The sequence below is a fragment of the Micrasema longulum genome, unplaced genomic scaffold (genome assembly GCF_059751315.1).
Source record: "Micrasema longulum isolate JH-2025_06_02 unplaced genomic scaffold, ASM5975131v1 h1tg000346l, whole genome shotgun sequence".
Lineage (NCBI taxonomy): Eukaryota > Metazoa > Arthropoda > Insecta > Trichoptera > Brachycentridae > Micrasema > Micrasema longulum.
This window is the reverse complement of record NW_028277549.1, coordinates 18,240-162,418: the sequence shown is the minus strand read 5'-3', so window position 1 is coordinate 162,418 and position 144,179 is coordinate 18,240. Positions and strand designations below refer to the sequence as shown.

Genomic DNA, 144,179 nt, shown 5'->3' with positions numbered 1-144,179 from the left:
TTAGTGGATGTGTGTGTGTGTGTACAACTGTGTGAGTGTATATGTCATGATATAAACGAATAAACGCATACACGTGTCGACCACATCCACTAAAACGTGATATTTTATTGGGTACACAAACTGTCTGAAACCAGAATCTTTAATTGATTTGTTTTAATTTATATCTGGCAATTAATCCACTTTTTCGTTAATCAATTACAAACAGTAGCGTAGACTTAACATTTTTTTCTTAATTGGCTCAACCTCTTCGGATATATTTTGCAAGTAATTAAGATAAATCAAATGACAATATTTTGACTTTGCTCCGGAATGATTTTTCATAAAAAAGTTTGCATCAGGAGCAACTCGTCCATATAAGCGATTTTGCGCAGCTGATCATTGTAATATTTGAGTTTAAATAAAAATGTTTTATTGTAGTTATATTTATGGGAAATTAAGTAAAAAGTTTTTATTTATTACAAATTTTACACCTTTTAAATCTTCCTCGAAAAAATATATAAAAAAATATCGATAAAGTGCCCTCAGCGCCCAGCCGTTCCCAGTGAACGAAAAAACTAGGTATTAGATTAATTTAGTTTATTTCTTCATATAAATATGTGGGCTGTATTTTTTTTTTGTAAATTCATCATTTTTCCTAGGGCACTGAATTGGTACACCAATCGCAGCGTATCTTGATTATTTTTTGTTACATGATGGTAAGATTATCAGTCTTACGCTTTAGGTACCAGTCCAGGGACTATTAAATATTCTAGTTTGAAAACACAATTTTAAATAAATATTTCAAATCAACCATGTCATGAATCGAACCCGAGACCTTCTGCATGGTAGGAAAACGCGCTGACCATTACACCACAAGGCTGACGTGTTATTATTAGAGCTCTTATAATATGTTAATGCCGGCCTCGTAGTGTAATGGTCAGCGCGTTTCCCCACCATGCAAGAGGTCTCGGGTTTGAATCCCGACATGGTTGATATGAAATATTTGTTGAAAAGATATTTTCACACTAAAATATTTCTTAGTTCCTGGGCCCCGATTACAATGGGAGGTTTACAGAGTTATCTTCAATTGTCTATAAAGAAAAATCGATATTTGTGTACGAAAATTAGTATATTTGCATGAACATTTAAAGTATCTTCATCGGTAACCTATAATTGAACATGTTTAGAAGAAAAAATGGTATGCGTATTCTGCTTTAATTTTATTTGATTTATTTTTATTTTATTTGGAAAACCAACAGTTATACATACATATTTATAGTAAACAAACAGATATAGTGTATAAACTCAGAACTAATGACAGATTTCCACAAAGTTTACAAAGTTAGTAAAGAAAATATATTACATATTAAATAAATACATATAAGTTTATACATATAAAAATGTTATTTTCATGTACTCGAAAATATTAAAGTAAAAAATAAACAAAATTTTTTTTTTAGAATAGTAAGTTATTGTAAATTAGGCGGGATTAGGATAAGAATGCCTGAGAGAGGATAAGGGGGGGAAGGGAGATGTACATATTTATTATTACAATGTCTACCAAGTTACATAATGCATTTTTAGCGTAAATTTTAAATCTGACAGAGTGATGTTTGTGTAGTCTGTTTTTAAAATTTTGTATTGTACACTGAAAAAATCCTACGAAAAAAAGCATTTTTAACATACAATGTTTTACTACATGAAACAGGTGGTACCGTCTACAAATCCTGCCTGGCACATATATTGCTATTAAACTAAGTAGTTCTGCACGGTCAACTATTCTTGTCATAATTTTTTTAAGCAGTTGTTGGTCCGCACACACTCTGCGGTATCGTAGAGAAGTGATTCCATGATAGGTAGAGGCAGCTGAGTTTTCATACAGAAAACTTAATTTTACTTTGTAGATAAAATTGAAGATAAATGTTAACTTCCCATTGTAATTGGGGCCCTAAACTGGCACCTGATGCGTAAGACTGATTCTCTTAACCTCCATGAAACAAAAAATATTGAGATACACTGCGATTGGTGCACCAATTTAGTGCTCTATGCACCATTGGGAGCGGAAAGGGAAAGATGATGATGATTTCAATTTTCAAAATATTAAATCAATAAATTTAATGTAAAAATGGGAAGTTTTTCGGTGGCCAAGGCGTACGGTCCGTATATAAAATATAATTATTAGTTACGATTACTTCGGGATGCATAAATTACGCTTATCGTTCTCTTCATCTCTAAACAGTAGCACCAGCAATCCGGCGAGCCAGCATCCTGAAGGCCCTGGCTCGGGGCAACCGGCCGGCTGCTGCTGCCTCTCCGCTGTGCCTCGGATTCCCCGCATTTCTGCTCGTAATTAAGCCACCACGACAGATCGATTCATTAACAAAACGTCAATTAAAAGTGCCAGAACTGAGCACGCATACATGGAAATTTACTCAAATTAAGGGGCAGGCTTAGAGTATCAACCTAATAGATTCGCCCATACGGCGAAAAACAATTCTTTGATAACGAACTTTACATTTCAGCAATACAACGGGCCGTAGGTACTTGCGTTGAGAATATAGAAATATCAGTTTTTTTTTTAACATTTTTAAAGTAATAATAATTATTATTATTTATTTATATATATGCTTAGTGGGCATTTTTAAGGACATATTTATACATAGAAAATGATTATAAAATAAAGTCAAAAACACAATAGTATATAGTAGACTTGGTGGGAGTGGAAGCGGGAGAGAGGTGTTTATATCTGAATTTGATTCAGTGATCGTATTAAAAAAGACAACTTGTTATCAAAGAGAATATATTCATTTACATATACGCCCAATGGGTATTTTTAAGGACATATTTATACATAGAAAATGATTATAAAATAAAGTAAAAAACACAATAGTATATAGTAGACTTGGTGGGAGTGGAAGCTAAAGAGGTATATATAATTGAATTTGATTCAGTGATCGTATGAAAGAAGACAAATTGTTATCAAAGAAATCAAGATTAGTATGTTTGTTGGCAGACCTAAGAGTTCTGGGCATAGGGGAATGAAAACCATAGTTAGTTCTATGGTTATTGGTATGAAAGAGTAAGTTTTGTCTTCGGTTTCTAGTTTGGATTTTTAATTTAAATGAGCTCAGTAGTTCAGGCGCATCAAAGAGTGAGTTGAGAATTTTAAATAGGACTTGAAGGTCGTATTTATTTTGACGGTCTTGAAGAGAAGATATATTTTAGTTCATTTCTAACTAGTTGTACGTGTATTGGTCTCAGGATAAGCTCGACCTCCAGCCTATCTTTCTTATAAATCTATGTTGAACTGATTCAATATTTTTTATGTGAACATCATAATATGGAGACCAGAAGTGAGGAGTTGGTAAAGAGAGAAGGAAAGAGGAAAGAGACCGGAAAAAACCCTAATATTCATGTGATTACTTCGTATAACTGTTGTAATTGGCTTAGACCGTAATTTTATTAACACTTTGTATATAACCACGCGTTGTGTCCCGGTGCCGTGTTTTCACGTGCTTTACCAGCTGTCTAAAAAAGTGCATTTTACTGACATTAAGTGACTTTTATTAGTACTTTTTCACTGCTGGTAAACCACGTGAAAACACGGGATCGGGATACAAAGCACAATAAAAGGAATGAGACCCTGTATATTTATTAATTTGTACTTTAACAATGTTTGTATCTTTTTTTTATACAGAATAATGTACAATAATATCCTGGGGTGTCAATAGTATACCGGGCCAAGGGAAACATTTTACAATAAGTAAAACATGCCTTATATTAGTTATTTTACAAAATTAACAAAATAATAAAATTAATACGTAGTTTATCTAATTAACTAACTAACTAACTAACTAACTAACCATCACGCCATTTCCCCAGAGGGGTAGGCAGAGAGGATAGAACGCCACACCACTCTGTCCTGGCACACTTCCTTTGCTTCCTTCACATTCATACATCTTCTCATGCACGCACGTCGATTATTCCGACTTTTCACATGACCACTTTCAAGAATTTGTTGTACTTGATCATGCCATGTCTTTCTCGGCCTTCCTCGACTTCTACAACCAGACACATTCGCATCATAAATCTTTTTAGCCGTTCTTTCATCATTCATTCGCTCCACATGACCGAACCATCGCAAAAGACCTTTCTTAATTTTGTCGATAATGCTTAACTCAGCCTTGCATTCTGCTCTAATTTCGACATTAGGGCACCTATCATACATTGTTTTTCCGCACATTCGCCTGAGGGATCGCATTTCAACAGCATTCAGTCTACTTTCGTCCCTTTTTTTCCAACTCCATGCTTCGCTTCCATACATTAGGGTTGGTACCAGAACTCCATTATGAACTGCTAATTTAGCCTCTTGCGATAGACACTTATTTGCTACGACAGACTTTAAGGCACCATTAACTCTGTTACCGGCACTAACCCTCCTTTCAATATCCTTGTCCATATTTCCATCTCTAGTAAACATACTACCCAGATATACAAATTCTTCGACCTGTTTCAAACTATCTCCATTTACTACAATCTTACATTCAGTCATAGTTACATTTCTTATAATTAACCATAACCATTAATTATTAACCTAATTATAATTAACATAATAGCAATATAAACAAAAATAATCATAAAAAACATTACCAATTGTGCGAACATTGCAATGTGGCTCTCCATAAAGGTCAATGTTGGCAAAACTATCATACAAAAATGATTTATTAAATTGTTTTAAATAAATATGAGAAGTTTCGATTGATTTAACCCAGTATTTTCATAATTATGACACTTTTAAGAAACCCTTCACAAAGCATAAAATTTCACAAAAATTGGCCGGGCACAGGGTAAATTCTATGTGTATTTGGCCGGTGATCAAAGTGTCAATTAAAAAAAAAAGACTTTATTAGAAACAAGTGTGTTGAATTGTATTAAATTTAGTTACAAAAATATGTTTCCACTGTGGTATTTATAAATTGAATACTATCAATTCAGACAATTATTATCATGATTTATTATAATCAACAATTAAAATTATTAATTTGGTCGTTGTCATTTTAACACACCAAAACTAAGACTACCCCCCTTAACCAGACGAGATTTTTTATATCCAAATATCTTTACTGGGAGCCATCTGATTGATTTCTTTATCGAGATGTAAATATTGTAGTTAGTATTATCAATATAATGTAACATTTCTTTGGGAGTCAACGATAGATCAGTGTTCGGATAAACTAATCATTCGTTGCTTCCTACACGATTCGAGAGATTTAAAAATTCTTAAATTAATGATGTTTCTTATTCAAGAATTTGATATTAATGTCTCCTCAATTAAGAGTCAATGGTCAAAAGCAAAAACTAGCTCTTTGGCAGGAGTGTAGTTGGTACGTAAGAACCATTACGTTCACAAAAAAACAAATATACATTGTTCAATAAGATTTTGAAGCGGGCTCCCTGAAACTGGCATCTTTTCGTACCCATATGAGAGGCTACCAGTGACCGACCAAAACAAGGTTTTCAGCCGAAACTGAAATCGAATTTAGGCCTCTGTTCTAGTTTCGGCCACAACCGAAACTTATTTTTTTAAATATTTATTTTATTTCATTGGAAAGCCAACAGACATTTATACATTTATAAGAATCAATTATACCATAAATACATATCATAAAGTCCAATTAGAAGCTTCCACATAATATTGTTATTGTAAATGTTGTCACAAAAATTATACATACCATAAAATAACTAATCATACAATACTTATAATATTACTAGAAATGTAAATGTAATACATATTATTCAAAATATATCTACTTTTGGATATTGGTCACACAGTTGCACATTATAATATATAATACAACTATAGTTGACCATACAGTGTTTATTTATTATGTGCCAACATACAGAACTGAACATAACCTGCATAATATAGGCTGCGGATTCAAGGCGCAACATCATAACTTGAATTGTTTTTGGAAATTTCACTTTTAAGGGAAGTTAAAGATATGTTATTCATATCAATACAATTTAATTTCTGATTACACATATGGCAGGTTCTATTTACAAATGAATTTTGAAAAGATTTAGTGGAACATTTAGAAATTTTAAAAATAAATTACACACTGATTACAATGGCCATGGAAATCTACGCGCCTATTTAAAACTTAGATTGTACTATAAAAATAACGACATAATTAATGTTAAAAGGTGTTTATATATGAAATAAAAAAGTAACCAAATGCATTTCAAATTAAATAACCTATATAAATTTTAATTGTCTGTACGTGATACTAATGTAATTAGGTGTGTAATTATTTTCGAACAACTTAATAAAAATATATTAATTAAGACATTCATTGTAATTTATGGAGGTTATTAAATTCAATTATACGTTTTGAGTTTTAACACACCAATCCGCAAAAACAAAAGATTTTGTGTTATCTTAGAGATAAACTCACTATTTAACCTAATTAATAACCTCGTCTAATTACTGTTAAATTAATATGACTGAGATTTTGTATGGAATTTATTTATTTCACAACAACAACACCAAACCATCACGCCGTTTCCCCGCAGGGGTAGGCAGAGAGGATATAACGCCATAACACTCTATCTTGACATACAGACCTCGCTTCCTCTACATTCATACATCTTCTCATGCACGCACGCCGATTATTCCTACTTTTGACATGTCCATCTTCAAGTATTTGATGGACTTGATCGTGCCATGTCTTTCTCGATCTTCCTCGTTTTCTGCATACATCAACATTTGCATCGTAGATCCTTTTAGCCGTTCTTTCGCTGTCCATTTGCTCTACATGTCCAAACCAACGCAGCACCCCTTTTTTGATTCTGTAAATAATGCATGTCTCAGCCTTACACACTTCACGGATCTCGACATTTACCTATCATACATCGTTTTACCACACATTCGCCTGAGGGATCGCATTTCGACCGCATTCAACCTACTTTCATCATTATTTTTCCAATTCCATACTTCGCTCCCATACATTAGAGTTGGAACTAGAACTCCGTTGTGAACTGCTAGTTTAGCCTCCTGCGATAAACATTTGTTTGCCAAAGTAGATTTTAGTGCACCGTTCACCCTGTTCCCGGCACTCACCCTCCTTTCAATATCTTTCTCGGCCTTTCCGTCCCTAGTAAACATACTTCCCGGGTACACAAATTCCTCTACCTGATTCAGAATATCTCCGTTCACGCTGATCTTACATTTAGTTTTTTTTTGTTTCATAATTTGGATGTCAAGTTCTTTCTTATTCTGTTTGGTGTATCAGGATTAGATATTGGTTGCGGTGATGATATTAATTCCGACACTTAAGCGGTAACTTCCTATAGCAAGATAGCGGTACGAATATTTTTTTTTGTTGTTAGTTTATAGTGCGGATCACAGAAGACATCATTTGTTTTAAGGAAAAATACAGCTGTCAGTTTTATTTGAAAATGGAATTTGTGAACTGTTGCAATGCGGTAGGTACTGCCAGGCTGCTCAGGTTCCTACTTCTCAAGGAAAAGCCGACAACCAAAACATATAAATGGCAGTAAACATTCACGCGTAACCAGTCGTCAATACACTATAAAAAGAAAAACGTTAAGTATTCAAACATGTTTGTCCCTATAAACTATTAAATAATAGTTTTGTTAACTCTTAAAAGACTGTGGTAAATAATTCCTTTGCGCGCGGTGATGTAACATCGTGTTACTTCTAGTAAAAGACGGAATATTCTCAAGTTCAGACATTTTTTAAAAAAATATGGAGACATACCGTTTAATCCTTTTCCGTGATTTATGCAAAATAAACATATAATTTAGCCCTGTTATAGCAAAATAAATTGAAAATCATAAATACACCGCTCATATTACGCGCGTGCGTCTCCCATCACTGTCATCAACCGATTGAAGACTGGATCTGTTGTACACAGCACCCGCCATAGAACAGCGTCTTTGTCTTTCTTGTTATGAATTTTATCTTCGTGCTCTATTTTATACAGATGTGTTGCTGAATTAGCGTTAATTAATTCTTTGCGTAGCATGGATTAATATTTTTTGTATTAACATTCAGCATAGTTATACAAATTTTACTTTCCAAATCCGGTGTGAAAATGTCTATTTGAAGATTACAAAAAATATGAGTTCATCATTTAAAAAAATAAGATACATATATCAAGTCTTGTTTTCTATGTCAACTAGTGTGACATCATAGCTACTCAAGAGTTAATAAACTATTTATTTATTTATAAATTTATTGCAAAAAAATATATTCATACGGGGAATCTATATAAACCAATTAATGTAAAATGAAAACGGAGCTTTCTCTGTTTATGATAGTCTCCATCTAACATGGCACAGCCTGTTATAAGATGGAGATTTTCTATCTTTAGAGCATAAGTAGACCTATACTAATAAATATAACATAAAATAACATAACATATATAAATAATAACATAAAAAAGAAAAACTAAAACTACTTAATTATAAATACCTAGCTAATCAAATGTAAGAAATTAAAAACCGTTATTATACAAATATAAAGTATATACATATATATGTGCAAAGAATACATGGTACTCAAACATAAATAATTTAGTATGATATATAATAAAACAAATATAAAGCAAGAAAATACATCAAAATATAAATAATAAGTGTACCAATTAGATAGTTTTTTTGATTTACATATATTTTTCGAAAAAATCTCTCGCTACACTATTTATATGTGCAGTTAATAATGCATATGATATTCATTTAAAAAAAGGTTGATTCAATATTAAATATTCAATTTATAAATAAGTCCTACTATCTGACACTGAACTGAACTAAAATAAGTATGTTTTTTTTCGATTTTAATTCCTCGTTCAGTTGATTAATTGCTCATTTGAAATTCTTCTAAATAGCCGACATTCACAGGACAATATTAAGTTCACTTTATCTTGCTGCGTACTATTTCGGGGCCTCTTATTTCGGATCCGTGATGAAGAAGTAATGCAGCTAGGCCTATTAACATGACACATATGAATGAAGACACATTCCTGGTACAAAGATACCGGGGCTTTTACATGAACACGTTAGCATTATGTCGAGTATGTTGTCACAAAGTAGTTAAATAGTCGTTTTATGGGCGCGAAATGGGCAAACAAGGTATACAGTATGCATAACTACTAGCATGTAAAGTATTAAGATATTTCAAATAAAATATAAATTCTAATAGCTTTTTTATAACCCCGGTATATAGCTACCTACGCCTAGGCATAGTGACGGAATGAGAATGGGAATACCTAGGTGTAATTTTATACCAGATTTATAAGTAAGGCTCGTGGGGACCAGAGAGTGAAAGACGAGGATGTGTCGTTGTCTATGGCCGCAGTGCCCAATGGACCTATATAAGGGCGCGTAAAAGTAGTGCGGCGCGTAGTGTCTCAGACTTACGGCTCAAAGGTCCGTAATTCAAATCCCACTCCACAAGTCTACTATAAATTTCGTTTGGATTACAGGGAAAATGTAATTACTTTGATGTAGTTTGAATGCATTTATAGTATTTTTCAACGTATTTTATCTATAATTATAAAAGGAGTTCTTTTAATCAAATGCCAGTAACAGGTGCACGGAGGATAACAAGAAAAGCAGTTTCGAGTGTTTTTACGTAAGTTCCTGTATTTATTTCTCGTGAGGTTTTAAAACTAACAGTTTGAGATTTATTTATTAATTTATTTTCCATTGTAAACAATATTAATAAAAAAACGTTACATTATACCTTAGATATTTACCTAACTATTCGTGTGGAATTAAAAGTTCAATCGTCAGTAATATTACATCTGCTGGAATGACGCGAAGTGATGTTTCTAACTCTTGTGTGGCTGTGATGTCACACTAGTTGACATGGGATGCAAGACTTGATATATCTCTATTATTTCTGAAAATAATGAAGTCATATTTTTTTTAAATCTTCAAATGGACATTTTTACACCGGATTTGGAAAGTGAAATTTGTATAACTATGCTGTATGTTAATACAAAAAATATTTATCCTTGCTGCGCGAAGAATGAATGTCCACTAATTCAGCGACACATATGTTTAAGAGAGAGCACGAAGATAGAACTCATAACAAGGAAGACAGAGACGCTGTTCTGTGGCGGGTATTGGGTAAAACAGATTCAGTCGTCAGTCGGTTGATGACAGTGATGGGGGACGCACGCGCGTAATATGAGTGGCATATTTATGATTTTTTATTTATGTTTCTACAACAGGGCTTAATTATATATTTATTTTCATAAATTATGGAAAAGCAATAATTAACCAACAGTATGTTTCAATGTTTTTTTTTTCAAATGTCTGAACTTTAGATAGATATTCCGTCTTCTACTAGTGGTAACACGATGTTACATCACCGCGCGCAAAGGGATTATTTCCTACAGTCTTTTAAGAGTCAATATCTGGCCCTATCTCTCGGATATGATTTTGTTGTTGTAATTTTAACTAGTCTATTAAGTAAAATATAATCAGGTAATGGAACGTGTATAGTTAGCGGCTGTTAGTTGTGCGTTGTGGTTTTGATGTCTTTATTTAAAACTCTTTTTATTTCACTTAATCAGTTTCAACGGTAAATTAATGGCCTCTGTTACTAGAACATTCTAGGAGCTGATAGCTTTCGGAAACACATAAAACATAGATAACAGGGTTGCGCCAAACTTTAAATAAAAAAATGTATTTAAAAATAAAACCAAATGTGTCATGGATTACACATTTTTATCATACACAGTTTAGTGTATTTAATGGAACAAAACAAACTTCACTCTTTTTATACGCTATGTAAATGAATAGTTTAGAGTGGGTACTATAGTAAATTACTCAAATTAAAAGCTTAATTATAAATGTTCAATGAAGCAGTTCAAGTCCATATGTATTAGTGATAAAAGGGAAATTCCAGATTTAGCGCTGGTTTTTTAAGTTATTAAATAATGTTCTTAACAGTCCCGAGTCCCGAACTTTTAAATTGTGTGAATTTTTATGTAAGACAACGTGGGACGGGACAAAATACTTCTTCTGCTGTTGATTTGCTCAAATAAATACTCACATATTTCACGGCTCCACGTGTTAGCAAACAGACATGGAAACATAGATTTATTTAATTTATCTTTATACAAATTAAAATCATTAATTTTTAATCACTTCTTTTCTAAATTATAAAACATGTACTAAGTATTTTACTTGTTTTACTGTTTATACTATGATAGCCTCTGTTACTTCAATATTTTTTATATTGTAACTCTTTAATTAATGTTAATTTGCTGCACACCTTTGTTATTTTTTTAAATTTAATTGTACTTTATTATTTCTCTTTTTTCTGTTGATTTTATTTTATGTATCTATACTTTCTATACTTGTGTACTCCAACAGGTCCAAAAAATTTTTAAATTAGAAATTTATTTAGGCCTTACCTTGTATGTGAAATAGTTCGATCAGATGAGTCTCTTCACAGCAATAGAGGTATCATCTTTTTAACTTCACTAAAATCAACAGATAGAAGAGTTGAAGAAATATGTTGTTAGTTTTAAATCATGTACATGTAGGATTTATGGTGAGGTGGGGATCCTGCCCAAGTTGGAGTTGACAGAAGAGGCGAGGTTGCGGTTTGAATACGTATTTATTACATTGCGAATAAATAATTAATGAAATTATGTCGAACGAATATTACGGCAATTGGGTGTTTAACTGGCTGTACTGGGACTCACTAAACTGACTGGGCGTGACCGCAGAATAAAATTTATTGAATTAAATTGAAAACGCTGAGTTTCTTCTTGAAGTCGTTACACTGTATTTCAGGTCAAATAATTTAGAACGGGTGTGTGTCATCGATCAATGTCAAAACCTCACACATGTATTATTTACAATTTGTTTAAAAATGGGCCCAAAAAGATAAATATTTACTTTAATCAAAAAAACAGAAAGTTTTTTTTTATTAAAAAAAACAAATATTAAAATTTAATTTAATGTCTAAAAATTATGAAATTAAAAAATAATAGTTGATGTGTTCTATGGAGGTAATAAAAAAAGGCCTTTATAATAAGAATTTTAAAAATACAAAAAATCTCTATCCAGTAATGTGCAAATAATAAAAACACAAATAAATAAATAAAATTTCTAAATTTCTCGCAACCGAGGGAAAACATTTTTGCAAAGGCAGCATTGAAGTTAAGGCTTATGACCTGTCATTGGCTTATGAGGCTTTACACACTGTGTAACAATCACCATTTTGATTTGAGGAAATATTTATGTTTAAACATTGATATATCTTCAATTCTGCCATCTGTTGGCTTATTTATTATTCATTTATTTATTTATTAACGGACTTAGTTCATTAAAAAATGGCAAACACAAATCTTTAAAATACAAACAGGCACAATATAATAAAATACAAATAAAGAAATCAAAAGCTTGAACAAAAAAAATAAATAATCACTACCTCAAGACAAGATCTGGTCTATCCTAATGATTGTTTAAATCTAGAAAGACTGACACCAAATAAGTCCAGATCTTGTCTCGAAATTACTATCCGACACAATCGTGACATTGGTGCAGGGTGCAAGCAAGCCACATTTTGTGGTGTGCTGTTCAAGGAACAGTACATCATTATTTCGCAACCGGCGGATCGCAACATTGAATGCCACTTGTTCCAGTAGCGATGGTACATCAATGAAGCCATTTAGTAAATTAAATATAAATATATAGTTAATGTTATTTTTATGTTTTGACTTTGACTTGTGAAGGAAAAGAGCTCGAAATTGATGTATGACTTTCATCTTGCTCAATTGTTTCACCAGCAAGGCAACGCCTGAAAATACTTTTTGATTGACATATTTTTCTTATACCAGTTATTTTAATCAACAATACATAGAATTAAGAATAGTCCAGAAGGAGCGTAGAATCATATTTGAATACATCGCACTATGTTGAAAAATCCCCCACACTATGCCCCACTTTCAACCGCGCGCATGCGTGAACTCACCGCGTCATGTTGCCAGATCGCGAATAATATAATCATAACACAAATTTAAGACATATTTTTTAAAAAAAAGCAATTTGTTAATTTTTCTAAAATTTTATTGTACACGTGGAAACATTGATTGACACAACATAGTAGATAAGTAAAGGGTCATTTAATAAGAGTAATTTAGTTAATGACCTTTAAAAAAATCTTTTTTTATTTTACATAAAACGAATATTTTTACGTCGTGTTAAATATTATTTGACGTTTTAAAGATAATGTTGTTTAATCCAAGAGGTTTAATTTTCATAAGTTATCTCATTAGATGACCAAAGTAGCGTAAAATATTTGACTACCCTGGCAACATTAACAAAATGTCCATTTTCTTTTCTTTGACAATCTGACAGATGGAAAAATAATTCAATTTTTAAGTAATGCGTTTGCTACTTACGCGTGCATTTGCTTATTACACATGAAATGTGATCCCATCCTGTTTGTTTAAGATCCCAGCCGTATTTCTATACTTTACGACACAACACGGCATGGTTGAACTGAGCGACGTCTACAAAGAAACTAATGAGTCAAAACGTAAAACGACTCCTTCAAGAGTACTTTAGTCGCCTTCTGTTTCATGCGCGTATGCGGTTTCTAGACTATTCTTAATTCTATGCAACACTATTTGGACACACTAAAAAAACTGTTAAATCATATTTTAAGCGAATTGCTTTGTTGCCAACCCTATTTGGAACATCAACCAAGTGATCAGCGCATCCCTTTTTACACTTTGCATCCGGCGTGAGGCGATAAGTAGAACTTCACTCCGCCATCAAATGGCTTCATTTATTTTAACACAAAGTGCCTTTTTTTACAGCGGCCAAAACGACACTTAAAAAGCTGCGGTTCCCTTTGAAAACGAAAATGGTCGCTCTAATGATCCCGGTGTAAGGTATTGTAAAGGTTAAATGGTTTGCGCGCTCGCTAGATTTGTGGTTATTGGCCATTGCTGACAAGAGAAGTGACTACGTTATTGCCAGCAAGCAAACGAGAATTCTTCTTGAATCTTATATCTTTTATCCGCGTCTATCCACCGAATGACACGATAGATAGACAGTTATTCGCTTACTACTGCATCTAAGATTGAGCGCAAGTATTGTGTTTCCCGACGACGCGACGTATGAGCCCAATGACATAATGTTGTTCAAACAAACCATCACGCTGTTTCCCCGTAAAGGTAGGCAGAGAGGAAAAAACGCCACATCGCTTTATCTTTTTATATATTTATTTATTTAACTTTTTGTACATAATGTTATTTGTACATTGGCGGGCTTGCCAAATGGCAATTTCTTCCAACCAACCAATAAAATAAAAGTTTTATTTTTATAATTCAAGTTACAGAACATATTCAATAGAAAAAAAATAATAAAAAGTTAAAAATGTATAAAAATAGAAATAAACGTATTTGTTTATAAATCACCTTAAATCAAAACTATTACTTAATGGGAAAAAGGAAAAAAGAGGAAAGAGGAAAATGGAAAGGATATCTTTGCATACAGATCTCGCTTCCGCTACATTTATACATCTTTCCACGCACGCGCGCCGATTATTCCGACTTTTAACATGTCAATCTTCAAGTATTTGGTCAGGCCCGTGTCTTTTTTAATTTTTTTATATTTTTATTTTCTTTTATTTAGGAAACATACAGTACAGTTACGAAGTTTTTTATTTTACACAGTTAGACTTAACTCTAATGGACCAGTGAAGTTTCCATATTTTAAAGTAATAATATGTAAGGTTATTAATTAAAGTACAAAAAAGAGAAGGAAAAAAAACATAAATAGAAGTTGTTTAAAAATTAAAATTAAAGTTTAAAAAAATAAGAAAATTTGTAAAAGTAATTAACAAGTTAAGAATTAAAATAAAGAATGAAAAACATGCTCAGATGTAAAAATAAAATAAAATAATAATAACATTTTTTTAAAAAGGAAAAACATAAATATACACATACATATTTTAAGGGATTCAAAGAAACGATGAGACGAATCTTTAAAGAATCTTTAAATAAAAAAATAAATTTAAGTCAATTTAAAAACATCTTCAAAATTAATAACACATAGTAAGAGCAGCAATATATTGATTTTATATACATATACAATATAAGTAATTAAAATTAGTTTAAAAGTATAAAAACATATCAATGCAGCAGAGAAAAAAGAAAGGAGAAAGGTATGGCAAGTAATATTTAAAATTTGAAAAAGCAATATCACGAGAAGATTTTAAACCAAAGGTAGTTGATAAAATTTCACTAAAGCGATTTTCGCAGTTATAAAAATTTCAGTAGAAAAATTTGATTAAAATGAACAATATTAATGTATGTAATGTGAAGTGATGTAAGAGAAAAGGGATCAACGGGAGTTTAATTCAAAAGCTTTCAACACACCATTTTTAAATAATTGTAATCTTTCTCGGTCTTCCTTTATTTCTGCATCCATCAACATTCGCACTGTAAATATTTTTATCCATTCTTTCGCTGTCCGTTCGCTCTACATGTCCAAACCAACGCAGAGCTCCTTTCTTGATTTTGTCAATAATGCTTGTCTCAGCCTAACATAATGTACGAATTTTAACATTTCAACACATTCGCCTGAGAGATTGCATTTCGACGGCATTCAGCCTACTTTGATCCCTGTTTTTCCAAGTCCATACTTCGCCCCCATACATCAGGGTCGGGACCAGGACTTTATTATGAATTGCTAATTTTGCCTCTCGCGACACACATTTATTTGCCAAGCATGGTTTAAGTGCACCGTTCACTCTTTTCTCGACACTCACCCTCCTTTCAATATCTTTCTCAGTCATTCCATCCTTAGTAAACATACTTTTTAGATACACAAATTCCTCTACTTGTTTTAGTATAACCTCATTCACAGTGATTTCACATTTAGACACACTTTTATTTCTTTCAATAACCACTACAATCGATTTATCGACATTCATCAGCAAATCGCTTTCCTTGCAATGGTATTTCAGTTTAAAAAAGGACAATTGCCTTTCTTTATATCTAATTATCTAATCTCATTGAACAGACTTTCACCGTAGTCAGGCCACGATTAAAATGAGAAGGTAACTGAGTTATCTTCGACTCTCTACAACCTTTTTGCGAGTTTCTGAGAAGGGGTACCAGGGCCGCGATTATGAACGGCTATCTTCATCGGAGACGGTATAAACTAATATTGATATTTATGTACAACAGTGTGTATATTTGTATGAAGATTCAATGTATCTTCGTCGGACACCGGTAATTGAACATGTTTAGAAAAAAAAATTGTATACAATTCTATTTTTCACACAGAAAACTTAATTTTACTTTGTAGATAAACTTAAAAATAAATTTTATCTTACCATCATAATCGAGGCCCAGGAATAGCCCAGCTAAAATGCTATAAATTTATAGATGATTCGTTCTAAAATAAATAATCGATTGCATTCGATTACTAAATTCATTCGAATGAAAGTCCGAATGTAGTAATTCATTCGAATGAAGTAATAATCGAATGAATGAATCAATAAATAAATGAATTAATGGATCATTCAATGAATTCATTCAATAACTAATCATTTTATTAGTAAATACTTTCGATTATTTTAATCTCTACAAGTATAAATTCAACTTCAAAAATATCTTGACAAACGAAATATTGTATTTTATTTCTGGTAATTAAGGGCAGCGGAATAGTCGATAAATATGGATGGGGTTAGTAAGGCAATAACGTTTATTTTGTTATGATTTTGTGCCACTGACGGTATTAAAAAAACCGATAATATTAAACGTAAATCAAGGTTGTAACTGCCACCTATTAATGAATAGTCAAACTAAAAAAAATAATATTAAAGCTATCAACCATTAGTAAGTGCGGCATCTATGACGCAATAGAAAAAGTTTTTAATAGCCTACTTTAGCAATGCTAATAAAATCTAGTTTTTTTTATATTTAAGCTGTGCAAGTAAAGAATATACCGTGATGCTGGAATTAAACCACAGATCTACTTAGACAAGCCAGTTCAATTTCGAATAACACTATTCTATAATATAATAGATTAATTATATATGAATCTTTTTTTAAATAATGAAGTTGTATTTATTGTAATCTTTAAGTGGCCTTTTTTAAATTGGATTTGGAATGCAAAATTTATATGACAAATCTTGATTTGATATAAAAAAATATTTATCCTTCCTACGCGAAGAAATTATGTGACGCCAATATACCAATAAATTTGTTTAAGAGAGGGCACGAAGATAAAACTCATAACAAGGAAAAATAAAAATTTAGGGCATTGTCTAGTATGTACGTGGAATACTTTAATGAGATGAATCTCACCCGCATAAATAAAGGTTCTTTATCTTCACAAACTTCAACAGATGAAAGAATTAAGAAATATAGATGTTCAAATATAGGCAGAATGGTGAATGTTACGCAGTGTGTAAAGTAGCCATATTAACCAGCCAATGACAGGTCATAAACCCTGTGGATGCCTAGACTTCTATTTTCCCTTCTCTAAAGAGTTATTCGTCTCTGTTGTAATATGTTAACTAGTTTTGATGACTTTATGCATTCTGTCAGTGAAGCGTCGTTATAGTCTGTACCTGCAACAATACTAATTAATGTATCTAAACAATGCGGGTGGGTTCGATTACCTAAATTGCTAATTTGTTGTATTATATATTGTGATTAGTCGTGACAAGAATGCATAACAGCCCAATAATAAAAAAAAAACACAATACAACAGTGTCAAGTGTATATTGCATATATTTTAACCGTGAATACTATTTTCTCATGTACCGGTGGGTACTCTGCTTGCCTTGTAGGAATCATTGAACATCGAATAAAAAAATGTTCGACAAGGAAATTTAACTAAAAGAGTAAATAAGTTGATACTTAACCGACTTAACCCTACAATGCCCAATATAGACGATATGCTGGATACCGATATTCGGTGTATAAAAGTGATTTCAAACATGCTTATCACTCGGCGACTAGTTTATTATATTGTACGCATACTAGCCATTATAATTTATTTAAAAAGTCGCCACCAGGGTAAAAAAATTTGAGGAAATTTGTAACAGAAAGGCAGTTGCACTTATTCTGTCAAAAATGTAATTTAACTAAAGTTCAAAGGGTGATTTCTTCGTTTTTAAAAAAAAAAAATAAGTTTTAATAGGGAAATATTCCATAATCTCGAATACCGATAAAAGTAAATGATGTATATGATTTAGAATAATTAATTATATTTTCAAAATCAGTATGAATCTTGTGGAGAAATGTTTTCATACATAAAAGTAAAAAATAAATTAATTAAAAAAATGTTACTTGATTAACGCGACTTGTTTGGCCTTGGTCGGCCTCGTGGTGTAATACTCATCGCATTTGCCTGCCATACAAGAGGTCTCGGGTTTGATTCCCGACATGGTTGATATAAAATATTTATTTTAAAAGGGTGTTTTCACACTAGAATTTTTTATTTTATTTTTTATTTGAAAATTTATTTATTTCATAGTCCCCTGGACTGGCACCTAAAGCGTGGGACTGACCATCTTAATGTCGTGTAACAAAAAAATGATCAAGATACGATGCGGTTGGTGCACTAATGCAGTGTCCTATGCACCATTAGGTGCGGAAAGGGAATGATGGTGATGATTTTTGGCCTTGGTTGTTGTGACGTCAAGATAAGTGTTATGGTTCTAAGCAAAGTTCCACGGCTAGGAACAAATAACATTAATCGTGACGTATTAGGGGCGCGTTTTTATGGGAATTCAAAATTACAAATCGAAGTATTTTTTACGCTTCTTGTAAAAGAGATTTTTTTTTTTACTGGACAGTATTTTAAAGTCTTTTAGTACTTTAAAAATTAAAAAAAACGTTATTTTTCTCTATTGTTTCCGCAATTTTCATTATTATACAAAAAGATGTTCATAAGAATCGTTATTTCTTGTTTACCTTACATTCTTGTATTTTTTTACCCTTTGATGCCCGATGTAGCATATTGTCCACATAAACTAAAATATAAAATTAAAGCCGAAAAAATTTTACTTTTTTTGAAAATTATTTTTTCCAGTATTTGCATAAAAAAACAAACTTAAAAATGTGTTTTTAGTTAGAATTAGAAAAATAGGGCATTGAAGGGTTAAACAAAATAAAATTATAATTATTAACGGTATTTTTCCTTCAAAATTAATAGCTCACTTCCTAATAATTTATTAATTTGAATAATAAATAAAAACTTACAGTTAATGTATTAAAATGCCATTAGTTTTATCGGTTTTTAAATTTTAAAAAAATAATTAAAACTGTATGTGTTTAAACATTAATACTGTTGAGGACTGGACGAGATGTGAAGAATACCTCTTCTTAAGGAGGGGGAAAATTTGGATATTGGACTGTATTGATGGGGAAGGAAGGTTGCGCAACTCCACTAACTTGCTGATGATGAGGCGTGATGTGTGCTGGAACCTGGATGCTGACGCTGGCGCTGCTTGTATGTATGCAGCTGGCGGTCTTAATGGACGCTGGCACAGATCGCTTGATGAATGATTTGTATGGCACTTCACTTGGTTGATGTTAGATTAGCACTGCCCATAGAATTAAGAATAGTTCAGAAGGAAGGTAGAATCATATTTTAAAACATCAGACTGTGTTCAAAAATCCCCCACTTTGCCCCGATTTCGTCGCGCGCACATACAATACACACACACACACCCTCATACACCATATAAATACCATATTTATTTATATCATTTCTTGATTTGAATTTTGACAAAAAGGTTTCTAACTTTTTACTAAGCTCTTTATTGTACAATTTTTAATACAATTACAAGTTTTAAACAATTATCTTTTATACTTACGCACCCACACACACGCACCCTCTCCCTCATTCATTCCCGCACGCACATGTATCCTCTCTCTCATTCATTCACGCATACTCACATTCACATACACATGAATACAACCGTCACACAAATACAATTACTAAACTTCTTTTCTTATATATTATGTGTTATTATATTTGCAGTGGATTTTTTTAATTGGCTTTAGCATTGTTAAGATTTTTCTACTTATTTTGTTTGTGTAATAGCTGTAAATATCCCAAATAAAATAAAATAAATAAAATAAAATGTATATATTCAACATATGATTTTTTTTGTTATTTTTTACATATTTTCAGTTTGGGTTTTAGGCCGGAGCGTTCTTGACAATTTTACATCGATTGATAGGGTGGTTGAAAGATTTGCTCATTAAGGTTTTAAAAAAAAACAGATCATTTTTAATAATCATTCTTCAATAAGTCCACTTATATTCACTACATATTGTCACATTCATACAATACACTCACACCCTCATACACCACATAAATACCAGGGGCGAATCGTCTAAATAAGCGATTATGCATAGCTCACCATTATATTTGACTTTCAATTATAATATTTATGGTAACATAGTAAAATGAATAAAATATTCATATTCACCACCGCCGTTTTCCTAAAATAAAAATATGTAAATGCGCCCAGCCCGTTCTTAGTGAACGATGAAACTTATCGATTACCTCAGCTTATTCCTCCATACAATTAATTACACCATATTTTACGTCTTTAACTTAGTCGCGTTTTTTTAGTACAATAACAAGCTTGCAGATTACAAATATTATTTAAAGATTCTCTATTTGGAAATTAGTATTTTGAACATTATTTCCGAAGGACTATTTTTCTTTGATATGATACCGTTGACAATGTTGACATAATACTATTTATCACGTAGGACATGTGGCGTTTGCAGTGGCCGATTTTGGAATTATTCATTTTAAAAGGCATCGGCCCGCGCTCAGTGTTCACAATTCAATCATAACGGAAATATCTGCCGAATGTCGATGGGGTATTTTTTAATAATCTTTTGTACAAGTATTGTATCAAAATAGTATAGAATAAAGCTACGTAAATCGCGTGGTTAAAATAATTGTTGTTTGAGTTGATTTTCACAGATCCACCGAAAAAAAATCATTTATAGTTAATTATATTACTTACGAACATTTTTTTGTAGATTACAAATAAATTAAATCACGACACACCACTGATACATATTCACCCTCACTAACATTTAAAAAAAAAAATTATTTATCTACTTTTTACATATTTATTACAGCAATCAACAATGAATTATTTATACAACAAATTAATTAAGTAGTAAAAGTAAACATATATTTTAAAACTGTCTTAATATTTGTTAATTATGTTTGTTTTTTAAGTTAGTCTTCTTTGTTTATTCTCAAATATAATTTTAAAAAACCAAATTGTTAAGTGTCCTCGGCACGGGAAACCCCAGTGAGGTCACATTATTTTTATTATTAATTATAGTTTGAAGCAAAAAATATTAATAAATAAATAAATAAAAATATGTATTTTATTTTTGCTGGTGGTTCATCTAAACTGCTTAACTAGGGATAGCTTCCCCGTTCTAAAGCAGTTAATTATGTATTTTATAATAATATTAAGACAAACACAGGACAGTCAAAAATACTACATAATGGACTTAAACACTACAACGACTTACCTTACTACTTGAAAACTTTTACTGCAGACAAATTTAAAATCAATCTGAAAAAGCACATGATGACTGAACTAACTAGACTAGACGAGACATAAAATGACTAGACAATATTAAATTTCTAATGTAACCCAAACGGGTTTTTTAAAACAGTAAATAAATAAAATAAAAAATATTAAAAAGTAATTACAGTTTCATTATTATGAGTGCTTTTTCAATCTTAATAATATATAATAAATATAAATAATACCAATACATGAACAATCATAACACTGATACACTAAAACAAGTACTTAGCATAAACATTATTGCGTTTTAATAAAAGATACGTTATGTGTTTTGTTTTTAAGATAAAAAATCATAAATACGTAATGTACTTGGAAACTATTTTTTTTACATAAAATATTTTTAAATAATAGTAAATAAATAAAAATGATAACTTTTCATTAAAACTTGCCAAACTAGCACCTGAAGCCTAAGACTGATCACCTTGCCTTCTAGTACCGGTGATCGAGATTCGCTGCATTTGGATTACAAATTTAGTATCCATCAATCACACCATTATATTTTACATACAAGGCTGCTCGATTTCTTGACGTAATACTTTAAACTGCTGCGAAACCGGTCATCCGTGAATTGAATAACACAAACGCTAACCTGGAGGTTTTCTAAAACACTTTTTGTCTTTATCGTGTTTTTGTGTGCATTATTCTCATTGAGACGAAGATAAAAACTCACAATATAATAAAACGTTTACGAAACTTCTTAAATTGGTCTGTCGGTGTTTCGAAATTTATATATCCATACTATGAAAAGAAACTATTTATTGTTAATATTGACACGTGCCTTATAAATCATCATAATAATATCTGTAAATCATTTAATCTACAGTCGTTCTTTCTGCAAAACTGAATTTCTTTTCTCTATTAAGTGCAGTCAAACTATTTTTTAATTTTTATTTATTGAAAAATATTGTTGACAAAATGAATAATGTTTGGTACATACGTAATTTATAATAACGTTTCTACCTTTACGTGTTTAGAGAGGGAGTTCGTGTAACATCAATTTGCATTAATATAAAGTTTATATTTGAATCACTCACTTTGTGGTTATTCATTTAATAAATAATTGTAGCGAAATGCAAGTACAAGAGCTAGAAAAATTAGTAATATCTTAATTGCACAACTAAAAACTACAACAGAATATCATTATCCTTAGGGGAGCATAGGTTACAGATGGATCACTTTTTTTTAAAACCTCCGTAGCTCTGAAGTTAATAATTAAATTCTGAGCTCCTAATAAAATTGAAAGAAGCATTCATGGCCTTCAAAATTATGGTTTCGGCCTGCTATCTTATGGCTTTTTTAATTAGATTTGATTTTTTCATCAGTTGATCCACCGTCATTTTATAAAAATAAATTGTAATTAAAAAAATTCACTTAGAAATGACAAAATTAAAAGGTGGAATAAAAAGTTATTGTTAATCTACAATATTTTGAGTTTGTCCAAATTTTTGTGGACAAGGACTGGATTCAACTCCCTGGGGAGCTGTTCATATTAACATTTTACAACAGAGATGAATAACATTTAAGAGAAGGTAATATAGAAGTCTAGGCATCTACAAGGCTTATGACCTGTCAATAGCTGGTTTAAGTGGCCACTTTACACACTATGTAACCTTCACCATTCTGCCCATATTTGAACATCTATATTCCTTCAATTCTTTCATCAGTTGATGTTTGTGAAGTTAAAGAGCTGAAACCTTTATTTATGCGGGTGAGATTCATCTTATTGAATTATTTTACCTATATACTAGGCAACGCCTGAAAATGTTATTTTTTCAATTTCTATACTTCTTCATGGACCAAGTGAATTTATCAACAATATTTTGAGTTTGTCCAAATTTCCAAATATTGTTGATTAGTTAATTTTCTGTATAAAAAAATAATACAAACATTTTAAAAGTATAAATAAATCAATTTATTTTATTACAAAAAATCACATTCTCCATTTTGATTTTGTTCGGGGTATCGGTTGCAATAATAAACCTGCTAATAAGCCTCTCAAATAGAGGTTTTACGGAGTATCCCTTGAAAAAAGGTTTACTGGATCTGGAAACAAAACAAAAATATAAGAACTTAAAAGCCAACAAAGCATAATACGCAAAAACTCTATATAAACGTAAAACACTTAGCCTTAGAAAACCTGAGAAAACTAGAACCACATAAGCTAATCCACAAAATAACACAAGGACACTGTTTAGTAAATAACAGCATTATCGATACAATTCCTGGCCGATTACCTTTCGTTCCCATCCTTCCTTTAACCCATCCTTATGGTACCTACCTAACATCAAGATAGAAGAAATTCCAAATTAGAAGATTCGGATTCAGAAAAAAACCAAACAACATTTTTTACTTCACATAAAATCAGATAAAAAGTGGTAGGAGTCGCCGCGCGTCGTGGAAAACATTGCTACATTTTATAGAACATTCAGATCACATTAAAGGTACGTATCCATTCCATTTTACTATCTTTTCTCTAATATTTCCAAATCACAAAACTGAATGAAATTCGTTTTTCACTTACAGTCCGCCTTTTCGTTAACATTTTGGTCCTTCGAGCCGGATATTATCAGGTTTTCATCATTCAGACACATCAAAGACGACAACATCTCGCTGACAAGAGTAACTGACGTACACAATCACGACACGAGATGATCACAACACTACCACATACAAAGAGCCAAAACAAGAATGGGCCGATCCTGACTTATAAGCAATGCGATGGACTTAAAATATACAATGACTTACCTCGCAATATTAAAACAGCGACTTTACAGAAATGCGAAAATGAACTATAGTGTGATAAAAATCAATCAAATAAGCTGAAGATGTATAATATAAGCCGCAAGGTTTCTTTGTTAAATAGTAAATAAGAGAAATAGATAAAACCTGTTAAACATTTTAATTAACCATGTAAATTTACTGACTCGCTAAAAGAAGAATACAAGTAAAAAATACTCTGAAAAAAGCTTTGAAATTCCCAAAAGTAGGTATAAAAGATAATTTAAAAGTCTCTGCGAAAAATACAGTTTATTAAGCATAGAACAATGTTGACACTTGAAAGGTGGTTTGTACTTAATGTTAATTTATTTGGCAATAAATCTGAACTTTCGCTAATTAATATAATATATTTTTGGATTATTACGGTTCTTTATATACGAATATTTTCTGATCGCACAACGGTTCTTAAAATCAGGTGTAACCAATTTTTTTATTTTTTTTAATATTTTATTTTTTATTTTTTATTTATTATCATTATATTACATACACTAAATTAAAATGTATACAAAGTTGCTTTGATTGCCTAACTAAGTTTATTAACCCCGTTCTAAGACAGTAAAAAAAATATAAAGAACAGTAATCAATATAATATAGAAACAGATATAAAAATAGATGACAAAGTGAAAAACAAAGTAAAAAATGGAGTAAAAACATAGTAAAAATGTACTAAAAACATAGTAAAAATGTAGTTAAAAAAAACGAAGCAAAAACATTATAAAAACAAAGTAATAAATGTAGTGAAAACATAGTAAAACCATTAAAAATATATAAATATAGATATAAAAATATTTTAAAACTCAGTAAAATGCGAAATAAAAACAGAATACATAGTAAGAAACATATTTAAAGTCATAGAAAAAAATTAATTTATTTGTATAGCAAAAAGCATATTTCAAAAAAACATAGCAAAATACCGAGTAGAAAAAGAAAAAAAACATACTAAAAAATAAAGTAAAAGATGTAATAAAAAAAATACATGGTTAAAACAAATTAAAAAGTCATGAAGATCTTTAAAAATTAAATATATAAACAATTTAAATTAAAACATTTGTTAGCCATCTAACAGCCACCATCAACCCCTCAGACTCTCTGCGACCAATTTCTCTAAGGAAAGTAGTCAGCAACCTCTTTATCTTGTGATTAATTGGTTTATTAGTAATAATAGAGTTAATCCCACTATATACCTTTACCGTAGTAGTTGCACAAAAATATAAAACCACTCACAGGACACATGCCATTAGTAGCCAACACGAACGGGCAATTTTTTTTTTTTTTTTTTTATTTTTTTTTTTTTTTTTTTTTAAAAAAAGAAATATTTGCGTTCTTATGATTTACCCAAATATTTAATTTTGAGGGCCATTCTCAACGAGTTGTAAATAACTCACTATTAGAAAATGGAATCAAGTTGGGGTAGAGTGGGATTCGAACCACGGACCTTTGGTCTGTGAGTCCGAGACACTAGCCACGGGACCACAACCCGACTATGAAGAGCATACTAATGAAGAGATCGGTACGTCTCGAAACCGGTAGACATAAAAAAGCTGGTATGTGGTTTTATGCTATTATTTACTGTAATGTTTATATTACTTTTTAATTGTATATAATTTCTCTAACGTTTTTCTTTATAAATGAAAAATAAGAAACCTGCTAACAAGCCGGTTTCGCGGTTTAGTGGGTTTCATTATTTTTCCTTTTAGATTTTTATGTTCATGTTTTACCTTCTTAAAAAATTAAAAAAAAAAAAACAAAAATAATGTTTGACCACACTGATAATGCTTTCAATATGGATGATGAATTAATTATTTAATGAGAAATGTTTTTAGTATTTACGAATATTTGTAGACAAGCCTAGATTATACTTCCCAGAAATTGAAATTGAAATTTATTGCAACAGAGTGGGAAAAATAAGAAGAGAATACGAAAGAACGTTGTCTAGTTGGTGAAATAGTTCAGTCAGGTGAATCTCACCAACATCAATAAAGATTTAATATATTTTACTTCACAAAAGTCAACAAATGAAAAAGTTAGGGAATGTGGATGATCAAACAGGCAGAATGAAGAATTTTTCAGCGTGTAAAATGGCGAAAACGCTGTGGCCGAATATTTTGATGAATAGGTATTTAAACATTGTTTTAGTGTCACTCTCTCGCAAACGCCTCCCGGTTACTGTGCGAAAAACACAACTGCACGTCCGACTGATTATGCCAATTTCAAATCAAAAAGTTCCAAGCTTCATTGCCAGATCGCAAAAAATATAACCGTAACAGAAATGTAAGATAATCATATTTAAAAAAAAGCAATTGATTAATTTCTCTAAAATTTTATTGTACACGCGGAAAAATTGACCCAACAGGGTAGATAAATAAACGGTCATTTAATAAGAGTAATTTAATTAATGAACTTTGAACTTAAAAAATAAAGCTTTACATTAAATTGATATTTTTTTGCAATGTCAAATAATATTTTATGTTTAAAGATGTGTATTATGTTTGGTTACTTCTCTATTCCAGGAAAAAAAAATTGTTATGAAACTTTTAATGAGCAGTATTATTTTTAAATTTTAAAATGATATCAATTATTAACATAAAAACCACACAAAGATATTAAGAGGTTATTGACTATCCCAACAAATAATACTTTCCAAGGCTAAAAATACATTCGATCTGTAAAAATTAAGACCTACTCAAAACTAAAAATAATTGTTGATGTTAAGGTACATATCATTTCTCGTATTCATAGATACTTACATATATAAATGAGAGATTGAATTTATTTGAAACCAATTCAATCTCTCATTTATAATGAAACCATAAATATTTTTCATATAATAGAATATTCTCTTAAAGTACACCGCCAACACAAGTTTCAATAATTTGTCTCACTCTGTTCCATTGAAATATTGCGTTTTGAATATTTTTCAAGTTATTTTTAAATGTACCTACACATAAGATAATATTTAGTATTATATAAATTATTCTTACACTGTATAATATTCACCAGTCTGAAGATGCCCATTAGAGGGTGAAAGCGCTAATTGGTCAAAATAAATAAGTGGAAGTGTACCAAGTATTTTTTAAATTAATAACTTATATGTAAATATAAGTTATTACATCATCATAAACCGTTGTGTCTTTATTCCTTTATAACAATTTTCTATGTGTAAATATGTCCTTGAAAACTATATATAAATAAATGAAATAAAATAAAATAAAAGTAACGAGTGATTCGAAAGTTTACTAGCCCTGGCATAATTGTAAATAAGTTTTGAACAAAACCAGCTATCGAGTGGTGCCATTACTCAGCTTGTTCGCTGGAGTTGTGGAGTGAGGTAGATTACTCTGTCAGTTGCAAGTTGTATCCGAAGCGAAGTGGTCGTCCGTAGTACTTGAGTTAATCACTACGCGCTCAGTGGCCATCGAACTTTACAGGAAGACATTATTATACACAACATAGGTACGAAATAACTATTCATTTATTTTGCACATATTTTATATATGATATGATTAAGCGTTTTCTTCACTGAGACGCCCAGTGCCGAAGGAAACATTTTAAATATATATTTCTGGCGATGGCTATGAATTTTTTTTATTTTTACGTATTTATTGAAATCAACAGTCAATATACAATAATATGGTTTTAACGTAAAAGATACTAATAACTAGACTAAAAATTATTTCAAACTTATAAATATCAATATATGTACGTAATGTGTCATAAATAAAGTTATTTTATACAAGAATAAAATTTGGAAAACCATAAATGAAATTTTTGTACTTACAATTAGAAATCAAACACTGATTTGAGTCTACTGAACACTTTATTTTATTTTTACAAATATAAACATATAAAAATAAAAACTTCGCGACAATTGTTTCGCCTTATTAGGGCATTTTCAAACGAATGTCTCGTTGACATTATAAGTTTAAATATGGAGTTCTACAAAATAAACACCAAATCAATCAATCAAGAAATTTTTGTACATAAATTTGTAAATTTAAAATAAAATTAAAAAATAATGTTGTATCTACTCATCACTACTCGCCCACGACGACAATCCCTGCATGCTGTCGCTGATTTCACTTTTGAATTTATTATTATTCAAGTTGAACATATTATTTTTTATTTATTTGGAAGTTCAACAAGAATACATAAAATACATACATTTTTTAAGTAAGCATTACTAACGTTCTTTATATATATTCTCATTTATAGAACTCCACCATCTTTCATAAATTATATAAAATAGGTGTGTAAAATCAATTAAAGTAATAATAAAGATTAAGTTTAGTGAAAGATAAGAATAAAGATTGAGTTAAAGAAATAAAATTGAGTTGAAAAAGATAAGAAGCTAATTTTTTATTTTTTTTTTAAGAAAAGAAAAGAGAAAATAAATACATGTAAGATGTAATAAAATAGACTAAAATTAATTTACGTACACAAAAATTTTGATGAATAGGTATTTAAACAATGTTTTAAGTATGTACAAATGCTTGCAAACTGGCTGAATTTTCTCCCTAGGGAGTTATTCATATCTAAATTTGTTGCAACATAGAGGGAAAGCATTTTTGAGAATAGAATATGGAAGTCTAGGCATTTAGAGGGCTTATGGCCTGTAATTCGCTGATCTAAGTGATCACTATACACACTGTGTAACATTCACCATTTTGCCTATGTTTGAACATCCACGGTTTCTCAACTCTTCCATCTGTTGACTTTTGTGAAGTAAAAGAGATGACCTTTATCACGTGGATGGGATTCATCCTGCTGAACCAACTTACCTACTAAGCAACGCCTGAAAACAATTTTCCGATTTTCATACTTCTTCTTTCACCAGTTAGTTAAATCAACAATGTTGAGAATGTCCAAATGCTTGCAGACTGACTGGATTTCCTACCTAGGGAGTTATTTATATCTAAGTCTAAAAGACTTCCATGTTCCCTTCTCAAAAATATTTTCCCTCTGTTGCAACAAATTAATATAAGTATTTAAACATTCACGGAAATCGACTACCTCAAATGCCTCCACGGTGTTGTGCAAAAAAGACAACTGCACGTCGGACTGATTATGCCTTACTAAAATCGACAAAATCAGACGTTTCCTTGTCCCGTTTTTTGCACTTCAAACCTGAATTTATTTTGTTTTTTTTTTTTTAAGAAAAAGGATCGTAATGAGTTTTTTGTGTCGGTATTTTTTTCGTTTTTCAAAATTATTAATCATATTTGTTTACCATACGTACGAAGATGGCAGATAAAACTGGGTGCTCCTATGGGTTTTTGGATGGTCCTAATTTCCATAATAAACGATCAATCAAAAAGGCAAAACAATAGAGACACGCCAATGGTAAATATCTATAGTGTGTAAAAAAATTACTGCTTTAGCGCTATAATCCAGGGAGAAAATAGGAGAATACGTCTGTACGTAGAAAAGTCAAACCACGTTTTCTCTTAAAAGTAATATTTTTGCTTTGTCCGGAGAGATAAATAATACAATTCTGAGTGTGAAATAGAACCAGAACCCTGGACGAGTGTTTTCGATTCGATAGCTACTTTTGGAGTAAAATCTTAAAAAATTCAATCCTCTTAGTATAGTGGTTGGCACGTTTGCCTAGTATGCTTAAGATCCAGGGCTCGATTCCTGGCAGAATAAACGTGAAATATTAATTTCAAAAATGCAATATTTTATTTTCACCGGCTGGCACCTGACGCATAAGACTGATCACCTTACATTAATGTTGCATTTGATATACCATTATAGTACCCTACGCACCACTGGGAACGACTTATGATGACAATAATTACTTTACATTTTTGTATATTTATTTGTTTATATCAATAAACTTAGAAGTGATGTTAAATAATTTGTAAATTTGTATTTTAACAAATGCTAATTGAAAAATAAAGTTGTTTTTTAATCTGTTAACTTAATTATTTAATTGTATATTGTACGAGATAAATGAGATACTATTATTATTTTATCCGGTTATTTTTTATTTTCTTTTATCTATCAACATTAATTACTAAATTGAACTATGATATTATAAAAGAAATAAATTAAAATTTTAGATACATGATACTTTTAAACATCATGTGTTATTAAATTACTTATCTTTATTATGTTTTTAGGCGTGTAATTTTTTTAATTATGTATTGTAAATATAAATGTATCGTTAGATTTATTCATGAATTGATTTTAGTACAAAAAAGTCTCTTAACACGGAATTTTCTCGCAAGTCGGGAAGTTAATAATTAAGGGTACTACTTGCAACCTCGGCTTAATCCACCATTCTTTACTTTGAGCAAATCACAAAAAAAATGATACAATACTGAACTTAAATAATGTTTTAAAAAATATTTTTTATTATCATCATCATTATTCCCTTTCCACACCTAGTGGTGCATAGGGCACTGCATAGGTACGCCAATCGTAGCGTATCTTGATCATTTTTGTTACATGAAGGTAAGATGATCAGTCTTACGCTTCAGGTACCAGTCCAGGGGACTATGAAATATTCTAGTGTAAAAACACCCTTTTAAATAAATATTTCAAATCAACCATGACGGGAATCGAACCCGAGACCTATTGCATGGCAGGCTAACGCGCTGACCATTACACCATGAGGCCGACAAATTTACATAATTTATAGTATAATCAGTAAATATTTTATGCGTAAGCAGTGATGACATAAGCATGATTATGTCAAGAAACAGTAGTGAAATAAAATAAAAAAATTATACATTACCAACATTGCAATATTTAAGTAGAGGTTGCCATGTTTGCAACAAAACCGATAATTTAAAAGTCAAGTCTTACAAATTAAGCCGTATTTTTAACTGACAATGTTAAAATTATTATAAAAAATAGTATTCTGAAAAAGTTTCAATTAATATCTTACTTTTTTTTTAATTTTGGATTTTGCCGGGTTTGCAAGTAGTACCCTCAATAGTGCTATAATAAAATTGGATATTGTGTGAATTAAATAAAAAAAATAAAACGATATGAACTTTTTTTTTAATTCGTGTTAAAGAGAACATGAAACCTTTATTGATGTGGGTGAGATTTTTCTGATTGAATGAATTAGGCAAAGCCTGAAAACATTTTGGAGTCAGATAAATCTCACTCACATCAATATAACTCTTAACTTCACAAAAAACCCATCAGTAATGAGTACGTGTAGTGGTTTTTATTTTATGATTACTACGATTGCTTAAAGTTTTGTATTTTTTTAATTACTCCGTGACGTCACTAGTTCTCTTTGGTGAGTTGTCTTATTCAGGTTCAGTGCTGCAGAACAGCATTTATTTGATATTTTAAAATACACGTTACAATATGTTACCCACTAAGCCTAAAGACTTTTCGGTGGGACATATTTATGTATATTTTTATGACAGGTTTACTTTATATAATTTTATTTATACTTTACAAATTTATTTATTTACAGGCTCTATAAAGTATTTATAAGACATTTTTTCAGTTCCATTTTTTTCAATTGAAGATCTTTCATGTTAATGATGGTTTGTGGGATCATTATCTTAATGTTCGTTCTCCAAAGTAATTTGTGATTCGAGTAAGACCTGGGTTTTCAATCAAGTGTTGTGAGTGTGGGAAACTCTCTTTTCATATTCCAGATCAACATAGTGATCTACAACAATTTGTAGTCACAAAGTTGTTTTACCAGCAGGACATTACAGAATTAAAAAAAAAAAAAAAAATAAAAAAAAAAAAAAAATAAATAAAAAAGAGAAAAAAATAATAATAATAATGATAATAAATAAAAAAAAAAAATATACACCTTACACACGGATTACGCTATCTGGTACAATTCCCGTTAACAGTTTCACCTGAATGTCATAAAATTTACCCAGTGAGACCCCAGACACGCACTCCGTAAGATATAATCGATTCAATGAGCGAGGTGGCTTCCCGTAAACCGGAAATCTATCACACCATTTTTATGGTTGATTTTAAAGAACTTGAGACATAATTAAAAATAATCAGTTATTTATCAAAATCTTTATTTTTCATACATTTCAGAGGAACTTCGCTTTGCAATTAAATGCTTTAATTTTTACCGCATGTAAGAAAACATTTTTTTATATCGAATTTCCCGTAGCACTGAATTTTCTCACTGGCACTATGTGGTGGGCAGTTGACATGTTTAACGACAATTCTAAAATTTTGTTTAAAATCTTTGTTTTTAACGGAGTATTCTATATTTTCTAAGAAAACGTAAAAAATATCAACCAAAATCTACTTACCGTCAAATCGCTTAGAATTATTTATAATAGATGTTCATTCGCGACTCATTTGGCATATATTATGCTAATTTCCACTACAGAATTTGAGGTTTCCAATAGCGCCAAACTAAAAATATATGTAGATTAAACACCGAGGCACAGTACAAAAGTGTTTCTGTAACCGCTATTAGTGTGCTGTTGACTTTAAACTGGATTTAAGTTGAGAGTGTCAACTACTACATCGCTGAACTGTACCGACATTTACCTCAAATATTCAAAACAAGATTTGGTTCTCAAAGTGTTTTCCTTGATAATTAAGGAAACAAAATATTCTCCAGTAAAATGCTGTTTTTGTCGGTTACGATGTTTTGGAGATCATTGCTCGATATTTTGAGCATGGACTCAAACTGCATACTTATTTTGATTTATTTTTATTATATTTGTTTCGAATACAAACAGATGTACAGGTTAAATTAATATTTTTAATAAAAAAACTACATAAAATGTATCCATAGTAGGGCCTGCCATGTATTCACTATATAATACTGTAATAAAGCGACGATGGCTTAAAGTTTAAACTATGTAAATAATAAATATACTGTTTATAAAAACAAGATAAATATGGACAAAATAAGAAGATGGTGGAAAGGAAAATAAGGAAATTGATAAGGAGTGGTAAAGGATGATTGAAGGAAAGTAAGAGTGGAAAATTGCATTTTTATTTAATGATTTAATGAATTATGAATGAAGAACATAAATCAAGCCTATTAATTATCTTCTGTACATATTGTATGGAGTGTTAAATATATCAAGACAATTAAAATTTTTGTTAAATGTTTTACATATACGAGGGATCGTAGAATGTTTCCGATGATTAGTTTTAATTTTACGAATATAGAAAATATCGGAGAGTCTAGTTGGCCTGGAGGGGACACGGTAAGCAAGTAGATTAATACGATTCTACAACAAGGTACTTCTTGAAAATTGTGCTTTGCCAACAATTTTTTTTAAAGATTTCGTCAAGCACAGGCTGTTTGGAAAGAGCGCCTACAGAGTCGATGAATATTTGCAGGACAAGACAGCTTGGTATTAGATTCGTGTTTGTTGATTTTGGCTTGTAGATTTAAATTGTTGCACTGATTTAAAAAATTTGTTTATAAGGTTTAATTAACTAATTGTTTAATTATATTATAAAGTTATAATTTTATTGACGTTTATAAGAGATCCAATGAATTATATGTAGAGAATAATATACTAATACAAATAGTAATTTGGTGTTATCGATGTAGAGATTTATGAAATAGAGAAATGTGCCATCATCATCATTTCTTTTACGCGCCTAATGATGAAAAAAGCACTGCATCGGTATACCAATCGCAGCGTATTTTGATCATTTTTGTTACATGAAGGTAAAATGATTAGTCTAACGCAGGTCCAGGGACTGTGAATTATTATTGTGTAAGAACACCCTTTAAAATGTATATATATTTTTTTAAATAAAAAGAATTATTTGCGTTTTTATGATTTACCCAAATATTTCATTTTTAGGGCCATTTTCAACGAGTTGTAAAAAACTCACCATTAGAAAATGGAAATAAAGTTGGAGTAGAGTGGGATTCGAACCACAGACCATTGGTCCGTGAGTCCGAGACACTAGCCACAGGACCACAACCCGATTCATATATCATATCAATCATGTCGGTAATCGAACCCGAGACCTCTAGCATGGTAGGCAAATGCACTGACAATTACACTACGAGACCGTTAAGATTTATAAAATAGGGAAATGTGCCAACGATGTTGAAAATAATAACTAATTACTGTTTTCGTGTAAAATAATAATTATAAAGAATTTCCACTTACCAAAGTTTTGTTTTGCATGCAAGGTTGCGTGTATTGAATGGAAAGATGTCAACTTATGTAATTATCCGGATTATGTTTTTGACTTAGTTGTCTTTAATTTAATAAAACATAATGAAATGAATATCGAACAACACTGATTCGCTCGAGGCTTGAGAGTGCATCAGCGATATGGAGTCCGCACGAAGCGAGATACTCCCTCATGTTGGAGAGGGTTCTGAAAAAAATTCTGAGGTATCTCTACATGAGGGAGTATGGTAGTTATCCGTGGCTCTATCCCACTGGGTTCCTCTTGTGTATGCTTGGGACCAATAGTTTAGAACTTAGAAAGGATGGGTCTACACTGACCCATTTTTTCAGACTGTTAAGGGGTTTCATCGATAACTCGGCCAGTTTAGAGAATATCAATTTTTATGTCCCTGATGGCTACCTCCGACAGCGTCAGCACAGACTGTTTTACCTCCCGGTTTCCAGAACCGACCTGCCTCTGGTCATGCCGATTGGAAGAGCAGTCAAGCAGTTGAACATTATCACTTTGGAGATCGACATCTTTCACATTAGTGAAACTACGTTTAAGAGGCAAATACTCTTGCTATTAGAGAGTATTATACCTTAATAATGTCGAACCATTGCTCAAGGGTTCTTGTTTTGATATAAAGTTCCAATTTAATGTCTTAAATCCTTTGTTATTTGTTATGTTACTTTGTGAATAAATAATTTGAATTTGAATTTGATTGCACCTAACCGTCACACTAAAAATTAATGTGCGTTAAATTTTAGTAAGTAATAATTAACAACGTTCTTTCAAAGACAACAGAAAATCAATGCTGGGAGGTGAGTCTGAATTTAGTTTTTCAGTCGTTAGTAGCGTGTTGCGCTTCTGTGTTGGTAGGCCTGGCACCTGGAGTAGCAAGTATTAAGTGTTGAATGTGCCAATGTAATAATCATCATCATTCCTCTTTCCACAACCAGTGGTGCATAGGACACTGAATTTCATACCACATGCAGCATATTTCGATCATCTGAAGGTAAGCTTTTACAGAATTTACGTAGCGCCGCCGCGCCACCGCAGTGAACAAAAAACGTATTTCAATTACACCTCCATAGCAAAACAACGCCGCTATTTCAACCAATGTTTTTTTAAACAAATAAGAACGTATTTTTTTTATTAAAATACCATACTTAAAATTATTCTAGCTGCTTGCATTTAAAATGCATTAAATTAAATTGCATTTTGTAACGGTTTTAAGTATATAATATACCACCGAACCTCTGTATAATGAAATGTTTCAAGAAGCAAGCGGGGGAGGGGCGGGGGAGTTTTGAGTAACAATTAAGTATCACATTTGCAAAAAATCAGCTAGTTACAAAACATTTCATGTTCAAAACTTAAAATTAAAGGTTTATTTTTATAAATCAAGTTACAAAACATACAGAAAATAAAAATAAAAAAGCTAGAGAAATAGAAAAATAAAAATAAATTACCTTAAATCAATGCTGTTGCTCAGCAAAAAAAAGAAGGAAAAGGATAGAGGAAAGCAAGAGAGATTGAAGAAGAGAAAGGAGATGTTTTTTCAGGCATGATTTAAACAGAGATACGTCTTTGATGATGGATGGAAGATGATTTCACAGTAGAGCCACATGGACACTATATGAATTAGAGAAGAAAGGGGAATTGTGGATGGGTATTAAAAGAGTGCTGTGAATTAGAACGAAGGGGTATACCATGAAATGATAAACGTTGAAATTTTTCACATAGGTATATAGGAGCGTTAGGACTATGAAGTACATTGAACAGAAGTGAGAGGAAGTAATAGTCTCTCCGCTGTCTAATTTTGAGCCATTTCAGTTGCCTACGACAATCAGATGGTCATATTTCCTAAGACCAAAAATATACCTTTTGCATGTATTATAAAGTCGTTTAAGTTTATCGAGTTGCTCACAGCTAAAATCCAGTCATGGATACATCAGCATAATCTAGAATGGGTAGTAGTAATGCTTGTACGAGAGTGCATTTAGTATTAATGGGTAAGAATTTTCGCAACCTTCTAAGTGACGTGTTATTCACGTAAAATATAATAACTCAACACAGGACTCTTGGCCTCATAGAGTTAGGAATAGGTTATTTTTTTGTAATATGTTTCTTTTTATTAAAAAGTAGTACTTATTGCGCTAATTTCTGCATGTTTTAGTTAAAAACGGCAAAACGTGGACTCCTGTGTTTTATCCTCTAACGTACAGATATTATTTACATACCTTGCGCGGAACAGCTATTGTAAAATACTCTGATACCTGTTGTACTCGTCTACTGTCGCATTTTCGTTGAACACAATACAATTCGACATGGCAGATAAAAACGTTAGCATAACATAACTGATTTCACAATTGGAAAGTGTCTAAACAGAACCTAAATTACCGGAAGTGTCGTTATTGCTAACCCTTTAATCCCTGTTATTAGATTTGCCAGCTATTAAACAAATTTCAAAAATATAATTCCAAAAATACAATCCACGTTATGTTATTTTATCTTATCACTGCGAATCATGCATTCACTTTTCAATATAATTACAAGTTTTGAACTATTTAATATTTTTTACTTACGCAACCACACACGCGCACCCTCTCCTTCATTCATTCACACACGCACACATTCACATACACACACATGAATACAAACGTCACACACATACAATTACGTAAACTCTTTCTCTTATATATTATGTATTATTAGATTTACAGTGGATTTTTTTAATTGGCTCTAGTATTGTTAATGTATTTCTACTTATTGTTTTATGTTACAGCTGTAAAAATCACAAATAAAATAAAATAAATACTAGTAAACACGTTGCTAGCGCGAGGAAAATAGCATTTCAATTCGTGGATTCCGTGCTTTCATTCTATAACGGTCTTTCAAAATGATCGGATGAAATATAGAGATGTTTGTGTTAGCCACTAATAGCACGTGTCCCATCAGCACGTTTGTTTTGTATATCTGTGCAACTACTACGGTAAAAGCGTATAGGGTAAACCGTCCAGTGAAAGAACGATTAAGGATTTTTTCAACTTCAAAAAATATTTTCGGTATGGTGGGATGACATTTGTATACTCTAAGATACATTAATGTCATCCGCAGTTATTAAAAAAGAAAACCTTTTTGGCTTTTGAGATATTCTATCTAGATTTTTATTATTTAATCAATATATCAGAAATGATCCAAATCCCCAGTGAATTATGGCGCCGTTTTGTGGACGATGTTTTTTGTTTATTTACAGGGTCGGATCGAGAACTTCAGACATTTCTTAATTTTCTAAATTCGTTACGTAAAGAAATAAAATTTAATTTAGAAATAGAAAAAGATAAAAAAATTAACTTTCTTGACTTGTCTTTAACAATAAAAAATAAAAAAAATGATTTCGATACATATTGTAAACCAACACCTACAGACACAATTATTCATAATTCTTCAAATCATACAATTGCCCATAAACATTCCGCATTCCATTCAATGATACACAGGTTAATTAACGTTTAACTTGATGATACTAATTTTAAAAAAGAACTTAATATAATAAAACAGATTTCTAATAATAATGGATATAATGAGAACTTAATTGATAAAATATTAAATCAAAAATAATAACGCAAACTTAAAAATAAATATTTATATTCGACTCCCACAGTAAATAAAGCAAACCCATCTAAACAATGGAGGCGGATTCTTTTTATAAATGACATTTTTTCAAAACAATTATCTAATTCCCTACCATCAAACATTAAACCGGCTTTCTACACAACTAATAATATAGAAACATTGTTAAAAAATCACAAAGTTACATAATGCATTTTTAGTGTAAATTTAAAATCTGACAGAGTGATGTTTGTGTAGTATATGTCTTTAAATTTTGTATTGTACACTAAACAGTCCTACGAAATGCATTTTTAACATCCGATGTTTTACTTATTGGTACATGAAACAGGTGGTACCGTCTACAAATCCTGGCTGGAGCATGTATTGTAATTAAAAAGCAAGCAATATTTGTTTAATATGATATTTGGCATTTAGTAAAGGAATAAAGTATATTTTGCTAAATACCAGTGCACGTAGGTTATCATGTCATATTTTAACAACATTTAAATGCGGTTATTTTTTTACTGTGCACTTGTTATTTAAAAAAATTGTACATCAACTTTAAACAATGTAAACATGCATTCAAACGAAGCTTTCATTATTTTTATCACTCCCTTTCCGCTTTTGTGAAAGCGCTCCCACATAAACGAAACTCGTTTTACAGACAAAGACCGAGGATCTTTTGATTTCGCACATACTGATAAACTGTGCTTTCCTCTAAAAAATCTATTGAATTTGTAATTTCAATTCCGTTAACCGCGATTCGAATTTAATTAAACTCTACTGCTTTTATTGCTCCTTTCATGTAAGGTTGGCAAATATTGTGATTTCTACTCATGACCAAATTGCAAATAGACGCAAGCAAATACTGTTCAATTCACTCGTGAATTCAGTTACAAAAATCCATTTCCGGTATGGCATTTTGTATAAATTTAATAACATATTACACTTATTTTTTTTATAAATTTGTATAAACCACTTAATTTTTTTAACTACACTTCGACCGGTTTCGAGGTTACTACCTCATCGTCAGGAATTTAACTAACTTATAATTACACGCGTTGCTATTTATATAATAAAATATTGTATGAAAGAGACAGAAAATTGAAAGAAAGAGAGAGAAAAAGAAGATAAAATAAATCATAACGGGAATAGTTTTAAAAGAGGACTCAAAGTTAAATTTGATTGATTATTTATTATTTGAAGTTTTTGATTAATGGCTTTACTAATTTCTAATCGTTCTAAATTATCTAAACGAAAATCATTTTTATTGACATGCAAAATTTCTACGCACGTTTCTTGATTAAATTCATGGTTTTCGGATATAAGATGATTTGCGAATTCTGAAAAATTATTATTACTCAGACATCCTATATGTTCTTTGATTCTAACTTTAAATTTACGTGAAGTTTTTCCAATATAGAAATTTGGGCAATTTAAACAATTTAATTTATAAATTCCCGAATGATTTAATTTATCATCCTTATCTTTACAATTTGTTAATATTTTACCAATGTTATTATTAGTATAAAAAGCTGGCCTAATATTGTTAGGTAAAATTTGTGCTATATTATTAGAAAATGAATTAATGTACAAAATTCTACGCCAGTTCTCATTTTTATTGGAAATATTTTGGGAACTGTATAAGTATTTTTTCCTATAGTTTAATTTAAGTTTTTTATTCAAAATATTGTCAATTAAATTTAGTTCATAGCCATTATTGAAAGCAATACTCTTTATAGTATTTCATTCTAAGTCAAAATTATTTTTATTTAGTGGTATTGAAGTAAGCCGATGTATCATAGAATGGAAAGCAGAGAGTTTATGTGATAAAGGATGATTAGTGACCACAAAGTGAAATATGTTTTTGATAACAATAATATTAATAACATATGTTTAGATGATTATATTTTCGCACTTTATGATGCATAAAGAACTGCTTTGGTAAGTTTTGTCATACAAAAGTAAGATGATCAGTCTTATGCTGAAAACTTAAAGGTTTTCACCCGTACATGACAGGCACAATCAGTCATTTGGAGAATAATAATATATAAAATATTCTAGTTTTTGCTACACATCGCCGGAAAGCGAAAATTAATAAAATGCCCCTGTAATTATTTATATTATCTATTGTATTGTAGTGTATTGTATATTTGTTTTATTTGTAAGATACTTATATTTCAATTAAATTCATTCGGTCAATTACATTGTTAATATTATTACGTGCTAATTGGTGGCGAGACAAATCACTTCCATATAAAATACTCTCACGACAGTATTTTATGAAAAAATGTTTGAATTCCGCAGAAAACTGGAAAAATTATGAACCTGTTTTATAAACACTACCATAACGATATTTTTAAGTAGTATTTATAGCATTTTAGATATGGTATTTGTGGTAGCTTTTTCAGGCACTCGCGGATTTTAATCACCTTTAGGCTCGGAAAGGTTAAATTCATTCAAACTCTTTTCGTATTTTATACATTCAGTCATCTCTTCATACATTTTTAAACCTTGAAACATAACGTAATTTTAGAATACTGATTTTTTTTTTTGAACAGGATCCACATTTCTAGAAACACATTTATGAAAATTTTGATTTAACACTATCTTATTGGTGAAGTATTTGGGCATTCATATTATTATATAAGTTTCTTTTTATTGGTGTTCAATTGAGTTTTTCTCACATTTTTTATATTCTATGAAATCTACCTTTCTTTCACACTATTCCCGTGGCTCTATTTTGAAGTACATACTTCAAATTCATTTAAATTTCCGTCATTGGTTAAAAAAACGCTATAGAGCAGTAATCTATATTTGGAATAATCATTGGTCCTGTAAATACGGATCTCGACATCTGTGCACCATTTGTAAATATTTTTGCTACACATTCGACTTAGTGATTGCATTTTGACAGCATTCACCCTACTTTCACCCTCGTATAATTCTATACTTTACTCCCATACATTAGGGTCGGTACGATATAATATAATATTATGTACTGTGATTATATACTCTCTAGGGATCTTGTTAGTGAAATATTTAGTTACAAGAGTTATTGGAGATTGAAGAGGCAGATAACATATTGAATATATTACTTATTATTCATTTTAGAAAGAACACTCCATAAATTATAATGGATTTTAATAGGAGAATTGCATAACTATTTTAAAATCATTACCCTATCCAAACAAAGTGGTGCATAGGTCAATGCATCAGTAATTCAAAAGGATCTATTAACTTTTTTTAAAAATATTTTTAAATAAACAAAAATTACGATTTTCACGTTATTGTTATTTTATCCGTCTGTCGTCGAATACCTTTAATGCATATTAAAAATTCAGAGCATATTTTAAAGAGATTGGGTTAAAAAAATATTTTCTTACATGAGGTAAAAATTGGAGTTAATTATTTTACAATGTGAAATGAATGTAATAATCCGTAAGGGTTAATGATTAAATTTCAAATAAAACATAAATGATTATTAATTTATCTTTATCCGTTATACGAAAACGTTTAATTAATACCTGAAATGGATATCTAGCCTAGCAAAGGTTATTACTCTTAGCATGGGTCAGCAACCTTTTTTTTTAAGCGGGCCGAATATTGTACGTAAGGATTTATTATGGGCTGCATTTGGACCTTTGTCATTCCAGTAGTAGATTTTAATTTTAAAATGACACTCTAATTATGTATTTTTAATACGTTTGTTGTAGTTAGTAAAATCAATTACATTTTGGTGATCGTATTTGACTTTGATGGCCGAGTTTTTTGTTATTAACTTTTGAAGAAGAGATGCGTCTAAATGTGAATCTGATATCCAAAAACAGTTTTGGTTTTTTCGGTAATTCACAATTTAAAAATTTTGCTCACAAATATATATTATTAACTACCTAACATAGTTACTATTTCATGAGCAAACTTTTTAACTTCTCATAGTTTTCAGAAGTCAAACTCTCATGTAAATGCACCAAATTAGTTTTTTTAATCTATATCCACTTCGAACGTGTTTTCGAAAATCTCCATTTTACGTGAGATATTTAATAATTCAGAAAACTGGTTTTTAATCTCAGTTTAATGTTGTATGAATGTGTTTTTTATTTTAGCATTGACATAGAGTAAAATATTTTTAAAAATAATGGCACCAAAACGTATCCATCGTTACAAAATTTATTTATTTGTTATTATACCAGGGATGCATTCAACGACCTTTCATATACCACAAAAAATTAGAGGATACTCATTTTTGGTATGTGAAAAAAAAACTAACGTTAATAATCAACATTTGTTTTTAGTGGATCGTCAATCAGGTTCTTTCCTTAAATTCCATTTAATTTCGACCCATTTATTTCTTTACACGGATTTTGAGGATTGCAAAAATAATATCAACTCACGTCATTATCTTTTAAAAACCTATTCTTATCCATGCATCCTTGTAACTAAAAAAAGCTTCGCAATTGCACCGCTAAGCGTAGTTTGACGTTTACAAAAAACAATGTTTAAATTTGAATATTAGTTGTTACTCATGAACAAATATTTACTAATGAAAAGTTATAACTTCTTTTTAAAACGTTTATCCGACAGGTTTTAAACGCTTTTCTGAAACAAGCAGGTATTTTGGTTTCGATTCTAAACGGCACGCCGGGCTGGCGGTCAAAGAACGATTAAATTCGAGTTGGGCATGATTGAGCATTTAGGCATGAGTTGAGTGTCATTATTTTTGAGGGCTCAGTGCATGTCTTTGTGTATTTTTGTTAAAAAAAACATAATTTTTTATGTACGGTTTTTTTTTTGAATTAGTAAACGATAACGATTAACGATATTTCTTGAGAAACTTTCACTATTTAATAAATTCCAACGTCTTATGGTTTGGTGTCTTTGTTTCTTATTTAACTGCAAGTATAAATTTAATAATCGTAATAATGGTCGTTTGACTATTTGTGAAATGGAATTGTCTTTGATTTGTTGTATTAAATCGGTTCAAGTTCAATACTTCCCTGTTTGTATACAGAATTTGGATGGTGGTATTGTCAATAAACAGTCGTTACAAAGACTTGCACCTTTTCTTGACTTCACATAAAAAATTGCATAAAAAGTGGTTGAAATCGTCGCTCATCGTCAAAAACATTGTGACATTCAATAGTGCATTTTTTTATCTGGTGCCAAAATTAAAGAACATTCACATTCACATTAAAAATAGGTATCCATTTCATGTTCTTATCCTTTCTTCAAATATTTCCTAATCACAAAACTGAATAAAATTCGTTTTTCATTTACAGTCCGCCTTTTCGTTAAAATTTAACATTTTCGTCAACGTTCTTGTTTTAACTACAATGCTTTTTTTTCATCTATTGATTTATTTTACAAGCCCCTTAATTTATTTAAAAATAAATTAAGACTTATTATTTCTGGCTGCGATATGATCCCACTTACTATTCGATAATGCTCACACTTACTTTATTTTATTTTTTTTTTTTATTTTTGCACCACAACAGGCCAGGAGGCCCAATTACAGCGGTGAATTACATCACAGAACACCCAGGCTTGAGAAAAATCACATTTAATTTTTGTGTTCTCACCGGGAATCGAACCCGGAACCTTCCGTGCGTGAGTCAAGCGTCTTGACCACTACACCACGGAGGCCGCCAACACTTACACATACCTGAACACTTATTTCTACACTAATACACATATACACACATCTTCACTTACTCTCATACAAATACATTATCACATCCTTTTATTGCAACACAATTTAACAATATGTATGATTTTTATTTAGAAACTTAAAATATAAATAAGTATTAATTTAAAAAAATGTTATTATTTAATTGTCGACTGTTTGTTTCTTTAAAATAAATAATCTTTTCCTTGATCAATAGGTATGCAACTCCGTTGTGTATAATATTGTCTGTCGCGTGTGTAGAGTGAAAATCTTGTGAACATCTGGTTACCTACCGCTGCTCTTAATGTGGATATACATGGACGAAAAGTAATTTATTATTATTCTTAGGAATATTGCGATACCGGTTTGCAACGTGGGCGCGTGGGCGTGAGTGAGTATGGATAAAGAAAATGCGTGGTTTTGCGCTGATTTTACTTTAAAATATGCTACAAATTATGCTGTATCAGAGCCGTAACCAGGGGTACCTTAGGGCGGGTTAAGTCTGTCCTGGAAGATTTTGAGCCAGCCCTAGCCGCTAACCTAACCTAACCTAAACTTAAGCTAACTTAAACTAAAATATTCTTGCCAAATAATATTATTATGAACATTTGTTCTAATCAGAGATGAAAATAATCTAATAATTTAACTAATCAAATAATTAACGACGAAGTTAGTTGCAGAAGTTGCAATTTTTGGCTGTAGCAGTATATAATATATATTATACTAAATAACATTACGAATGTTTTATTATTTGTGCACTGTAATTACTGGGTTTATGCAAAATTTTCGGTTCAAATGCGAAAAAATGGCCGGTATCTATAAAGTGTATAATAAAAGACGCAATTGAAATACACAGACACTCAAATAACATAAACAAAGACGACGGGCTTAAATTAAACTCAACATGGTTCCCAGTACTACATACTACAAAAATAAATTGAAATCTGCCTATTGCCGACTGCGACACGGTACAAATTATTAGTACTTAAACACACACTTTTTTCTACAAAACACTCAGATTACCCTGAAAATGCCTCCTGCAATGGTAGCCGAAACGTCGGAACAAATCCAACACACAATGTTTCACCCAAAAAGAATCCTATTGATAACATTGACCGTGAAAACCTTCGCACCTATTTAAATGTCAAGAAGCACATCCCTGTACTTATTTTTTCTGTAACAAGTAAGAAAAAGTTGTCCAGTCGTTCTCAATTTTTTAAATTTAATTATCAAATAACACTTTGATGATTAGTCGTTCACTCTTTGTTGCAGTAGTAAAAACCGTTCAAAATGCCATTCTCTACAAGATCCAATTTTTTTTTTACTGGCCGGCATTTTTTTCTTGTGTACTTTTTGTACGAAGTGCGAATGATCTCCTCTGTATTTATAAATATAACTTGCAATATTCGTAATCATCAATTTAACAATATTGATAGTTTTATGACTTTAACATAACTAAAAAAGACATTTATAAAAAAAAATTAAGTTATGATGTGCCTTGAATCCGATGCCTATGTACATAAATATGTGCTGTTTTGTAAGTAGGCAAATAATAAAAGTTCACTGTATGTTCAGCTAAATCCGTAATATACCTTAGGTAGGTATATATAGCAGGGGCGATTCGTCTATATAAGCTATTATACGCAGCTTACTAATATTTTACTATCCATAAAAATCGTATACCGTAACTTTTTTTACAGAAAAACAAACAAATAAGTATTATAAATCATTGCCACCGTCTGTATTTTTCTTCAAATATTAATAAAATGAGCCTAGCCCCAGCAGTGAGCTAAGAAACTAGCTGATTTTTCCAGCTTATTTCTTCATACAAATAAGTATATAATATTTTGAACATCTTAAACCAATTCATGGTTTTTTTCTCCTAGAGTAAGCTTGCAGATTAAACAAATTATTTTAAGATTTTCATTTCAAACATTATTTTTTAATGATTATTTTTCTTTGAGATAATACTGTTGACATATGACCACAATTACTTTAGTGCAGTCATATCGAGGGAAATGTAGCGCTCGGCGTGGCTGTTTTTGGCATTTGGCCGAAAGAGACTCCAAATAATACAAAACAGAGCGATGAGAATAATATTAAGATGTGGTAGATGCGAATATTGTATTAGACTATGTTCATCATAGAAAAATGTGAACCAGAAAACAAAATGAAAAACTCCTTAAATGCAGTGCCGTATGAACTATCTATAAAGAGGATACATATAACATATAACATATAATGATGGTGGTCGTATTTTTATGGTGTAGGTAATGTCATTATTTCTGTACCTACATTATTTTAGTACCTACTCCGTGACATAAATTAGCGGTTATGTTTTTTTCTTTTTTTGAATACACCACTGTGAATAATTGATAATTTATTTCTATTCAGTAAAAAAGCAATGTTTATTGTCACCATAACATCAGTGTACTTTTACAATGTTACTTTATTAGGTCACCAAATAATTGTTACTCTTTATATAGTGATGCCCATAACAGATTATGATATTCGAATATATTTAAACCTCATCGTTAACATAAATAATTAATCGGTTATCAAAACAAACAAACAAAAAAATATATATTGCCGTTTCCACATATAGGAAAGCAGAGAGGAAACAACTTCAAATAACTGTCTCATTTATACAGATTTCGCTTTTTCTGCATTTACATATCTTATCATAGACGCAAGCTAATTATTTCGTATTTTAACCTGTTTGTAAGAATTTAGTTGTTATAAAGGTGCGGAGTTCCTACTCCAATTCAATGTAATTTTATTACATGGCTGTAGAAGTCACACACATTATATTCTGCAAGACTAACAGTATTACATATACATAAGAGTAACGTCTTTCAGTACATTAGCATAAACATGGAGACATGAAGGACAAAAGGCAGCCTATAAACACACTATAGGATTTTGCAAAGTCAGTCAGCCCAAAGAGTCAGCGCAACTAAGTGAGCTTAATGCAGTCATTCAGTTCCAGCATGTAGTCCAAGTGGGTCAGTTCAACTCCCCATCGCCATTACCAGCACAGTCTTACATTGTCGTATCTTATTCAACATGCAATAAATACGCAGCAAACATCGACTTCGTGTTTTCTGATAGTCTTCAACTAGGGAAGACGCTTCAACCCTCAACAACCTAAATCCTGACATGGTGAATAAATATGCGGAACCCTGTTGTGAAGCAAGAGTGTAGTGGCGATGATTAGTTTAACTGATTTGCTTGGACTGACTGACGTTATCACGTCCTGTGGTCTCTTTATAGGTGTTTCTTTGTACCTTATAATATCTCTATGGCAGGAATGAATTTATTGTAATCCAGGACGTTCTTATGTGGACGGATATCTTTTGTGCAATACAGTTGCTCTTTCGGAATTCGAAATAAAATGATGAATTGCTTCTTCGGTCATTGCTCCACATTTTCGGTAAAATCATTTGCTACGTGTGTGACATCAATCACTGGACATTGACCCTTACATGTTTGTCTTTAAGAATTTGTTGAATTTGGTCATGCCATGTCTTTCTCAGTTTCTCGCGTTTTCTGCACCCATCAACATTTGCATAAAAAATACGTCTAGTCGTCATTTTTTGACAATGCTTTACTCAGCTTTGCGTACTGCACGGGTCTCCATTTTTGTAATTATCATACATTGTCCATTTACAACACACTCGCCAGAAATATCGCATATTAATCAATTATCAAGTTACCCTTAAAAATTACGATTTTTATTTTTTAAAAAAACAATTGCATTCTACAGCAGATCATATGACTAGTAAATTCCTTGAATTCCGTATAAGAGTACGAAGGGCAATGCTTTCTTGAAAATATTATTCATTTTTGTTGTAATATCTGTCAATAAATGTATTAATGAATTGGAGGCGTAAATAAAAATATTCGGGTACTTAAATGATAAGACCGCAATAATGTATTAAATGTATTAAAAAGCCGTTATATTTTCATAACCGAATAACGTTACGGCAAATTAAATTATTATAATGTTACAACATCAATCAGTTATGCCCATTACTACTTTATTTGTTGCACTGCTGAAGTAATTACAAAAATTATAGCCTTTATGATTTCCGTTTTTATTAACTCTTGTGTGGCTGTGATGTCACATTAGCCTACATACGATACGAGACTTAATATACCTCTCTTATTTTTTTTAATGAAAAACTATTTTTCGCAAACTTCAAATGGACATTTTCACACTGGATTTGGAAAGCAAAATTTATTTAACTGAACTGAATTTTAAAACAACAAAAAAATATTCGTGCTACGCAAAGGGAGGAATGGATGAGGTGTATAAAATACCTCGTCTTAGGAGGAGGAAAATTTAGTAAGTGGACCGTATTGTTAGGAAGGATGGTTGCGCAACTTCACTAAAGCTCGGGTTTCCTAGGACAGCGGTGCCCGTATTTTAACGGCCGTAGTGAACATTAATGCGGTTCACAGCCGTCGTAACGGTGACTAGAGAGTGGTTTCCTATAAAAATGGTGTTGATAACACCGTTAAAAAATAAAACCACTCTCTAGTCACCACTACGACGGCTGTCCACCGCATCACCGTTCACTACGGCCGTTAAGATACGGGCACCGCTGTCCTAGGAAACCCTAGCTTAACCTGCTGATGATACAACTCAATTCCATTTATTTATTTAAATATAACATATACATTACAAACATAGATTCAATACGTATATATTATAAAAAAGAAAAAAAATACATGAAAGTGACTCATGTCAAAGTAGTAGAAAAACCCTGCTCCGTAAAACCCCTTCGGAAACATGGAACAAATCAATATCCAGAGAGATGTTGTTCAGCATAGCGGTAGGCATAACCATCGGCAGGATGGTCCTGTATATCGGAATATGAAACAATCTATGCTGACGCTGTCTTAGGCAATTATCAGAAACGTACAAACCAATGCTCATCATAATCTCAGAATTAACAATCGATAAAAATGGGTAGTCAAATACACATTCCTTCTAGTCTCTAAACTGTTGTGGCCAAGCATACCTTGGAGAAACTTGGTCGGGTAGAGCCAAGGATAATACCCGCACTCTCCCGTGTAGAGATATCTCAGAAACTTCTTTTGGATTTTCTCTATCATAAGAGAGTACTTCAGTTCATGTGGCCCCCAAATCATCGAGACACTCTCGAGTCTACTTCGCACGCATGTAAAATGAGCGGCGTATTTATGATTTTTAATGTATTTTGTTGTAACGGGGCTAAATTGTATGTTTATTTTATAAATTATGAAAAGGGAATTATTAAACAGTATGTTTCAATGTTCTTTTTTTTCAAATGCCTGAGCTTTTAAATATTCCGTCTTTTGCTTGAGGTAACACGATGTTACATCACCGCGTGCAAAGAAATTATTTACCACAGTTTTGTAGGAATTAAAATACTTTTTATGCAAGATTGGTCGTGATTTATTGTCGTCTAGCTATTAATCATTTATCTGTCATTGTTTACGCAAAAGATAAACGACAGTAAAATGTCAATTAATCAATAGTTTAACAATCATGTATTTTTCAAGCGTGATACAACTTGTACCTACTTAAATTACAATCATACTCGTATAAACAATTACTAATAAAACATTTTAGTACTACAATAGAATAGAATCAATAATTCAACATGAGAACATTCTCAGTAAGTACTAAACGTTTTATGTTAATACAGTTTATTACAAAACGTATATTATTTATTTGAAACATTAAGTACAAAGAATAAGTACGTGAGCAGACTTATTGCTAAAATCAATATCATCCAGCCAACCAAAAAACAGACTGGTCAAACGAAGAGATTGGTCAAAACTTTGTACCAAAAACCATAAATATACTCGTATATCAAAATATACATACATATAATTCATTCTCTTAATTCTCCAATCCCGTCTTTGTCGTATTGTTAACTCAAGACAAGATCTGGACTTTTTTATTTTAAGTTTACACCGATTTAAACAAGCACTAAATAAATAGTCCAGATCTTGTCTCGATGTCCCTTATGTTTGTCAATGCTTCTTTTCTTTTTTTTTATATTTTAAACTTTTCTTTTACTGTAATATTTAAACCCTATAAATTGTATACATGGACAATGTCCGTTAATAAATAAATATATGAATAAATAATAAATATGTTAAAATAAAATAGAAAAAAACATATTAATGAAAAATAACAGGTGTTTTTTTATTGGGAAATAAGGCTTGTACATAACATAATAAAATATAAAAAGAACATTATATTGCACATATTAAATGATGAGAAATGTGGGATCAGAATGTGAGTTTGGAAGAAGAGAGAAAGAGGAACCAAGGAAAGAAAAAGGGATAAAAATATATGTTTGAGGAAAAAAATCAGTAGAAACTCAGGGAGTTTAGGATTCTGGGGATATATAATAATTTTTCAGTCGTTTATTGAAAATGGTTAGAGAAGGTGCATTTTTTATATGAAGGGGTAGCTCATTCTAAAGTCTGGTAGCTTGGACGGAAAAGGCATAGCTAAAAAATGATGTGCTATGTCGCGGAATGGAAAATGTTCTCTTCTGAGAAGAGTCAAGTGAAAAACCGAGATCAGAAAGGTAAATGAAATTCTTAGATAGATATTTTGGAGCGCAAGGATTGTGAAGAATATTATAAGGAAGTGAGAGAGATTGAACGTTTATGCGCTGATAAAAGTGAAGCCACTTGAGTTCGGAGCAAAAGGGTGATACATGGTCAAACTTTTTGACATTGAAAATAAAGCGGATGCATTGACTTTGCAAACGCTCCAGACGATCTATGAGTTTCATATTGGTGTCAAGATAGCGTATTTTCTATTATTACTATTATATCAAAGGCTCAAAGGTCCGTGGTTTAAATCCCACTCTATCCTAACTTGATTCCTATTTTCTAATAGTGAGTTATTTAAAACTCGTTGAAAATGGCCCTCAAAATTGAATGTTGGATAAATCATAAGAACGCAGATATTTATTTTTTATAAAAAAAAATATATATATATATATATTCTTGAGTGCGACCATGTAACATTTTTATTTTTCGTTCTTCTTTCTCTTTTTTTTTCATGAAATTTGTCAATTTTTTGGAATTAAAGATTTATATTATATTTTGTAAATGGCGTTTATTTTATAATCTTTAACTAAAAGTTTTCTTTTTTTTCTTGTGTAACATTATTAATGTGCGAAGTATCTTATTTAGCATTTTATTAAAAATATGTATATGTATAAAGGGTACCTGCATCGTGAACACTGAAAAATTTCTTTTTTAAATAATAAAATACTTATTATTTTTATTGAACTAATAGTTCTTTTCTATTGTCTGTGAAATAATGAAATTACAAAAAAAAATAGTAGGAAAATACCACATGCTACGAATACTGATAAAAATATATGAAACGGACTTAGAAAAATAAATTCTGTTTTTAAAATCAATATGGATATTGAGGAGAAATTCTTTCATACATAACTTTTTTTTTTTAAATATGGCCCAACAAAAGCGCGACAAGTTTGGCTTTGACAGTTGCGACTTCAAGTTTGGGACGATGTTCTATTTAAATTTAGTTAGTTAAAAATAATATTTGATGTTTTAAAGATAATGTCGGTCAAATGTCCACCTCAGAGTCGTTTAATCCGAGGTCCAATTTTCATTAGTTCTCTTATTAGATGAGCAAAGTAGGGTGAAAAATTTACTACTCTGGCAACACTAGCAAAATGTCCATTTTCTTTTCTTCGACAATCTGACAGAAGGAAAAATAATTCAATTTTTGAATAATGTATTTGCTACTTACACGTTCATTTGCTAATTACAATAAAATGTGATCCCACCCTGCTTCTTTAAGATCCTGGCAGTATTTTTACACTTTAAAAGGACACAACACGGCATAGTTGAATTCAAATCAAGACTTGCGTACTGAGCGACGCGCGACGTCTACAAAGAAACTTATGGGTCAAAACGTAAAACTACTCATTTATAAGTAGTTTAGTCGCCTTCTGTTTGATGCTCGTATGCGGTTTCTGGACTATTCTTAATTCTATGATTTAACCTAATTCTGTGTTTTGGGTAATGATTAAGGTCATAATAATGTTCTAAATGAAAATCATCATGTTTGATTTGACGTGTTTATATTTTTTGGCGTTTAGTCATCAGTGTGTCCATAAATGAGGCGAAAATTAGCCGCATGGAAAAAATAAATATCCCCAAATTAACCACTCTCTAGGGGATTGAGAAGATTCATAATTGCACCACAGCGGTGCTAATCTGAACCGGTCTCGCGGCCATAGAAAACACTTTATCTCGTGTATTTTGTACGTAAACACGCGAGATAAATGGTTTTTCTACGACCGCGAGATCGTTTGGAATACCAGCCCAGGTAGTTAATTCAACAATGTCTTAAATGTTTAGAACATGGGCAGAATGGTGAAGGTTACATATATTTTGTTAATTTTAAAAACTTTTTCATTCTACATGAAATTTATTATTTTTTTTTATTTTTATATTTTTCCTTTTATAAATAGTATTATGTAAATAACATTTTGAATTCATTTCCATAACTTGTATTATGTTTATTTTGTAATTTTTGTAAACTTTTTAAACCTTTTTAATTTATAGTGCATCATAATTTTTATTCAGCTTTTGTAAATAATGTTATAGTTTAAAATATAAAAACGTCTGTAAATAAATATTGTTATCGCATGTCCCTAAATGAGTTTTTTACAAAAACTCCCTAGGAATATTACAAAAAATTATGTATAAAATAATGTTTTAAATTTAAATTTAAAAAATATATTAAAAAACTGTGTAAAGTAGCCACTGAAACCAGCCAACGACAGATCGTAAGCCCTGTAAATGCCTACACATCCATATCCCCTTTTCAAAAATTCGTGCATTTATAGAATATGCAAACCATACAATAATGTTATTGGAGCCAATGCGAGTGATATATTCAACTTGAATAATAATACATTCAAAAGGGTAATCAGCGACAGCATGCAGGCATTGGCACCGTGGGTGAGTAGTGATGAGTAAATAAAGTATTATTTTTTCATTTTATTTTGAATTTACAATGGTAAATATTTATGGTTTTCCCAATTCTTTTCTTGTTTAATATTAAGTACTTATGACACATTACGTATATTGATAATTATAAGTTTGAGATTATTTTTAATCTAGTTTTAACTATCTATATAGTATAACCGTATTTTTGTATATGACTGTAGATTTCAATAAATAAATAAAAATTAAATAAATTAAATTACTTGCTTGTACGGAGTACAACAGGCTACCAGAGTCCTATTTAACGCAAAAAAATGACAATATTAATTTTAAAAAATTACTATTTGAGGAGGTATAAGGTAGGTAAAATTTAGTTTTAAGTTCTTCTTTTTTCTCGGATATTTCTTTCTTACAAAATGAAAATATTTTATTTTTATTTTTATTATGGATTGTTTAAATTTCTTTGTATTATATATTATATTATATTATATATATTATATTATATATATATATATTTGCTTGGAATCTTATTTCAGTTTTATGTACATATCATTACTTGTTACTTGTTACTATATTATTATTATTACCATACCTTTATGTAAATATTAATCTGTTCCAAAATGAGTTTGTTGTAACTCCTAGGAGTACAAAAAAAATATGGTTTTAATAAAAAAAATATTTTAAAAAATATAAAAAAATAATTTAAAAATTTGGATCTCAATAACCCAGCCTGCCTGCCTTCAAACATTTGGATATGCTCAAAACATTTATTACAGATATTTCTCTATTATAATTAATTTATTCCGTGGAGAGTACTTTTTCTACATTATTTGCAAATCTGTCATTTTAAAAACCGGTTACAGAAAATAACTTTTCAGAAGCTATAATTACCATAGTGGAATCGTTAGTCTATGGATTAATGACTTGTTTTGACGTGTGGAAACTGTACAATCAACTTTACTCTTTTGTTTTCTTTTTGTGTTTTATGACATGACGTTTGATTTCTTTTTCCTTGTACGGCGTTGTTCTAAATTTCCGAGAACGTTATAATGAGTGTATTCGACAAATTACGATTTTAAATAGATACAATGATTGTTTAAGACTGCAATACAACAGTTATTTTAAGAATCCACAAATGTCTTCACGAAATCATGGCAAAATTTAATAAAAGCATTCAAGCGTAGAATTAAGAATAGTCCAGAAGGAGCGTAGAATCATATTTGAATATGTTATTATATTTATAATGTGCAATTTTTATTGTGTTATTTATTTTATGTTATTAATGCTACCATCATGTTACAAGGCTGTCCTGAGATCACGTTTTTAACATGAGCACGGTAGTTAAGGTAGCTGCCATCATCTGTCGTTATTTTTTTTTAATAGTTGTCCATTTTGTTTCAGTGACATCATTTTAAGATGGCGGTTTGGCGATGGTTATGGCTGTTAGCGACCATTTTAGTATGTGATGCTGCTTCCAACTATCGACTCACTGGAGAAGTCATCCCTAAACACTACGATCTCAAGATCCTACCCTACATAGACGAAGCTAAGAACTTTACATTCACAGGAACCGTAGCAATACAAGTAAGAATTATGTTAATCTCATTGAGAATAGTCCAGAAGAAGTGTACAATCATATTTGAATACATCAGTCTGTGTTCGAAAATCCCCCCACTTTGCCCCAGTTTTGCAGCGCGCATTCGTGATTTCACCGCGAAAAGTTGCCGGATGGGAAAAAATATAATCATAACACAAATGTAAGGTAACAAAAAAACAATTTGTTGATTTCTCTAAAATTTTATTGTGAACGCGGAAACATTGATTTACACAACATAGTAGATAAGTAAAGGGTCATTTAATATGAGTAATTGAATTAATAAACTTTGAACTTAAAACATAAAACTAATTTTATTTTACATAAAACAGATATTTTTATATCATGTCAAATAATATTTGATGTTTTAAAGATAATGTCGAGCAAATTTCCACCACAGAGTTGTTTAATCCGAGGTCCAATTTTCATTGGTTTTCTCATTAGATAAGCAAAGTAAGGTAAACAAAATTAATACCCTGGCAACACTAACGAAATGTCCATTTTGTTTTCTTTGACAACCTGACAGGTGGAAAAACAATTCAATTTTTAAGTAATGCATTTGCTACTTACACAGGCATTTGCAACTTACACATAAAATGTGATCTTACCCTGTTTCTTTAAGATCCCAGCAGTATTTCTACACTTTAAAACGACACAACACGGCATAGTTGAATTCAAATCAAGAGTTGCGTACTGAGCGACGTCTACAATGAAACTAAAGGGTCAAAACGTAAAACTACTCTTTTAAGAGTAGTTTAGTCGCCTTCTGTTTGATGCGCGTATGCGGTTTCTGGACTATTCTTAATTCTATGGTTAATCTATAATAAACACAGAAATACAAGAAAAACTAATTTAGTTACGTAAGTTAAGTGTCGTGGCCTAAATCACCAAAGTACTGAGTTTTTAGAATAGGTGTTTTTAAATAATTTTGAGAGTGCGGTGTGGTGGTTTTACTTTGAAGGAATAATATTAATAAGAGAACGTCAAGTAACAAATGTCATCAAGCGAAGACTATAAAATGGCGAGTATCAGCTATACAGGAAATTGGACATAATAAATATTTTCTTGCGCGCGATAAAAATTGGTGCAATAAATAGAAAATGTTAAAAAAAAAAAAACATTTTGATAAAAACGAACTACTTTAAACGACGTCACAGGTTTATACGAATCAACCAATGATGACAGAGTTTTAGAAGATTTCCATTTTGCTTGCCGTGAATGGATCAATGTTCAGAAATGATCGAGAATAAGCTCATGAGAACCTCTAACGTCACGGAGATTCTTTGTTTGGAAACTAGTATTTCGAACATTATATCCAAAGGATTATTTTTATTCGATGTGATACTGTCGGCAAATTATGTATAACATAGGACATGTGGCGTCCGAAGTTACCGTTTTTGGCATTATTGATTTTAAAATGAATTGGCTAGTACTCGGTGATGACATTTTAATAATATCGAAATTATCTACTGATTGCGATTGTGGAGTTTTTTAATAAACTTTTCTACAAGTGTTGTATTAAAATAGTGTAGAATAAAGCTATGATTATCGCAAAGTTAATAATAATTGTCGTTAGAGTTGATTTTCACAAAACCACAGAAAAAATTGCCAAATATAATTATATTACTAATGTATATATTATGTCAACGATATTTGAGTATGTCCAAATGTTTGCAGACTAGCTGAGTTATCTCCCTAGGGAGTTACTCATATTTTAATTTATTTCAACAGAGAGGGAACTGCAATCATTTGGATATACTCAAACATTGTTCAATCAACTACCTGGTAAAAGAAGTATAAAAATTGAATAATTATTCTCAGGCATTGCCTAGTAGGTGATTTGGTTCAGCCGGATGAATCTCACCCACGTGATAAAGGTTTGAGCTCTTTTACTTCACAAAAGTCAACAGATGGAAGAGTTGAGGAAATGTGAATGTTCAAACATGGGCAGAATGGTGAATGTTACACAGTGTGTAGAGTGGCTACTTAAACCAGCCGATGACAGATCATAAGCCCTGTTAATGCCTAGACTTCCATAATCCCTTCTCAAAAATGTTTTCCCTCTCTGTTGAAATAAATTTAAATATATATTATGTACTTATATGTAGGTACAAATTAAAAAACATTTTTTGTAGATTACCTGTTTGAAAAATCACCACTCGCCACTGATGTATGTACATATATCCATATTCTCCTCTCAAAAGTGTTCTCTATCTCTAATGTAATAACATGTTTAACTTCGTCCTATTATTATTATATTATTTCCTAGTTTTGCGACATTGCTACAAATTATAATAAAACGACTCAAAATAATTTATTTGCCTGCTGCAAAATTAGATAATCAACTATAATCAAAATGTTTTACCAAAACATGAAAATCAACAGAAATATGACATACAATATTTTTTTTGAAAATGACTCTCTTGACGAACGTTACGAACGAATTGTTTTGTTTAAACCGCTAACGCGAAAATTACCATGTCCTGGTGTCTATCGTGCCTTAGAGAATAATCACAATTTTAACCATGCCTAATTAGAATACTCACTATTGATGACATTAAATACTAATTGAAAAATCTTGGTACACTTTCACTTATGTTTTCTAATAATAAGCGTTTTCACCCTCTAATAGGCATATTCAGACTGGTAAACATTTTACAGTGTAAAGATAACTTATATAAAACTAAATATTGTCTTAAGTGAAGAGAAATTTTAAAAATAAGTTAAAAGAGATAGCAATACAACAATGTTTGATTATGTTCAAATGCTTGCAGACTGGCTGGATTTCCTCCCTATGGAGTTGTTCGTATTTAAATTTATTTCAACAGAGAGGGAAAAATTTTCTGAGAAGGGAATTAGGCATTTACAGGGCTTATGACCTGTCGTTGGCTGGTTTAAGTGGCCACTTTACACACTGTGTAACATTCACCATTCTGCCCATGTTTGAACATCCACATTTCCTAAACTCTTCCATCTGTTGACTTTTGTGAAGTAAAAGAGCTATATTATTATATATGATTCATTCGCTATGGTTATTTGAGCATATTATTTGAGGTATTATAAATCAGGTTGCAGATTCATACAACAGTGGATATAAATATAATTTATTTACCTAAATATAGTGCATCATAAACATAACGATTTATTTTAATAATATGGTAGTTAGTTTTTCACAGAAAATAATATGATATTTTAAAGAATCGTCCAATTTAACATACATAATTTAACTGTCAGACTAATTTTGACATGACATGTAAGTGAATTTAAAATTGAAGGTAATTAAATAAAAATAACGAAAACTACCTCAGAATTAAATTTATTTATCTATCCTCACTCAGTGGTACTTAGGGCACTGGATTGGTACTCCAATTGCAGCATATCTGAACTTTTTTTTTTGTTATCAGTTTAACGCTTCAGTGTTGGTATTCTAAATTTTGAATCATTGAACAACCTTGGAATAACGCAATTTAATATTCGCTCTCCGAAGTAATTTGTAATTCGAGAAACAATCAAGGAGCCCTTAGTTTATAATCTAGTGTTGTTGGAAACTCTTTTTTATATTCCGTGATCTACAATCAATTTGTAGTCACAAAGTTAGTTTACCGGTAGAACATTACAAAATTTAAAATATACACCTTCGTCCATATGTTTTGTCTCACGGATTATGCTATCTGGTACAATCCCCTTAAACAGTCTCATCTGAATATCATAAATTTTACCCAGATGAGACTAAAAGGTGAGACCCCAGACACGCACTCCGTAAGATATAATCGATTCAATGAGCGAGGTGTATATGTAGCTTAACGTTTTGATAGGTAGTATGCTTTTGATTTCATAAATGACCTTAAGTCAGTACCTTAATATGTCACAGATTCCATCAATATGAACACCCCAACTAAATTTAGAATCAATAATTAATCCAAAATACTTATGATTATTTATAACATATATAAAAGGACAATTACATTTATATGATTCTATAATTGAATTTGAATGTAGGAAAAAAATTATATGAGCTTCTATTTCTATTTCAAATTCACATTTAGTGATATATGGTGAATGGTGAGGATACATAAACAATTTTAGATTTTTTACGAAGCCATAGTCATGCACCCATTTAATGAGATTTGAAAGATCTTTTTTTTTGGGCAGTTTTTTTATATTTAAATGTCTTATTCCATAATTTGTTTATGTAATAAGTATATGCATCAAAGAATAAAGGGCTTAGGTGAGAAATTTGCGAAATTCATGGCATTGGTTAAATGTATTTAAAAACGTCGTAATAAAATGGAAGCACTTTTTAAAAAAAAATACACTTACAGTTGCGTTTCCATGATAAGTGTATGGACTCTTCATACTTTTAAATTACACTTTACTAACTTTTATTAAGTACTTTATAAAGACTGGCCATTTTGATTGCTTTCTCAAAGCAAGTCAGAGAAATAAGTGACAGCTCGCGGTTTTCGCATACTTTAGTGTTGCCAGACATAAATTTAATTTCCTCAATTAAAATTTAGGCATAGTACCTACTTCTTTTTAGTAACATGACAAGACTTATATTCCTTAAAATATAGTTTGATTAGAATGACAGTTGTCAACAAAGGTGACGACATAACTCTGTAGTACCGTCTAAGGAGTGATTTATATTGCCACACGAAAAATCATTCGTATTCGGTACTAGTGTGTTAATTTATTTTTTTAATACAATGCTTGACATATAAATCAACATAAATATATAAAATCAGCTTTTAAATTAAATAAACCTAATTATTAACGACGTTCTTACAAGGTTATACCATTTTGCAAAAACGTTAGAGATGGGAAAATTGGTCAATGTAAATTGATCGAACAAAAAAAAAAATTCGTGTGATGTTGTTCATGAAAAAAAGTACAAATGTTTTATTTTTTTCTTGAATATTTGTCTTAAACACACTATAATAGGCTTGTTTTTGCGTTTTTATATCCATTTTCTGAAACAGAGTTTCATGATTGCATGAAAAAACTGATAAAATCGATTTGATCAGTGATCAGTAATTTCCCATTACTATTGATATTAGTTTGACAGCTGTAATTTTAATCAAGCTATCTTTTAAGGACTATAGGATCATTTTATCATTTTATAACGGATGATCAAGATAATCTGCATTTCGTATACCAATGTAGCATCAGGTGCCAATGATAACAAAATAATTATTGCTTTTTTTCAGCTCGAAGTCATCAAAGAGACTAAAGCCATCACTCTCCACTCCCTAGATCTTGAAATAGACGAGAGCTCCATCAAGCTTCTGAATGGCAAGGAGGCTGTGCCAGTTGTGAACGTCACTCGTGATAAGGCCGTGGACTTCCTGACTTTACAGGCTGGAGACGTCCTGAAGTCAGGGAAGGAATATGAGCTGGTCATCTCATTCAGTGGAATCCTACTAGAGTCGCTAGTTGGATTCTACAGGAGCAGCTACAAAAATAGTGAAACTGGAGAGAAAGTGTAAGAAAAAATAAACTATTTTGTTATATGTTATTAAACATTTGTATATTCAATTCAATTCAATTTTTTTTTTGAATAATACATATAGTACAAACTAATATTTAAGACGTACATATTATAAAAGGAAAAAAAATACATAAAGAGACTTGTCAAAATAGTATGAGAATCCTGCTCCGGAAAACCCCTTCGGATACATAGAACAGATTAACATCAAGAGCAATGTTGTTCAGCATAGCGGTAGCCTTTCCTGGAGGCATAACCATCAGCAGGTTGGTCCTATTTATCGGAATATGAAACAATCTATGCTGACGCTGTCTTAGGTAACTATCAGGAACATTCAAACCAATGCTCATCATAATCTCGGGATTATCGATCATACCATGCAACAATCTATAAAAATCTGTAGTCAAATACACATTCCTTCTAGTATCTAAACTATTGTAGCCAAGCATACCCTGGAGAAACTCGGTCGGGTAGAGCCAAGGATAACACCCGGACTCTCTAATGTAGAGATATCTCAGAAACTTCTTTTGGATTTTCTCTATCATAAGAGAGTACTTCAGTTCATGTGGCTTCTAAATCATCGAGACACTCTCGAGTCTAATTCGCACCAAAGAGTTGTAAAGAGTTCTCAGTTCGCGGGTATTTTCAAAAACCCTGACAGTACGCAGAACAAATCCTAACTAATTTTTCTATGTCTACTAGTCTCTTCGTCAGGACACCAACTAAACCAATATGTAAAACCCACTTTGAACCTTCATCATAGTTGTTGCACAAAAATATAAAACCAACACGACATGCATTATAATAAGCAACCCTTTCATGAACTATTAGGTTATGAAAATATTTTAGGTTGTGGAAGAAATAGTTGAAAAAAGAGGAAGAGGGTGAAGGGAGGGGCGTGAGTTCAATTGGTTTAGGCTGACTATTACAATAAAACATCGTATAACGGGCTATATTGAAAGGTTGTTTGATTATTGATCAAAGTAACAATATTTTTTAAAGTTTTCCTATTGTGAAATATTTCCATATTATTTCCTTTTATTTCTTTCCATATTATTTACTATTTGTAGTGGGTTTTGCATATTGGTTTCATTGATGTCCTGACGAAGAGATAGGTACGTCTCGAAAGCGGTAGATATAGAAAAGTATGTTAGTGGTTATATACAAATATTGAATAACAATTAGTAAAACTTTTGGCTACAAAGTTAATGCTTTAAATATTATAAACTATTTTGTATTTTGATGAAGGAAGTTCAATGCAACGGAAAATAAGATATAAATAATGTTTTCGTGCATGCGGTAAAAATCAGACCATTTAATTGTACGGCGAAGTTTCCGAAAACGTATGAAAAAAATTGTAAAAATGGTTTTAATAAAAATGAACTACATCACATTTTTTAAAGAATCAACCATTCAATTACAGCGTTGATGTGTTGTGATAGATATCCTTTTTCCGCCAGCCATTTTTTTCAACGTTTTGTGTATTTTTACGCTACTGGGCTCTACTTTTAAATGTCAGCAGCGACAAGAACTTGTGACGTCGCGGGCAGAGTAATTTCGAAAGTACAAAACATTAAAAATCATAGCGATGACAATACGATACATGAAAACAAACGGAAAGTTTTTTATTTGCTTTGCTTCGATGGGTCAATAATACAAAATCGCTTATGTTGAGAAGAGGAGAAAAAATCTTTTTTTTTCATTTTTGCCACACAGGCCATGCCATGCCTTAATGGGTTTTTTTTTGTGTTAATGTCATAGTTTTTTTTTTGCATTTGTAACTTATGTAAACCTATTGTAAAATGCAAAGAAAAAATAATAATAAAAAAAAACACATGTAATCCACACAACCTAACGCCGACCCTCGCATATATTTAAAGTGATGTTAAGTACATTTTAGAAAAGGTAGTCTCGCCGTATTGTTGAATACTAATTTCCTTCGTATTTGTATTGAAACCCATATTTTTTATTACTTTAATACCCGAATAAGAAGTAAAGGTGCTAGTATTTATAAACTTTCAATTCACTGTTCATTCACTTTACATTACAACATAAATATTGTCATAGATGCTAATTTTTCATCTGAGATGTAAGACATTACCGTAATAAATATTTATGGTTTAATAACATCCTTTCTATGGTGTACACACTAGATTCTATGCTTGTATGTAAATTATAATGATGAATAATTTATTTATCAGCCTTACATAGAAAGTTGCATAAGAAAAAAAAACTAATTCATCATTGAAATGGGAACATGCAGCTTGTGAAATAAAATTGTAATATTTTAGCATAAACATAAAAGAAAGCTTGCAGAGAAAATATTTAATGTCAATGAACGGTATTGATGTATTTTACTCTTGTTTTTATCTTGGTACTCTATTTGTTGCGTATTTTGATTATCTGTTCCATGAAGGAAAGGTGATCAGTCTTACGCTACACGTAATAACATCGCATTGTATAGCCACCTTTTAAATCAATATTTTATAACGATATAAGGCATAATTTGTGCACTGTCTAAAATATTAAATTTTGCCGATGTATGTAGTTACCTATTGCATTTTAGGAAGCAAGTATTTTTTAACAGTATTTTGATTCAAAATTATTTTTTCTAAACAGTAATATAAATAAAAAAAAATCGTAGTGGTAATTCAATATACCATCTCCAGTGATTCAAATATAAATAAATTCTTCACTTAACAGTAATTCAATTTAAAAAATAAAATAATTAGGTATCAGACTTCTATATATTTTTATTAAACAGTATTTCGAATATAATTAGACTCTTCGCCAAGCCTTAATTCAAATATGTTTGTTTAACGATATTCTATAAATGCATTTTTTCTTAACTGTGACTCTAATTTTTTTTTTCCTAACAGTAAAATTTTTGATGAAAGTAGGTTGAATGCTGTCGAAATGCGATCCCTCAGGCGAATGTGTGGTAAAACGATGTATGATAGGTGCACAAATGTCGAGATCCGTGAAGTGTGTAAGGCTGAGACATGCATTATTGACAGAATCAAGAAAGGGATGCTGCGTTGGTTTGGACATGTAGAGCGAATGGACAGCGAAGAACGACTAAAACGATCTACGATGCAAATGTTAATGGATGCAGAAAACGAGGAAGACTGAGAATGATATGGCACGATCAAGTCCATCAAATACTTGAAGATGGACATGTCAAAAGTAGGAATAATCGGCGTGCGTGCATGAGAAGATGTATGAATGTAGAGGAAGCGAGGTCTGTATGCCAAGATAGAGTGTTATGGCGTTCTATCCTCTCTGCCTACCCCTACGGGCAAACGGCGTGATGGTTTGTTGTTGTTGTTGTGTGTAATTATTTTTTCCTTGGCCGAAACTTCAACGTATTTTTTTCTTAAAACTATTTTTTTTTCCTGACCGAAACTTGAGTTTATTTTTTTTAAGAGTATTTATTTTTTTCTTGACGGAAACTCTAATGTATTTTTTTCTAACAGTAATTATTTCTTTTTTGACAGGATTTTTAATTTTTTTTTTTTTAAAGAATTTTTTTTTTTTCTTGACAAATTTTTTCTTGGCATAACTTTTTCTTTTTCTTCTTGTCAGAGATTCCAAAGTATTTTTTTTGACACGTTTTATTTTCTCTACAGAAATGCTGATAAATTATTTTTTGACATTAATTAAAATACAATTTTATTTTCAGATGGTTGGCGACTACTCAATTCGAAGCAACGGACGCTCGTCGAGCGTTCCCTTGCTTCGACGAACCAGCTATGAAAGCCACATTCACGGTCACCCTTGGGAGAAAAGAAGAACTCACTGCGATTAGTAATATGCCGCTTCAGGAGACCAAACCTATGTGAGTTTCATGAAAATTTCACGACCCAGAATCACTTCCTCCTTGCCTGTTGATTTGAGTGAGCTTTTCTAACCTCAAACACAACATGTGCTATCTCTTCGATCTAGTGAGGAGAGAACCCTTTCAATACCTATACACAATGAGGAAATTCAGCCCTACGGGAAATTGGATACAAAAAATGTTTTCTTACGTGGGGTAAAAATTAGAGCATTAAATTGTACGGCAAAGTTTCTTAAAAATGTACAGAAAAAATAATAATAAATATTTTGATAAAAACGCACTACTTTAAATGACGTCATTGGTTCATGTGAATTAACCTATGATCTGAGAGCTATGGAAGATTTCCGGTCTGCTTGTCGCTTCTGGACCAATGGGAAGAACTGAAGGAGAAAAAGCGGAAATGAACCTCTGACGTTACACGTAGAGTTATTTCAGAAATACAAAACTTTGAAAAATCGTAGCACCGATAATACGATATATAAAAATTTAAAAAAAATATTTTTGACTTAGTTTAACAGTCTATTAACAAATAAAAAAAATAAAAAAACCACTGAACTTCCTCATCCTATTTTTGCCTCTTACTTCATTGAAATATCACTAGCTGAATGTTTTGTTTTTCGTTCTCCTCCATTCCTTTTCCCTTTTACCCCCTTTTTACCTCATAGTGTAGTGTAGATTTTTACTTAAATTACTTTATGTTTGCTTAGTAAAGAAAATATCTGTGCTTCATTAAAAAAACTGATGTACCTACAATATGTTCTTATGTAGGTAGTACTTATTCAAATCAAACTGTTTGGGTAAGAAAGCGGAAATCGCCTTGACTCTCCCTTTCCGATGATATGTAACAAGAACAAATAGCATCTAATTACTTGAATATCTCCATAAATATAATAAATTATTTGATGAGATGTTCAGTATTCTTTCGTTATACATTTACGAATAAGTAAAACGATTTTGTTATTGAATGATTAATGCTTATTTTAATTTATTTTATTTTATTTGGGAAATCAACAGTTCTACATACATATTTTTAGTAAACAAACAGATATAGTGTATAAACTCAGAACTAATAACAGATTTCCACATAGTATACAAAGTTAGTAAAGGAAATATATTACATATCAAATAAATACATACAATTTATACATATAAAAATGTTATTTTCATGTACTCAATAATCAAAGATTTTTTAAATATTTATTTTAAGAACATTAAGTTACTGTGAATTGGGCGGGATAAGGACAAGAATGCTTGAAGAGAGGATAAGGAGGGGAGGGGAGATGTACATATTTATTATTATAATGTCTACTAAGTTACATAATACATTTTAAGTGTAAATTTTAAATCTGACAGAGTGATGTTTGTGTAATCTATATTTTTAAATTTTGTATTGTACATTGAAAAAGTCCTACGAAAAAAAGCATTTTTAACATACGATGTTCTACTTATTGGTACCTGAAACAGGTGGTACCGTCTACAAATCCTGGCTGGCACATGTATTGTTATTAAACCAAGCAGCTCTGTACAGTCAACCATTCATGTCATTATTGGGAACAAAAAACATTTTATCAAAAATCGGAGATAAATCAACAATACAATAGAAAGTTTACTAATGTGTCGAATATTGCGGAGTACGTAGTAAAAGAATAATCTTAATATATGATTGTCTTACACACTCGTAACGTCTCACTCTTGATGATACGAGCGTCACACGCGCGAACAACAATGTTTCTAGTACTTTTCCCGGACGCCAGTTAGTAGCTACACAACTTTCGTCACGGGCGATTTTTTCGCCCGCACTGGGAGCATAAGCTAACGGTTTTTTTCACATTTTTGGCAATTAGATAAAAATATTATCATTTTTGACTTTAACTATAAATAATTTAATCAATTTCGTATGAACGTATTTTTATATGTGCCACATTTATAGTTAAATTTTTTTGATAATAGTAATATAAAAAACAACCCACCTAAGGAAATAAAACGATCACTTACTTTAAACTAAATTATAACGTTAATGCTCGCGTGGACTACCATGGTAGTCCCTACGATTTAGCTCTAAATTTAATGCTCGTGCGCTCACACTTAGCGTCTGCGTAACTTTGATTCTTAAGGTACCTACATTTGTTCATGAAGAATACACGGACGCTTAACTCACAAATGCCTGCAGGTAAAAAAATATCGATAAAAGTTTCACTTGTAGCTTAATCACAAATAACTATCGACGTTCTAATAAGCGACGTAATAACAATTTCTCACCATGGTTGTTTATCGTTTTCGCGATCACAATGCAACATCTGTGAACACCTAACATTTTTTTTTTTTTATTAAATCATACAAAAAAATTTTTTTGTACTCCCAGGAGTTACAACAAACTCATTTTGGGACAGAAAAATATTTACATACAGGTATGTTAACAATAATAATATAACAACAAATAGTAATAAAGTAACAAGTAATAATATGTACATAAAAACTGAAATAAGATAGCAAGCAAATATATGATACAAATCGTACATCCGCTTGCCATCCTTTAAACAATCCATAATAAAAATAAAACATAAAATTGTTAAATTTACATATTGCAAGAAAGAAATATTTAAGGGAAAAAAGAACATATAACGTAATTTCACCCTCCACGTACCTCCTCAAGTAGTAATTTTTAAATGAATACAGTTATTTATTGACGTTCTATAGGACTCCGGTAGCCTGTTGTACTCGCTACAAGCAAGGTATAGCAGAGACCTTAGACCATACCTTGTCGTGCGTGATCCAGGTACGTGAATATTTTGACGCTGTCGCGTATTATACTGATGGGCGTCACGATTAAAGGTATGGCCAATATTAGTCAGAGAGTCTTTATTCACACCTTGAAGCACCGTTTTTGTAATCTCATAATACGGTATGACCAAAAATGGGAGAATGTCAGAAAGTTTGTAAATGTCTAAATATTTACGTTAAGCGACATATAATACTGCTGCGCAATCACATATTTGAATTTAACCGGTGTAAATATGGAAAATATTCCAAAATTGCTGTTTTCATTTATTTATTTACTATTTATCGTGCTATTTATTGCATTTAGCCGGTGGTTGGCTAGCCAAATGTCAAGAAAAGAAGTTGCTATAGTAATCGTAATTAAATTTTCACTTTTGTGTACTTGATTCTCCTTACTATTTTGCAAATGCAATATATCGTATTATTTTATTTAGTAATCGGCGATTTTTCGCCAGTGAACTGCATTTATTTACGAGGAAAACAAAAAACAAAGAGACTAGAGCGTTGACTTAGAGATTACACACGCGTTGACTTATGACTGCGATAACTTAAGCATGTTCATTGTTGTTCATTATGATCGCTCAAATGATTAGCATGTTTTTAAGCGCGTCAATAGTTATTTGTGATTGAGCTACTGTTCGCGCGAGTACTCTAGTGTTTAAATGTTCCCCACATCAATATTTACAAAACACATTTTTTTCTAATTATGTCACACTAAGGAAAAAACGTCCAAACTGTGACGAGTTGAATGATTACACTAGGTCAATTTTTGTAATTTTATTTTGACCTTATGTTATATTATCTTTACAAATTGGGATTCCATAAAATCCACGTACAGAGTTATACCACATAGTAATTAATAATTTAATTACCGACGCAATTGTAATATCCATGATATTGATATTTTATTTTATAAACATTGATAAATAGTTATTCAAATTCATATAGAAAAAAACCCAACGCTAGATATTTATTTCACCAACATTGTGTTATTTAAAAATTAATAAATAAAAACATTACTTATGGACAACTTCAACAAATACAAACTAATACTACATTCGGAAAAAGGTATTTTGCTCAGAGTAATAATGTAACCTAGAGAGGAGCCCGAACGTAGGAAAACCATTCCATGACTATTGAGTATTAAGTTAGCTACAATTCGCAGCAAAACAATGGGCCGTATTCAGTTCGAGAATTGCTAAATAGATATTTATTTGCATTGTAATTACTTTTAAATATGTACCTGTGTATTTATCATTGCTTCAAATCTATTTTTCTAAAATTCGCCTATATTTATTTTATAAAACTGAAAATATATGTTTGTGTTTTTTTGAATATTTATTTGTTCATTTTATTCACAACATATTTATGTCGTATTTATTGAGACATTAATCCCAGCTCCATTGAACCAAAGTCCTGTCTTAAGTTTGTTTGTTTGTCCGTCACATCTCCAAAATGGCGAGTCGTAGCGGCCTGAAATTTGGACACGTCATTTTAGATGCGATTTCAAGGTTAACGTACCTTTTTTCGAGTAAAATTTGAATCAACCTCTACTCGATAAAAACTCAAACTTTATACGGATGCCTAGTGCGGCCCTGTAATCAACTTTCATTATCAACAGTAAACATACTTTAATTCACAAATTTATCTCCTAAATTGAGAAAAAATAGTATCTAAAGTAAATGTGTTGATATAAGGAAAGTTTTTACGCAAAATAATACACGTGTTGGGACAATAAATGCCAAAAATCAATGTCTATCATGGAAAAATATTCGGAATCAATTACCTGTAAAAACTGACTCCTTTAAAACCCTTGACGCTTCTACTGCTGCAACCAAACATACTGCTATTTATCATAGTCGATTTTTATTTATTATAACGTTAATATCTAAGTTATTTACAAACAAAGCCAAGCACAGCTACAAAAGCATCCGATCGAACCGTTATGTCTATGTTGTCAAATGAAACAAAATGGCCACCAATTGGTTGCTAGCCAACAAACCAACATCGCTTGCGTTCTATGAAACATAGTGTTAAGGCTTCTCTCTAGGTTACGCATTATTTTTCTGAGGTATTTTGAGTATTATGAAAATTAAATCTACAACCTACTTCCACTGTCTTTTTATTTATTTGTGTAAAGGGAGTTTATTACACATAACTTGAGACATAAGTCCTAACTAACGGGACTAAAAGTCCTGTGTTGAGTTGGGATGAGCAATTAGTTGACACAGACACAAGAGTATATCATCACTAATATTACAAAGGATTAGAAACACAACAATAATAATAACAATAAAAAAGCAAATAAATGGTACATCAATATGGTGAACAGTAAACTCAAACGTTCGGAAAATCATCAAAGAGTTTCCCACTCAATTTCCACCCACTAAGGAAAATTCAGTCCATCAAACAACTAGTAACGAGAAAATGTTCAAAAAGCTATAAAAAAATTCATAGTGGAGCTCGAAAGAAGGTAAATAACCTTAAAAATATTTCACCTTGACCCTGCCAGAAATTGAACCCAGGGCCCCAATAATGGTCACGTCAACCACTACATACCAAGATAAACTTATTTCCTCTCGATTTATTTGGCTAGGTTTTTACCTTTTTAATATGTTTCTTTTTTCAGAGAGGGAATGAAGGGTTGGCAGTGGGATACCTTTCAGAAATCTGTTCCAATGTCTACTTATCTCTTGGCCTTCATCATTTCTGACTTCGAGTATGTTCAGTCTCCCCTTTACAAGAATAATGTAATTTTCAAAATATGGGCCAGGAAAGACGCCATCAATCAGGTTCTTAAAAAAAATATTATAATCCATCAATATTTATACTGCCATACTATCTATACTTATATTATAAATGCTAGAAAGTGTTTATTCCTTTGTTTGTATTTTCTTCAAGCCTAAACGAAGAGACAGACAGACATTTTTTTTGCGTAGGGATAACTGAAAAGGTAAGAAGTAAAACAAAACAGTTATTTTCGATCCTGAATTTAAAAACATATATCGTCAACAATAAGCAACATTACTTAAAAATAATTAGGAAGTAAGGTGGGATAGAATATGGTCAAGAAATGGTCAAGAAATAATGGTCAAGAATAATAAATTTAAAATTATTTTTTTAAATTTCCAATATTGTCTTCCTTTTTAATGGTATATTAGATTTTCTTTTTATTGAAAAAAAAATATTTGTTGAAAAATCTTGAAAAAATAAGTATACAATTACAAAATGTTTGGTACATTCATAATATTAATAATCACGTTTCTACCTCTCTAATAGAGTGAAAACTCGTGTTTAGAGAGGGAGTTTGTTTTACATTTATTTTTATACACATATATATTTAGTATCTAAACACATATTTTGTTTTTACTATCTTTAACAAGATATCAATTTTTTTTTTTTTAATTGTTTGATCTCAATCTGCTATCACTGAATAGTAAAAAAGCATTCTTCCTATCCTTTTCAATAAATTATTTTAATCTTCACAGTAAGAAAAACGATATAAATCATTCTATGTGACCCCAAATATATACGACACAAAAAAGTCTAATGATATAAAGTACCTTGGTGTTATCCTAGATAGTAGATGGTATATACATATTTGATAGAATCAGAAACATTATCTGTCCAAAAAATATAAAATCTTTTTACTACGCTATCATACAGTCTATTCTGCGGTATGGAATCATAGGCTGGGGAAGAGCTTACAAGACAAATTTATGTCCATTTTCAATTGCCCAAAAAACCAGTTCTAAAATTATATTTAAAAACCTAGAACATACCCTTCAAAGCTTTTTGTTTGCTTTTTGTTTTGGTTTTATAGTAGGATTTTATTTTTTTCATAGCGGTTGTTAGAGGACCAGCAATCGAAACAAGTAAGATACTTTCTATCCCGAGAAAATATCCGGATCACCGTATTAAAATAATTTTAATCACTTGATATTAACCTTGCGCTGTTTTAATTTATTTGCAGACGGGTTACGCTTCCGAAGTGGGGCCGAAGGTGCTTGCGTACTATGAAGAGTACTACGACGTTCCTTATCCGCTCCCCAAACAGGATATGGTAGCCATTCCAGACTTCAGTGCGGGGGCCATGGAGAACTGGGGCCTCATCACGTACAGGGAGACGGCGCTGCTGTACTCCGAGACCAGGTCATCCACCACCAGCAAGGCCAGAGTGGCTTCTGTAAGTCTAACTAAACAGTTTTCTCCTTTGGCCGTTATGGATAATGATATCTGAATATCTTCCACGCTCTAGCTTTTGTATGTCTTATGAATTTTCCAGATTGTTATTGTAACACGGGAGGGATTCAGTATTATGGCGAGGAGTAATTTTGCCTGAGTTCTATGGATCCTAGGGATCATGTTAGGATCTGTGTTAGGTTTTTGCCAGTAGTGTCTTGATAATTTGATGTTCCTCTGTGATTTGGTATAGATACGTATTGTTTTTCTTCTGTTACTTGAATGTATGTTGTATGGGGCAAATTATTGTAATGTTTCCCATATGTATTTGGGTTTTGTGTTGTTGTTTGATTTGTTTGTATTACTACGTTTTTCTTCCTTTCTGAGGCAGGATCTAGCAAGTCTCAATTTGGAACTCACTATAAATCATAAATTGCCATTGTTTGTTCTTTCGTAAACCTAAGCTAAATTTTAAATTTCTCGCCTTGTAGGTGATTGCCCACGAGCTAGCCCACCAATGGTTCGGCAACCTGGTGACGATGGAGTGGTGGACAGACCTGTGGCTGAACGAAGGGTTCGCCACTTACATGGCGACACTGGGGCTGGACCACGTCCATCCAGACTGGAACGTCCTACAGGAGGAGTCCGCAGATAACTTGGTGGACGTCTTCAGACTGGACGTCCTCGACAGTTCTCATCCGGTGAGTTGCATTGCTTGTCGAAAGATGACTTAGGTTATAACTCGCTGCAATGAGGTAGTTTAGAGATTAATAAATAAATATTAATGAATCATCAAATTAAACCAAAAATGTTTTTTTTGTATATCGTATTATCGTCGCTATCGATTTTTGGAAATCCCCACCGAAACTTTAAAATTACACCTCCCGCGACGTTAATTAAGGTAACACTGTGTATCAAATTTTCGGATTTTAACCTTTCGTTGGCTGGTTTAAGGAGCCACTTTACACACTGTGTAACATTCACTATTTCGCCTATGTACCATCCATATACATCCATAATTCTTCAATTCTTCCTTCTGTTGATTTTAGGTCATAAGCCCTGTTAATGCCTAGACACTCATATTCCCTTCTCTAAAATGTTCTTCATCCCTGTTGTAATTTTTTTCATCTTAATGTCACCTTAGGGGGTAAAATCCAGTCTTTTGTCTACAAACATTAAAAAAATCTCAAAATATTGTAATGAAACCAACTAGTCCAAGAAGTTTAAATTTTTAAAAATTGTTTTTAGGCGTTACCTACTATATAAAATGGATATTATAACATAGGCATTTTTTAAATATTTTTTTTTTAGTAATTCAAGAAAGATACATACTAGAAAAAATAGAATTTTAAAGCATTCGTCGACACAATTTTACATGGATTTTACATGAATCTTCAATTATAGAATTACACAAAATAAATTTATACATAAATTAAGGTGTAATAATTTTTTTTTTAATCCAATAAAAAATAAGTTGTACGTGTGTACTTATTAAATAAGATTTGAAGAAGCAAAATGGTGAACGTTAGACAGTGTGTAAAGTTGCCACTTAAACTAGCCAACGACAGATCATAAGCCCTGTAAATGCCTAGACTGCCATATTCTCTTCTCTGAAATGTTCTCCATCTCTGTTGTAATTAGTAAATAATCTTTATTTTTATTCATTCTTGAGAAATCGCTGTTGTGTTCGTACCTATCTCAAAACATCTTTTGCCAAATAAATGGTGTTAAGGACAACGCAAATGAAGCGGAACCCTGCATCGAATTGACAAAATAATGACACCGTACCAACGGCATATTTATTGTCTTCGGGAAAAAACCTTTTGAAATTGAAACTCAAGGTTTAAATGTCAGTGACATTCATACTCGCCGCATAATAATTTGTTTATGTAGATACTACCTTTAACAATCGTGAGTGAAATGTTAATTATTGATGTATTAAAGCAGCTCAACAGGCTCGCTAATGCGTTCGCCAGTGCGCTGACAAATACGTATTGGCAAACGTGTTGAGAGGGCTATTTCCGGCATTGTCGGTTTTTCAACGCTGATCGAGGGGCGCTGGCTGAACTGGGTGAACGCGACCCATTAAGTCCAACTTTCCGAACGCGGTCACGGAGAGGGCGCATGCATTTTTTTTGTAATTCTTCTCGTACTTTTCTTTGGTTTTCGACAAGATGGATTTTCAATTTATTGAGTTATGCCATTGAGAAAACTGTTACATATGTAATATTAATTCCTTTCAATTGAGTAACTAATAAAACACTTGTGTTGTTCTGTAAAAATAAAGTTTTACTGTATCAGTTTTATATCACAAAACGAACTTAATTATCATATTTTTTCAACACTCTTACCTGTAAAATCAAAGAAACGACATTTAAGTTTTTTAAATCAATCTCTTTCCAATTTGCTTTTATGATTTACTCAAACAATCTTTATTCTTTATTTACTTAGGCCATGTAAAATTCTGGTGTCATGTTGCCATCTTAGTTTTATCTGTTTTACCGTGTAACTGTGAAATACTGCTTTATCGACAACGCAGAACGCTGTAACATTCAAAATTAAAGGGAACACATAAAATAAAAAAAAATAACTAAAAATCCTTTATTATATTATGCACTTATGAGCGCTTTAATAAGTAAACTATTAAAACATTTTTGTTTATTTATTTTCTTCTTCCTTGATTCCACATTTTTCATAAATTAATTGTGGATTACAAGGTATTTTTACAAATAAATTTATATGTACCAGCTAAATCTGCCCACTAATTACACAATAGGCCAGTCATTTTGGTTTATTTGTAAATGTTGCAAATTTTTTTGTAGGGGCTATTTTTTTTTAAAAAATAAATAAAAGCTATAGTTCGAAAATTTGTTTTTTAATTTTATAAAGTAAAAAAAAAACTACTTTTCACCAGTCTGTATTTTGGTTGGCTAGACGATATAATAAGTCCGTCAAAGTAAGATTTTTTTTACTTGAATTTTAAATAAATGAGTTAAAATTTTGAAATATGACGGTCAGTATGGTTTCTATGTCCATCTCGGCGCGTGAGCCACGTATTTTCTGTGCGCTTTTGACGTGCGCACCAGAGATTATACGAATCCGCGCATCGACCCGCACCGAAGGACACTGAACGACTCGCGAACGTGAGGGCAGTGTAGCGATTTCGTTGCCAATACGCGCGCCGGCGTGCTGGTGAACGTATTGGTCAGCATGTGGAGCCGCCTTTATACATTCACCACATTATTACTTACCTTTTTACTTTAGTTTCGCTTATTATGTACAATTTCGTAACATGTCTGTACGTATAACAAATTATCTTATGAGACCGAAGTTAATTAGAAAAGTACGAGTACAGCACATTCGTAGCATTTTTGTACAATGTAAATTGGCAAATTTTTTGAAATTTCTAACAATAAAATGATCGAAAAACAGTGTAAACGTTCAATTTTAGGCCAAGCGGCGCGGCGATTTATTAAAAAACTGTGATTTCACAAAAAAAAAAAAAAAATTTAATCTTAAACTATTGCATAAATAATTCATGAATTTCCTAATATTGACTTGATTCCAATTATCAATAAACTACTTATATATTAATAATTATCAATATCAGTACACTAAACACAATGAGGAAGTTCAGTGTTTTTTTTTATTTTATTTATTTGTTTCTAGACTATCAAACTAAGCCAAATAAAAGTATTTGAAAAAAAAAATGTATCGTCATTTTTAAAGTTTTACTTTTTTTATTGAAAAAAAAATATTTGCGTTTTTATGATTTACCCAAACATTTCATTTTGAAGGCCATTTGAAACGAGTTGTAAATAACTCACTATTAGAAAATGGAAATCAAGTTGGGGTAGAGTGGGATTCGAACTTCCGTCGTCATCACCAAAGTACTTTCGAAACGACCCAAATTTTTACCGGACACGGAGCTATGAGAAGTTATCTATATAAGTTTAAATTAAGGAAGGATGACTATTGTCCATGCGATGATATTTCTTCACAGAGTATCGAACATCTGTTATTTCAGTGCCCATTTTTCAGTTTACAAGGCCATATTCTTGAAGCAGAATGCAGGAAAGATGGAATATCCTTAACAGATATCCACACTGTAGTTAAAAGCTGTTATCACGCGCTATTGTTCTTGAACTTTGCAACAATGGTGATTGGACTCATAAAGGTAATAAACCAAAATCAGTGATCGAACATCCCATTTCCAAGATAAACAAAAACGATTTTTTCCCAGTACCTTAGCCTTGTACATGACACGTAAGGAGGGGTCCAAATATGTAAAAAAAAAAGTAGGATTCGAACCACGGACATTTGATCCGTGAGTCCGAAACACTAGCCACAGTACCACAACTCGACTCAAACTCATTTTGAAATTACTCCGCCTGTGACATTACATTACATATTTTTTGCACCACAACAGGCCAGGAGGCCTAATTACAGTGGTGAATTACATCACAGAGCACCCAGGCTTGAGAAAAATCACATTTGAATTTTTTGCGTTCTCACCGGGAATCGAACCCGGAACCTTCTGTGCGTGAGCCAAGCGTCTTGACCACTACACCACGGAGGCCGCCTCCACTTCTAGTCGGTTACCTCTGCTGATTGGTGAACTGGCTTCCAGAAAACAGGAAATCTATCACAACAATATCATTAGGTGATTCTAAAGAACTTGTGTCTTAGTTCAGTTTTATAATTTTTCTCGTACGTTTTCGAGAAACTTAAGCGTACAACTAAATGCTCCAATTTTTACCGCGTGCAAGAAAACAGTTTTAATTTCCGATTTAAAAAATGCCAAGAATGCTTAGGCTTTACAATGAAGTGTCTTAAGACAGCTCTATTGATGTATTCCTACAGCAAAGAGAGTTAAACAAAAGATAAATTATTAGCTCTTTTATGGCACTTTCGTATGGCACTTTTCGAAATATGAAATTTACCGACATGGCAATTTCTTCTTGTCTCTCTGAGATAATAATGATTTATTTGTAGATTTTTTCTTATATCTTGTAGTTTACAATATGTAACTTATGTTGTTTTGAATATAATTTTTATATATTTAATTAATGAATTGTTTATATACCTATCCACCAGTGGCGAGCGGTGAGTTTTTAAATTGGTAAGCTATGAAAATTCTGATAAAATGTCCATAGCGGTAGTATGGCATATAAAAAACAAGTCTATTTTATATTTAATAAATAATTCCTAACAAATGGCTCCAGCGGCTAATAGTTTCAGTAAAAATATTTTCTAATGTAGCACAAACATTTGATTTAAAAAATAATATTTAAAAAAACATAATTGTAAAAAAAAAATTAGACTCGAACCCCCGCCTTCATCGTTAGAAAGCAACGACCCAACCGCACAGCTATTTCGCGTTTTCGGCTAAGCGTCGAAAAAGTAATTAATAAACTGAATAATTCATTAGCGCACCAGTGCATCTTTGGTTAAGTCAGACTATTATAACTTGTCTTGAAATAAAACACTATTTCTTAATAAATGATAATAATTCAATAATTTTAAAGTATTCCTTACCTTACGGTGTACGATAGTTCACCAAACAAAACATAAATTACGTTTTAAGAATCATTGTTTCATCGACTTTTATATCACATTATTATTCACAAAACGACATAAGTTATACATGTTATTATTCTTAACACTATACACTAGTAACGTTTTTATTATAACTCTTAACTAAATTTTAAAAGTTTAAATGGATACTGAAGAATAACCTACAATGTTTAACTGTCATCGTATGCACAAAAACGAATTACAATCAAAAAACAATTATTGAATCTTTGTTTTTTTAAAACCCACCAAAGGATTTATACTTTATTATGGATTAAAATATCAATTCGTTTCGATTTAAATATCAATATATTAATAATTTTAAAGCAAATTTACTTTCAAACCACAGAAACATAAGTATGATCAATTACTGTCAATTACTTACATATTATTGTAACTTTCGTGTTAAGAAGTACGAAATATATTCGTTATCTCTTTCTCACACATAACGAGTGCGTACATTGTCACCTCCCTTAGACTGTTGTAAGTCAAATTGATGTATTTTAAAGAATACTAGCCCTTATTGAAAAGTATTGAAAGACTAAATTGCATTAATGAAAGCTGCAAGATTTTACTGTAATCGCAAGTGTAATTTTTCGAACGAGATTCTAAACTTTTAGGTTAAAGACGTATTTGAATTAGTGATTTTAAAGCGAGCAGAGTAATCTCGTGTAATCCAGTAGTGATAAATTTGGCCAATAGAGGCGCAACTGGTCGCTGTATGGAATAAAGGAATATATAAATTTACTTACCCAAGAAAAGTAATATATTTTTTTGGTGATGTGTTTTTTCTTAATAATAATACAGTATTATAAAACATTACTTACGATGTCAAAAAAATATGGTAAGCTGCATGTAATCGATTATAAGGAGCATTCGCCACTGCTATCCACTGGGGTTTATGTAATAACCTGTCGATTGTTTTAAATTAAATAAAAACACTAGGTCACTTTTACGCGTTTTGTTTCCAGATTTTTTAAAAGATAACTTATGTTTTCAGGTTTCGGTGCCAATTGGAGAACCGAGTGAGATTTCACAGATATTCGATACTATTTCTTACAAAAAAGGATCTGCCATCATCAGAATGATGAACCTCTTCCTGGGAGAGAAGGCGTTCCGTGACGGAGTCAGCAAGTAAGTAACTGGCACTTAGTTTGTTTTTTAATTGAAAAAATATCCATTTACAATTTTTTTTAATGATTAAATAATTGTCGAGTTTGGAGATGAAATTTCGGGACATCTGATGTAAGGTTTGCAACCGTATCATAAGATCATATCTTACCTACGTTACTCATTTTATTCATTTTCCTTTTTTTTCCTTTTTAAATCAATGTAGATGTCTGTACATTGTTCATGTGTTCATCGTACCATACGACATTTCTTAGGCATCCAGATGTTTACTAACTGAGATGGATATGGCTGCATCGTCTGTCGTCATGTGATATTAACGACCTTATTTCCCTTAGTAGTTTCACCATTTTCTTCATTTTTAAAAGCGTTTTTTTTTTAATATTTTTTTTCTGCTTGTGTAAGAAAGGGGTTTTTGCTTGTAAATTGTGCTATATCTAGTTATAAAAGTGCTAAACTTGCTTTGTTTCTTTGTTGTTCTCAATATGTGTGTATTTTTTTTTAATTTTAAAATTATTTTTGTCCTGAATTGAGTTGTTGTAACTCCTGGGAATGTAACTCAATGTATTATGCCTGTAAAATACTTTGTGTAATATGATTTTAAAAAAATCTTTTTTTTATCCACAACGAAAAAAAGATTGTTTTATTTCTATAAAAAATATCCGCTTTCTTAAAATTTACTTTAATTTTTCAAAGATTGTACAAATTTCAACTAATTGTCAGTAATTGTAGTAAATAAATAAGAACTTTTATTTATGTTCAAAGCATTAACTTTGTGGTCAAACTACTTACTGACTTTTTATATCTACCGGCTTCGAAACGTACCCGTCTCTTCGTCAGGACACTCACTATACCAACGAGCAAATACTAAAATACACATTCACCTTTAGCATCACCGTAGTATACAAAGTATTTACATAAAAATACATAAATTACATACAGAGTTAAAGAGGATGCAAACACCACCATGTCCGAATATGCAGTGCATGTAGTTCATGTACTGCAGACGGGTACGTCTCGAAACCGGTAGAAATAAAAAGTCGGTAACTGGTTAAATACAAATTGTTACTAACATCAATAAAATAATAACCTAGCCGTAGGAAAGCGATAAACTACACTGGCGGATATAAAATCCGTAACACTGCTAAAAACCCAAAACTCACAATGCGAAGCTCAATTTCTAACGTAAAATTGAACATAGTTATGCAGAAAGCAGCCAGTCTACAATTTTGGAAAAATGCGGTATTGATGTTATCGGGTGCAGTAAGGTCGTTTCTATGTTCTGCTAAAAACAGCCGGACCGCTTTCATATAAAAAATTGTATTAATCACCTTTGGAAAAAGGTGTTGATCACAATGACGGCATTTCTCAATTTGCAGAAAACACTAAAAAAACTAGAAAAATCTTATGATACTTTAAAAATCTTTTAAACTGGTCAAATACACAATAAGATTCTTGTTTGTAATATATTCAAAAAAACTTATATTTTCATTGTTTATTGTTTGTTAAAGTCAAAAACATTCAAACTATGGCTGGCTGCTTTCTGTGTAACTACGTTCAATTGATGTTCACGGAGTACTATAAAGATGTTCTGGTTTTCAGTTACCTGAAAAAATACAAGTACAAGAACGCGGCCCAAGATGACCTCTGGCAGTCCCTGACGGAGGCGGCGCACAAGGTGGAGGCTCTGCCAAAGGACTATACCGTGAAGCAGATCATGGACAGCTGGACCAAGCAGACTGGATACCCTCTCGTCACCGTCACTCGAGATTACGACAAGAACTCGGCTCTTGTTGCGCAGGTCAGTACACCGCACGTCATCACTGCAATAGTGACTTCAGATTTCCATACATATTCTCGTATTTCGTGTTCAAATTGATTAAACTAATAAAAAAACTCCTTTAAGATAGATATAATAAAGCGAATGATAATTGAACGTAGTTATACAGAAAGCAGCCAGCCATAGAATATTTGTATTCGTTATATCTTTAATCTCCGCAAATTTGACCACATAACCGAGTACCGCACGCAACTACACTGGCTCAGTATCACGCATAGAAGAAACATTCACATTCTATCACTTCTTCACAATACTTTAAATAATCCCACTTCGCCTGTTTATCTGAGAGAGCTCATTCAACCTCTTTCACAACACGGACTATCTCTTCGTTCTAGTAACGAGAAAACTCTTTTACTACCCAGTCATCGCTCTAATTTTCTTGCCTCCTCTTTCACAGTAGTAGCCGCTCGATTGTGGAATAATCTACTCACTAATGTTAGAGACGCCCCTTCTTTATTTACATTTAAGTCAAGATTGAAATGTCACTATCTAAATATTTAAATTGTTCCTTTATCCTTCTTCTTTCCTTCCCATCCCCTCTCCTCTCTTCATAGTATAGTGTTAATTTTTTTTATTTATATTTATTTTTCCTAATCTTTATTTTTAATTTTTGTATAAAATTGTAAGATTCAATATGTCCATGTGTTTATAATTTTCTCAAACTGAACGGTTTGGGTAGGTAGGAAAAAATCGCCTTAAGGCAATATGCCCGCCCTTATATGTATATTTATTGTATATGTATATAAATATATAAATAGAACAGTGAAACTGAAATAATAGCCATTTTGTGAAAAGAGTGAATTATAAAATCTATACAATAGTTTGAATGTTTTTGACTTTAACAAACGATAAACTATGAAAATATAACTTTTTTTTTAATATTTTACAAACAAGAATCTTATTGTATATTTGACCAGTTTAAAAGATTTTTAAAGTACCAAAAGATTTTTCTAGTTTTTTTAGTGTTCTACAAACTGAGAAATGCCGTTACTGTGGACAACACATTTTTCCAAAGGTGATTTATACAGTTTTTTATATGAAAGCGGTCCGGCTGTTATAAGCATAACATAGAATCGAGCTTACTTCACTTGATAACATCAATATCTCATTTTTCCGAAATTGTGGACTGGCTGCTTTCTGCATAACTGCGTTCAATTACCTGTCAAAATCACCAAACTCATTTAAATTCGATGATTTTTTTTTCTTTACTTATGTACCTAGTGTCTGGACAGTGCCGAATGAATCGGCGTTTATTGTAAAGCATAGTATTATTATGATATTTATTTATTTTCTTTTATTCAGGAAACATACAGTACAGTTACAAAATTTAATATTTTACACAATTAGACTTAACTCTAATGGACCAGTGAAGTTTCCATATTATAAAGCAATTATATGTAAAGTTAATTATGAAAGTATAAAAAAGAGAAGGAAAAAGAAAAACATAAATGAAAGTTGTTTAAAAATTAAAATTGATATGATATGTTTGCAAAACAGTTAAGATGGTACAAAAATAAACAAATTAGCAATTAAAGTAAAATCAAGTCAAAATTAAGTAAAATTAAAGTAAAATTATTAAAAGAAAACCTCATTTTATAATTTTCTTCACCATGTTATATTGGGTGAATGTGTATGTGCGTGTGAGTAAATGTGTGAGTGTGCGTGTATATGTGTGTGTAATTATACACGCATGCTCATTTGCATGCGTATGTAAATGCACTTATTTATAAAAAAAAAAATATGTACCTTCATTTATTTTTTGAAATATATTTGTATTTTGTACTTAAATTATTAATATTATAATCTCACAGCAAGCACAAGAGGTTGCTTTTTTTTAGTGTGGTATTCCATTTCATTTTTTGGTTTTTGTACATTATGTATTTCATTTTGTTAACATTTTGTTACTTTATATTATATTAAATAATAAAAAAAATAAAAAATAAAATGTTAGGCACTGTCTATTCTCACTCGGAATAGTAAATACCTGTTCTGAGGTAGACAGCATTTCTTTCAAATTATAAAATACAGCATATTAAATTATCAAAAGAAATAATTAATGTTTTTTAATAATGATGAAAATGCTTATTACTCACAGCATTTACATATTAATACACAGACATGCCCTGAGCCTTTAAAAATGAAGACCTTAACTCCTGCCCAAACGCTTAGTTATGTCCAACGCGTGTTTAGTCGTTCTTCGATCGCCAGCCAGGCGTGACGTTTAGAATCAAAACAAAAATGCCTACATGTGTCATAAAAACGTGTAAAAACCTTTCGGATAAACATTAAAAAAGGATTGTGTAACTTTTCATGATTGACAATGCTTGGAACAATTAACTTTCAAACACAAATATTATTTTTTGTCAACGTAAAACTAAGTTTAGCAGCGCAATTGCGAAGCGTTTTTTAATTACAGGGATGCACAGATAGGAATATGTTTTTAAAATATAATAAACGTAAGTTTATATTATTTTTGCTTTCTCTAAAATCTAGAGTAAAGGAATAAATCGGTCGAAATAATAAGGAATTTAAGAAAAGAACCTGATTGGGATTCACTAATAACAAACGTTGATTGTTAACCTTAAAATACAAGCTTATTTATGTACCAAAAATAAGTATCCTCCCATTTTCAGTATTCTCGTCAAATGCAGCCCTGGGAGTAATAAACAAACTTAGTAAGTATGGGTACGTTTTCGTGTCACTACTTTTTTAAATATTTTACTCTATAGAGCGTGTCCATGTATTATAATTTAATGACTCATATAAAATTTTAATGTCAAAGCTTTCCAAATGAAACTATTTTTCAGTTTAGGTCTAAAACTTAGGAATAAAACTTAGTAAACTAGGATTTAGTTATTATTTTTTATTAATCTGCCACAATATAAGTGTAATGCACTTTTAGAAGACACCCTTTGTCTTAAATATAACTGAAATGTCTTATTTAAATAAATAAAATGCTTTTAGTTTACATCAAATAAGTCAATTTACTTGAATGTGCTGTTAAGTATAACAGTACTTTATGGTATAGATCACTAAAAAAATGATTTTTCACTAGGAAATCAAATCACGACGTCGGCTTTAAAAATATTTATCCTCTAGGTGAAGGTAAAAATAGCTCGCAACATTCCAAGAGTTGAGGCAGTCAACAATGTAGTTTAGGATCTTTACATATCTTCACCGCTTACGCCGCTAATATTGCATTACTTCTCAATACAGTTATGTTATATAGTTACATAAGATTCGTCTTCATATGAGCATCTATTTTTATACCTCTTTAGTTCTACCACTATAGTATTTGATCAGATACTAAAGACCTGTCGACCTGTGGAAAATCCCCCAAACTCCGGTACCAATATTAGAAAACAGCGGAGTTAGAAACACACGCATGATTTTAACTTAATTAAAACGGTTTTTTGTCTCCTCGTTTCAGCAACACTATCAAGAGAAGAAAGGGAAGGCCAGGTCCACGAGTCCCCTTTGGTGGGTGCCCCTGAGTGTTTGGTCTGCTGGGTCCCCACAACCCAGTCAGGTTCCCTCGTCTTGGCTCGCTGGAGAAGCCTCCGTCACTCTTAACTCCATGCCCAACAAGGACAACTGGGTACTTTTTAACATCGACATGGCAGGTACGTATTCAAATATTGATAATGTTAGCCATTCAAGCCTTTTAACTAATGTATTCAATAACTATAAACTACTTACTATTTCAGCATACCTCTATAACGTGATTTTAAGTATTATTATTTGTTTATTTTAGAAACAAACAGTCGATAATGATATAATAATATTTTAAAAAATATGGTTTAAAGACAGACCGGCAAAGTTTCTTAATAAGTATCATACATATTAAATTGTGATACAACAAAAGGGTGTGTTTATGTGTATTTGTATGAGAGTAAGTGTAGTGGTGTGTTTATGTGTATTTGTGTGGGAGTAAGTGTTCAGGTGCATGTAAGTGTGAGCATTATTAAATAGCAAGTGGGATCGTATCGCAGCCAGAAAGAATGAGTCTTAATTTATTTTCAAATAAATTAAGGGGCATGTAAAATATATCAATAGATAAAAAAAACGCATTGTAGTTCGAGCAAGAATATAAACGTATGTATATTTTAACTAACCTACATTTATTATAATCAGTTATATTTTACCGAAATATTTTAGGGATTATTGCACCACAAAAAGTCAATTTTGCGCGTCGTGAGAGATTGAAAATTCTTCAAAATATTAATGTGGCCCTTAACGCAAAAATGAGCCACGGTTTGCTTTATTTTAAAATACAATCTAAGTAATAATAGTGGTTTAATGATTTTTATGAATTGGCTAAATCTAAAAACATTTCAAACTGAATGGCCTAGTGGGTGAACTTTCAATTATGGTTTTGTTCATATTAGTTTATTGATAACGTAAGTCTATTTAGAACTGCTCTCCTGTAGAAAATGTTTTTTTTATTGTGTCACTGTTATTCCCGGAGTGCGCTTTAAATTAATTATATTTTTTCAAAGTTAAATGTTAAATAATGGATTGTTTATATTACTACATATTTTATCTTTACAAAATTTGTCAATTTTTACGGAAACGTAACAATTATTCAACTTTGAATAAAAAATAATAAGTTTAAAATTTTATGAAGTTAAGTTATTGATGGGTTTCCGTGAAAATTGACAAAATTGGTTACGAGAAGATAATATCCAGTAATATAAAACCACACATTTTGTTAGAAAATGTATTAAATTTTTATTTAACATTAAAATTTGAAATATTTTTAATTCTTTTAAGCCCACCCCGGGAATAACAGTGACATAATGAATAAAATAACTCATTTTTACAGGTGGTTAGGCCTATTGAAAATGTGTCACAGCGTAAATAAATTCCTATGCTTTTCTCCTTTTCTCTCGCCCACTTGAATCCTGTCCCTTTTGCACCTTATAGTTCTAATAACTATTGAGTTGATTATTTTGCCACCTGGAGTCAGTGTCCGATTTGACCGCGATTGAAGTGCATGTTCGGTTTGGAGTTTTGCCGCTTAAGCTACCGCTCGCTCCGCCGTGTCGCTGCCTCAGCTAAGCTCGGAGAAAATAAGAAAATTAACAAAAAAGGTCAGTCCATTCACTCCATTCACTCCATTTCCTTGCATCTATTTGCGCTGTGACATTTACAAAATTTAATATACCTCCTGCCGAGAACCAGCTCACGCATCGCCACAGGAGAGCAGTTACAAACACACTCGCGTTATCAATGAACTAATATTAAGGAGCGTAATCTATCAGTGGAAAAAAATATTTAAGTAACATGAATCTTTTAAGTATATTTTTTATCAGAAATCCCTTGAAAAATATTTTTTTTGTTTGTTGTTTATTTTTGTAATGGTGCAATTTTGAAAGGACGAAGTTTTATTGACTAAATCGTATGATTTTCTTATTTTTTATTAGATTACAGCCTTCACCGTTTAAACTTTATTTAACTTATAAAATAATCAATTTATTGTTATAGGCGTGTACAGGGTGAACTACGACGATCGTAATTGGGGTCTGCTGAAGGAAGCCCTGAAGGGTTCCAACCACAGCGGAATACCAGTCCTTAGCCGGTTCCAACTTATCACCGACTCCATGTCCCTTGCGTCTGCCAACCACATGCCCTATGCCCAGTCCATCAGGTACGTTGTTTTTTGCTTGTTTCTGCCCCGAAAAGAACTTTGAATGAAACTGGATAAATACGCCAAGCAAAAAAACGGTGTTTTTTTATATTACTATTAGATACAAAGTGAATTTTGATTTCAAGTTTTCTAAAAATACTTTTTTTGTCACAAATTAATGGAATTTTCTATTCAGTAGGGCAAATTTCTAATTTTTAATTAATTGTCCAAAAACGTTCCCTAAAATTTTTAACTGTTCTTTCTCCGTCCATTTATTCTACATGTTCAAACCATCGTATAACTCTTTTCTTGTTTTGGCTTATGATCCTTATCTCAGCTTTATAATACATAATTCATAGATCTCGACATGACGTTGTGCATCAATAATATAAAGTTTTAAATCACACTCAAATACTGTCGAAATGCGATCTATCAGGCAAATTGAGGGTTTTTTCCCGGTGCTGCAAAATAGCGTTAAATAATTATATCATTAAGTAACATATCAATTTAGTTACCCACTAAGTTAAGAGACTTTTCAGTGCGGCACCATTTTATTTCGGAGAGGTTTTTTTTACACACAGACTATATTTTTGTTACAATTGACATTATTTTTTTTAATAAAAAAAAAACTTAAATATTTACACAATAATCATAAAATTAAATTCCTGCTTAATTGTAAGCAAACAATTTGTCGGCAGGTTCTTAAATATTGCTTCGGATGTTTTATACTTAACCTACATTAACAATAATTTTATTTGATTTTTTAGTTGATTGTATTCGTGATCTTGGTGTATATTTGGATAAAAAATTGTCTTATGAGAAACATATAGAGAAGATGGTCAGCAAAGCTTACAAAACATTAGGCTTTATAATAAGAGTATGTAAACCATTTAACTATCCACAAACACTAAAAATATTATATTTTGCACATGTCCGCAGTATTCTTGAATATTGCTCTACAGTCTGGTCTCCTCAATACTCCAAATACATTTTAAGAATTGAAAGGATTCAAAAAAAAATTATGAAGCATCTAAACTATCGACAAAATGAACATTTTAATAACTATGAAGAAGCTGTACTATATCACAATATTGAAACCTTACAATCCAGAAGAACTATATCTGATACCGTCTTCCTTTACAAAATAGTAAATAACAAATTAGATTGTCCCCAACTTCTTGAGAAAATTAAAATTCGTATCCCTCAGCGCACAACTCGGCTGCAGCAATTGTTTCATGTTGGAAGATCAAGCACAAATAACAACAAGAATGCACCTTTTCCCAGAATCTTAAATAGTTATAACAAACATTTTTTTGAAATTGATATATATTTTCTAACTTTAATTAACTATAAAAAAAAATGCCAAGGCTATAATTGCAGATAATAATCATTTAACTTAATCACTACTATCTATTTAACATTTGTAATTTGTTATATACTTGTACATTTGTATTTATGTCTAAGAGGAAAAGCTAATCTGAAGCTACTCTTGGGGATCCGTAAAATGATTTTTTTTTTTAAATTATTTAAAAATTATAATAATAAATTAAATTTTGAACTTTTAGTTATAATTATTATTTTATTTTTTTTGCAAGTGATATGATACGGAGTGGCTTAATACAGGTACGCTTTTTTTTTAAATTTCTTACATTCTATTTAGTTTTTATATAGAAAACTATAATTGGCCTAAAATTTTGGTTTATTTGTATATACTGTATTTTTTGTTGTAATGGCTGTTGTTTTCTTTAAATAAATAAATAAAATAAATAAATAAATAAATAAAATTACATATTAAAACTATCATACATGCAGAAAACTTTTTTCCATCAGTCATTATTTGAGCATACGTCTCACTCCCATATTTAAATCACTATTTTTTTTTTTTTTTTGAGATGTTACATATTTTAGGTACCCATTATTGTAGTGTCCTTTTGCCATATTTATTGCAATATCTAGGAACAGCTAGCCTCTCCATACTAGTAAACCTGGTGTTGTGATCATAAACCAACGTGTGTTTATACTCGGAGTGCGACGCATGCTGACAAATTAAGTTGTACCAAAGAAGAGCCTTAACTGACAATTTATTTGTAGACTTATACATCAATGATACCAAAATATATTGTCTCTGGCGGTATACATCTTTATGTAGTAGCAATTTTATCGTTGAATTTGGTAAAGTTTGAATAAAATGATAATTAGTTTTGCTTCTTTCGGGTGTAGGTACAAAGAAGATGTATTTAAAAAAAAAAAATTCCAACAGAGAGGGAAAAACATTATTGAAAAAGGAATATAGAAGTCTAGGCATTTACAGGGCTTCTGGCCTGTCATTGGCTGGTTTAAGTGGCCACTTTACACACTGTGTAACATTCACCATTCTGTCCATGTTAAACATTCACATTTTCTTCTCGTTTGAAGATCTTCCATATTAATAATGGTTTTAGGGGAATATTAAACAATCTTGGGATAACGCAATTTGATGTTTGTTCTCACAAGTAATGTGTAACCCTTAATTTTTAATCTTGCGTTATGAGTGTGGGAAACTCTTTTTCATATTTTTATATTCCGGATCATCAAAATAATTTACAATCAATGTAAACTCACAAAGTTTCTTTACTCGCAGGACATAACAAAATTAAAAATATACACCTAACACGTTTAATTTTTCTTGTTCAACAACTATTATAATTTTCATTTTCTGTATTTTATATTGCATTGTGTTCCTTTCTTAGCCTGTTGGAGTACTTGAAGACGGAAGAGTCATACCTTCCATGGAAGGCTGCCTTGTCCAGCCTCAGTAAAGTCAGCTTCGGCCTGAACAAGTCTCCTCAGTACGGCGCCTTCAAGAATTACATGAGGACGCTGCTGGAGCCGAATTACCTTCGTCTGGGAGGACTCCATACCAAGGTGGTGGCCACGCCAGGAAAACTAGATGCAGTTAAACACCAGGTACTACCAACATACACATTTTGAAAATTATGTTTTTTAAAGCCAATCGAAAGGGTTACGAAAGCCATCTTAATATATATAACTCATATGTACGTGTGATGTCACTGAACTCCTTCTAAACGGCTTAACCGATTTACGTGCGGGTTTTAGAGAAATATAGATCTTTGCGCTGTGCGTGTTCGTAGATATTAAAATCTTCAATCTAATATGTAAAGAAGTAGTAATGAGCATAAGTGTTTTATTTATTGATCTACCAGGGTTACATTTGAGGAGAATGCATTTACAAAAAAATGGAAAGATGTTGTTTTTTTGTGTTTAAAAAAGTTTGTTTTTGAATATTTTCAAACAACATTTGTTTTTTGTGTATCTCAATCAGATTATTTTCTTAAATTCTTTATAATTTCTACCCACTTATTTCTTTCAACTGGAGTTTTGGTAATACTAAAATAATATTAAATTTAGTACATTTTAAAATATCGTATTCCTACCTAAGTACACCCCTCTGTTTGTGATAAAACGGGAGTTTGACGTTTGCAAAAAGAATGCCAAATTAAAAAAATATATATATTTTATGTTTTGGTAATAATTATAAACAAGTACCTACTGAAATTCAATATTTGAATATTAACCATTTTTAGTTTTTAAATTTAATCACAAACAAGTACCTGGGTACCTACTTATTAATAAAAAGTATTTTTCCAGCGAAAACAACGTCTGTCGGGTCAGCTAGTTAAATATATAAAGATGCATTGATTGAACTTAACCTAAACATTCTTAGAAACTATTCAAAATTACAGTAGGTATGGTAATAGCATGATCTAGGCAAAACATAGCTAGTGTGTCGTCTTTAAACCAGGGAAGATAACACCACTTGCTTCTTAAGTGCTTGCTTTTGCTGTAGAAGCACGACAGTGCTATTGAAGAGATTTCGTTAACTGTTAAGAGGATCCTTGGCAGACGTAAAAAAAAATCCACAGCAAAAACAGCATTGGTACGCCAAATTACGGTGAGTTATGTTGAGGTTTATCTGAGCGAGGGTGTATTATTTTGTGCAAAAATATCAAACCAGCCAAAACACGTGAGTTCGATTTCTGTCCGGGTGGACGTAAAATATTGGTTTGAGAGGTGGTTCTATTCTGCAATATTTCATTGTCCTTAGACTGGCACCTGAAGTAAAAGACTGGAAGGTGATCTAATTATGTTTAACTTAAAACAAAATTTATTTTTAAGCCTCAACGAACAGTCATGTTCTGAAACCTGTCGGAAAATTAAATGTATTTAGTGGTTTTATACTGAATTAAATTTCGGAGATCCTCATTATTTTTTACTTTGTTTAAGTTTACTTTATTTTTTAATGTGTTTTTAACTATGTGATTTTTTTTTACAGAGTATTTTAATAAAAAAACTTTTTGATTTAAATACCTTGTATTTGTAAATGCTGATTATATAATTTCATATATTAATTACTGTTTTTATATTTTGACTGCCTTAAAACTGGGTAAATAACCCTAGTTAGACAGTTAAAGCAACTTTGTACAAATACATAATTTTATCAACAATATTTTGAGTTTTTGTTTAAATTTTTGTAGACTGGATTCAACTCCCTGGGGAGCTGTTTATATTCATATATATGAATTTCACCCGCTTAAATAAATGTTTCAGCTCTTTTACTTCACAAACATCAACAGATGAAAGAATTGAAGGAATATAAATATGATTCAAATATGGGCAAAATGGTGAATGTTACATAGTGTGTAAAGTGGCTACTTAAACCAGCCAATGACAGATCATAAGCCCTGTAGATGCCTGGACTTCTATATTACCTTCTCTGAAATGTTCTTCATCTCTGTCGTAATATGTTCACGTAATTTCATGTTTATGAAGTGATAATAATTAATAAATACAAAGAAAATATTTAGTTTTATTATTTCACATGCAAAATCACAAAGTTAGCGCTTTAAATAATAATTTTGTCTATCGTTATTGTAAAAATAATTATATACGTCATCTCTTTTGTTTATATTCGTCACCTTTTTTCTAAACAATACTTTGAGTTTGTCCAAATTTTTGTAGACAAGGACTGGATTCAACTCCCTGGGGAGCTGTTTATATAAACATATTATAACAGAGATGAAGAACACTTAAGAGAATATAATATAGAAGTCTAGGCATCTACAGGGCTTATGAACTGTCAATGGCCACTTTGCATACTGTGTAACATTTACAATTCTGCCTATATTTGAACATCTATATTCCTTCAATTTCACAAACACTCTTTAACCTCACAAACATCAACAGATGAAAGAATTGAAGGAATATAGATGTTCAAATATAGGCAGAATGGTGAATGTTACACAGTGTGTAAAAAGGCCACTTAAACCAGCCATTGACAGGTCATAAGCCCTGTAGATGCCTAGACTTATATAATAACTTCTCTTAGTGTTCTTCATCTCTGTTGTAATATGTTAACATAATTTTATTTTTATGAAAGTATATTAATTAATAAAAGCATGTTTTCAAGAGATGGAAGAGTAGAAAAAGATGTTGAAAGAAGAGTGAATGCGGGCAACAAAATGAACGGAGCACTAAGCACAGTAATTTCTAATAAAAATATGTCAATCGAAGCTAAACTGGCAGTGCACAACGGAGTTTTAGTCCCAACACTTATATATGGAAGTGAAACATGGAACTGGCAGAGGAAGGATGAAAGCCGAGTGAACGCGGTTGAAATGCGATCTCTTAGACGAATGTGTGGGAAATCAATGGATGACAGGGTTACAAATGATGAAATCAGGCGAGAGTGTAAATCTGAGACAAGTATAATTGATAAGATTAAGAAAGGGTCTCTGAGATGGTTTGGTCACGTAGAACGAATGGACGACGAGAGAATGGTAAAACAAGTATATATGGCAAAAATGAACGGCAACGTTAGACGAGGACGATCAAGGAAGACGTGGCATGATCAGATAAACCAAAATCTTAAGTCTGGTCATGTCAAAAGCAGACAGAACCGAAGGGCATGTATGACAAGATGTATGAATGTGGAAGAGGCTAGGATTGTATGCCAGGATAGACGTGTGTGGCGGTCCATTCTCTCTGCCTATGAAATGGCGTGATGGTAGTAGTAGTAGTAGTAGAGTAGTACAGAGAAAATATTTAGTTTTGTTGTTTCACATGCAAAATCACAAAGTTGGCGCTTCAAATATTAATTTTGTGTATCGTAATTGTAAAAATATTTATATACGTCAATTATTTTGTTTTTATTCGACACCTTTTTCTATTTTTAAAGTGTTATTTTCTATTTTAATTGTTTTAGATCCTTATCAGTTCCTGGTCTTGTAATATGGGGGTTGCAGATTGTGAAGAAAATGCCCAGGATCTTTTCCAACAATGGATGACCAAAGAAAATCCCGATGTTGAGAACCCGTAAGTCGTCCAATTATTTTTTTTACAAGTTCATAAGAAACAACAGCAAAATGCCATTCAAAACATGTACATTTTCCCTTTTTTTCGCAGGATTCAAAACGACCTGCGCAATATTGTGTACTGCCATGGAATATCTAAAGGCGGAGAGAAGGAATTTGAGTTCTTGTGGCAGAGGTACATAAGGGCTAATGTTGCTAGCGAAAAGGGCACCATCTTGAACGCGCTTGGATGTGCAAAATATACATGGCTGCTTGCCAGGTAATAAATTAGGAAATATGTAAATGATGTTTTATTGATCTGTTCCATGTATCCGAAGGGGTTTTCCGGAGCAGGATTCTTCGACTCCTTTGACATGAGTCTCTTTCGTGTATTTTTTTTCCTTTTTTATAATATGTACGTATTGAATATATTTTTGTAATGTATATGTTATATTTAAAATAAATAAATTGAATTGAAAATTGAATTGAATTGAAATTATTCTTATTATTCAGAATCTGGCGCAAGTATAGCCTGTGAGCTCGCCAATACATGACAGATGACATTAAACATAACCATAGAAAACATAGCAGTTGAGCTCTCAGAAGTAAAGCAACGTGAATGCAGCAATGCTTGAACTACATGTCAATAATATTCTAATAATAAATAATATTATTTGGCCACACGGAACTTTAAAGCACACCTTGGTTTAATTACTAATAGTATTTTATCGGTTAGGTAGGTGTATTTAAAAAAAAATGTTGCGTACCTGAAAAAAGCACAAATAATTATGTTTTTGTAAATGATGTCAGTAGCGACACTCAGAGAGTGGCTTTGTGACGTTTTGACATTTTTTATAAGAAATTCATGGCGTAGCCGAAATACTGTTATAAAAACGAGGATGTTTTGTTGATTGACGTTAGCAGGCGCTACCCAGGGGCGACTTTGTGACGTGAGAAATTATTTAAAAAAAAGAGATTCATGGCGTAGCCGAAATATTGTAATTAAAACGAGGATGTTTTTGTTGATTGACGTTAGCAGGCGCTACCCAGGGGCGACTTTGTGACGTGAGAAATTATTTAAAAAAAGAAGATTCATGGCGTAGCCGAAATATTGTAATTAAAACGAGGATGTTTTTGTTGATTGACGTTAGCAGGCGCTACCCAGAAGCGACTTCATGACGTGATGAAATTATTAATTTAAATATTTTTTTTCATTTTACATAGCGTAGCCGAGATAAGAAATTGCGTGGTGTTTCGAAATTTAACCGTGTAGGTAGCCGCCTAGTTACAATATTATTTTTGTATTTGTATAATTCCTGTTTTATAATGTTTATGTATTTATCGCTATAAGAATTAAACTAAAGATATTTTTTACTTTTAATCGCTATCCGTTTTTTAAATTATGTTTGTAACACTCATTTATATTTATTTTTCAGGTATTCAATGTTATTTTTGCATTTTAATTAATATTGTTAATATAAAGCGTATTTTTATTTTTCGAATTTACTAGACTGTTTTTATTACAAAAAATAAAAATGCATATTTCTCTATGTATTCTTCTGTTATAAACAATCTATTAAAATAATACACATCAAATTTCCATTGTCTGTTAATTTTATTTGCAATCTTTTTTTGTTTTCGATGGTTAAAACTCTAGGAAATTCAAAGACAATAAAATTTTTACTGTCATATATTGGCGAGCTCACACGCTATACATAGCCCCAGAATCTTTCATCTTTCGAGATGGGGGCCAGTGCTATATACGTATTGACGTCACTGCGACCTGTATTGTTATGTTGTGACGAGTCCCACCAATTAATTTTTGCCCTCCGAGCCTAGGTCTTTGAAGAGCCGGGCTACTGCGTGGAGGGGAAGTGCTCTCATATCTATTGCTCTGTCTCCTCCTCCAAGGTCAGGTTTTGAATCGAAACCTAAATGCCTGGTTGTGTCATGAAAGCGTGTAAAAACCTTTCGGATAAATATTGTAAAAAAGATTGTGTAACTTTTCATTGGTAAATATTTGTTCATGAGTGATTAACAAAGCTAAAACAATGATTATTTTTTGTATCAACAAAATATTATTTTTTGCAAACGTCAAACTACGTCTAGTGGCGCAATTGCGAAGTTTTTCTTATTCACAGTGATGCACTGATAGGAATACGTTCATAAAATTTAGTTAATGAATTTTTTTTTTTTTTAATTCCCTAAAATCCAATGAAAATGAATAAATTGGTCCTATCTACACGTCGATACGTATTTTCATGAAGACAAAAATAAATGAAATGGTAATATTTATTTTCGATACTTGCAATATTTCTTTCGAAGTGTTACTATTGCACCGCCGTCTCAGAGGTCACGTGGTCTTACGCATGCGCTGCAATTACACGGAGTTTTCAAACTTCGCCGCTAGTGGCGCTGTACTCACTGTCAAAATTTTATCCCACCTCAATGACATTTTAAAGACGACTTATTTTTCTTTGGTATTTTAAATAGGCCTTTGGGAAAAAAGTGCCAAGCTCAAATCGATTGAAATTTTAAATAAATCGTAATTAAAGAAAAAATTGCTCGGTGGAACAAAATTTTTGTCACTTTTAATGCGTAGATAAACCTATCTAGGGGTTCTAGACCCGTCGGTATAAACCGATGTATTTCCATTAAAACTTAATGGTGAGGGGAATCGTAAGTGTATCTTAGTAGTCGGTCGAGAGACTTTTTTCTTCAACTATGACGTCATACTGAAGCTATGTCATTTCAGTGCGTAGATGTGTGTACCGTGACGTACGCTTCCCCTTGTTTCATATCGATGTACTTACCCAAAACTTGAAGGGGCGGGGGTCGGTAGTGTATCTTCTTAATTGCTAGAGGGGATTTATCTTCAATTTTACCGTCAAAGTGAAGGTATGACGTCTTTATCTTCCCATCTTAATCAAGGCCCCGGTATAAATAAACAATCTCTTTAACTATGGGTACGTTTTCGAGTCAATACTTCAAAACGTTTTATGAAATACTTTTAAATGTTTTAAGCTATAGAGCGCGTCTTCTCGAATTTTCCGTTCTTTTAAAATATTTTCCCTGCCTGTTGCAATATAAATACATTTAATAATATATACTATTATCAAATTTCTACATTTTTCCTTTGATTTTAAACCCATTTACAGTATGTATATTTTAAGATGGTTAATATATTTCTGTCTCTGTTTAGATTATTGGAGCAGTCGATTACGGTTAACAGTGAAATAAGGAAACAGGATTCTACATCTGCTTTCCATTCAGTCTGCCACGAAGGTCTGGGGTATTACGTAGCCAGAGAATTTCTTTACTCGAGGATTCAGGACATTTCTAAATTGTAAGTATCCTTGTCTAATTTCATGAATTTCATCATTATTACGGTTATTTACAATAAATACATCAATATTGGGTAGGTATAAAAATCGCCCTAAGGCAACATACCCACCCTTATGGATGTATATTTGAAGTGTTTTTAATAAATAAACATTTTTTTAAATTTATTTATGTCCTGACTCGCTAGAAATAAAATAAGTATTATATCGTGACTTGGGGTGAGTTAGAAAGTAAAATATTTTATAAAAAAAAAAAAAATGTATTAAAGTTGGATAAATAAGTAAAGTAGTAAATTTGATTAAATTTTTAAAGTAAATTGTCTTATTTTTTTCATTTTTCCTGATGAAACGAATTCAATAAATTTAAATACACGTTTAATTATTTATCTGAACCTATTCATATACAGAATACGTCATCGACATACCTTCTCCAGAGAAAAACATTATTTTATAAAGGAGATTTACGGTCAAATATTAAATTTTCTAAATGATTCACACAAATTTTGAAAATAAAAGAACTCATTGGGGCGCTCCCATTGGCATCCTTCAGATTGTTTATAAACTATATCATGAAATTAAAATTAATTTTGATTAATACATATGTTAAACAAGCGTGAAAGGTCATCATTTTTTGAAAGATCTGAATTATTTAAAATATTAAAAAATATATTTTTTGTTTCAACGGTTGGTATATTTGTAAATAATTTATTATCTAATGATTCATATGATTATGTTTCTCTCTCCTTTTTTCGTTCTTCTGTTTCTTTCTTACGATATTTTATGTTTCGTATAAATTAAATTCTAAGGTAAATTCCTGACAATGATTAAATATCATTGAAACCAGTCAACGTATAAATTAAAAATTAAAATGGTTTTTACAAATTTATAAATAAATGTAAATTATAAAAACGCTTCTATATTTAAACGTATTTTAAATCTTGATAAAGTTAATTTCTTTTATATGTACACACGTGGTAAATTTTTATCATTAAATTTGTTTCATACCCACATGCCACAGGCCTAATAACGCTGATAAATTACAGTCTTACATAACACTTTGGCTTGAGAAAAATACTTTTTCTTTTGGTGATTCCACTGGAAGTCGAACTCGGAACCCTTCACGCATGAGACTAACGTTTTAAGCAGTACACCACGAGGGTCGCAAAAGATATCAATAAAATGTATAAACTTTGTGTTTGCTTAAAATTGGTATGGTCAATTATTGTATGTTTTTATTTATTTCAGCCACAAAAAACAATTAAAAGTACTGGGAAGTTACGTCAAAGCGATAGCTAACAGAATAGTGTCAAGACATGAACAAAAAGAGGTATGAAAAATATATTATTACTTATTGCAAGATATGTTTGTGGACCAGGGTTAGAAATAAAAAAGTTTTTTGTCAAAATTAATACAACATGATAAATTACGAGTTGTAGATAAGAAAAAATAATCAATGAAATTTGATGCATGATGACTTTTTGTAGCATTCATAAGTTTTATGCAATTGTCGATTAAATTAATCAGACTCAATTAACAAACTCTTGCAAGGAATATAGAATATAATAATTATTTTACAATGTAAAGTGTATTTCAGACATTCCCAAATAATACGAAATACAGAGTAAGAATTCAAACTTGTTGGGATTGAATTATTATGCGCATTGGACGAAATTTGAATCGTGTAAATGGTTTTAATTAGTAAAAAAAATATTTTTAAATATTACTGACGGAGATGTTTTAATTTTCTGGCACCTGTATTTTATGATTGATAGAGTATGGAGACATCCTACGTAAAATAAATAGCAATACTTTCAAATATCTGGTCCATGAAAGAAGCTAACGAACATGTTTCATACGTAAGAAATTTATTATTTGCATATTTATTTATTTATTAATATTTTTTGCTAACAAACTATAATTAATAATAAAAATAATGTGACCTCACTGGGGTTTCCCGTGCCGAGAACACTTAACAATATACTTTTTTTATTACATTTGAGAATACACAAAGAAGACTAACTTAAATAACGAAATACCGAAGATAATTAACAAATATTCAGACAGTTTTAAAAATAAGGTATTAATGTACATCTATATTATTTATATTACAAAACACACAATGAAAATAACAAAAACCTAACATAAGCTTTACACTTGTGGAGCAGTTGATTCAATATTGGTATGGGCGAATGAGACAATCCATTTTACTTCTACCTAGCTCCACTATCCATTTTTTTATAGCCTTTTTAAACATTTTCTCGTTACTAATTGTTTTAATCGATATTGGAAGTAGGTTTTATAGATTTTAATTGAATAATACTCAAAATCCCTTTGTTCGAAAGTGGTTTTAGTTTATATTTGTTTGAGTTGTCTAAGTGTTGAGGATCTAGTGATTGTATTATTTGTATGTGATGTATTGTGGGGGTTATGTCTTTCATTTAAGTAAGAGTAGTTTTTGAATCTATAAGTGAGTATTGTTTTAGCGTATAATTGTTTTGGTGTCATAAGTTGTGATTTATGGAATATTTCTTCAGTAGATGTCTATATCGGGACTCTGAGTATTATTTTAATGATGGATTTTTGTGCAACAAATACACTATTTAAAACTGTGTCACTCGCACCACCCCAACCGATTATACCGTATTCGTTTTTCTTCTATATGTTTATAATTTTAAATAAAATTTCATTGTTATTGATCTGAGATATACATATAATAAATTTATAAATATAATAATGCTTTCGACACACTAGAATGAGTTTATGGGCCTGTGGAGTAGCTAAAATATGAACAGTAAAAGTATTCATATCTACAAAATGCGTATTTTGTAACTTTGTATATTTTTTGGTTTGATTATTGAAAAAAAAAGCATTCTTTGTTTTTAAATAACGATTTACGTAGTACAAATATTAGGCAGCGAACTTTGTATTATAAAAACAAAAACGATATGGATTTTAAAAACTTCATTTTCTCTCTTCTGAAAATTTTACTTCTTTGCTAATATAATCTAAGAATTATATAATAAATTAATCGCATACCCACGAATTTAATATTAAAAACTAGAAATATGTTTAAACCTAAGGAAATGTTTTATTTTTACCTACTTCATTTGTTGCATAATTTATTTTCTTTTTTTTATAACAACATAATTGTTGAACCACACATTCACCACTTCATACTGTAGTAGCATATTATTTTAACAGCAAAATCACATTAAAAAAACAGAATCACATGGGGAAATTCGATGTTAAATTAATCAAAGGTACTAACATATAAACAAATAATATGTTTCAATACCGCTCATATTTGTGAATAATATTATTAATTATAAAAATTACACAAAAACTTGGACACGTCAAACATGAAGGTGATCACAATACCAGAGAAAAGGTGAAAATCAGACTTCCATTTAGAAAAAAATTATAGTCGCAAAATTCAATTTTACATAGGCAGTATAAAAACTTTGTGATATAGAAAAAAATAAATGAAGAAAAAATCACAAAATTCAAACTGCAGGTTCAGACATATGTGTTAAACAACTTATAAATTAAATTTATTAACATTTTTATTATCAGATTAAGGGAAAAATAAACAAAAAAATATTTTGTCAAGGGAAAATTTGCCGCGAGGCTGTTGAAGTTTAGGTAGTTGAGCATTTTCATGGTAGTGTTTTAAAAAAATTTATTTGAGGAAAATAAAAAAATACTTATTATAAATAAAAAGCTTGAATAAAATAGATGCAAAAACATAAAATATAATAAATGTAGCAGTTTCAGAATTAAAACACAAAAAAACAAGAAAATTACAGTTGACGGTAATCACGTTTAGTATTAAACAATGGCATTAATTTTCTCGATTTTAGCCAATTTTTAATAAACCCGTCTCTCCTTTGGTTTCCGCAGACAGCAGCAGATGCTACCGTAACTATTTTTACAATTTTTTCTGTTGCTTGACTATGACAGGGAAACCCCTTGATAGATGGTAATATGACCTCTTGAATGATTGATGCGTCATATTATATTGCTTCATTAATTAACTTATCTGTAAATTGCTGTGAGAGGAGGCTCTGTTAGATTATCCCACTGAATTAAATCCACATAATCCGTTGCTGAAAGTTCCGATTCTGGTAATTTGAATAGTCGGACACTTGTTGGAAATGAAGTCCATTTTATTTTGCTTCATTTTTTTATTCTTCTAAGAGCTCTTATATGTTTTCGCTCGTCAGCTAGCATTGATAGAAGAACATTCTCAGGATGTCCAAAAAATCCGTTCCTTCTAATTACAGGGTCAATTACACATTTCAATTCATTCGACAAATATCGAGAGATGTGTGCCCTTACTTATTCGAAATTTAAACATATAATTTAAAACTTATTTCATTTAAATATAACGACAATGTTATTATGTCATATTATTAATAATGTAGCCATTGAACAAGTCCATTCTATTAAAGACCTAGGTGTTACTTTAGATACTTAGTTAAATTTCTCACATCACCATGAAAATATATCCAATAAGGCTATGCAAATGTTACGTTTTTTTATTCGTAACACTCGGCATTTTCAAACTATTTATTGAAACAATCGTAATTTTATTTTGTTCTATTGTAAGATCACAGCTAGAGTATGCATCTGCAGTTTGGAGTCCTGTTTATTTCTGCAACTCGTATGATCTTGAACGAGTGCATAGAAAGTTTTTAAGATATATTCAATTTAAATTAGGTCTACCTGTGTCAGAAATAAATTATAAATCCCCGATGACTGCTTTAAATTTACCATTACTGTCAAGCAGGAGGACAATAAATGACCTCATATTTATTTATAAATTATTAAATAATAAAATAGATTGCCCTAAACTTTTAACTTTAAAAAAATTTCGTATTCCACATAGACCAACAAGACTTCATTTTTTGTTTTACAGTCATCATCGTGTTACTAATTATACATTGAGTTTGCCAATTATTTGCATGCAGCGACTTACAAATAAATACAGTGATGATTTAGATTTATTTTATACCACGCCGCTGATGATCAAGTCCTGTGTTTTGAAAAAGAATCAACAATTTAAAATTGATTTATTTATTTATTCATTCAAAATTACAAAATTAAATATTTCTAAATTTATTAAGGCTTTTTAGGCTATGCCCGTGTCAAGCCACAATAAATAACAATAAAAATACATAGTAAAATTAATTAGATCAAATTATAATGACATAGAATCACAATCTAGAAAAAAAAGGTAAATGTAATAAATAATCAAATTCCAAAGAATACAATGCAAAAAATATATTCAGAAATAATTTTTAAAATATAAATTTTACAAATTAAGAATCACCCATAATCAAATATACAAAATAGTGGTATCATTAAAACCAACAAAATAATAGTATAATATAGTAGTATTAAAAAAAAAATAACACAAAATAAGAGCATGATTTAAATCAACAGAAAAAGAACATATATATATATATATAAAAGCATAATTGAAATGATAATTGAGTTATGTTTTCTAGAAATTCACTCAATTGTAGTAAGAAATATAAGGAATAGGAGCAATAAATCATATGCCAAATAACAGTACGTACTAAATTAAATTATACAAAAATACATAATAAGAAAAACATAAAAATCATCAATATATATAAAAAGCAAATAAAAGTAAAAGAGTATGGAAGGAAAGCAGATTTGTAAATTTTTGCTAATTTCGTACTTTAAAAATTCAAATAATGATTCAAATTCAAATAATGATGAGTTTTTTTCTTTTGCTTTAACTTATTACTCTTGTGTGTAAAGTTATTTTTTACATTTATTATTGTTTAATATTAATATTTATATAAACCATGAAGTAAACTTTTTAACTTTCCTTTTAAAGCACTTTCTAAATTTTCTTCTTCTCTTTCTCTTTTTTAAAAACTGCTATTTTCTTTTATGTAGGTAAATTTGTATATTTTTTACAAATGTAATATTTCTTTTTTAAATATGAATACTGTTTACTATTGTATACTTTTATCGATATTTTTGTTCTTTTTTTAATATTATGTTATTTTTGGTTGAATTTTTTTCTCCCTAGTTTCATTGTGATTGTGTAAAAGGTTCATGGAACCGTAAATAAATCAATATTACCTTACCATTAATAACCACTAATTTTTTTTATGAATGCAGGTAATCTGTGAATTCCTCCATGTACAATTTTTTTGTTAATTCTTATTAATGTTGAAACTTCAGCTTATTTTAAAAAAATCTTTTTTTCTAGTTGATTCGTTGGACCGAAGAAAACAAAGAACTTCTACAAGAATCAAGTCTAAGTGTAAAACAAGCCCTAGAAAGTGTATCCAATAACTTAGATTGGGTCGAAAACCACCGAGATAATGTTTTACAAGTCTTACAAAACCTGACCATGTCGAAAATTTAATGTAAATATATTTTATAGGAAGAGCTAAATTGTACTTAATTTATAATAATAATAGGAGAAGTAATCATGTAATAATGTTGTTTTAATATTTTTAAAACTCACAGAAATTATGAGTTTGCTAAACTATTTTTTACGTCATTCACATCCGGCAAAAATACGTCATGATTTGTTTTTTAAGAGTTGTTTATTTACTCTCTAAAGCGTTAAAACTAAAAATTAAAATATTTACAAATTTCGCAAGAGTTTTCCATTTTTTTTCTATCTACAAACTCAATCTACCAAGATTTTAACTTCAAAAGCATGTAGGGGTAGGTGCTATAATAATTGAATTTGCTACAATTGGAAACAGTTGGACACTCTTAAGCGCAATTATCAATTTATCTCCACCTTTTTAGTGAGTTTTTTTGTCTGCCTCGTGGCGTAATGGTCAGCGCACTTGCCTACCATGCGAGAGGTCTCAGGTTCGATTCCCGACATGGTTGATACAAAATATCTATTTCGAAGAGTGTTTTCACGTCAGAATATTTCATAGACCCTGGACTGGTACCTGAAGCGTAAGACTAGTGATCTTACCTTCGTGTAACAAAAATGATCAAGATACGCTGCGATTGTTGTACCAATGCAGTGTCCTAAGCACCATTAGGTGCGAAAATGGAATGGTGGTATTTTAGTGAGTTCTTTCTTTAAATGAACGCATTTCGTTTATTTATTTTTGACCATTGGATTAAAACTGTCCAATTATTATGGCATATCTAATTACTATAACACCCACTATATTTGTAGTTAAATTTCTATACATTTTAGGAGAAATGAGTACTAAAAACCAATTAAAACTATTAACATTAAAAATATTTAATAGGAATCAAATTTCTTTTCTAATACTTTTGTTTTTACATATTTTAATCATAAAACTGTGACAATGTATTATTTATTATTGTGTCATTATTTCATGTTATTAAATAATATTTTTTGTTTGAAGAGTGTTTTCATTAATATTTTTTTACTTTGTAAGATATTATTTCGACTTTTTTAATAGAAGAGATCTCAAATTAAAGTTTTAATTAAATTTAACTAGTTTCCTGCAATAAGTAGGTGCAAAGTTTTCCGAAAATATATTATTTGCATTAATTAATTAAATTCGTAAAAACACAATGCTTAGGATATTTGAAATTACATAAAAACATGCAAAAGAAATGTATATAAAAGAACATTAATACATAGTTTATCCTGAAATATTAAATATTATTTATCTTTTTATTACTCCTAACAGACAAACAAATAAAAATACATATGTGTGTTTATTTGTTTATATGTCGTAGCCACGTGAAATTAAACAAGCAATTTTAAATACAATTTTTAGGTCAACAGTGTTATTTTCAAGCCAAATATTTTCTGGCCTTCTTCAGCATAAAATTTAACTTATTAAGAGTCTTTCATAGCGACGTGAAATATGGAAACAATGTTTAAAATCCCATTTCTAGATCAAAAGTTCGATTTTCAAGGGATTTTTTTCTCGCCGTTGTTCGGTATCTACTCAAAGTTGTTACTAATTGAAATTTAAATAGGAGATTTAAAATGCCTTGTTTAGGACAACTATGCTGTTTTAAAGCCATGTTTTTACCAGCCTATTTTATAAAAACAAACTACTTAAAAAAAATATTTTACACTATAGTGTTATTTTCAGATCATCTCTTCCATATAAAATTACAAAACCTGTTAAAAAAGCTGGTGATATAATTATATCAATGTATTTTCCAAGACTTTTACTTTCAAGTCTTAAACGTGAACAAACAATAACGTAAGCCAAGTTACGAAACATGCGCAAAAATAAAAATATTTTGTCGCTAGAAGTGAACAAATGAGCATTTATTTTTGCAAGTCCATAGTATTTTTTTCTTAAGAAAAACTACTAATTTTTTTGTAAATTGATCAAAATTATCTTTCCAGTAACTTCGGCTACCTCAACAGGAGAAAACATGGAAAAATCATGTACAAAAGGAACTTCTTTGATACGGAGATCTGGAACATTCTCTTTTAGTCTTCTAAATGTGCTTCCCGGGGTCCATTTATCTATTTCCTCATAGATAATATAAATTTTATTTGCGTTTGTTTTCAAATTGTCAACATTACATTCATGTACCGTATCGAGAGTACTATAAAGTAAATGAATAATTTTTCCAAATGTACAAGGTCTTAATAATTGCGTAAATTCTGCCACATGACAAGGAAACATTTTATATTTGATAGAAATAACTATGCTTAGAAGGCATTTCTGAAAGCATCGCGGTAGACAGTTAAATAGACAAATTGTCAATTTTATCAACCAAATTATGCGTCTAAAGTTTTTATCCCATTGCGATCCTAGTGATGTTTGGTTTATATGTTCAATCGCTGGATAAAGTAATGTTGCTGACACTATCATCTTATTGATTTCTGGTATCTTTAGAACCTCCACTGCCATCCAACCACCTAAGGAATGTCCCACTAGGTGTACTTTTATTGTCGAATCTACCATTCTCGTGAAAAACTCCATCTTCTGTTGGAGAACGGCTTTGAGGCTGAAATATTCTTCTCTTCCCTTCAGTGGACCCGGGTCTACACCTTCTACTTGTTCGTGTCCTCCATGACCTGTAAGATTATTACAAACAAAACTAAATTGCCCTTTTTCAAACAAAGACATTAATGAACTGTGTAATTTTAAAACAGAAAAAATAAATTTTATAAACATTGAATAATTTTTTTTTAGCTTCCAAGTAAATCAACCGTAGTACCTACAGAACAGATATTTATTGATTGTCTGTAATGATACCTGGTAAAGCAAAATCCTTTAAAGAGAACGAAGATAAGAGAAATTAACAAGTGATTTGATAAACTTTTAAACATATAGTTTTTTTTTTTTTACTTTATTATTTTTTTTTAACCATTGTCCACGAATCAAAGGCACTATCAGCTATGTAAAAACTACTTTTTTTGCAAAACAATCTAAACGTCAAAACTAAATCTAAAATATGTTACCTGACTTAAGACGATGCGTCTGATTTTTCTTTATAAAATCATATTCCCGTATTTTCTCCCTAGATTATGGCACAAGAGCAATATTTTTTTTCCACACTATAGATATCTACAATGAAGAATTTCACTGTTTTCTAATTTATTTATTTTCTATAAGCGTACTATTTAACTAAGCAAAAATATTATTTTTTGTGCGTTATTTAGATATGATTTTTTAAAGTTACCTTTATCAAATACCGCGCAAAATGACTGTAATCAGTGTGTCACTTTTCAGTAGTGACGTCATGAAACGGTTGGCGTTCTTACTTTCACTGACCGCGGTAAGTTGTATTTCTCCAGCCAATAACAAAACTGACAAAAATCTATGGAATATGCTTTGATTTCTTCATTTAGTTGATCATAATTTGCTCATTTCTATGGTATGGTTGTTTCTACGAACGTTTTGATTTAGAAAAACCTAGAAAGTTGACATAATCTCTGGTTGAAAAAAGAGTATAATGAAAATTATACTCTTTTTTTTCTATGATCAAAACGTTCCTTACAAGGCGCGGGGGCTTTAAAGTGGAAACCGGAAATACTACACTTGGATATAAGGAGTGACGTCATTATTTACGATTTTAAAATGAATACTATTTTAACATTTATTATTTATTTTTGCGTGCGTTTTTGAGATATTTCATCCTACTCCAAAATTTTTAAATATTCACGTGTACACGAAAACATTTTTAAAATTTAATTCCGGGTTGGGCTGGAATTCCTCATTGGCATGATCAGTCCAACGTACATAATAATTAGTATTTTTCGCATAGAATTTGGGGAGGCATTCAAATAGCTATTAACTCTTGTGTGGCTGTGATGTCACACTAGTCTACATACGATTCTTAGAGGTGGGGGTCAGTGTTATTCAAGCTCCTCACGTCACTGCGACCTATGAAGATGTATATATTTTTTTAATTACATTAATTCTTGCGTGGCTGTGATGTTGTGATGTCACACTAGTCTAGATACAATACAAGACTTGATATCTCTCACTATCGCTATACACTCCATACATAGAATTAAAAATAGTCTAGAAGGAGCGTAGAATCATATTTGAATACATCTGACTGTGTCTAAAAAACCCCCTACTTTGCCCTTCTCTCGCCGCGCGCATGTGTGATGTCACCGCGTAATGTTGACAGATCGCGAAAAATATAATCATAACACAAATGTAAAATATGTCATTTTTTTTAATAAGCAATTTGTTAATTTCTCTGAAACTTTATTGTACACGCGGAAACATTGATTGACACAGCAGAGTAGATAAGTAAAGGGTCATTTAATAAGAGTTATTCCATTCAGCATTTGAACTTTAAAAAAAACAAATATAATTTTACATAAACATACTTTTATGTCATGTTAAATAATATTCGATGTTTTAACGATAATGTCGGTCAAATGTCCACCACGGCGTTGTTTAATCCGAGAGGTCCAATTTTCATTAGTTCTCTTATTAGATGAGCAAAGCAGCTTAAAAAAATCGACTACCCTGGCAGTACTAACAGAATGTCCTTTTTTTCCTTAGACAATCTGACAGATGGAAAAATAATTCAATTTTTAAGTAATGCATTTGCTACTTACACAGACATTTGCAACTTTAACATAAAATGTGATCCTATCCTGTTTTTTTAAGATCTCAGCAGTATTTTTACACTTTAAAACGACACAACACGGTATAGTTGAACTCTAATCGGGAGTTGCGTAATGAGCGACGTCTTCAAAGAAACTAATTGATCAAAATGTAATGTACTCTTTTAAGTGTAGTTTAGTTGCCTTCTGTTTGATACGCGTATGCGGTTTCTGGACTATTCTTAATTCTATTTCTCCATGTTTTTTTTCTAAAGGTTTTAACTTCAGACTATTCCGTCTTTGCTTGTGGTAACACGATCTTCCATCACCGCGCGCAAAAGAATTATTTACCACAGCCTTTTAAGACTCTGTATCCCGGAGCCGTGTAAACACGTGATTATATAACTACGCGTTGTGTCCCGGTCCCGTGTTTTCACGTTATGTACCAGCTGTTTAAAAAAGTGCATTTTAATGACATCTTGTGACTTTTATTAGTATTTTTTTGCTGCTGGTAAACTACGTGAAAACACGGGACCGAGACACAACGCGTGGATATTATAATCACGTGTTTACACGGCTCTGGGATACAAAGCACAAAAAAAGGAGTGAGACGCTGTAGGTATATGTGCGTACATTGCAATGTGGCTCTCCATAAAGGCCAATGTTGGTAAAACTGTCACACAAAAATGACTTTTTAAATTGTTTTAAATAAATATGAGAAGTTTCAATTGATTTTTAACTCAGTATTTTCATAATTATGACACTTTTAAGAAACCCTTCACAAAGCATGAGATTTCACAAAAATGGGCCGGGCACTAAATTCTATGCGTATTCGGCCGATGCTCAAATTGCAAAACAAAAAACAAACCGCTCTCGGATCGCATATACCCTCAAATTTGTATTATAAATATCTAACACAGAGGTATCAGTACCTACAACCCACACAGGAAGCTTCGTCACTTTATGCAGATGCTCTGCAAACGTTTTATAAATATCAATGACTCCTCCCAATCCTGGCAAGAAGACAATCAACTCGTTGGATTCGTTCTTCTCTAAGTCCCCCCAGCAACCGATACGAGTTTGCACCCCATTGAGTTCTACTATTTTGTAATTGCACTGAATACATGTCATTTTAAAAATATAAATAATGCAACACTTCACACAATAATAAACACGTGCAATCAACAGTATTCTCATGGCAACCGACTCTGTTATCACGAAGGCGATTAGACCATTTTTTTCTGATTGGACGATGCTTTTGACCCCTTTAAGCGTGAATTAATTCCAGCGGATATTACAACAACATAACTTTTTTTATTTTTAATTTACATGGAAAATTAAAATGTTTAGCAGATTATTTAACACTTTGTATCCCGGAGCCGTGCAAACACGTGATTATATAACCATGCGTTGTGTCCCGGTCCCGTGTTTTCACGTGGTTTACCAGTTTTCAAGTGGTGAAAACACGGGGCTGGGACACAACGCGTGGTTATTATAATCACGTGTTTACACGGCTCTAGGATACAAAGCACAAAAAAGGAGTGAGACGCTCTAGGTATATGTGCGAACATTGCAATGTGGCTCTCCATAAAGGCAAATGTTGGTAAAACTGTCATACAAAAATGACTTTTCAAATTGTTTCAAATAAATCTCAAAAGTTTCAATTGATTTAACTTAGTCTTTTCATAATTATGACACTTAAGAAACCCTTCACAAAGCATGAAATTTCACAAAAATGGGCCCGTCACAGGGTAAATTCTATGTGTATTCGGCCGGTGCTCAAAGTGTTAATATTCAATAACGAAACCTTGCCTTTTAAATTAAACATCTGTAAGGGTACAATTGAACGTAGTTATTCAGAAAGCAGCCAGCCATAGAAAAGTGAAACTGAGATATTTTCACTTTTGTGAAAAGAGTGAATAATCAATCTACACAAAAGTTGGAATGTTTTTTTACTTTGGCAAATGATAAATAATGCATGCATTCGTTTTTTTATATTACAAAAATAATTTAACGTAGTTATGCAGAAAGCAGCCAGTCCACAATTTCGGAAAAATGAGATATTGATGTTATCGGGTGCCGTAAGATCGGTTGCATGTTCTGCTAAAAACAACCAGACCGCTTTCACATAAAAAAAACTGTATTAATCACCTCCGGGAAAAGGTGTCGATCACAAAAACGGCATTTCTCAATTAGCAGAAAACACCCACAAAACTAGAAAAATCTTATGGTACTTTAAAAATCTTTTAAACTGGTTAAATACACAATAAGATTCTTGTTTGTAAATATAAAAAAAAATATGTATTCATTGTTTATCATTTGTTAAAGTCAAAAACATTCAAACTGTCGTGTAGATTTTAAAATTCACTTTTTTCACAAAATGGCCATTATCTCAGTTTCACTTTTCTGTGGCTGGCTGCTTTCTGTATAACTACGTTCAATTAAACTATTTATTTGACCAGATTTAATGATTTCAATGACAGGCAGATCTAATATCAATTGAAACGTCCTACAAACTTTGAATGTATGAGGTGACATTCATTTTTATGACATTTTGACATCATGAAATTTTCAGAAGGTGATTCTTACAGTTTTTTGTACTAAAGCGGCCTTGCTGTTTGTTTTGAACAGAACATAAAATTGACCTTCCTAAAAACGGTAACAAAAAAATCTCATTTTTTCAAAACGGTAGACTGGCTGCTTTCTGCATAACTACGTTCAATTATGAATCTTCTCTATCCCTTAGGCCGCCTTAGGGGATGTGAAGAGTGGTTAAGTAGAGTGGTTAATTTAGGGGTATTTTTTTTCCATGCGACTAATTTTTACTTCAAATATTATCACACTGATGACTTAACGTCAAAAAATATGAACACTTAAAATCAAACTTGATGATTTTCATTTAGAACATTATTGCGACATTAAGCATTACCCAAAGTACTTAATTGGGGTGAATTAACCAAACCGTTTTTGTTTTTTAAACAGTTTTATACATCATTTAAAATTTAATTATCAGTGTGGCCATTATATAAAGCAAAATGAAAACGCATAAAGAAAACCCTAATTAACCACTCTCTAGGGGGTAGAGATGATTCAGAATACTACCTCAGGGCCGCGATTATTATGGGAAGATTAAATTTATCTTCAATTTTATCTACAAAGTAAAATTAAGTTTTCTGTAAAAATAGGTAAAGGTCTACGATGTATGCAAGAGAGGCGATTTGCTGATGAATGTCGATAAATCGAATGTGACGGTTTTTGAAAGAAATGAAAGTATGACTAAATGTGAAATCACTGTGAATGGAGTTATACTAAAACAAGTAGAGGAATTCGTGTATCTGGAGAGTATGTTCACTAGGGATGGAATGACTGAAAAGATATTGAAATGAGGGTGAGTGCCGGGAACAGAGTGAACGGTGCACTTAAATCGACCTTGGCAAATAAATGCTTGTCACAAGAGGCAAAATTGGGAGTTCACAACGGAGTCCCGGTCCCATCCCTGATGTATGGGAGCGAAGTATGGACTTGGAAAAACAGGGATGAAAGTAGGCTGAATGCTGTCGAAATGCGATCTCTCAGGCGAATGTGTGGTAAAACTATGTACGATAGATGCACAAATGTTGAGATCCGTACATTATGTAAGGCTGAGACAAGCATTATCGACAAAATCAAGAAAGGAGCTCTGCGCTGGTTTGGACATGTAGAACGAATGGACAGCGAGAGAACGGCTAAGAATATTTACAATGCGAATGTTGATGGATGCAGAAATAGAGGAAGACCGAGAAAGACATGGCATGACCAAATCCAACAAATACTTAAAGATGGACATGTGAAAAGTCGGAATATTCGGCGCGCGTGCATGAGATGATGTATGAATGTAGAGCAAGCGAGATCTGTATGCAAAGATAGAGTGTTGTGGCGTTCTATCCTCTCTGCCTACCCTTACGGGGAAACGGCGTGATGGTTTGTTTGTTTTGTTTTTTTTAAAAATAGAATATCTTTGCAATTTTGTTTTCTTAACATGTTTAATTACCGGTTACCGACGAAGATACTTTGATTTTTCATACAAATATACACACTTAGTATCGATATTTACACGATACATAAATATCGATACTAGTTCATACCGTCTCAGTTTATACCAATGAAGATAGCTGCTCATAATCGCAACCCTGGAGTTTAATTAAAACAATCATTTGGGATGTTAAATAAGTATCAATTAAACACAATCTAATATCGTAACAAAATATATTTTAAAAATTAAAATACAGTATTTCAAAATTAAAAACTATCACCATCAAAAATATTCTAATATTATTCTTAAGTGCTACGTTTAGAGATTTATTTGAATTTTTGTTTTTGTGTTCAACTTTTGTTATAATATGTTTTGAATGTAATTTCCTTTAAAGTAGCTTTATCTCAAACCTATAAATTACGTTCATATTTCATCATGTATTCTACATATATCAAGGTTTAATAAATTTAAGTCTTTTGGAATAAACCCAAAAGTTTCTTACAAAATTCTTAATTGTTTTTTTTTTTAATGTACAACGGTTTCTAATAATATTCACGTGCATCATAAAAATAAGTTAGCTTAGCAAAAGGAAGTTCAGTTCTATGGGAAAGTTTACTATTTTATACTTTTTTTTTCTTAAGCGCGGTAAAAATTAGAGCGTCTAATTGTACGGCGATGTTTTTCAAAAATATATGAAAACGGTTATAATTAAAATGACTTCACAGGTTCTTGCGAACAATAACTAATCAATTATAGCGTTGTTATGTATTGTAATGGATTTCCGGTCTCCGGGTTACCAATTTTTTAAACGTTTAGTACATTTTGACTGCTACGGGGTTCTACTTTGAAAAATTAGTACAACCCACCGACAACAACAAATCGTGACATTCGTGAGTTATTTCAAAATTAGAAAATTTTAAAAAATCATGGCGATTATAATACAATACACATTTTTTTTTATTTCTGCTTAGTTTGATAATTATTAACAAATAAATAAAAACCGGCTAACTTCTCCATTGAAAATACAATTTTTTTCACAATGGGGAAACATAACTTTTTTTACGATTCAAAAGTAATAAGCGTCTATGAAATACTATCCAATAAAAAAAAATAGCACAGAAAATATTTTTTAATTTATAATTTTAAATTCCCGCGAAAACGGTCATTGCATTGGCCACGCCCCTATACGTCTCAATTCATGTTAATTTTAAACTATGTTTGTAACGTTTGTTAAACTATGTTTGTTTGCGCTCAAAAACTCAAAATTTTTATCTTAGTATAACCTCCAATGATTATGACTTTATATTTATAACTGAAACATGGCTACTTCCAAGTATACATAGCTCCGAACTATTTGATGACCGCTACCATGTTTATCGTTACGATAGAAATAGTTCTAGACGTGGGGGTGGGGTGATGATTGGAGCAAAGAAGGAATTTAAAGTTTACCACCAACAAAACTGGGAATCCTCAACCGAAAACATTTGGCTGACGTTAACAGGTAACAATAACGTTAAAATTAATTTATGTTGTATTTATATACCACCAGGAAACAATCATACACCCCATATTCACAATTTTCTCGATAAACTAAGCGAGCTCAGAACTATGAAACCCAACGAAGAATTTCTCGTATTAGGTGATTTTAACCTACCCCAAGCTTCGTGGCATAAGAATACAGATGGAACAATGTTTTTGTCTAACAGTGTTCAATCGACCAATGTTTTGAAACTCTCTGATACATTATCATTTACCGGACTCTCCCAATATTGCTCGATACCGAATAGTAACAACAAATATCTTGATCTCGCCATAAGCTCTGTTAGGCTAGTAATGACTAAACCTACTCAGCCCTTAATCCCGGAATGTCGTCATCACGACGCATTACATATTAATTTAGAACAGTTACCTTATATCCCAATGCAAAGGCAATCCCGTTCCATTCTATTGTTCAGAAAAGCCGATTATAGTAAAATAAATTATTGCCTGAGTAACATTAACTGGGAAAGGGAACTATCTAACTTTCCAACAAATACAGCAGTACATATATTTTATGAGAAAGTGAAAAACGTTATCTCCACCAATGTCCCCACAAGAGAGTGTAGTCAAAATAATTCTTACCCAATTTGGTACAGCCCTGCTTTAATTAAACTAACCAAAGAGAAAATCAAAATGTTTAAAAAATGGAAAAAATTCAACAATCCTCTCGATAAAATTGATTTTGGTATATTACGCGCAAGACAAAAACGAATGACTAAATTTTGTTTCAAAAGTTTTGTTAATAATTCTGAACAAAAAATTAAACAAAACCCAAAGTTATTTTGGAATTTCGTCAAAAGTAAGCGTAAAAATCAAGGTTTACCACAATCAATGATATTCGGGGACACAAAAGCAGATAATCCTAAAGAAGTCTGTGAGATGCTTTCGCAATACTTTGCATCCTCATTCAACTATCATACTCATCCACAAACACCTAATATGAGTGTACAAAAAGATGATCGTGTTAATATTTCTAGTGTTCCTATGTCTCTAAATATGATTGTTAATATTATTAAGAATCTCTCTAATAGCTCAAGTGGAGGAAGTGACAATATTCCATCATATTTTATCAAAATGTGTTGTCATGAAATTGCCAAACCCCTGTTACTAATATTTAAAACATCACTAAGTGAGGGAGTATTTCCTGACATATGGAAACGTGCCCTCATTACCCCGATATACAAATCTGGCTCCAAAAATGATGTGAAAAACTACCGCCCGATATCTAAACTGTGTGTCATGAGTAAGATTTTTGAAAAAATTATTTACAATCAACTATACAATGCTGTCCAGAGCATAATTATTGAAAATCAACACGGTTTTGTCAAATTTAAATCTGCCACATCCAACCTAACATTATTTTTAGAATACGTTTCAAAGGTTATGGACGAAAGGGTTCAAATAGATGTAGTCTACACTGATTATTCCAAAGCCTTTGACACCGTTGTACACAACATACTCCTTACTAAACTATGGAGTTTGGGTATTCATGGTGATCTGTACAGGTGGCTCGTTTCCTACTTAAGTAATAGACTTCAATCAGTGGCCATTAACGGGTTTATCTCAAAGGACGTAAGCGTGCCCTCAGGTGTTCCCCAAGGATCGCACTTGGGGCCGCTACTTTTTATCATCTTCATCAATGACATCAGTAAATGTTTTAAATTTGCCAAATTTTTACTTTTTGCAGACGACATGAAAATTTATTCTGAAATCAATTCACATCAAGATTGCTCTAATTTTCAAGAAGATCTTATTAGGCTAAATGAATACTGCAAACGAAATCACCTTAAACTAAATACTAATAAATGTTATGTAATGACCTTCACTAGAAATAAAACAAAAACTAATTTTAACTACACAATTGATAACAATATCCTCTCTAGAGTAAACGAAATTCGCGATCTTGGAATTATACTTGATTCTAAATTAACTTTTGAAGCTCACATTAATGCAATCGTAAAAAAAGCTTATCAAATGTTGGGTTTCCTAATTCGCATAGGCAATGACTTTAGTAATATACAAACCATTAGACTATTGTACTGTACATATGTAAGAAGTCAGTTAGAATTTGCGTCACCTGCCTGGAACCCTCATTATAAAAAATACATTCATCGAATTGAATCTATTCAATCAAAATTTATATCATACTGCAGATTTAAATTAAGGGTTTCAGAAAATGAAACCAATGAATTTCTCACTCATCTTAACCTAAAACCACTGAAAACCCGTAGAAACGTAGCTGACCTTGTATATCTGTACAAAATTATGAATAATCAGGTTGACTGTCCACAGCTCCTATCCCTAATTGGTTTTAGGATCCCTGTAGCGCAGACCAGAAACAAAAACCAATTTCATATTTTTAAATATAAAACTAATGCTTGCCAAAATTCTTATATATGTAGAACTTGCAATCTGTATAACAATAAATTTAACCATATTGATATTAATAATATAAAATGCAACAATTTTAGAAAAGTAATTGAAAATCAATTTATGTTTCACTAATTTTTTTTTATATTTTTTATTTTTTTTAAAATATGTTTTTTAATATTCTCTTATATAATATCTTATTTAACCGAAATACCTACCTGTGCAGTTAGATTGTGTATGGATGTGTACATGTACATGTGTATGTGAGTTTGATATTTGGTTAATTATTATAAACACTTTATTTTATTTTAGTTTTTGAGTTTTTTATTTTATTTTTATAATTATTATTTTCTTCAATTAAGTTGTTCTTCTTATAAGGCTCAATAATTATCGCAAATGTTATACTCGCTGCATATGTATGTATACTTATTATTATGTTATCCGCACTGTAAAATGTACATACATATCTAAATTTAATATCTATTCTTAACTTCTTATTAGTAATATTTATCTTTTAGCTTACGAGAAGGCCTGTAATTGGATCTTAATATATAATTTAACCTACACTGTAATTAATAAATATTGTAATCTGTTGGCTTTCCAAAATAAAATAAAATAAAAAAATAAAGTAACCGTTAAAATTTTTATAGAATTTTATAGATTAGAAAAATTTATATCGTCACGAATTATGACGTCACAATTATCAATGCCAAACAAACGCGTTTTTCCACGGACTTATTTTTTTACGATTTCTTTTTTTAATCGGGTTTTCGTCCCGTGGCTAGTGTTGCGGACTCACGGATCAGAGGTCCGAGGTCCGAGGTCCGAGGTTCAAACCCCACTCTACCCTTGCTTGATTCCCATTTTCTAGCAGTGAATTATTTATAACTCGTTAAAAATGGCCCCAAAAATCGAACTATTTAGGTAAAAATGCATCACAAATATGAAATCCCATGTACAATGTGCAGATATTACGCATTAAAAATATTCAAAATAAATTTGTTAAGTACATGTGTTTTCGGTTGAAATTTGAGTTTAAACCCGAACAACGTATTCAAATATGTAAAAAAAAAACACTTATTACCTCTGCAAAAACGTCGTGAAATAGCTGATATAATTTATTTATTAAAAGTTGCCTCTGGTTCAATTGACTGTCCTGAACTACAATGACAACTTTTAATTAATGCTCCTTCCGAAGTTCTAAAAAATAACCTACTTCTTCATATTCCTCTTGTTTCATCAAATTATAGGCAAAATTCATATTTATGGCGAACATTTAATATTTTTTTATGTACTTAATTACAAAATCATTAAACAAAGATTTATTTGCGAATAATGACGTGCGGCGTTTTGTTTCGAAATAATTCGTAGTGTTTTTTCTTTTCTTTTTGATTTACATTAGATTACTGTTCATTTTATGTTCGGAAATATTTTTAACTTACTGTGATGCTACTTGTGAAAACCTGTAATTGTCTCTTTTGTAATTTGTTTTGTTTTATATATAAGATAAATATAGCTGGTTGTTATCCAAATAAAAGCACGTCAATATTTCCTTTTTATTTTTATTTTTAAAGTTATGCATAAAATCATTTCTCTTTAATAGCCATATTGATTTACACCGGTATTCGTAGTACGTAATATTTCCTTATTTAGTGTATCTATTTATGATCTTCTGTGTGACCTCTGATACTTCAAATGGAGAAAATATTGGAAATTCGTGTACAAACGGAACTTCTGTAATATCCAGACCTGGAATTTTCTCTCTGTAACCTCGGAACACACTTCCCGGTACCCAGTGGTCGTTTTCCGTAAAGACAATACTGATTTTACTCTTGTTCAATCTTAAATTTTCAATGTCGACTTCATGAATTTCGTCAAGCATATCAGAATTTAAATGTACAAACTTTTTAAAAGCGGATGGTTTTGAAATTTGCATAAACTCATTTGAGTTTAACGGAGATTTTCTAAATAGTAAATACATTAGTGCGTACAAAAGCATTTCCCTGACGGATTGTGGAAGACAGTAAAATAAATTAACTACTAAATAAAGTAATGGCTTTATGTGTCTTAAGTATTTGTCCCATATCCCTCCAACTTTTGTTTTATTCATGTGTTCCAAAGCTGGATACAAAAGCGTAGCTGACGCAATCTTTTGTTCAATTTCTGGTATCTTCAGAAGTTTTGCCGCCATCCAACCACCTAAGGAATGTCCCACTAGGTGTACTTTGGTTTCTGGATCTACCATCCTCGTGAAGAACTCTATCTTCTGCTTCAGTATGCCATGGAGATTGAAATATTCTTCTCTTCCTTCTAGAGGACCAGGATCCACTCTTTCGTTTTCTTCGTGTCCTCCGTGACCTGGAAAATTCGTGAAAAATTGTTTAAAATCTTAGTCTTAAATACGCCATTGGCTAAACTAGTCGCCTTTACGGACAAAAACCATTATATGATGATCAACCCGACTGCAATTTAGTTTAGCTACAGTTAACAGCAATGCAATGGGCCTTAAGTACTTAGGTCGTGAATTGCAATCGCAAACCGAAACCGTCTGTTGGTCGATTGTTAGTCAACTTTTTACTTACCAAACCAAACATTTGGAACGCTTTTGTCGCATAAAATAGAGCTAAAGGGGTTCTCTTTAAGCGAGAGGTAGTTATTACACTGGGTTTAAAATTCTACAAATTCTTAGAATACGGGAAAAGTATAAAAGAAAAGTTCTAATAGTAACTTATAAACACTGGAATGTCCAATTATAGTTTTTTCTCTGTGTTTAGGCTTGAGAAGAGTTCAACTGTCAAAGTGCTCCGAGTTTATTTACTGTAATTGTGTTAAGTGTTTGTATTGTACCCAATTGTGTCAGATTAATACCCGTATGCAGAGACAAACCTTACGGTGAGGAGAGTACATTCTATTGTCTTCACCTTCGGGTTATTCTCTGTATTTGAAATTTGAATGTACTTTCCTCACCTTAAGTTTTGTCTCTGCATACGGGATAAGTATTCCTGTTTATTCTTTGCTTACAGTAATAGGTTTTTAGTAATAAGTAATGTTATTATCTGTAATTTCTTCATTAATTGTGAGTTAATTTCTATTTTCAACTATTTTTTTTTCATTTTTGTAAATTCCTGTTCTGTAATATGGAGAGCGGGGAGAAACCTCTAGATCCTCCGGATGAAAAGGGAACAGTGAGATTTGCTGAAGAGGATGCCTGTGGTATGAGTTCACCTATTTTACAGTCATCAAAAGTCCGAACTAAACGCCTTCTGAAGGCTGACTCATTTGAGGAGACACTTCCGTCCGCAAAGGCGATGAGTGTTGATATTTTTTCTTCTTTTACTTATATTCCTCAGGAAAACACCTCCCCATCTATTTCCAACCAAGTTCCTCCTAATCCTTCCACCCAAACTCTCCCGAATCGCGCAAATTTATACTCAAATAAATCGGATGGACCTTTCATAGTCCATGTTCAGCAATGCGGGGCCGGACAGATCCACCTTATGAGTTATACAATGTTATTGCAATTTTTGGGGTTTTGAATGGCTTAGATATTCGCAAAATAAATCCACAGATTTTGGACACAGAGTTCCTGACAACACGCATCATGTTAAAAGTTTCTCCAGCAATTCCTAGGCTGGTTGCGAGCTCTTTGTGCATGCTTCCATCCTCAACTATGTGAACTCCCAAGTATTTAAAATTGTCAGCGTTCTTGATCCTCTACCCATTATTAAATATATGCTGATCAGAGTCAGGACAAGATTTGTTGCACTATAATAAATATTTCAATCGTGATTAACTCCCTCGGGAGAAAAGTGTAGTACTTAATTCTCCGCAAACACACGCTCACTTTGTTCTCACTTGAACACACTCAAAATATTATTACTATTACAACAACTTGAAAAAACATTTAAGTTTATGTTCATTGTAATTTATTATAGAAATAAAAGACGAGTGATACTTTAATCCACAAATTTGGAATATACAGTGACCGGTTTGACCGAAAGCGTTGGGCAAAACTTTCGTATATTGGAAAAACCAGTCGTAAAATTGAACAAATGATAAATGAAAATAAAGCCGCCGCAGCCTTTCACAATAATAACTCCTTAGCTAGTTTGTTGGTTAATACTTAAGACAAAAAAGATAAGTTTTCCAACTTAGGAACTTACCTTCTTAATTGTAATGACTAAAAATACATGCTACGTAGGCCAAACGGGTAGGCCTTTAAAAGCCTTTAAAAGCGGCCTCCGTGGCGTAGTGGTCAAGACGCTTGACTCACGCACGGAAGGTTCCGGGTTCGATTCCCGGTGAGAACACAAAAAATTAAAATGTGATTTTTCTCAAGCCTGGGTGCTCTGTGATGTAATTCACCACTGTAATTAGGCCTCCTGGCCTGTTGTGGTGCAAAAAAAAATGTAATGTAATGTAAAAAAACACGCATAAAATAGCACATACAATCATGGTCTAGTAATAAAGATAATTTAAATTTTGCCAATCATTTAATAGAAAATAAACATTCCTTTGATTTAAAAAATAATGTAAAAAAATTCACATTGCACCTAAAGGCCATAAACTTGACAAACTAGAAATTCTCGAAATTAATAGATTAAAAAATAAACCCGACGTAGAATTACTTAATGAACAGATAACACACGTGCATTCTCCATTACTTTACCCATTGTAATATTTTTTTACAAATGACTTTTTACCCTTGGTTTTTTAGAAATCATAATTGACAAAAATCACACTCACGAAGGATGGGACACTAAAAATAATAATAATAAATTACTTAAACTCATTAAATAGCATTATATCAACTCGTTAGTTAACCCGAAAAAAAATTGAAAATTATCTTCAAGCTAAAAATAACTTTATTTCATTCATTTTTATGTAATTTTGAATTCTTTATCCTTACCTCTGTTTTGTATAAATACATTGAACTCCTTAATAAAGATACCAGTCTCGAAGATGTCGCGAAAGTGATGTTGCCGGTCACTGGATATCCAATTTTTTTTATTAAAGTGTCACCCGTCGTTTATTTCTCTAATGTTTTTTTAAACATGTACCTTTTATGAAATTTATTAACATGTATATTTTTTTTAAATGAGTAAAGCAATTGCTTTTACCTATTACCCATACTGGAATATCAGATGATTTATGAAGTTCCTCTGCGTACGTCTTGTAGACTCCAATAACAGCTCCTATTCCTGGTATAATAACTATTAACTCTTTGGGTTTGGAATCCATGTTGAGTTCACCCCAGCAACTAATTTGCGTTTGAACGCCATTTAATACAACTACTTTAAATGTACACGGCATTTTATTTAATTACACAGCCCACTTATTTTGCGTTACTGATTGATACTGGAAGCTGTGTCATCGATTGATCGAAAGTGACGCGTTTATTGATTCAATTATCCTCATAGAGTAAAAATTCTGTATTGTATTGTATTGTATATTAATTACTTTTTTCAACAATTTCGTCGTTGACAAGTCCATATATGAATATAATTAGAACAGACTTTGGTTAGGTGTTGAATATCTAACGTTTTATATAGGGAAAAAAACGCAAACTTGTGTTCATCTACACTACCAATAGAAATTGTAAACAGGAAAACTACTAAATTTGTTGCAACAGAGAGGGAAAACATTTTTGAGAAGGGAATATGGAAATCTTATGACCTGTCATTGGCTAGTTAAAGTGGCCATTTTACACACTCTGTAACATTTACCATTCTGTCCAAGTTTAAACATCCGCATGTCTTCAACTCTTTTATCTGTTGACTTTTGGCATTGAATTTTTTTGGTTTATCGACTTTGGAAAGGAAAAAGTTACCAATGGCCCTTTAGCAACTTTACAGAAGAGCCAATTAAAGTTTTCAAAATTAATATGAGGTTTATACAAGATAAATTTTATTTAATTTATGTAGGGATCTCGTCAAAATAAAACGTATGTGTGAGTTTTTTTTTTAAAGTAAAAATTGACTTAAAAACTTTTTTTGGCTCTTCTGTACAGTTGCAGGATGTAACATGTCGTTTGGTAACTTTTTTCCTTTCCAGAGTCGATATTATATTGTAAAGGTTTTATAAAGGCTCTATTTATTTAATTAATTTATTTTTTACTTACATTGAAAACATTACAGAGTATCTTATTCATTATCAATACATTACAAAACATACACATCAGATTTATTAAATAGGAAAGACAAAATAAGGTAATGTAAAATGGATATACGAGTACATATTATTACAGTTTGGAAATTGCATTCCCAAGAGAAATCCCACTGTCAGGAAATATATCGACATCCGAGGTGATACGATTGAATAACACGATTGCACTACCCACCGGCATAACCATTTTATATTCCAGGTTAAAAAATCAATATATTCATAAATATATACGAATACACGGTTTTTCAGGGCCAGACCACGAAACTTCAGAGGAATTAAGAAATTCACCTCGAGGAATGTTCATTCCTCGAGGTAAGCTTTTAAAAAAATCCTAATAACGGGTTTGCGGAAGGGATGCTAGGGTAAGAAATTGAACTTCATTTTTAGATCATAAAAATAATATTTTAAAGAAGACTTTGGAAAATAATATTAGGATTTTTTTAAAGCTTATTGTGAGAAATGTTCCTTTGAAAAAACTTATTATATATATAACTGACCCAAGTATCAAACGATATGATTCTGTACTTACCGAGATATGACATAAGTGCAAAATAAAAAATTAAACCGCTATCATGTAAAGTTGAAGAAAATCATATGCGTCGTTGTTTTACAATTATGACGATTTATGTTCCCTGACTTTTTCGCCGAGGTTTTCAATGAAAAAATTGAGTGGGTTTTTTTTATTTGTTAAAAGACTATTAAACTAAGCCAAAAATTTAGACAAATAGTTCATGTAACAGCGCCATGATTTTTTTAAAGTTCCTTATTTCTGAAATCTCCGCGTGTGACGTCTCAAGTTCTCTTCGCTCAGTTCTGCGAATTGGTCCGTGAACTTACCATAAACCGAAAATCTTTCACAACTCTCCTATCATTGATTGATTCATATGAACTAGTGACGTCGCTCAAAGTAGTTCGTTTTTATTAAAATATTTTTTTTACGTTTTCAAGACAATTTGCTGCACAAAACAAGCCGCCACTCATTCCTATTTAGCAAGGGTTTTATTATATCACTACTGTAAATATCCCATCACAATCTTTTCTGTTATTTTTGCCAATTCGACTGCCGCAAAAAGCGGAAATTCGTGCATATATGGGACCGCAATCATTTTAAGATCAGGAATACATTTTTTATAACCTCTGAACACACTTCCAGGTACCCAACTATCATCTTCCACATAAATAACATTAACTCTGCTTTTATTTATCCTCAAAATGTCAATATCAAAATGTTTTACCACTTCCAGCATGTCGTAGAGCATGTGCGCAAATTTTTCGAAAGTGGACGGCCGAAGTATTTGAGTAAATTCTTCCAAATGATACGGAGATACTTTGAATTGGAAGTACAGGATTTTAGATAGGATACATTTTTGGATGCTCAGGGCAAGACAGTCGAATGTAAAAATGATAAAATGGAGTAGCCAAAGCATGTATCTTAAGTATTTATCCCAAAGCACTCCACGTGATGTCTTGACTATGTTCTCCAAAGCAGGATACAGTAATGTAACAGACACTATCTTCTTGTCGATTTCTGGTATTTTGAGAAGTTGTACAGACATCCAGCCACCTAAGGAATGTCCCACCAGGTGTATTCTGGTCGCCGGATCCACCGTTTTCGTGAAGAACTCTATCTTTTGCTGCAGTACAGCTCGAAGAGTAAAATAGTCTTCCTTTCCCTTGAGTGGACCGGGATCAACATCTTTCACATCTTCGTGACCACCGTGACCTGGAAAAATGTATTAAAATCCATTTGAAACCAAAATAATTGTCTATTAAGTAGATACAAATATCAAACAAATATCATTGCATATTTGTATGAATCATGCGATCATTAGAATAAATATGTTATATGTTATTTATCACAATAATTATTGTGTATTTAATATTATTTTAGTATTTCAAATAAAAAATTACACATTACAAATATTTAAGCGTAGATACTAATTACGTATTACATATTTTTATACTAGACGAACACCTTATTGTTTAGTATTAATAAAATAAGGGTGTACCTATTGATTCAGTCGGTAAATGTCACCAAACATGTCAACCCCCTACTGGGTGAAGGAACGGTCATAGAACGATATTTTGGGCGTTATGTTTTTCTTTTTAAAATAACAAAATCGGCCATAAAATTAAAAATAGTGTACCGAGTACAAATTTCACATTAAAAACAATAAATAATTTTGAAAAGCAATTAATTTTTTTTTGGGAAAAGCAAATTATTGATTCTGGAGTGGGTGGCTTTTGGAACCAGTACGACTATGTACTAACGACTTATAGTTAATTATTATTTATTGTTATATTTATATAGTCATATTTTTGCAATATTTTTTTTTATTAAATATATATTCGCAGCCACAGAGAAGTTACTATTTTTGTATTATTGACAATATTTTTGGGACATTTTCACTAATTTTAACTACATTATTAAAGACCATTATTTGCTTTTTTCAAAATTATTAAGTCTTTAATTTTTGTTTAAATTCATTTCAACAGAGGGAAAAAAATTGAGAAGGGAATATGGAAGTCTAGGCATTTACAGGGCTTATGACCAGTCATTGGCTGGTTTAAGTGGCCACTTTACACACTGCGTAACATTCACCATTCTACCCATGTTTGAACATCCACATTTCCTCAACTCTTCCATCTGTTGACTTTTGTGAAGTAAAAGAGCTGAAACCTGCCACTTAAACCAGCCAATGACAGGTCATAAGCCCTGTAAATGCCTAGACTTCCATATTCCCTTCTCAAAAATTTTCCCTCTATTAAAATAAATTTAAATATGAACAACTCCCTAGGGAGGAAATCCAGCCAGTTTGCAAGCATTTGGACATAATCAAACATTGTTGAATTACTACCTGGTAAAAGAAGAAGTATAAAAATTGGGAGATTGTTTTCAGGCGTTGCCTAGAAGGTGATTTGGTTTAGCCGGATGAATCTCACCCACATGATAAAGGTTTCAGCTCTTTTACTTCACAAAAATCAACAGATGGAAGAGTTGAGGAAATGTGGATGTTCAAACGTGGGCAGAATGGTGAATGTTACACAGTGTGTAAAGTGGCCACTTAAACCAGCCAATGACAGGTCATAAGCCCTGTAAATGCCTAGACTTCCATATTCCCTTTAATTTTTGTTTTATTATTCTTTTTTATTTTATTATGATTTTTGAAAAATTCTCTATTTCTTATTTTTTTATTAAAACAAACGTATTAATAATAAATGGTGAGCGCGTTTGCCTACCTAGCAAGGGGTGTTGGGTTTGATCCCCGACATGGTTGATATAAAATATTTATTAAAAAGGGTGTTTTCACATTAGAATATTTCTTAATGTAACAAAAATGATCAAGAAACGCTACTATTAGTGTACCGATGCAGTGCCTTTATCCGCCATTAGGTGCGGAAAGGGAATGATGATTATTAAAATATTCTTTATATTGAACAATATAATATAATAATAATAATATTAAAATAGTTCAATTATTTTAAAAATTTAAGGTTTTAGATAAAAATTGCTACATAAAAAGAATTGTTTGCTTCAAAAACATAAAGATAAAATAAATAGTAGTATTTCTAGGTCACAAAACGTAAGTACGCGACCTAGAACAGGTGGTAATATCTTAATTCCTAAATTAAAAACAACTACTGCTCAACATCATTATACTTACAGAGGAATATTTTTCTTTAATGAAATGAACAAAGATAATAAAAAGTACAGTCAGGAATACAACATATTTAAGAAAGAAGTGAAAAATTACATTTTTAATTCTTCTTTATGTAACACTGATTGAAAACATCGTTTATATCTTTTTTGTAATTTATTTACATTATCCTAAAAATATTATTAATTAAAATAAAATAAACTATTGTAAGACGTCACTCCCTATTATGTACACATGAATTGTTTATTTCTTTTCTGTAATGGGAAACGTTAATATAAATATATGTATTTGATAAATGTAAAAATTAGTATTTAGTTGTAATAGTGTATTTTTATTTGTCATTAATAAATAAAACAAATATTTTTTTTAAATAGCTTTAAAACGAGTAAGAAGCCAGTTAGAATATGGGTCCTCAGTTTGGTCTCCTCATTATATTACCCAAATAAACAGTATGGAGAAGGTCCAACACATGATTTTAGGATTTATGAATTTCAAATTAAACATTCCAATTGAAGAGCTTAATTTTAAATGTTTAATGAAGCAGTTAAAATTAATATGTATTAGTGATAGAAAGGAAATTTCATATTTAGTGCTACTTTTCAAGTTATTAAATAATGTTCTTGATAGTCCCAAACTTTTAAATTGTGTGATTTTTTATGTGAGACAGCGTGAGACGAAACAAAATACTTTTTTTGCTGTTGATTTGCATAGTTCAAACTATGCTAAATTCTCACCTATTCCACGGATCCACATGTTAGCAAACAAACATGGAAACTTAGATTTATTTAATTTATCTTTATACAAATTTAAAATATTACTTTTTAATCACTTTTTTTTCATATTATAATTATGTTCTATGTGTTACACTTGTTTTACTGTTTATACTATGATACATCGCCTCTGTTACTTCAATACTTTTTATATTAAAACCTTTTATTTATTGTTAATTTGTTGCATACCTATGTTATAATTTCTTATTTAATTTTTCTTTCTTATTTCCTTATTTTCTGCTGATTTTATTCCATGTATCTATATTTTCTATACTGTGTACAGGTATTTTGTTTCATTATAATTGTTTTTCAATATTATTTTATACTTTGTCAAAGGCGTAAGCCGTCGAAATAAATAAAACATGTATTTTTGTATCTAGTGAGGCTACTAGGAATATTTCCTTGGAGTTTTACATGTCAAGCACTTATTTATTTTTTTATTTTTTAAATATTTTGTCATGAAGGGTTAGTACAAAACCTCAATAAACTCCAATTCAAATCATGATAACTACTCAAAACGGAATGATAATGGAAATACAATGCGACTACTCAAATTTTCCTCACCTCAACCCCTCGAAGTACCCTTATTTCTTCAGTGTTAATAATTTCTTATGGCCCGTAATGAGTTTAAGTAACTCCTGAGAATATTATATGCATGTATATATTTATTTGTATATTACATTTATTTATTATTGATTACAGTATACTAAATTAAAAATGAATGTCGATAAATCGAACGTGATGGTTTTTGAAAGAAATTAAAGTACGACTAAATGTGAAATCACTGTGAATTTGTGTATTTGGGAAGTATATTTACTAGGGAATAGCTGAAAAATATCTTGAAAGGAGGGTGAGTGCCGGGAACATAGTGAACAGTGCACTTAAATCAACCTTGGCAAATAGATGTTTGTCGCAAGAGGCAAAATAAGCAGTTCATAATGGATCACTGGTCCTGACCTTAATGAATGGGAGCAAAATATGGACTTGGAAAAACAGGGATGAAAGAAGGCTGAATGCTGTCGAAATGCGATCTCTCAGGCGAATGCGTGGTAAAACTATGCACGATAGATGCACAAATGTTGAGATCCGTACATTATGTAAGGCTGAGACAAGCATTATCGACAAAATCAAGAAAGGAGCTCTGCGCTGGTTTGGACACGTAGAGCGAATGGACAGCGAAAGAATGGCTAAGAATATTTACAATAATGTTGATGGATGGAGAAATAGAGGAAGTCCGAGAAAGACAAATCCAACAAATACTTGAAGATGGGCATGTCAAAAGTCGGAATAGTCGGCGTGCGCGCATGAGAAGATGTATGCATGTAGAGGAAGCGAGATCTGTATGCAAAGATAGAGTGATGTGGTGTTCTATCCCTATGCCTACCGTTACGGGGAAATGGTTTGTTGTTGTTGTTGTTGTTGTTGTTGTTGTAATAAAAAATATTAAAAATTCTAATGCGGAGTTGTGCTAGTTGCGTGATTATTACAAAGGCGTACATGTTAAATTGTATCTAAAGGTTAAATCGCGAATCATTTTCATGATTTTACATATTTTAATATCAATCATTGTCGATTAATCAATGTTTTTTACTCGCATTAACAAATTCACTGATAATTTTACGTGTTTATTATCATCCTAAAAACACTTGTAGGTAGTTTTGAGGTGAAAACTTCCACTTATTTACCAATCATTTTGTAATTTTATACTTATTTTGTCAAGATTTCTCAATATTTTTTTTTTTTTTATATAAAAAATAAATGTAAACAATAACATTACAGAGTAGATAATTTCACGACCGAGTAGCTACCACCGTAAGACGAGGTTAAAAAAAATGTATTCACCTATGATCCATACTGGAAGATTTGTAGATCTATGAAGATGTTCTGCGTATGTTTTATACACTTCTACGACGCCTCCTAACCCCGGTATTAAAACAATTATTTCATCGAATTTTTTTGATTTTTCGTTTCTTTCGCCCCAACAGCCAATGCGAGTAGGAACTCCATTTAATTCAACTAGTTTAAATTTACACTTCATCTTAAAACAAAAAAACTTTGTCGAATAGTTCAAATGTAATTCCGATGACCGCACACTTTGAATTGACTAATATCACATGATTGTTTGGATTTATAGCAGTTGTGCGGTACCTAAAATTGCAATTTTTATGATAACATTTTAAATAGTAGTTTTTTTCCCATTGCAACTTACTGAGATGGATTTACTAATAATATTTTGGTTTATATCTGTCAAATAAAAAGTGACTTCTCATTTTGTTATGTTTTGGTCAACAGTTTTTGATGACCTCTGTAATCAAAGTTACTACAGAGGGGGATTACAGTTTTCTGAATGTTTCAAAAATATTTCAATTGATTGCAACAGAAAAATATATTTTTGAGAAAAGAATATGGAGGTCTAGGCATGGCTGTGTAGTATTAACCATTCTGCCTATGGTTGAACATCCGCATTTTCTCAACTCTTTCATCCGCTGTCTGTTATGAAGTGAAAGAGCTTAAATCTTTATAGATGTGGGTAAGATTTATCTGGCTAAATTATTTCACCTACTAGACAACGCTTAATAACACTCCCCTGTCTTATCAAAAAATATTTTTTGATTAAAAATATATTTGTGACAAAAATAAAGCGCAATGGCTGAAACTAACCTCAAACATTATAATTATTTTATGAAAAAACTTATAAACCATATTTATGTTGCACTCATCGATAGATAAGTGATCGGTAAAAATATAATTAAAATATTTTATCTCTTTTTTATTTTAGGCCAACTAAAAGTTTTGTTTTTTACCATGGGAGATATTTAAGAACCGGGATGTGTATACTGTTTTTTGATCAACCTATAAAATTTATTTTTGGTCGACTTATAAAAAGATATAACGTGGTCAATATATAAAGGAAGATATAAATGAAAACCACCTAGATATAAATTGGAAAAACTGTTTATTATTGAAAGATATCCGGCTTAGGAGCTCGCCAAATATCTGGTATCCGGCCAATCCACTATTCACTTCATCACAAAAAGATATATTATTTTTAAAAAAGAAACATCTGTGTTCCTACAATTTACGAACATACTTCTTTTTTGGGGGCCATTTTCTACGAGTTGTAAATAACTAACTATTAGGATATGGGAATCAAGTTGTGGTAGAAGGGAGTGCAAACCTTGGACCTTTGATCTGTGAGTTCGCGACGCAACCCGATCTATTTCCTATATAAAAAAATTTTGGTTGTTATTACGTGAAATTTTTGCATATTCCTAAACTTTCATTTATAAGGTGATGTCCACCTATTTTTTCGCAACACATTCTAATCTTATAAATAAATTAGATTATGTTAAAATGAAGGTTTTTCACTGTTGCAGATTTTCAATGTTTTTGGTGTTTTTTAAAAATAATTATTGATATACTATTTTGTAAATTGTTCTCACTGATTTTTTTTTCATTCGAGATGAAAAATAAGTATCCTATTTTACTTCTCACCTCTCCGGCTATCCGTGTACAAAAAATATGTCAATCGGTCGCTCCGTTGAGACGCGAAGGAAACACAAACAAACAAACACACTTTCGCATTTTTAATATTACTATGGATTTACAGTGCTATTAGTGCAAAATTTAAATTCATATAGCTATCAGATGGATATTGACGTTATGTTGGTGTTAAATTTGCTATACGACAACAGAGACTGAGGTGCTGACTCTATCACCACTTTTTCGCTTATTATCTTGACTGTTATTTCTGATACTTCGACAGCCGAAAACAGTGGAAACTGGTGTATATAGGGAACTTCAATAATGTTTAGATCGGGAATTTTCTCTTTGTAACCTCTGAATACACTTCCCGGCACCCAGTTATCTGTTTCTTAAGCCTAAGATAGTAAAATATAAAAAGATTGCCATTAATCATTACATTTGCTTATTATTCTTACTCGTCAGTGCTATGTAAGCTCCTGACGTCACTGCGACCTGTGAAGATCTATTGTGACGGATCCCCGTGAATGGTTTTCGACCTCCAAACCCAGGTCTATAAAGCTTGGCTACTGTGTGGAAAACACGAAATTGGAAAATTGTTTTCAGGCGTTGCCTAGTAGGTGAATTGGTTCAGCCGGATGAATCTCACCCATATAATAAAGGTTTCAGCTCTTCTACTTCACAAAAGTCAACAAATGGAAGAGTTGAGGAAATATGGGTATTCAAACATAGGCAGAATGGTGAATGTTACACAGTGCGTAAAGTGGCCACTTAAACCAGCCAATAACATGTCAGAAGCCCTGTAAGTGCCTAGACTCATATATTCCCTTCTCAAAAATGTTTTTCCTCTCTGTTGCAACAATTTTAATAAAATAAGTAATTTACATAGCTTTACCTACAACCCATACTGGAAGGTTTGTTGATTTGTTAAGGTGTTTTGCGAATGTTTTGTACACGTCAGCCACAGCTCCTAATGCAGGTAGTAAAACTATTACTTCATTGGATTTGATGTCCATATGCTTTCCCCAGCAAGCAATACGGGTTTGGACTCCATTGAGCTCAACTATTTTATATTCACAAGTCATTTTAATATTCTATCACCGCGGCCCACCAAAATTGCTGCTTGAACCACGGTAGAAAACGAATTGATCAGAATTTCAATATTCTCGGACTTATAAATACCATTAATCCGAGCAAAAACAATTCCTTTCTTCGGAATTATTTGCGAGTTTTATTTAATTAAGTATTTACTTCCTGAATAGTTTACAGCGCCAGCGCCGGCACAATTCGTCGTCCATCTTTCGAAAGGGCATATCTCGTATTTTGTCGAAATCGACTTATAAATATTTTAATAAAAATTAAATTATATTCATGGAATAAATGAGCATCACACTGTGTTAAAATATTTTTTTAAAAAAACAGTGAATTACTGTAAGATTATTTTATTATTATTTTTAAAGACGAACATTCTTTAAATTTTTAAAAAACTTGTGATTTTTGTATCTCAGATGATTCACAAATTTTAAAAGTCATTAAGATATCTCAACATGTATTAAGATACTACGTTTTTTTATTCGGCCATACAGAAAATTCGATATAAAAAATGTATTCTTACGCGCGGTACTAATCAGCGCATATAATTGTACGCCAAAGTTTCTTAAAAATGTATGAAAAAAAAATCTGATTTTACTAACTCTTAAAAGACTGTGGTAAATAATTCCTTTGAAAAGACGGTATATTCTGAAGTTCATGTATTTAAAAAAAAAAACATGAAGCATACTGTTTAATATTTCTTTTTTCTAATTTATATAAATAAACAAATAATTTAGCCCTGTTATAGCAATAAAAAAACATAAATATGCTGGTCATATTATATGCGTGCGTCCCCCATCACTGTCAATAGCTGACTGAATATGTTTCACACATACACTGGCCACAGAACAGCGTCTCTGTCTTCCATATTATGAGTTCTATCTTCGTGCTCTCTTTTATACAGATGTATTGCTGTATTGGTGTCACGTGTCACATTCATTCGTCACGTAGCAAGGATTAATATTTTTTGTACAGTCATACAAAAATTACTTTTAGAATCCGGTGTGAAAATAAACATTTGAAGATTAGGTACAAAAAATACAACTTCACCATTAAAAAAAATAAGAGATGTACGTCTGGTCTTGTTTCATATGTAGACTAGTAAATGTGACATCACAGCCACACAAGAGTTTAAAACGAACTACTTTACATGACGTCACTAGTTCCTCCGAATCAACCAATGGTAAGAGAGTTATGATAAATTTCCGGTTTACGGTGGGTCAACTGACCAATCTGTAGAGCTCATCGAGAAGAAGGGGAAAATATCTTGAGACGTCACAAGCGAAGTAATTTCAAAAACATTAAAAAATCATAGCTCCGATAATACAATAGATAAAAAAAACATTTTAAAAATTTTGGTTGCAAATAATTTTTAAAAAAACACTATCTAACATAAAATTTTATCACCATAGAAATTCGGTCGACTTTAAAAAGTTAATTTATAAATTATGAGTTCCAGAATGATTCAATTTATCATCCCTGAGCGAAATTATTATTTAATGGGTTGACATGTAAGATTGTACGCCAAGGAAGTTCAGCGAAACGGGAAATCCGGTATAAAAAATGTTTTCTTACGCGCAGTAAAAATTAGAGCATTTAATTGGACAAAATTTATTTTGATAAAAATGCACCCCTTTGAACGCGTCATTAGTTCCCAAAATTAACCAATGACAGAGCCTTTTGATATATTTTCGGGTACCGAGAAGCCAACCCACCAATCGGGAAAACTCACCATAGAGAATTTTCGACGTCACAGCGAAGTAATCACAAAACTTCAAAAAATCGATACAGACTGACAGATGGGAGTCTGATTTTTATTTTCATTTAGTGGGTGCGACTTATTTTATTTAAGATTTGTAACTCGTGACGTCGCGGACTTTGGCATTTTAAAGTTTGGGTCGGGATTTTCAAAATTACAAAACTTTGAAAAATCATGGCGATGATAATCTTTATATATATATATATAATTCCTCTGTACGTGTGATGTCACCGTACTCCTCCTACACGGCTTAACCGATTTACGTGCGGTTTTCAGAGAAATGTAGATCTTTGCGCTGTGCATGTTCGTAGATATTAAAATCTTTAATCAAATATGTAAAAAAGAAGTTAGGAACATAAATGTTTTATTCATCGATCTACCAGGGTTGCATTCGAAGAAGATGCATTTACAAAAAAATGGAAAGATGTTTTTTTATGTATAAAAAAAGTTTGTTTTTGAATGTTTACAAACAACATTTATTTTTTGTGGATCTCAATCAAATTTTTTCCTTAAATTCCTTATAATTTCTAGCCATTCATTTTTTATTTTTTTGATTTTTGGTAATAATAAAATAATATTCAATTCAAAACATTCATTTAAATCGTATTCTTATATAAGTACACCCCTATGTTGGTGAGAAGACCGGAGTTTGACGTTTGCATAAAGAATGCCATTTTTGAAAAAATATTTATTTTATGTTTTGGAATTCAACAATAAACAAGTACCTCGGTACCTACTGAAATTCAATATTATTTGAATATTAACAATTTTTAGTTTTGGAATTTAATCAAAAACAAGTACCTAGGTACCTACTTATCAATGAAATGTCTTTTTCCAAGGTAATAAATCGGTAGTAAATAGCAGGCAAGCCAACGCTCGGGCAGGACAACGTCTGTCGGGTCCGCTAGTATCTTATATAATAATATTTTTTGCCTTAGTTTGACGATCTTTTGCCTTATTTTTCACTCTATTCTTTCAGCCTATCACGTATTCACAATTACCTTATTAATGCGAATACGTGATAGGCGGTCTTTTATTACGCTTGAGTATAATATATTCCATCTAATAATGCACCATCCGCTTATAGTCGCCTAAACGAACAAGAACCATTCTATGATTATCAATCACGAAGTTAGCTACAGTTTACAGCAATACAACGGGCCGTACGTACTCAGGTCGAGAATTGCAAACGCAAACCGAAACTGTCCGTTACACATTTGTTTTTAATCCAAAAACAAAATTAAAAAAAATAGAACGTTATTTTTCTCTGCAATAGAGCGAAAATGCATCTCTATTTTTTTATATGTGTTTATGTAATAGTTTTTTTTTTGTATTTGTAACTCACGTATACCTATTGCAAAATAAATTTTAAAAAATACGAAAATTAAAATTAAAAAATAAAAATTGCGAGAGCGAATTATTAATTACTCTGAGATAATATGCAACGTTGATAGGAAGAGTTGAAGACCAAATGTATAATGAAAGTTTGCTAATGAATTGCTTAAAAAAAAACCATGAAGATTTTTTTTCCTTTTTACAATGAGAATAAATATAAATAAAAAAGATAAATAACAAAACTAGAAAAGACATTTGATAATGATATGAAGATACGTAAACCTAAAATGGTGCATAAATATAGTAATAACATAAAATGTTATTTGTAATAATAAACAAACTTTTTTTTCTTATTATTTATTTATTTTAACAATAAAATAGCATACATAAAAGGGAAATATCACAATTTTTCAACATTTTTAAAGTAATAAAGAGTTATGAAATGCTTTAATTAAATTATAAAATCATTTTTTTGCTAATAATTAGTAGCATAAATAATAGTTTTAAATTTGAATTTTAAATTCCCGCAAAAACGGTCGTCCCATTACGCCAAGCCACGCCCCTAATACGCCAGGATTCATGTTTATTTGTTCCTGCACATTCAAATTGGTTTAGAACATTGTCACGAATCTTGATGTCACATCTAGCAAGGCCAAACATGTTGCGTTTTTCTAGCAAAGTATTTTTATTAAATTTATTTTTTACATTTATGAATGAAAACATTTCTCAACAGTGTCCATATTGATTTCGAAAATAAAATTTATTATTCTAAATCCATTTCATATACTTTTATCCGTATTCGCAGTATGTGATATTTCCTTATCGTATTCTTGTTCCCGCAAAGCCGAGGCTTGTCTGCGGGTTAGATTACATTTTTATTTTTTTATGAAAGGTACAGAGTTGAAAAAAAATTAAAGAAAATATTTATGTGCACACTTAAGATTCTTGTTTTTTTTAATAAGTTTTTGATGATTTTTTAAAAATGTATTTAAGTTGTTTTGCTCTTGATTTTCACTAGTTGTTAAGTTAAACAGTTTTGGTACTACACTCCTCATTGTATTTCCACAGTAATTTTTCTGTCGAGGCACCGTCTGCGTCAGCTGCTGTGCCGATATCCAGATCATCTTCTTTTGCAGTCCCCTGTGCACCACCAGGTGCAGATAAGGGTATGATGATGATGATAAATATTATTATTTACTCGTATACTGTACACCGGAACCTCTTTTTTGTGTGAATGGGTTTCCTTCTATAAAAATCAAATTGGGATTTAAAAAAACCAAATTGTTTACTATTTACTGTATCATAATTTTATTAAAAAATATAACATGACAACAAAATACTCAACATATCCAAATTATAGCAAAGATTCTTTTTCTTCTTCTTCAGCCTTCTGTCCTCTACTGCTGGATATAGGCCTCTTCCATATTCTTCCATTTTTCTCAGTCAGTTGCAACTTGCAGCCAATTTTTACTCCCTACAGCAGCTATGTTATCGGACCATTTTTTTAAGGTCTTCTGATGGCTCGCTTATTCTCCCAAGGTCTCCATTGTAAAATTTTAGGGGTCCATCTTGTGAGGTCTTGTCTCGCAACATGTCCTGCCTATTGCTACTTCAATCCTGCCACGCGATCCATGATATCCGTTATTCTGGTTATGTTCTTAATTTCTTATTTTGTCTCTTAGGCTTATACCAAGCGTGGATCTTTCCATGGATCGCTGTGTGCATTTGAGCTTTTCTGCATTTCTTTGTGTGACTACAAAGATTATTCATCATCAATATATATATATAATATTTATCATCAATATATCTGTATATATAATATATATACACCTAGTAAGTAAAAGAGCGATGGAGGGAATTACAAAAATTAATAGTAAGATAATTATATTACGACTACGCATTGTTAAATAAATGTAAAAAGAGGTTCCGGTGTGTTGAAAGTTGTTTGGCAAATAAATAAAAAAAACAAATTATAGAGTTACAGAATTTTACAGACTTAATAGAAACAAATTATTAAAAAATAATTTGTGATAAAAAGTAAAAATATATTTCATATCAGAGAAAGGTGTATCCTGTTATATAAAATTGATTTGTTAATCAATAATTAATAGCTAATATTTTGTGGCAAGTCACAATGATTCATCAGAATTCACAATGTCAAAACATAGTTGACAGCACAATAACTCATGTACATGGTCAATATTAGTTAAAGATAACATTTAACATTATAATATTCCGCAATAACCAAGGTTTTGTTCAGATAAAAATTAATATATTTTTTTTAATGCCTCATACAATCAAACAAAATAAACTATTAAAATAAAACATAGGTAAACAGATGTATATGTTGAAATTAAACTAAAAACACGGTAAGATTGATATTTGAAGCACTATTTTTGTTGCTATTCACTATTATAAAATAAATATAAAACAATTTTTTAACCATATCGAATCTTCATAAGAATAGTGACAATACCTGAAAAGTGTTATTAATATTCTATTTTAGATTCATTTGAAAATTCTGAAAAAACTGAAATTTTCTTATTGAAGCAATCACTATAAAAAAGTTTATTTTACTACGAACAGTATTAGTTTTAATTCATCGTCACTTATCTTTTTATTTCGAACAAATAATAGATTTTGTTAAGTGTCACTGTTTATTTTATTTATTTAACAGTACAAGTGCCTTTTGATTAAGCTACATAAAAATAAAAATTAACATAAAAGCACAAATATATTACATTTTTTTTTTTTTTAAAGTCAGTAGGTATAGGTATATAAAAACCAATTAAAACAATATGGAACAAGAGCTTTTTACAAATTGTTAGTACAGTAAATAGTCAAATATTTCTTTAGAGATAATTTAATTTTGAAGGGCAAGGTCGCCGAGGGGCTGAAAGAAGACAGATGTCATGGCTGCATAATATACGAGACTGGACTGGCTTCAGGGCTGTGGAGCAGATTTTTCAGACAGCACAGGATAGAGATTTTTTGCCAGAGTGATTGCCAACGTTCGGTACTAAATAGAGAGATAATTTGAATTTGAAGATTTAAATTAAAAATGACAATATGAAAGGTACATTCATACCCTAGTCTGCGTATACACAGTATAGGTGAGTAACAAAGATACACGGTTTGAGAAAGGTGACTCTGTTGATATGTTAATGTTAATTAAATCCAGGAATTTGCAATAATCGAATTTAGAATGAATGATTTTATACAAAAACATCAAATCTGTTATTATTCTGCGATCCTCCTGAGTAAGTAAATCCAACAAATTTAACAAAGATGTCTAATTAATTAAATTTGTATGTAATTTGAAGAATCAAGATTGCAACGACACTATGTGACTATTTGAATTTTTCTTTTATTATTCTTTGACTTAAGTGCTAAATTTGTAAAACACTCAAAATATTTTATATGAAAAATAAATACAGATTGGTTTGTTATAGCTGCTTCCACAAAGCACGTAAGATTTCAATTTGCACGTGTGCGGACTTGTGGATTAAGAACAGACTTACGCAGTTCCATATTTTAATATTAGATTGCGCAGTGAATTTCACTTCAGTTCGTCCATAATTGTGCAGGCGAAAGGTTGTGTGTGGCTTGTCGCAATTTTTTAGAAGTTATTAATGAATTAACATTGAACCAATCTTAATTCGCTACGATTAACAAACTAATTAAAAAATATTTGTTGTAGTTACTAAAAAGATTACATAACTTATAGTTTAATTTATTATTAAAAAAAAAGTGATGATTGTTTAGAATTCAAATATTTTAGGGAATCATTGGCTCCATACAATCTATGAACAGACTGTGCATGATGTAAAAATATTATACATATATGTATTTGTTCAATTTTATAGTAAAATTATACCTAGAATATTTCCATATAACTACTACTTATTTTCTCAAACTAAATGGTTTGGGTAGGAGGGAAGAAAGTTCCTTGAGGTAATATGCCCGCCTTTACATGTACTCGTATATAAAGTATTAAATAAATAAATTACCAAAATTAACACTATAAAGGTGGATACATTATTTTGAAAACGTACTATGTACATAACAAAATATTACAATTTAAATAACATTTTATATTCCTAAAAACTATCTATGGTATGAATCTTTAAGATAATTACTAATTTTAAATAAATATAATCAAAAAGGTTTATCTGACATCATTTAAAAATAATTATGAAAGAGAGATCAGAATAAGGCCTTTTTCAGGAGTGCAATCGTTTTTAATTGAGTGCATAATAAAAATATCTGTATAATTAATAAAATGATTACAGAATCAACTTCTGTTACAGAGAGCAGACACAAAATTTAAACTATAAAGATGATTTTCAAAAAATTAATACTGATATATTAATTTACCAAACAGAGCCCGTGACACTACCATGAAACTACAATTAAACGTAGATCTATGTACGTGGGTTGACTGATACTTACTCCCGACCTGCTTCGAGTTGACCAGTTGAGCTGATATGCTGGCGGCCTCCGTGGTGTAGTGGTCAAGACGCTTGACTCACACACGGAAGGTTCCGGGTTCGATTCCCGGTGAGAACACAAAAATTAAAATGTGATTTTTCTCAAGCCTGGGTGCTCTGTGATGTAATTCACCACTGTAATTAGGCCTTCTGGCCTGTTGTGGTGCAAAAAAAAAAATGTAAAAAAATGTAAATGTAAATGCTTGCATTACGTAGCCTAATATGCCTAAGTGTAAAAGTACCGAACGACAAGTTGAAATCTGCAACGGTTTAGTTACAACAGGCCACTGACCACTGTAAAATGCGGCAAGATGCTAAAATTCTGAACAATACTCCAGCACATGAAGTGTTAGGGTCAATGGCTGCTATTCACCAAGCTGTGTCGGAATTGGTCAAACATACCCCGTATTTGATTGTACATATAGATTTCATTTTAATTAGTTATTTCACACACAACTAAGCATATTGCTTTAAAAAAAGAAGATTTAATACAAAATAAAAAAATGAAATGTTACAATGCACGATAACTATATTTAAAATTAAAACTTATACATATGTACATATAAGATATATGTGACTAGATTTTAAAAATTGACAAAGTTTAAGAAACCAAAAAAAAAGTTTACAATAACGTTTTCTTTCTCAATTAAAAAAAAAATGGCATTCATACACACGGTCCTAAATAGAATAAGTTGTATCCTTTTTTATTTTATTTAAAAACGAGCACCAGAAGTAAAGCAAAATGGTGGCGGTTATACGTCATTCGAAAGAAAATTTTCTGCTCTACAACTTATTGGGTTTGCTTTTACGTTATAAATATTATTTTATTTGATTACAAGCCTTCAAAATGAAATATCAAGTAGATGAAAGTGAGCATTTTTGACACCTCTTTCTGTTTGCATTCAATCGAGGGAATAAAGAACTACGAAGATACATGTTTTTTTTTTTTAAGGAATAACCCGCTAAGCCTCTATTTTGAGGCTTGTCAGTAGATGGGATAGAGGGAATACGGAAGAAGGTAATGAAAAATACACCACAACACTCAGACCAACCGAGAAAAATTCTTGGATTTTTTTCTTGCAACTGGCGGGAATCGATCAGTTTCTCATTTGGCCATCTAAACAAATGCACCACGGCACCTGCCATTGACTAATTTGTTGTAAAATAATGTAGGAGAATTATCAGGGTCGGTATTAAACAAAAACGCCTCTCTCGAAAACTGCCATAAAAGTTTAATTATAAAACTTTCACCTTAAATATGGAAGTTACACAACACAAGTTGTGTCCATTTTTTCTAAATGAAGGAAACGAGAGGAAAAATTACAACAAATCTGTCAATAACTGATAATAAACTTACTCTTTCATACCGACAACCATAGAACTAACTATGGTTTTCATTCCCCTATGCCCAGAATTCTTAGGTCTGCCAACAAACATATCATTCTCGATACTTTGATAACAAGTTGACCTCTTTCATACGATCACTGAATCAAATTCTCTCTCTCTCCTCTCTCCCGCTTCTCTCTCCTGCTTCCACTCCCACCAAGTCTACTATATATCGTTGTGTCTTTCTACTTTTCTTTATAATAATTTTCTATGTATAAACATATCCTTAAAAATGCCCATTGGGCGTATATATAAATAAAGTATATATTCCCCTTCATGATTTCACAACAAATTAGTTGATAATATACTCTTCTTATTTGTTTTCTCCTTTATTCCCTCGATTGAACACGAACAAAAGGTATTTCATCTACTTGACAGTAAATTTTAAAGGCTTGTAATCAAATAAAATAATATAAACAAGCATACACTATATCTTATAGAGCAGAAAAAATTCTTTGGAATGTCGTATAACCTATACCATTATATTTTACTTTTGGTGGTCATTTTTACATTTAAAAAAAAAACAGAAAACTTATATTAACAGATAATATAATTTTTACTAAATCCAAATATTTTTTTAATATTTATGATACATATTTTCATTTCTGCATACCCACTACCTCATTCACCTTTTATTAAGTCGATGCTCGATTAAGTATTCCCTCTCACAAGAAAGGAAAAATGCAAATTACAAAATAAGAATAAGCTTACATAATAATTAAATAAATTTTATCGCTTTTTCTGTCGAAATAATAACTGGCCATTTGACTAACATAAAATTTTGTTCATAAGCCTCGTATTAGTTTTCTTTTCTCAATATGAATTTTTGAGTTATATCAGCAACTTCGTGCGAAGAATGTAAAACAAATGCATGTCGATAAGGAACTTCCTCCACATGTAAGTCTGGAATCAATTCTTTGAATTTAGCAAAATAGCTTCCGGGAGCCCAGCCGTCAGTATCGGAATAAATAATTTTTACTTTACTTTTGTTCTTTCTCAAATTGTCGATATCAAGTTCCTTCAAAACGTCCATTTCATCGTAAGCCATAAACAAAACCTTCTCGATAACTGACGGACACACATACTTGAGAACGGTTTTTAAATTTTCGGATGGAATGTTGTTGAAGAAAAAGAAAATTGATATGAGATATCGCTTAACGATCAAGGGAAGGTAGTGAAAAATGTAAACAAAGAATAATACGACTAGAGTTATTTTTCGAACGATTTTGTTAAGCCAAAATCCGTTTGGAGTATCTGCAATGTGTTCGAGCGTAGGGAAAAGTAGAGTGACAGAAGCTATCTTTTTCCCGATGTCAGGATGTTTAAGGATCTTCATAGCCATCCATCCTCCAATCGAGTGTCCAACTAAGTGGATTTTAGTCGGTTGTTCTATCATGTCTGTGAGGAAATCGATTTTCTGTTGTAATTGTCCGTTCAAATTAAAAGCATGCTCTTTTCCTCGAACTGATACGACGCCCAATTCCCGAGAAATGTCTTCCTCGTTTGGTTCTTCGTGTCCTCCATGACCTGAAACCAAAGAAACAAGATAATTGAAACTGTTTAATTAAAATAAAGTAACGTGTAATATAAATTATAAAGTGTAAAGGAGCCACTTAAACCCAATGACAGGTCATAAGCCCTGTAAATGAGAGGTAAAACCATCCCTTCTCAAAAATGTTTTTCCTCTCTGTTGCAATAAATTTGGATCTATATAACCAGCCAGAAATCCAGCCTTTCTACAAGCATTTGGAGATAATATAAACGTAATTGAAATGAGGAAGTTCATTGTTTTTTTTTATTTATTAATAGACTATTAAACTAAGCCAAAATTTTTTTTTTCATTTTTATGTATTGTATTATCAGCGCTTTGATTTAAGTATAAGTATATTTCTGAAATTACTCCTCAAGTTCTTTTCTGCTTCTCGGTCAGTTCTGCCAATTGGTCTGTTGACTGAAAGAAAACCGGAAATCTTCCACAACTGTCTTATCATTGGTTGATTCAGATGAACTAATGATGTTCAAAGTCTTTCGTTTTTATTTTATTTTATTTTTTTAAAACCCTACATTTTCAAGAATCTTTGCAGTAAGAAAGCAGTGCAACAGTCACAATTAAATGCTCTAATTTTTGCCGTGCGTAAGACAACGTTTCTGTATCTCTAATGCTCTAATTTTTACCGTGCGTAAGAAAACATTTTTGTATCCAACGTCCTGTAGGGCTTATATTTGTGATAATTTTTCAAACAACTCTGTATCATTTGAGACACTGAGAGCCAGAGGAACTTAAGCGACAACAGTTTTTGGCAAAATGGTTTCAAAACATTTATGACTTTTGTTTTTGATAGAAAATGACTAAGACTACTCAAATTTGGCGGCTATGTTTCTCTGGCATATTTTTTTGTAAAACTTGAATTTAGTCATTCAGATTTTTTTGTTGATTTAGTTTCCAGCTGGCGTTTGAGTTAATGATAACATTTTATGATAAACAAAACATTCTACCATTCCTCGTACATGTGAAACATTGACAAGAATTTTAATAGTCTAGATATATTTAACACTTCATATAATAGTTACAGAAAAGAACTAACAGGCTTGATTCCGAGTAACAGAGAATAAACGTTTAGTCTTTTTTGCTCTTTATTTCTTGTCAACAAATCAACTGCAATTTTGTCCTCCCATTTTCTTACATTCATCCTTCATCACTCCTCATCACTTCTCTTCTTTACCTTTCCCACTATCTCCTTGTTTTGTTCCTATTTCTTCATTTTAATTTATATTAAGAACATTGTCTCAACTACTTATCGCATTATTTTTTGTATTAAGAAATTAAAATATTTTTGAATAACTAAATGATAAAAATCATATTAATTTCTAGAACTACCAAGTACTAGTCTCTCCCAACCATGAAATACAAGAGAAGGGCCGCTCTGTAGGTACTAAACTTCACATGAAATGAATCACAGATATCTTGGTACTCATTGCCCAGAGTATGAAGTCTATCGATGACTGCATTTTTACCGTATAAAGTCGAAGTATTGTTTTCAAAGTATTGGTAGGTTTGCCGAGTTGTCTTTTCGGTACAAAAAATTAATTAATGATTGCAGGGGTGTCAAATACACAACGAATTATTAATTTACATACATTTGGTAAATCTGTTATAATTCTCCTATCACTCAAACTTAGAAACTCAAAATATACAGAAACAAATTATAATCAAAAAATTTGATTCCAACACTCATTTAAAATTGATAAATTGCAAAAACTTATTCTGGACCTTTTCAATACAATATTGATGCCTAGAATAATAAGGAGCCCAGATTGTAGAGTTGTACTCAAATGCTTCTTACAAGTGACGTATATATTATTTTCAGTGTATCAATATCTTTAAAATCTTTAATTGTTCTGATTATAAAACCTGAAATTTTCAAAGATCTATTGCTAATGCTATTAATATGACTAATGAAGGGTAATTTGATATCGAAAATAATACCTTTTATTTTATAAATATATAAATTATTTTATAAATGGAGACAAGTTCAGAATTGCCACTGAGGAATCTCATGATTTGTTAAATTGAGTTGGAATTTATTTGTGGAGCACCATGAAAATAGTTATTTAAGTTATGTCGGATATTAATAGTCAATAACAATATGAATAACTTGGAAAATCTTCATGTCTTCAGCAGACAAGAAAACTTCGACACAGTTAAATATGTCAACAATATCGTAGATAAATATGTAAAAAGTTTAAGACCCAAATGGGATCCTTGCGGGACTCCACTAGTCGCCCCAAAAGTACTAGATGTGGAGTCACAAATTTTTACTGCAAATGATCTACCAGTCAAGCAAATCAGGAACCATTTTAAAATCAATGGACAGAAACCCAACTTCGATAACTTGCCGATCATAATCTATGGTTCACCTTATCAAATATTATAACATGACATCAAAATGCTAACGCTTACACACACCTGAACACTTACTCCCACACAAATACACACACACACACACACCTCTACACTTACTCTCATACAAATACACACAAACACACTCTTTTGTTGTACCTTGTACCACAATTTAATATGCATGATTTTTATTTAGAAACTTCGCTAGTCTGTCTTTAAACCATATCTTTTTTTATGTTATTATATCATTGTTGACTGTTTGTTTCTGTAAGAATAAATAAATAAAATACTTTAAAAATTGTAAAAAAGATTATTCACCATCATATATTATATGGCAGGTTAAGTAAAAGAGCGATGTAGGGCTTTCCAATAATGAATAGTATAATTATATTACTATTATGCATTGTGCAATTAATGTTTTAAAAAAATATTTATTTTATTTTTTGACTGTGTTATTTCGAAACCCTGTAAAACGAGGTTCCAGTGTATTTAAAAATTTATAGTTAAAAATCAAATACCTAATCTGCTTGCGATACAATAAATATAAATATGAAGTTCAAAGATCATTTTTGCACAGTAACAATAAATTTAAATTATCTGTATAAAAACATGCTGATAAAGAGAACATGTAGTTTACATACCTACTATCCATACTGGGAGATTGGTAGATTTGTGAAGTTGTTCTAAATACTTTGTGTAAAATCCTATAAGTCCAGGATTTCCTGGAATACATAGCACAATTTCTTTGCATGGTTTAGAATGAGATTCTGGATCCGTCCAACAAGCAGCGTGAGCTATAGCTTCATTCAGCTCTAGGAATATATCACAGTTCATTTGAATTATTTACGTTACAACGTATTAAATTAAGAATTGATTAATTTTGCGTATTTTTCGAGAAAAAACAAACGTTTTATTCAACTTTCGAATAAGGCGTTGATTTCCAATCGTAAAACCGGAAAATCGATATACACATTCAACGCGCCAGATTATGTACGTTGGACGTCAAATAGTTAAATTTATATACCTAAACGTCAGTGCGACAGCTGTCATCTGTATTTTTTCTATGGAATTTAAGCTGCGTTCATTTGTAGGAAGCGATCCTATAAAAACCACAACGCAAATAAATAATGCAATAAATTCACTAATCTATAATTTTACCAATAAATCGATAGGGTAAATCATGTCGATTTAAACAGCACTAATTTTTTAACCATTTCAGTACCAGAGTGATACTAGCCAATAAAAAAATATTTTTTTACATTTATGGATTCTATGATTTGTTATCATATTTTTACAAAAAAAAAAACAAGAAAAATTTTGTGCAATATTATTTTTGGTATGTATTAATATTTACATATTTATACACACACAATTCTGGGTTTTTTATCCCAAGGGGGAGTAGGTATATTATTATTTATATCCTGTAAACGCTCGAATATCCATGATCTTGAAACAAAAATTCTACCCATCTCTGTAGTGATATAAATAATAAAAAATTTGTAGTTTACGAAAAAAAACATGCACTTGAGGAATGACATTGGGGCTTAGAGGGTTTAAAATAAACGAACACGGTATCAAAGAAAAAACAAAACTCCATTGAATAATAAATAGCAAATAATGTAGGGGAACCCGGGGTGAAACGGGGTACCGGGGTGGAAGAGAAAGGGGCAGGAAATTCGTTACGTACTACAGAGATGAATGAACTTCGCACACAATAGTCAGTTCACTGTGCTGCGCTATATGAATCAGTTGCTGTCAGTGTCGGAGTGCGCTTGGTTTGAAATTCATCGAATGTTAGAGAAAAAGCTCGAAAGTTCTAATATTTGCTCTGTTACACCAAGGTATATGTTTATACACCATTGTTTATTCAAAAAATTATACTAAATGTTTATTTCAACCTACTTTTGACTGACTAAACGTCTAGTGATAACTTATATCAGCTATAACTCCCGTGTTTTAAAGAACGCTACTGTTGGGGCACAATGGGTGGGGCACAATGGGGTGGTACCTCGTTCCGCCCCTGAGAATATTTGAAAGGTATCCGTTTTTTAATTGATATTATAAATGCAAAAGTGAGTTTCTTTGTTTGTCGGTTACGCTTTTATACTTCCAACGTAACTTTTCCAACTGCAGATGGTGCGAATACATATAATAAAAATCAGCTGGCACTCCTGGTCTGCGGATGCTATATACCAAGCTGTTGATGCATTCATAAGTTGAGAAATAGAATACCTGGCGGTGTATTATCGGTACGAGGTGCCATCATCAACACTTGAGAGGTATGTTCGGAAAAGACGGGAAAATCCAGAAGCTCTTGTTAATAAAAAGTCAAAAAAGTTCCGCAACCGTTTTGACAGCCAAGAAAAAACTGGAGCTTGTAAACTACCTATGACTATGAACGAATTTCCTCAACTGGTTTACCAGCTAGCAGAAAACAATAATTACAGCCAAAATTTCAACGGAATTTTGGGAATGGCGCTAGAAGACTGGATTCAAAGCTTTTTGAAGCGTTACCCTGATATAAGTCTGACAAAACCCGAAGCAACATCTGAAGCACGCGCTATGGGTTTCAACAAATTAGCAGTATTAATTTCTTTTAATCTGCAATGAGATTTTGGAAAAACATAAAATAAATGCTACTGGCATTC

General features: G+C 31.3%; 5 protein-coding genes across 5 annotated transcripts; 1 reads left to right on the top strand and 4 right to left on the bottom strand.

Moving 5' to 3' along the window:
- The first annotated feature begins 27,699 nt into the window (after nucleotides 1-27,699).
- LOC148282269 (aminopeptidase N-like) lies at nucleotides 27,700-101,928 on the top strand. Its single transcript, XM_088225359.1, has 17 exons — nucleotides 27,700-27,865; nucleotides 54,204-54,386; nucleotides 59,604-59,878; nucleotides 63,564-63,719; nucleotides 69,127-69,289; nucleotides 70,471-70,683; nucleotides 71,171-71,380; nucleotides 77,254-77,387; nucleotides 78,984-79,182; nucleotides 82,652-82,844; nucleotides 84,709-84,871; nucleotides 87,580-87,796; nucleotides 91,113-91,222; nucleotides 91,313-91,480; nucleotides 94,403-94,546; nucleotides 95,787-95,868; nucleotides 100,792-101,928. Exons 2-17 carry the CDS (start codon nucleotides 54,219-54,221, stop codon nucleotides 100,948-100,950), a joined length of 2,754 nt encoding a protein of 917 aa, XP_088081485.1. The 5' UTR covers nucleotides 27,700-27,865; nucleotides 54,204-54,218; the 3' UTR covers nucleotides 100,951-101,928.
- A 315-nt stretch (nucleotides 101,929-102,243) lies between these two features.
- On the bottom strand, nucleotides 102,244-106,718 carry LOC148282268 (lipid droplet-associated hydrolase-like). The gene is made up of 2 exons (XM_088225362.1): nucleotides 106,503-106,718; nucleotides 102,244-103,578 (listed from the first exon to the last, which is right to left on the bottom strand). The coding sequence occupies exons 1-2, from the start codon at nucleotides 106,699-106,701 to the stop codon at nucleotides 102,860-102,862; spliced, it is 918 nt and encodes a 305-aa protein (XP_088081488.1). The 5' UTR covers nucleotides 106,702-106,718; the 3' UTR covers nucleotides 102,244-102,859.
- An 8,381-nt stretch (nucleotides 106,719-115,099) lies between these two features.
- On the bottom strand, nucleotides 115,100-118,737 carry LOC148282267 (lipid droplet-associated hydrolase-like). Its single transcript, XM_088225363.1, has 2 exons — nucleotides 118,612-118,737; nucleotides 115,100-115,849 (listed from the first exon to the last, which is right to left on the bottom strand). The coding sequence occupies exons 1-2, from the start codon at nucleotides 118,730-118,732 to the stop codon at nucleotides 115,137-115,139; spliced, it is 834 nt and encodes a 277-aa protein (XP_088081489.1). The 5' UTR covers nucleotides 118,733-118,737; the 3' UTR covers nucleotides 115,100-115,136.
- Nucleotides 118,738-119,596: 859 nt separating this feature from the next.
- On the bottom strand, nucleotides 119,597-126,329 carry LOC148282266 (lipid droplet-associated hydrolase-like). Its single transcript, XM_088225361.1, has 2 exons — nucleotides 125,928-126,329; nucleotides 119,597-121,379 (listed from the first exon to the last, which is right to left on the bottom strand). The coding sequence occupies exons 1-2, from the start codon at nucleotides 126,121-126,123 to the stop codon at nucleotides 120,667-120,669; spliced, it is 909 nt and encodes a 302-aa protein (XP_088081487.1). The 5' UTR covers nucleotides 126,124-126,329; the 3' UTR covers nucleotides 119,597-120,666.
- An 11,505-nt stretch (nucleotides 126,330-137,834) lies between these two features.
- Nucleotides 137,835-142,554, bottom strand: LOC148282265 (lipid droplet-associated hydrolase-like). The gene is made up of 2 exons (XM_088225358.1): nucleotides 142,173-142,554; nucleotides 137,835-139,157 (listed from the first exon to the last, which is right to left on the bottom strand). Exons 1-2 carry the CDS (start codon nucleotides 142,363-142,365, stop codon nucleotides 138,430-138,432), a joined length of 921 nt encoding a protein of 306 aa, XP_088081484.1. The 5' UTR covers nucleotides 142,366-142,554; the 3' UTR covers nucleotides 137,835-138,429.
- Between the last annotated feature and the right edge of the window lie 1,625 nt (nucleotides 142,555-144,179).

Bases quoted from the DNA above. Each gene is read 5' to 3' on its own strand.
- LOC148282267 (XM_088225363.1), bottom strand. From the start codon at position 118,732: ATGGATTCCAAACCCAAAGAGTTAATAGTTATTATACCAGGAATAGGA. The intron at 115,850-118,611 runs GTAAAAGCAATT...CGAATTTTCCAG, and splicing joins TATTCCAGTATGGGTAATAG to GTCACGGAGGACACGAAGAA.
- LOC148282265 (XM_088225358.1), bottom strand. From the start codon at position 142,365: ATGAACTGTGATATATTCCTAGAGCTGAATGAAGCTATAGCTCACGCT. The intron at 139,158-142,172 runs GTATGTAAACTA...CTTTGGTTTCAG, and splicing joins TCTCCCAGTATGGATAGTAG to GTCATGGAGGACACGAAGAA.
- LOC148282266 (XM_088225361.1), bottom strand. From the start codon at position 126,123: ATGAAGTGTAAATTTAAACTAGTTGAATTAAATGGAGTTCCTACTCGC. The intron at 121,380-125,927 runs GTGAATACATTT...ACATTTTTCCAG, and splicing joins TCTTCCAGTATGGATCATAG to GTCACGGTGGTCACGAAGAT.
- LOC148282268 (XM_088225362.1), bottom strand. From the start codon at position 106,701: ATGACATGTATTCAGTGCAATTACAAAATAGTAGAACTCAATGGGGTG. The intron at 103,579-106,502 runs GTACTGATACCT...ATAATCTTACAG, and splicing joins GCTTCCTGTGTGGGTTGTAG to GTCATGGAGGACACGAACAA.
- LOC148282269 (XM_088225359.1), top strand. From the start codon at position 54,219: ATGGCGGTTTGGCGATGGTTATGGCTGTTAGCGACCATTTTAGTATGT. The intron at 59,879-63,563 runs GTAAGAAAAAAT...TTTTATTTTCAG, and splicing joins AGTGAAACTGGAGAGAAAGT to ATGGTTGGCGACTACTCAAT. The intron at 69,290-70,470 runs GTTCTTAAAAAA...ATTTATTTGCAG, and splicing joins GGAAAGACGCCATCAATCAG to ACGGGTTACGCTTCCGAAGT.